Source organism: Homalodisca vitripennis, chromosome 1 (assembly GCF_021130785.1).
Source record: "Homalodisca vitripennis isolate AUS2020 chromosome 1, UT_GWSS_2.1, whole genome shotgun sequence".
In the NCBI taxonomy this organism is placed as follows: domain Eukaryota; kingdom Metazoa; phylum Arthropoda; class Insecta; order Hemiptera; family Cicadellidae; genus Homalodisca; species Homalodisca vitripennis.
The window spans coordinates 82,712,705-82,856,883 of NC_060207.1; the positions used below are offsets into that span (position 1 = coordinate 82,712,705).

At 34.9% G+C, this 144,179-nt stretch overlaps 1 protein-coding gene across 3 annotated transcripts; it reads right to left on the reverse strand.

Annotated features, from left to right (window-relative positions):
- Positions 1 to 15,629: 15,629 nt before the first annotated feature.
- Positions 15,630 to 109,851, reverse strand: LOC124365766 (iroquois-class homeodomain protein IRX-4). Of its 3 annotated transcripts, none has more exons than XM_046821773.1 (5): positions 109,748 to 109,851; positions 59,503 to 59,784; positions 47,109 to 47,215; positions 21,276 to 21,580; positions 15,630 to 17,844 (listed from the first exon to the last, which is right to left on the reverse strand). In XM_046821773.1, exons 1-5 carry the CDS (start codon positions 109,796 to 109,798, stop codon positions 17,264 to 17,266), a joined length of 1,326 nt encoding a protein of 441 aa, XP_046677729.1. In that variant the 5' UTR covers positions 109,799 to 109,851; the 3' UTR covers positions 15,630 to 17,263. The 3 variants fall into 3 exon arrangements, with proteins under 3 accessions (XP_046677729.1, XP_046677734.1, XP_046677743.1); XM_046821778.1 differs by lacking the exon at positions 109,748 to 109,851 and adding an exon at positions 100,351 to 101,302; XM_046821787.1 differs by lacking the exon at positions 109,748 to 109,851 and adding an exon at positions 79,046 to 79,187.
- Positions 109,852 to 144,179: the final 34,328 nt, after the last annotated feature.

Here is a 144,179-nt window from a genome sequence, read left to right on the forward strand (position 1 = left end):
GAAAGCCTTTGTTTTATCACTAGGCCTACTTAATTATTTTACGATGTCCTCATCCATCATTGACAAATAGTGAAATAAAAATAACGGTTAGTGGTGAAATAACCTTAGAAAAAAAATCATTCTTTAGAACAAATCTGTTCTAATATGACTTCACCGTCTGTGGAAATAAGAACAAGATCGCAGCAACTGGTCAGACAGAGCTGTTGTTAGGGTGAGTGTGCGGAACCTGCGTTACAATTTTGTCAGTGGGTGGTGTGTTATGTGTACTTTTCACGCCTTATTATAAAGCAAAAAATATTTATAGATCGTATGAGAAACCTGGTAAGCCTCTGTAAAATATGACGTTTTGTTTTAGAAAGTAACTATGTTAAAATATTATTTCAAAAATTGCCATGGAGTTTATAAAAAAATATTTCACTCTAATAACCGGCATGGTGAATATTACAGTAATTAATTAATATTTAACGTCTGAATAAAACGAATATCTTGTTTTATTGGATATTGATTTGAGGATGGTAATAATAGTCCTTAACAAAATATGATTTTGACGAATATGCTATATACTCAAGGTATACATATTGTAAAAGGCGTGTAACTAGTAATAAAGGATTATTGTAAAACAATGGTGGGATTTAATTGTGAAAGTTTTGAATATAATTAGATTGAAATGTCCGAATATGTGGTTTAAAACTAATAAACAGTATAAAAGGCACCTCCAACTAGGAACGTTTACAAATAAGTATTCCCTAATTTAAAATTGTCAATATTTTAAATTACTAGGCAGTTTATTTTTGAATAAATATTTTTTGTTATATGAAACATTTGCAAATCGTATTTAAAAAAATTGTGTGTGATGACAATCTTTTATAGTATCATAAGTGATATTTCCAAAAAGATGTCGATGGTTTGAAAAAGAGACTAATTATACTATACTATAAAATAAAAAGTGTCCGAAACTATAGTGATTAGATTCTTGCTACTCTAATCTTAATTTTTTTGTCTTTTACAAAATTAACGAAAATAATAAAAATGTACTCAATAATAGGCTTTCAACTTTGATGGAAATTAGATAAGTTTCAGCTCAGAAACATTAATTTTGTTGTATAACTTACTTTTTTGCGAATGAATAATATTGAATTGTTCTTATTCCATGTCTGGAAAGATATACATTACATTCATTTTTTAATTCGTGGAGGACAAAGAGTAAGCTCTACGAAAAATATAATAATCAAGTAAGTAATTGTATACAATTTAAAAATGCAAGTACTTTTTAAACGTTTATCCAATTTTTGTGTTAAAAGTGAAATGTTAGAAGAGAATGTTGCATTTATATTAGTCACATTGCATGATTAGAGGAAACTAAGTAATAGATTTAGTACTAAAAGCGTTATGATTTGCATGGATTTTTTAACCAATCTAAATTATTGTAAAGAACTGTATGGATCTTTTGTTTTACCTGTTAAGGGAACAGATAAAAGGACTGTATAAAGTTGTCGGATATATACGAAAAAACAAATGTTTGTAATAAAATCTAGTATTATATATTTATCGACAGTTAAGAGCAGTTATAACATTTTTCTGTGTAAAAAATATGTTATTATGTTTATCCTTGTAATGTTATCACATCCGTTCTTCCAGGGATCATCATAACCACAAATTATTCGAACGAAAAAGTATCAGGCAATATATATTAATGTTAAAATTGTTGACTAAATATTGAGTAAACAATGAAGAACTGTTAAAAGTATGTCGAAAATACATGCTTTTCTCAAATATATTGCCATAAACATTAATGAATAAAGAAGAAAATTATAAAATATCCTATTCCTTTAATAATATTAAAAAAATATTTTTGTCTATGAGGGTTCACTTTCTGATTGACTTATATCTTTCAGTTGACCCCACGCTGCGCTGGGTAAAGCAGGGGCGGCACATCACTAACCGTAACTGTCCAGATATTGAGGTAAAGGGTTGCTGGATACGTCAAGTTTACTGAAGGGTGACTGTTGGAATGTATGGAATTCCCTTAGTGTTGAAGGTTATTGCTAGCCTTAACAAGGGAATGCTGTCACCGGAACAACCTGGAACAGAGCTAGCCTACCCTTCTTCCTAGGTGACATGACTGAGGACACCTCCTCATGGGATCTCTACAGGAGACCTCATACCCACAACCTTACAAGTCTTGAATATCCAGTAACTTCGAAAGCAAGCGTAAAGGTCGTTTAAGTGAAATGAGAGGTCTCTTGTCTTAATTAAAAAAACGAAAAATGAAAATAATGGTCAAATGAAGAAAGTAAAATGGTAAAAGCATTGTCTATCAAATTTTGACGTGTTGAAGTCAATGTTTTCGGTTTTATCACATTATTAGCATGAATCACCTGAAGCGTGATTTATCTATACCCTCCAAATTAATTTTCGACTCTAGACTGGCGGATGAAGAAACTGACAGGTACCACATTTGTGTAGACTACTTCTTATTTGTGTCTGTTGAAACTGCCTTTGTCGTTCCTAAGTTTGACTTTGATTGGAACTTTACGTTTCCTCCTTGCATCATCACCTCCACCGATATTCAACGAAGACTTGAGGCGCGAACAAAGGCGCCGGACCAGGCGATATCACCTCTAGTGGTGAAGTACTGTGCATCTCTACTGGTCCCTCATTATGCTATTCTATTTTTTTTATCTACTTAATAATGGTACAGTCCCGCCACTTTTTAATCGTGACGCTGTTCACATCTTCAATTCAGGAAATTCTTTGTAAGTCAGTCTCCAATCGGCAAGGTGTATGAAAGGCTTATCTTGGATTACTTATATTTTCACCTACAAAAGAGCATTTCATTGGAACGGCATGGATTCTTGCGTTCTCATTCAACTGTGTCGAATCTTATTGAATTTAAACAACAAATCATGTCTTCGTTTGTCGATTGATGCCAGGTTGACTGGCTATATTTTGACATATCTAAAGTCTTTGAAAAAGACAACCACAACCTGCTTGTAGCTAAAATCGAGGGTTATTATCGAGGGATTTCGAGATATTTAAATGACAATAACGTTCAGTCAAATGTGCTGGATCATTATCCTATCATTTAAAGCTGTAGTGCCCTTCAGTGTTCCTGCTTAGACCGTTTGCTCTTTCTTCCTTTCATGTTTGATATTGGTAGAATCATAAAATTCGAGTGCCTTATGTTTGCAGATGACATGTAGATCTTTGAAAGAATCCTTGCTAATAATATTGACCCAGAAAACCTCCAAAGTTCCCACGACAGCATTAACAATTGGTGTATTGAAAATGTCATGGATCTCAAAATCACTAAATGTGTTGTGATTTCCTTCAAAAATGATGTAGCATACTTTGATGATTTAGCATACGCTCCAAGAAGACACCCTTATACGGGTAAACCCAAAAACTTTAGTGCGATTGAAAGAACTTCACTCTCTCCCTTGGATCATATTAATCATGTCACTGCTAGAGCTAGCTCAATATAGGGGTATATCTTCAGGTCTAGCTTTCAAATCACCTTTTCTCATCTTGTTCAAATACCTGGTGTGCCCATATGTTAAGTACCGATCCGTCATTTGGTCACCTTATCAGCTGAATTATATTAACCAGTTATTAAATATCCAGAAACGTTTTGTTAGGTGACTGGGTCTTAGAGTGGGTTACAGCTATTTGACTACCCCTGTGGTGGAGTTGGAGACCATATTTAACCTTTCACATTCGCATCTTAGATGTCAACATACTGATCTCCAGGACCGTGTCAAATTAGGCAATCTCTGTACTGCCCTGAACGTTTTGGTATTATTGAGATCAGCATACCAAAATGAATTAGAGCCATGAATATCTTTAGAAGACGCTACTGGCAAACAGCTTCTCTTACCACAGTGGCGGTCGTTCTCGTCTTCTGAGAACTGGAAGTAACGTTGCTGTCGATGTTGTTTACTTTAAAAAGTCAGTAAAAATGAGACTAAAACATCTTATTAAATAGTTTTAGTAAGTCATGTGTGACTTTTGTTAGTTGTTATTTATTTATTGGCACGACATCCTATGAAGTTTATCAAACTGTTCGTATATTTATTTCAATTAAAACTATTCTAAATCAATCTTTAGGTTTTCTAGCCATAATTTGTGTCAATCATTTGGAGCGCTGTTGTATTACCATTGATACAGCTATTGAAATTATTATATTTATAATCTGTATTATATAACTTCATTTATACTTTTTATTGCTCATTAATTTGTTCTACTTTCCATTTTTGTTGTTGTTATATATTATTTCATTTATTAATGTTTCACCATGCACTTATTTATTGAGATTTGTGCTGTAGCTCTCTTGAACTTGATTCTGTTTTTTGTTTTTTTCTTTTTTTTTTTTTTTTTAATTGGTGCAATTTCGTTTGCTAATAATTAAATAAAAATCTAATAATCACTGCTTTTCAAATTGTAATATTTTAAGAGCCTAATTTAAAGTTACAGTTACAATTAAGTAGGTTTGTCGAGCTTACAAAACAAATGATACGGTCCCAGTTGTTACATTACATTACACATTATCTTTCTTCTGTTTTTCACAAATGTATTTCTTGATTTGGGAATTGTCAAATGTAATAAGCTAACTTCAAACGTACCACATTAATGTTTAATATAATAAAAACATGCGTAGTATAAGCCTGTACATTGTTTTATACGGTACTTCACTTAAAGGTTGATAAACGGATGCAATATTTACTCAGGTATATGTCAATAATGCATGTTTTGAGTATCGAAGTAGTTGTTTAATTATTACTCCAACCTGAAATGTAGGACAAAAACGGAAATAAATATATTGTTTTACTTAACTACAGGTCATTTATATTTGAAACATATGTTTGTTTTGAACACACGGTTACAAAGGCAATCGAAACCTAGACGTCTCAATAAGGTCAGTAACTGAGACCAGTCAACAGAATTCGGTCGTAATGCGCTACGTCTCATTGTAATAGACGTGATCTTTGGATCACACTGCATAAATTTGTTCCGTTGTATTTTAATCATCTCTGTTCACAACGTTGTATGAAAATGAAAACATTTCACTTATTTTATCATGTAATTTTTCCATCACATGTACAGTATACTCTACTATTAACACTATTGGAAATTGTAACACTAGGAAGTAATCGGTTTGAAAAACATTTAGTGAACAATGGAATAAAATAACACAACATGATAGCTGTTGAAATAAAGACAGCCATCTATAGAAACATGTAAAAACGTTTAATAAACACAATAAAAACTCACAATTGGAGAAAACACCAGAGCTTTCCACTTTTCATTATATATTTCGAAAAAAACGGGGGTAAACAATTCTTCTAGCCCACAAATCTTGTGGCATACAAGTAAGTGGTCTGGTTGTGATGAGAAGCTGAATAATTTTATGTCTGAAAAAAATAAAAGGTATATTTTTTCAAAAGAACTCTCTTAAGAACCATAACAATTTAATAATCAGTATCTTGTTGTTTCAAAATCCAAAAATTGTACGTTTTAAGGCCTTAAATCATGGTTGTTGGAGTTTTATTTTGCTTTTTTAATTCATCATAGGCATAAGCAAGCTAGTTTCTGCTCCGTGCTGTGGTAATCGGTTTACAGAAGCATATATCGTAAGATAAACTATTTTCAGTTTTCATTACTGTATTAGTGCAACGCTAACAAATATAATATTCGAATAACACTAAGACTAGAAGAATAGTGCAAATAAACATAAATTTCTTGGAGCAACGTTTTAACCAACACGGCTTGCAAGAGAACATCACGATTCCAGGACTACCGACATGAATACCCACGTCCACGACATAGGTCTTACAGGACCCGGCTGAGGTATCCTTGACCTCACATGTCCGTCCCACAAGGAACATTGATTAATTCTGGAATCCGCTTCTCCTCATAATAAAAACAGGAATGAATTCGAGAGCGGCCAACGACAGTGTCGAACAGGATCGCCTAAATGAGCGAACCCTGTTTAGTTAAATGTCGCTTAGGACAGCGTGTTATCCTTAAAGTTAAAACCTTTTCCGTGTCCTCCGAGCGACAACGTGTATCCTGCGCGGACAAGGCTTTAACGATACCCGACCGATGGTTTCGGAACAAGTTTTTTAATTATTATCGGGCGCGGGAACAGACCGCGTCATTACCGGCCGCGTCGTATATCAACGACACTCGGACTAATAAAATAGCCGGACGAGTAGCACCATCTCTCTCATTAACAGCAGCCCTTTTTGTTTTGCCACTAATAGGGGGATCGTTTTAGGCCATTGGTATCCTACACTGATGACAAATACGATATGATTGGGACTCAGGCCTTTTGGCCCCGCAGAGCCGCCACGGAGCTCGAGGATCGGAGTAAAATCTTTAATGGACATTCCGGAGACTATCTGTGACCCGCCGGTCGACAGGAGTCATCATTAACACGAACGGGAGCCCAGATTGAAGCGTAGATACTCCCCACGAGTTTCATTCATAAAGTGGGTTTTGCCGCGGTACTCCACGGACGTCCCGTGGTGAAGTTTCATTCAGAAAGATAAAGGGGTAGACATTCTCCACATTAATCTTCCAGGGCCAACCTTGCTTTGTTCTGCTAAGAAAAAGATCTGAAGATTTAGCTGTTGCTGAGTCTTGGTTTGGGGTTTAACATACACGGTTACCATAATATAAAGTTATATCAATACTTGTTATTACAACGTGTAGTTTACTCTACTGGATACTTTCCAACACGAAGAAGACATCATTAACTGTAATGATTTGAAAACACAGATACCATAATCAAAGTAGAATTAATACATGTTGTTGAGTCATATAATACAATCTCTTGGAAAACAACCAACACGATAGAAGTAAAATAAGCCGTAATTATTTCAAAACACTCGGATACTAAGATTCAAATTTGCATTAATACTTATTATTGCATCATGTACTGGAAACCTTCCAATACGCTGAATACGTACATGATATTTTGATGTTCTGGAAGTATAAAATTCTCTACTGGAAACCTGCTGGAAATGATGAAGACATTCTTGAGACTCTTATATACGAGACTCTTATATAGACTCGAAATACGAGACTGGATAAATCCAATATGAATTTATGATAACTGAGAGATTGATGATGAACCGTTTCACAACTTACCATTTAACTGTGCAGCCCATCTGTACCATCACTTTTAAGCCTTTAAAATCTGTAATGAGGCATACACTTTATTGAAGCAAATGCACAGCAGTGCCAACAAGGAGCAATAAACTTTCTGGAATTTGACATAACGTTTATATTCTTCCTCTTGTGCAGGTACAACACGGAATCTGACTTGTTTTGGAACACATATTCCTTTATGTTAGGTCGAAAGCAATAATCTTGGTCAGTCGCTGGTAACCTTTGGTAATCGCTCAAACAAAACGAAAAACTTGCCGAGTTCCTACAAATTTTGTTGAATATGATTCTTTTACAGATACAGTGTTCAGATATATTAAACGGGAAGAACAAAATTATAATGATCGAATACTCCTTTAAAGTTCCAGACAACGTAATTTAATGTCAGAAGTGACAGTATAATATAAAATTGTAAGGATGAATGCGAATATCTGATTAGCTTGTGGTTGTGGTCAAACTTCATCACCTCAAATTTCCAGACTTCCTGGCCTCCTGGTAACTAAATAGATTTCAATGCCACATCGCCAATAAGGATATTCAACTTCTCAGAATAAATTAACACAAAATCTATCCTCAACCTTTCCACGTTGTAACAAAAGTGACAATCCTTCACGTTGATTAAATAGAACGCCATGTTATTGTATATACCTCGTGGTTTCTAAACCAATAAAATAATTAAAATAACTTTAGCAAATTCTTAATATAATAAAAAAATAATTATAACACGTATTTTTTAGCCGATTCGAGTTGAATTAATAATTAATTAGACGGTAATATTCATGTTTGTTAAGAACTGTTGTTGTTTTGTTGGACAATATACTACGAGATACGCTACAAAAATTGTTAAAATTGTATCGTCAGCCCTATAATTCCTGCTGAATTTACGGTTGTAGGATAATACGTGATTTATGTTTACATCAGTTCTTGTTTTAATCAATTGTAACGTCAAAGGTTTTTAACAAACTACAATTGATTATTATATACTGTATTTTTTGATACTTGATTGATTTTCTTTTATTGATTGAATTTTTGATAATTGATTCCCTTTGCTGTAACCTAAAACGAATTATTATCTTGAATCTGAGTCTATAGGAAGAAGAACTTTTCCCACTGATAAAGTATAAATGCTTATACACATCGATCACAGGTTTAAGATGTTTCAAAAACACTTTTTTGGATTTTGTTTAATTCAATAGAAGGATTGTGAAGGAAGCAGAATTTTCCGAAACATTTGGCATCTTCAGCGATACATAAAATCAGTAAATCTATGTTCCGAGATCTGAGGTCTTATCCCTTCTTCAGGTGAATAACTAACATAACATATAACTACAATCTAGGTTACAGTAGTAAAATGAAACCTAAAGTATCAAACAGATTATATATATTTGTAATAAACAAACGTGGAGCCTCAGTACGGATTTAAGAAGTTAATTTAAAATGAACCAATAATTCAAATACGCCCAGCCCACCCTTGTTTCTTCCATTTTTTGCCGCCATCTTGTTTCTGCCTTGACGATCGCCTTTTACTATTGTCCTCTCGTCAGTTGTATGTGGTTGGTCATTGAATGCAAACTTACTGTGAACTGTATTCAGTGTTAATAATTAGTGTTGTGATTTGTATTTATTAAGTGCATGTTTTAGAAATATATGGAGTTGACACAAAACATTGTTGTTATGATTCTTGACTTCTGCGTGTTATAGTGCTATGGCATAATTTGTCTACTTTAACCTAGATTGTAACTATGTGTTAGGTTAGTTATTCATCTGAAGAAGAGATCAGATGGCAGATCTCGAAACGTAGTGTTACTGATTTTTGTATCACTGAACGATGGTAAATGTCCGGAAAATACAGTTTCCTTCATGTAGCAAAATCAGTATAACAGTTCATAAAACTTATCATACAAATACAACTTTTCTACCACATGGGTAAACTATATGTAGTTTTTTTTCAATAATGAAGTGGAGAATAGGTATGAACAATGAACTTAAAGACTATCCACATGGTTTTATGGAAACTTTCTTTTTATAAATCTTTGTAGATTATTTAACAATTTGACTCCATTTAATTTAATTAAAATGCGACACCTTCTAGTATGATCTCAAGTAAAAGTATCAGCATCTCAAGTGTCCCACAAGATGATAAAATCTGAGAACCTACCATACCGAAGGCCTCTCCAAATGTGTGGCAGGATAAATGCCGTTGTTAGATAGAGGCGCACAGGCTGTGTAAGTGATAATGTGAGACCACTAATGTGATATTGTGGCGACAACAGCTGCTGTGTCTACCCCACTTGCCATTCGGTCAAGATATACGGACTCGCTTATATTGCTACAGCTCCTGTGTTGTGGTGCCACAGAATCATCGGCTAGCTCCAACGTGTCGAGGGTGGCCAGTTCGTCGACCACAGTGTTTGTCTTAATGTATCAACAGTTGCTGTGTCTACCCCACTTGCCATTCGGTCAAGATATACGGACTCGCTTATATTGCTACAGCTCCTGTGTTGTGGTGCCACAGAATCATCGGCTAGCTCCAACGTGTCGAGGGTGGCCAGTTCGTCGACCACAGTGTTTGTCTTAATGTATCAACAGTTGCTGTGTCTATCCCACTTGCCATTCGGTCAAGATATACGGACTCGCTTATATTGCTACAGCTCCTGTGTTGTGGTGCCACAGAATCATCGGCTAGCTCCAACGTGTCGAGGGTGGCCAGTTCGTCGACCACAGTGTTTGTCTTAATGTATCAACAGCTGCTGTGTCTACCCCACTTGCCATTCGGTCAAGATATACGGACTCGCTTATATTGCTACAGCTCCTGTGTTGTGGTGCCACAGAATCATCGGCTAGCTCCAACGTGTCGAGGGTGGCCAGTTCGTCGACCACAGTGTTTGTCTTAATGTATCAACAGCTGCTGTGTCTACCCCACTTGCCATTCGGTCAAGATATACGGACTCGCTTATATTGCTACAGCTCCTGTGTTGTGGTGCCACAGAATCATCGGCTAGCTCCAACGTGTCGAGGGTGGCCAGTTCGTCGACCACAGTGTTTGTCTTAATGTATCAACAGCTGCTGTGTCTACCCCACTTGCCATTCGGTCAAGATATACGGACTCGCTTATATTGCTACAGCTCCTGTGTTGTGGTGCCACAGAATCATCGGCTAGCTCCAACGTGTCGAGGGTGGCCAGTTCGTCGACCACAGTGTTTGTCTTAATGTATCAACAGTTGCTGTGTCTATCCCACTTGCCATTCGGTCAAGATGTACGGACTCGCTTATATTGCTACAGCTCCTGTGTTGTGGTGCCACAGAATCATCGGCTAGCTCCAACGTGTCGAGGGTGGCAGTTCGTCGACCACAGTGTTTGTCTTAATATATAAACGGATGTGTATGTACCAGATGTTGCATATCATGATTTGCCATAAAAAAGCAATGCTACATGCTCTTAATGTGTTTATTTCGTGAAGGTGAAAGTAACCCCAAAATTTAAATAAAAAAACTGTCATGTATTCTTTTCTTGCTTAGGATCACCCATAACTGGATAAAAGTATCAAAGTCTTGTTTTCAAACATTTTCTTCTAAAGCACATCATGATAATACTAACATTTTTCGAGTTTCAATATTGTGAGCCTGGTTAGAATGTCTGTCAATTTGCATTACTGCAATTTAAATATCCATACAAATACATGTTTCTATTATTTTCTGGACTACATTGGATAATTAATACATAATACATACTCTAATTAACTTCACTTAGCCTATTTTAATTCTTTAATCGTTCTAATTCCTAATACTGGCTTGAGATCACTAATCTCTCCTCTCCACTCCAAAAAAACCATTAAATGTAGTTCAGCTCTTATGTACATGATTACTAACCAAACATGCTTATGTATTAGATATTTAATACTTTCTTAAGCTCAAATTGTAATTATCCTAATGTGGACTTCCTAAAAATATATTGAACTAAATTATATTGTGTAATGGAAAACTAAATGTTCAAATTATAAATGTACTGTGAATATTACCTAAAGTAATTCAAAGTCCTATTCCCGCAAAAATCGTTCAACAACAAAATCTCTTACCAGAGCATAGAAACGTGTAAGTAATGAAATCCAATCCGGGAACAATTACGCTGAAGCGGTGCTCGCAGATCGTTATCTGGTGTCTGCCTGCGAGTCGTGCCTCGCCGTTATATATTGCTTCGGACTTTTTCTAACACGTCACTTTCAATTTGCATAGGCAAGTTCGCTACTGGTGTTTGCTGTTGCGTGACCGCCCGCCGCCAGAACTGCGGGGCGGCGCCGGGGCCGGGACACCTACAACTTGCTCGGGGAAGCAATCGGCACGATTTGTCCATCGCACTTTCCTCGTGAACTCTGGATCGCTTCTGGGCGATCCACCAGAACTTTTGTGTTGGTTACAAACGTAGAAAAGAGTATCTGAAATACCATAAGAGTGCCGGCTTTAAAGATTCCTTAGAACTCACTCAACTTCAACACGAGTTGAAGTTGATGGATTAATATTCTACTACCATACCAATGATTGTTGTTCATAATCTTCATCTTCCACAGCCATGGTTTATCCTTCACCATAAGATTAAAATCTATAGAACTGCTGTTGTGCTCTTGGCCACTGACCACTACAATAATCTCAAGCTTACACAAGAGATGGCCAAGTATTTGGATTCGCAAACAAAATTGTAGGTTCAGGAAAGTTTAGCGGGTTTATGTATTCCAGGATGACACTCACTCAAGAATTAGAGAGATTCGAACCAAATCTCTCAGAATCACTTGAATTTTTCTACAACATTCCTTCTTACAAATCTCTCAAACATGGTTTGCCCGTTTGCCCAGGCTTACGCTTCGAGCTTATCGTTGGAACCGATTCTGCCCTCATAAACATGACTTACTCGTGGAGAAACAATGGTTTGACAAATCCGAAGAGGATTCCGGGTGGTCCGGTCCGCCGAACTGCGGAAGGGACCACCGACACACTGCGCATTGTCAGGGCAACATATAGCAACTGCTGACTTATGAACTTCCTGTCTCCATCTGACAGATTGTGTCGTATTGTAAAACTCTTTACCTCTCAATAACCAGAAATAGGTGCAAATCCGTAACACAATTGAGAATTAAACGTACTTGCATTTTAATGATTTGTAGGCAACATTACAATTACTCCAAACTTCCTTCACAAACAATTAGTTTTCAGGTATATTTCTCAACATTTTTAAAATTATTTATTTATGTGAGCACCAAAAAGTGGGATAATCAGTAATCTTTGAATTAATCCGGGATGTGAACGTAGTCGTGATGGTCTTACGGATCTACGGTCTACGGATAATCCCACAAGTTACAATGGCTGATGTAGTCTATCATTGTCATCACCCAACAGTAGTAATTGCCATTAAGCTTTGATAAAGTTTTGTTAATTATTTATAAAGATTTGTGATTGTTAGTTGTATATAAATATGTAAAGTTGTAAATATATTAGCTCATATAAAATTACCCACCTACCATCTTTATAATATCCGATTATCCATATAACTGTGCGTCATCTGATTCTATCAATTCTATCTTGTTTTGGTTAGATATAAGCAGTGTTTGTAATACTTCACAATATTCAGGTACATATTTAATTTCCTGTTTAGCTGTCATTTGGAGGACATGTGTAAGATTTAATAATCCTTTTTTTGTTTCGAATGAAAATAGTTACTATTAATTAAATATCTTGTTCATGTTGTGGCGCGTAGCCAAGACAAATACTATAGGCAAATTCCAATATCTTCTGGCATTTTTAATTCTATTGGTTCACATTACGTTCTTGTCCAAGGCAATAATTATTGCAGAAATTACAGGCCTATATTACAAGAGGTTATCAACAATTAATAAAAATGCATAACAATAGTGATTACTTCAAATGTTAACATATTTACGAAACAGTATGAAATTCAAAATTATATAAAGACATTAAATTACGTTTGACGAAAACATTTGTTTGGGAAATGTCTTGCAAAATTAATTCTATGTAACAGACTTTTAGTGAATCCAGCTAAAATTAATTAATTAACATTTCCTCTAATATTAGCCCAGGAACAGCAACTCGAAGAAATCGTGTACTCCTCTACATTACGATAAACTCTACGGTATTAGCTTTAGTTATTTATTTTTGTTAGTAGTAATTTACTCGCAGTTCTCTCTTTAGTGTATTGCTTATTCAATTTTCTTTTTAATGTCGTTTTCAAAAACGAATATAAAGCTAAACTTTAAACACTAAGTATAAACAGCTGATTTGTGTATGTACATAAAAGCGAAAGTTCTTTCTAATAATTATTCATGGCCACCTCTCACCTTCCACATAATTTAGAAAGTTGAAGGATCAATACCTAAATACACCTTAAACTCAAAGGTGAGTCACAATGGTTTGGTTGCCAAACACTGTTCCGGGACCAATTTTTAATTCAATTTTAATCTCGTTGTTTCATAACTTGTTCCAAATAGAAATGGAATATAATGAACAAATAGTTCAAAGAAGTTGTTATTTTGCTTATAAATAGTTGTTTTCAATTTATAATCAGATAATTGTTTAATGTTCTTTGCACGATTTACTAGTCTATTTCCAAAACGATTACGACATTATCACATGCTGTTAGAGGATGAAACCATAAGAACCCTGTATTGGTAATAGTGCATTCTGTTATCCCACCTCACACACTTATATAGTAATGCGGAAACAATATGTCGTGTCTCGGTTTGAAACATTCAATGATCGCGAACAACCTTAACCCGTTACACATACATATTGCATTACAGAAACATTGAAACAGATATCGTGCTGGACCTTGGACAGGAGTAGCTCGCCTGCTCATTGATACAATACTAACCTATCAGAAATTCTACAAGTATAAGCGAAAACTAACTTTAGTTTAAATTGGTAGGTATTTCTTTTTTAATGCCAAGATTCCGAAATTTACCAAACATACACAATGTTTTATCGTATTTTAAAATATATTCCAAATATATAAATGCGCATTATTGGCTGTAATTATGGTGAAGAAAATACTTTTGCTTGACAAAACACTGCATGAACCTATTTAAGCAAATTCAAAATCTTTAAAGGTTTTATAATATAGAATAGCAAAAATATATTAATACAGAAGAGAATGGACATCCAAAAAACTGTGTTACGTACAATTTACATACGTTTCTGTCAGGATAGGACTCTAAAAATGCCTGTTCATATTTTACTTATTAAGAATTTATAAGTTATGTCAATATCTAAATTTTTCAAAATTCTAACCATTTTTTAGTTTAACTTTTTTTGTAAAATTTATTTTGGCTGTGAATATCAGAGCCTCGTGTAATATAATCTAAAATTAAGAATATTAATGATAATCGTATAATTATTATTCTACCCACAATCCTTGGAACGTAATCACTCATGTATGGACCAAAATGCATCTTGATGGAGGTCACCTTACATACCCGATGCAGACGACCGAGTCTGGAGTTGGAGACATCTACCAACTATCACTATTGACCTCGTAGGTATGTATACTAATACGCAACTTAGTGAATGCTACAAGCTTCAACACTAATGTTTGAGATTGTTTAAAATTTATAACAGAAGGTGTTGTATTGAATTATTATGTCAAAATATTATAAAAAGGTCTTTTTAATGTTTTATGTATAAGGATTTTATTTTTTTAAATAATCCTGTAATTGGTATATAATTTTTATAAACTAATATTTAAACTAATTGTACATAGAAGAGAAACCCAAAAATATACAAAAACAATTGTATCTTCTATTAGCAAACCTCTTTTACGAGTGTGGTATTAAGTACATAGTATTATGAAATATGTTAATTTTTCTTACCAAAATATTTTGGATACTTAATTTTAGTAAATATTGTGAATGTTTTTAGGTTTAACCTCCACTTCTTAAGATGTTTATTGGTTTGAGAAGTTTTGACTTTCTGTACGATTAACATTTTTAACTCGTTCACATTTTGTTTATCCGTTTATTATGATACATTTAGGATTCAATGATGATTATCGGGCAGGAAAGTGAAGGTAAAATACCCGTATTTGAGTTGTGGACTGCACGATATCGGCTACTAGGAGTGAGGTATTCCACAAGGCAGTTGTTTGTAGCCAGTTCCGAACAACTTGAGTATTGCCGGTTTTCCAGTTTTATTGCAGAAACTCTATGCTCTTCTGTGTGTATTCTGATATCGCATATGAGACTAGGACCATGAAAAAGTAATTAAACCAACATAACCTTTACAAGTTTCACAATTACCTATTGAACCTGTATTGAAAATGCACTCTCTATTTCAGATAAAGCATATGTTTATTTTTACAAAATAGTACGGGGGTTTTTTAAAGTGTAATAATTATGCTTCAGATCATGATTTTTAATCTATATTAAATGTAAAATGGATGAAAAATAAGACAACGTACGTTTTTATAACAAATATTTTATTTAATGTCGTAAAGGCTCTATTAGTCTACATTATACATAAATATACATGAAGTGTATGTTGTAGGTGTATCTACATCAGTTCTCTGCCTAGGCCGCGGCCGTCTCCTACTCAACAGTTCCAATTATCTTCGGTCAAAACATAAATAAAAACACTTATTTATTATCAATTCAAAAACTACACAATGTGAATAATCGAGAAAAATTACATTATTTCATAATTTACAATAATTAAGAAAATATACAAGCACATTAATCTTCTTCCCTTAAAAATAAATTCGAATGAAAATTACTGGCTTGTTTACTGATTCAACATTTAACTATAAAGACTGAAATACTAGCTGGTAAAAATTAATAAATTTACAATTTAAATAATTATTAATGCTGACTGTGTTAAACATTATGTACAAAATGGTAGTAAATTCGTTGGTACAATTAAAAATGTCAAGTAGAAGATTTAAAATCGCGAGACCTTCTGAGAGGATATTTTATTTTTGAACCTCAAAAATATTTATTCATAATATAAATAAATTAGAAATTACTACTGCTTAAGATGAAACAATAAATGGCTTTGCGTTTCGCTGAACTGACTAGCTTAATTAGTAAACGAAATCAATTATACAATGAACAAAATTTAAACAAAAATTAAATAAAGTACCATGTAATATTCAAATAATAAATTTAATACTTTTTACAATGAAATAGAATGAGAATTGAGAGTGTAAATACTATTTATCAATCATTCTCGACAGCAAATACTAAGGCCAGGAATTACTTTACTATATCTTGGCAAAGCTTTAAAATAAACATGACCCCAATAAATTTAAAGCTTTTTCAGTTATCAAATTACAGCTCATACGTACGTATTAAGGTAGGTCAAAATCAACAAAATAAGTGAGAAACAATCAAAACGAAAATACAAACGTTCATTAGTTAATAAGTCAGTATATATTAAATTTTACAAAATATTGTAAACAAAAATTTGATGTTTGCATGGTGTAGACAAGACCTCAACAACAGAATTTACTAAACTGAATATATATCACATTTACATCAAATATATCGCAATTCTGTACATTATGATTACATATGTGGCCAATATACTCTCAACATGGCATTATTTACTAGGATTGTATTTAAACAGTTGTATCACAAAGAAGGATTTAAATAACAAATAAATCACATTGATATTCATAAATAATAACTTATTGTCCATTACTCACAACTTCGGACTTTCAGAAGTAGCTGTAACCCAAACAGTCCATCCGAGCTAAGTCGCTCTAATCAACGCTTACATGGCGTAGTGTATTCTCTTTCATTTAATTATTGCCAAACGAAAAGTAATAGGCTTATCAACATTCACATCCCACATCTCAAGTATCTAAAAGAGTTATGCAGTCTTAAAATACAATACAATGATTTTATATCGCACATTAATTCACTCCGCAAAAAGCTACGAACAGTCATACAGAGTCGGTCTTTGAAACCACTCGATCAAAATCATTTTATGAGATTTAGCGGAAGGTATGAGGTCAAGCGTTTTTCGCGCACTGAATGGCGAAGAGTCCGTCTCCCAGGACTCATCTGAGAGGAGAGTGCGCACGTGGAACTATGGGTCAGGCTCGCTGGGCGGTGTCCGAGGGTTTCGCCGAGTGGTCGGAGACCGAGGAGCCTGACGAGGATGCTGACGACGCTCCTGTCGTCACGGCCAAGCCGAAGGGTGTAGTGGCATTGCCAGTTCCCGAGGAGGCTGCTGCGGCTGCGGCGACCACCGCCGCCACGGAGGACAGGCTCCCTGTCGAACCGGCTGCGAACGAGCGGGAGTACGAGTCCAGGAGGGCAGCGTCCGAACTCGGCGCGGGCAGGTGGGGGTAGAAACTTCGGTAGAAGTCATGAGGGTAACTCGGATGGTGGAGGGGATGGACGCCTCTAGCGAGCGGGGAAACCAGTCGACTTCGGTCGGGCTCCTTGCTCGCCATGTCCGCCAGGCTCCAGATCTTGGTCTTGGGTTGCTGGCTGCTGCCCGGGGCGGGAGGCAGCGGTGAGGAGTGGTAGGCCGGATGCAGAAAGTGTTGTAGACACTCTGGAGATCCAGGCCTGGAACCGCTGTACTCGCTGCTGGGTGGCCTGTCCAGAAGTTGATGGCTTCTGTCACGATCACCGTCCTCACTCTCTCCCGTTCCCGAGTCTTTGGAATCTGCAAAAGAAATTATATTTTAATTTGATTCTAAAGGATTTTCTCAGAATAAATGAGGAATTTTTACGATATGATTCTTTCAAGATATTTATAATTGTGTTCACTTGTATTGAATCATACGTAAAACATTTGAAAGAATTATATGATCCTTCTAAATTATTATTTGAGCAAAGAAAACAAGCAATAGCCGTATTTTTACAAGTGTAAAAAACTTCTCATGCCACGAAGAATAACAGCGTAGCACACAACAAAACGACAAGGACAGGTCCGTGTTGATGGAAGAAGTGAGCGAGAGAGAGGAACGGTGACTCAGCTAGATCACAATAGCCGGTATATCAGCTGTTTACAAACACATCAGCCGTGTGAATGGGGACTGATAAATCGTTATAATTTATTTATTCGGTGGTTAGACCGGGGGGAAGAAAGATGACATGGTCCATAATCTTCCATAATGCGAGGACCGGGGCTATAATAGATGATTTATTCTGTACCCGTCGATTTGTGGCCATTCATTGATATTTCAAATGGAACCGCTTTAGGTAAATATGTAGCCGGAACATTTGGTGGTAATGCCTGTTAGTTTGGCGGTGATTAGTAGGGCTTGATTTATTGGAACAGCTGAAAACACCTCGGGTCCGTATTTAATCCCGGATTGGTTCGGAAATGGAATTAACCACCATGTGTTAGAGTAGATGAAATATTACTTGTAACCTAGATTTGGCAATAACATGTCTTTAATTTGCCGTAATTTTTATTTAATTTTCAGTTTGTGTAAGTTCTGCTCTGTTGTTACTATTGTTGAGTTGTATGTTATTATGTGCCTATATATATTTTTTTTTTTTAATGTAAGATGTCATACATAAACTAAATTAATACAGTGAAGTATCTCTCAACAACTTTATACGTCATCGATATATTAATACATAATTTTTAACTACTTAGATTATAAGAAATACAGTACTTAGGACCTGTTGTATATTATTTCTGCTGTATAATGTAGTATGCAACATTAAAAAACATTCGTTGTATATTTAAAAACTATTAAATATAATATTATATTATGAAAACACTTCTGTTAAAACACTGTATTATATAACTATATATCATTATATACTATATCACTATATACTATTATAGCATTATATCACACTGTACAGCTTTAAGTGCCAACTTTCTATTCAGTACATGCCTAGATAATGTAATAACTGCACACAGCAGTATCGATAGTGTCATACGACGACTCATCTGTTCTAGAACGTGACATTAACCCCTACAGTGCCAACACCTTTCTGGAAACTAACAAAAATCCGAAATGGTTAAAACGTTTTAAAATGCGCTAATTTAATGATTTAATTTGGCGAAACCCATGCTGGTTGGTACGATACTTAGATTGATCGTTAATATATTAAAATCTAAATAAAACATTATAAAAGGGAAAGGGTGGGTACGTCATAAAGGACATCAAACAAACTAGTGACAGGAGACGGTGGATGTCATGCAAATATTGGGTAGGCCAAGTGTCACATGCAAATCTATTTCAAGCCGTTGTTTATTTGTGTCCGATTTGATTAGCAAAAACCGCCGAGGGCGCGGGCGGGCGGACGTTGAAAGCGACCCAACGACGCTGCAGCGCTATCTCGGCCTGTTGTGCTTGGAGAACAGGGCTTTGTTTGTTTGAAATGGAACAATAATATTTGGACTTGCGACACGTGGCCTGTGACATTTGCATGGATCGATGACATCGGAGTCGGAGAAGGCTTGATTAACACTCGGGACGGGTGCACGGATCATCGCGGCTCAGTCAACAGTTGGTATCATCGCTCACCCTCTTCTACTCCTCGCATCGTGATGATGTGTTAGTCATGGCGGGCAATCCCGACATGATGCATGATCGCCTTCTGGCATTAGCAACACATAAGAAATACCCTATGTACTTCGAAATTGTCTTTCATTGTACTCTCTGGAAGATATTTCTATTATTCGTTTAAAGTTTATTTGAAAGGATAACAGGATTTGCTATGGCTATATTTTGTATTTGCCACACATAAAATGTTATTATACCTCGATGTCTCGAACCTTTTGGTGTTTTACAACCCTTTATCGATGAATATGCAATTATGGTGAGCCAGCAGGGAAATTACTTGAAATCGGCTTGTGAAAACCCTCCCTCAGAATTAATTGTTTGAGTAAAATAGAACAGTAAATGGTTAACAAGATATCCAAAACGAGAGCAAGAAATAAATTCAGAAACATTTAATCTTTTTTTAACATTCTTTATATTTCTAAAGTATCGAAGAAACTCTCTGATGAAGCTTAACAGACCTCTAAAACCTCACAATTTAGCCAAATCATACCAAATTGGACTCAGATGAAGCCACCAACATTCCTTTTCCAAAATTGACGAACTACGTCAGAGCCTATTAATCTTTCTTAGCGAAATGTCGACACGCTTCACCAAACGAATTGTCGGTTGCTGAATGTTTAATAGGGAACTGCAATTGATTCCGGACTACAGTGATCCCTGCGATCAGAAACAACACTTTACTCATTACGTCCTGTCCGTCTTCATTACGACTCCCCGTCCCGAACATCCCCCACAGCGAACTATCGCAGCTAATGACAACTGAGCGCCGGTGTTGGGATAATCAGCGGGATGAGATGGGGCTACACCGGTTTTCACTTTTGGACCATCCCGACATGATCGCATTTGCAAGCGTTAATTGACAATGTGACATTGAAAACGTGTTAAATAGTTAACTAAACGCTCTGCTAGATTTTGCCAATTCAGTTCAGTTTGTACGGATTCAAACTCTGAGTGTTAATTATCATCCTACATTAAATCCTACAGTCGGATGATGATCATAGGTTTAAAAAACTTGTAGTTCTTTCCGTTCTCTGTGTCAACATTTTTGCATATGTTTGAACACCTTGAATTTATGAACACCTTTAACTGGTTAAACATGTTCTACCGTCTTTAGGTCTTTGCGTCACTGAAAGATTATATGCCGTATTCTCTCTCTATATATAGAGGCCACTCGGAGAATCTCTACAATTCCATGTGGATCAAAATCATAACCTTTTTATAGTAAGCGCAAATAGGTAAAATATAGGTAAAAGTAAAATTAACTATATCAGAATATGTACTATAGCAAGCGGTTTACAAACGTATGAATAAAATTGGACGTATTGTCTTAATTTATTTTCTTCAGCACACTGGGAAATTAAAACTGAGGTTTGATTCAACTAGCTAGCCATATTAATAAAAGAGCAAAAATTCAACCAGAAGAAATAATTTAAAATTCCAGAATATAACTTTTAAGCTTTTTAATTACTACTGATGACATGATCATGACTTCTAAAACACATTTAAACAGTTGCATGGTTCATTCTATTTCCGGTGTACAGTTAGTAACCCAAGAAAGTAATGTTACCCAAGTTATCCTTGTTGTCCGCACTCTTCCGGCCGCCGGGGACCTCGTCATTGTTATTGTCCTCGTCCTCGACCCTGTTCCTGGGCTCCCACGTCATCTTGTTCTCCTTCTTGAGTCGTCTCCTCGCGTTGGCGAACCACGTGGACACTTGGGTCAGCGTCATCTTGGTGATGATGGCCAACATGATCTTCTCGCCTTTCGTCGGGTAGGGGTTCTTTTTGTGCTCGTTCAGCCACGCCTTCAGCGTCGATGTCGTCTCCCGCGTCGCGTTCTTTCGCCTGGCACCGTTCAGGTCCATGGCGTATCTGCAACATAGAGTCCAGTATTTAGTACAAGTTGATTTGTTGGAGGAACAAAACATTCAATCTCTATGATTTGCCTAGTAAATTAATTGAAAACCCCTTTAAATGGCCATACGAAAAGATAAGAAAAATAAAACCTTGGAGGATGTCGCTTTAGAAGCATTTATAGAAGTTTGAAACACAATACCACGTTGTGAATACGAGTATAATATTCTGAAAAAGAACATTTAGCAAAGTAATGACAATTCAAACTCGTATGTTCATTGAGGTCAGTTACTAGGACAAATTTACAGAATTCGTTACTGTTCCGATAGTACTATATCTGGCCGTCGGATATTGCTGCCAACTGCTGTGTTTGATATACTCTGTGGTGTAAAAAGACAGACGTGAAACGTAGAATTATATCAATGGTAAATAACCCATATTCTGATTATGTTTACTTCAGTAAAATCAAATGGGCAGATTTCATACCTTTTTAATATTTTAATTCAAGTAGACTTTTTTATGTAATGACTTACATTGAATATCCATCGTTTCAATTCTTCATAAGTATTGCTGGATTGCATTCATCTCGCTATTTTAAATAATTTATTACATCTTACGTATTAAATATTTATTTGTAAAAATATATCGAACAGTATTGAAATATAGTACATTTAATCAATTTATGAACATTTTTCTTCATATGTTGTTTGGCATACGTCTTGATTGTGTATTTTTAAGTTAAACTTAAAAAGTAACTAAGGGTTAGGTACTGCACGTGAAAATAATTAATACCAATTTCATAAAATATCCATACACTTCTATAAACTTTCCTCGAGAGTTTGGAGAAATTATTTGTTATCTTCGACGAATTGTAGAACTGACGCTGTATTACCAACAGTAGTAGAACGAGTTAATGACGTTTCTGTCTGTACACACTGCCTGTTGTAATAACTGGATAGTGTTGTATTTTATATGAGGAGGGTCTCTCTATTTACAATGTTCATTATCAACTATAACGAGGTATTCTCGACCCCTACAATATCGTAAAAGGTTTTTAAAGTGTCAACTGATATTGAGGAGTAGCAATTGCATCGTAAATTGTTGAAAACATTCACCGTAAGATTTCTTCCAATCTTTGAGCGCAGTTTCACGGTTTTGACGTACGAAAATGGTTATTGTAGTCAGGCAGAGAAGGAGGGGATTCTCCCCTGCCCAGGTATCTGATTGGGCAGGAATTGATATTCTTCATACATCCCGAGTCCAATTGGATTTGATTATTGCGTTTATTGAGCAAAGGCACCCTCCGCGCATAATATGAGGAAAAAATGAGTCGCCCTTCTCACATCCCCTTACACCAAATCCGCCATTATTGCAGGGGTACCCTAGCTTGAAATACGTTAATCTCACCCCTCCCCTCCCCACCACCTACCGACGACTGCTTACTGCTCAATGCTGACTTCACCCGATTCGAATTAAATTCTTTCTTTCTCCGACATTCCCGATCGTATCGCGCCTTGCTTTGTGTAACTTTTAATTTGATTTACACGGTCCAATTTCTGACGACAATCTGAGAGTCACAGTTAAAACTTGTTAAATCGTTCGATGTCTTCAGTTCGATTTTATGGCAGATAAAATTAAACAATAAACCGTTCTAATTTGAGCTCTTTGTTTCTGTTATTTTAATACATAAACATTGACTCCACATAACTATTAATCGTATTTTCTCAATTATAGAGTGTTTCCAAACTCATATTCCAACCCTTTGGAAAACTATTCCTTGGGTTATCATCCTAACCGTAGGTTTATTTGTATCTGTTAAGCATATGTTTGTGTATATGTATTATTTACAATAAATTGACAGTTTAAAACAGCATTACCAAATCAAACTAAAGTTTTAGAAATGTTATCCTTGTTAACATTATCTAAATTATCTAAATCTATTACATGTTCTTGTTTTTTATGTATTTATTGTTAAGATCTTTGAATGACCATCATTTTGTAAAAGGTTTGTTTGATTCTGTAAAGTTGCTTTAGAATTATTATTTGTATCGTAAAAATCACATACAGACACTTATTGGATCGAAATAGACATCTGATGAAGAAGATTATATGATTTCCGATTTTTACGTTCCAAGGAGTAGTTTTCCAATTGTTTTGACACACCCTTGTATATTAATGTAAACATATTATTCACACTCTTGGCTTCACTCAAATTTATCTTTATAAAGAATGAGGTTTGAAAAAAAGATTACTGAAGTGGACAAAATTAAAATAGTAAGTAAGTTATGCAAATGTTATACTTAATAAATTGATTAAAAATCTACTGGCAATAAGTATCTATATTGTAGCACAATGTTTGAATGACAATTGTTTTTTGTACATACATTCGGAATACATTCATAAAAATGAAATACAAAAAAGGCAAAATGAAGTTATTTAAGGGTCATTTACAGAGAGCGAGTTAATTTGTAAAGCTGCAATATCGCTTTAAACAAATAATAATTCCGATGACTAGTGGACAGTCTGTCCCGATCATAATGATGTGAGATAAGCCTCTCTATCAGAACGTGGTAACGTCGACAATCATTTTCACCCCAAACATCCATGTCAGTGGTGAAAAACTTGTCGGTTGGTTTTTTTACCAGGGCTTACCGGTTTAAATGATTGTGATTGTAATTAAATTGGTAGATAATCCCGGCGCTGACGATGGGGGATTTGGTTGTTTGATAAAATAACAAATATGAATCGGCCAGATCCGATGCAAATCCAATCTGTCCAGATACCATCGACAAGTCGCCGCTGTCGCTGACACAGTCGCCCGCTATTAATCCTAAATAATTAATAAACGTTGCAGCTGGAGGTAAAATTTTGCATCGGTGGCGATCGCGTTGTCTGGCTTTTTGAAAATGTCGCGCGGCGGGGAAGAGTAGAGGTGATGTTGCCATGGGGATAACTAATCGGTACCTCCCCCCGTCCACCCACGTCACCCAACCCCAACCCTTCACCCCAAAACCGCCCCGGCGCGGCGCGAATCTTCCCGATTGACCTCCCGTGTCAAGCTTCTTGACCCTCGCAGATAAACTCCTTGTTTCCCCTCTTATAAAATATGCTCGTGAATCCCTCGCCCGTTTCTTTGTGTCGGGAGGGCCACAACAAAACATCGCTCTGCACCTTTGTCTTTCTGCCCGCTGGATTACGGGGACACAAACGTTCACACCTCCATTGGAAGTAAAGACCCGGGTTTTTCTACTTCACGCTGACCCGGGCTATAACGATGTTTTGCACCATTAGAACTTAATTTTTACACCCTGAGACAAAAGAATTGTAACGCGTATGCTGCAGTTATCATGTGTAGCTGGTATAAAGGGTATTAATGTGATTCTTTATTCTTAGAGCATTAATGCTGAAAATAAAAATACTGGTCGGAAATGGTGTGAACAACTCTTTAACGTTACAAGCAAGCTTGGACACTGTTTAATTCCACTTATCTCATTGTATTTAAATACTCTGTATTGTTTAATGTAAAATAGCTCTACCTTTAGTGTGATTAGGTTAAGTTCAGAATAATTGCCACTAGGTTTTCATGAGGTTTTATATAAAACGTAATTACATTGATATTACAAAAATGTTATTCGTGGTGAAATTAACTAGTCTTCCCATCAATAACCTGGACTCCGAAGCATTCTGTTTTAGCCTTGTGCTATTGTAATTTAGGTCCTTAATAACTGACAGATTTTCTGAAGCTTGAATACTAGTTGGTTATTGGAAATACCACAGTCTTCGTTGATCGATTCCACGGGGCCCAGATATAAAAAAGGGTACGTAACTCAGGATGGGTCGAGCATAGTATATGTTCTAAACGTTGGGCATGATTTACTAGATTACAGAATTAGAAAGAGCGCCAACGGGTTAAGCAGTATAGCCAATGAAGTATATACAGCAGGGGTTCAACTCGAACCTTTATCGTAATATTGTTCACGTCGTACTGGTTCCTCCTTCACTTCGATGAAATCATATCAAAGTATTGAGGGGTCCAAGTATATGAACATAATGAGGCTATGTCAATACGAATTTATTATTTATTCTTCTATAACACCCTACTAGGAATACAATCAGAGACTATAATAATTTTGTACTTTACAAGTAACATATCAAGGTAACAAAATTCTTGTCTCAAACTAAGTATTCAAACTAGTATATCAGTAAATAAACATATTGTTGTTATTTCATTTATTATTCTTGATCGGATCAATATTGTATAAAAGGTTCCCTATTCAAGCTCAAACGATTTCAACCAATATCTGTTGAGTTTCTGAAAAGATTGCAATATACGGAGTTAAAGCGGTAAACCTCCATTGGCAATGAGGAGATACAAACCAATTGCAACAATAGCCGGCAATACAGGGGTGCGCATACACCACCGCTTAACCGCCGTGTGTCACGGGCGAGCTGTGGCTACCGGTGGGGTGGGGGAGGGGGCATAAACCGCAACCATTTTGGCAAAAACGTATATCAAACTTTGCCAGCTGACACGGGCGCATGCCCTACATCCGATTATCGCATCAAAAATCTCTAAATGCCGACTGTTAATATTAATAATTCATGTGACACCCGATTGCGGGGCGAAATCCCGCGATATAATCACACGGAGTGTTCATTAATTATCGAAAATTGATCGACAAAGCGGAGCGCACCGCACGGATCAAGGGATAAAGCTGACAACACCGTAATGGAATGATGACATTATCCCGGGGATATGGAGGATTCTATTATTTTATCGGTTAAAGTGAACTGATTCATTTTACAGCGCAGAATAGTGTGTTGTGTAATTGGAGTTACTGTTCCGGCAGTGACGTCGGAACTCGGAATAAAGTTAGTGACTGTAATTAAATTTGTTTGACTGACAAACAGTAGAAATGATTATAACTGAACTGGCTTTTGGCGTTAACAATGTTGGATGAATACTTTATTTGCATTTCTGGATATAACTACTAAATAGCTAAAGCTGCATTACTCTTCATAATTTATTTGCATTTATCATGGCATTTCGGATAGTATATTCTGCTGCACTTTAAATGTCTAGTTTAACGTTGCAAAACCGTTAAGTTTGAGGGAGGTTGAGTTGTTAATAATTATCAAAGCGTTGATTCGAGCTAAGGTTATAAAAATAAAAAAATTCGGCTATTACTATTTTTTTAAGATATTTTGTGTTGTTTTGTTATAATTCGGTTAAAAGCAGAATAAGACCTGATATAACTAGTGTATTTAAGTTAAATATTTAAAAATTACATTTAAGCAGACCATATAAATATTTTAATAGTAAATAAAATATATAATTGTTTTGCATTTTTGTAGATGGTTAACTCAATCATTTATATTCACAGTGTAGATACACAAAATAAAGTTTTTGCTGTTTATTTCATCTTGTACGGTGCATTTAAATGAAAATTACACGAGTACTACCTAAACGTTGACTTCAAAATGTAATACCTAACAAAATGGAATTTGTGTCACTATGCATCAGAGATTTAGTAAATTGGACGTTCAAATTATAAAACACTTAAAGGACTTATAGAAAATAAAAAGACAAGCTAGCAGAATAGTACACTGTCCACACTACTTTATTTATTTACTTCTCTGAAAAATCGCAAAAACGGAAAAAATGTGTTTTGAACTACTATGTTTAAATAAAAAAAGATTATAGATTTTCGGAATCGGCAATAGACTATGGTTGCCATCAACAATTACTATTGGAGAATATAATGTTTACTGTACAACTGTATGTCAACTGTATTGGGAACACTTCTCTACTAACTTACAGTAGCAGTTCAATCCGTTGACATCCGCCAGCTGACATTAGAGTAAATAGTTAACAATACCTCCAAATAAGTATTATTTAAGACGTGTTTAAAAATTGACAGGACTAAAGAGGTTAAAGTCGAGCTTGTCAGAGCAACTAACCTGATAGCCATGGAGAATAAACTTTACTCGTCGACTTGCTTGCCCGTGAGCTTTCATTAAATTTTCATCCCGGAGGAATGCCCCTCCCTCCTCCAAGTCCGCCCTCTCGTTTTGCTCGAAAGAATTTTAATGCGTCTCCTTATTGTGGGCCGCCCTATTACATTCAGCCGGAGGATTTCTTAATTGCTCAATTGTGGCAACAGATCATAAAATTGCAGTTTCGCGGCGCATAACTCTAAAAATACGCCTCCGTTTTTCCGCCACTGTGAGTCGTTTATGATGAACTTGCGCGTGTTTAACAGTCACTAAGCGATGACACTTCTTAAAAATTAGTTTCACCAAACAATTAGCTAATTTCATATTAGGTTTCCTTTAATTTTATTCGAGGATTTCCTTAGTCTGCTGCGTCTCTTTAAAGTTGTTTTAGAATTAGTAATGTGTTTACTTGTTTTGTAATCCACTGTGACTATGCTTTACAACTACAATATTTGAACACGAGCTAATTATCGAACCACTCCCACCGACTGGTCTGAGATTTATCGAAGGAACCGTTTTACGAAATCACTCGTATAAACTGTTGGCCTTCTGATAAATTAGTGACTTATCGCCGCATTTAAAAAATAATTAGCCAAATGTATAGATGAATGTCACACTAACAAGAGCTGATATCGCTAACGGCCAGATTGTGGTGGAAATTGGCACTTGTTTCTCTGTATAATTTACTATAAAATGTGTCAACACTTTGTAAAAACGTGTAAGACCCTAATGACTTTGGTTACAGATATCGTCTACTGTTGTGTGTCGAGCCTGTGAAACCATTCATGTTAACGACATTGGTCGAACAAGAGAGCTTTGCCAATCCTAAGACTCGACACGCAGTATTGTCTGTGTGTGGCTTCTTCATCCACGCACATCGCTCAAGTGTAGGCCCACACAGGAGAGGAGGTGGTCCGTGTATAAACTTCACTTGGCTTGTTTGGAACCAATAGCTCTACAATATAAAGCAAGATCCTCCTTTTTTTTAATTATGAAGATATAATAACAATGAATGATATGCAAATAAAAATGTTTACCAAGAAAAAGGGAAATGTTATGGATTATTACAATTCTACATTCTGCTCTCAAAAAGAAAAAAGAAATATTTTTCAACTATCGAGAATAACTATTTTTCCTTATTATAGATACTATAAATATTTAATAATAATAATAATAAGGCATTTTACTTTACAACATCGAAATTAGTATTATTATAAAATTTATTCGCCATCATGTAGAGTTCTGAATGTATATAACGCATCTTATATAGTTTTATACGATCATCGTTGTTGGTAATGTACATTTACATTAATTGTATTCTTTGTGTATTAGTATACATTGTCCATATGTGCTATTTGTCGAAATAATCTACTAAGTATTTATTTTAATCCTCTAAGTCGAATTTATTATTTAAACATAATTGTTGTCATCTAAGTATATTATAGTATAGTTAAAATTATATTATATGGTTATATTGAATTATCGTTGTGTTATTATCATTTTTGTAAGATTTAAGCAAAGGTTTTCTCAATCGAAAACTGACAAAAATAAATTTCTGCTCAAGTGCCAACATTTAGATATATAATCGTGAAACGTTTGTTTTTATTTTCAAAACAAGAATTCATTTATTTTTAGTGCATAAAACTGGCAATGAAAGTAACGGTGTTTATATTATTTTTGCATGCATTCAGTGTGGTGAATAAATTGTATCAAATCATTAAAAAAAGTTTTTTGGAACCGAACTAACAACATGTGCACAATATGTATGTTTAAAACATTTTTTAGAATTTTTTCATTGTGTAATCTAAACTGGTTGAAGTATTTTTAACACAAAACTTGAAAATTATGTGTACATCAAGAACTCCTACGTGTATTAAGTGTAAAACTGCTAAGTATGTGTACTACAGAAGATATTATTTATACTGGACATTTTGTCTTGAGATTTAAATGTCTTATAAACTATAGAATCGTTAGGTTTTATTAACGAAGAAGAGCACACACCCGTCACTGAATATATATATATATATATATATATATATATATATATATATATATATATATATATATAATAGGAGCTATTTGGTGAACCACCATTTAAACCCCTGCCGGCCGGCAGCGATGAGCATGCGTTGTTAGCTTTAGTAGCTTATCACAGTAAAGGGAGGCACTTTTAACGACACATGACTAATAAAAGTCAGAGAAAAATGTCCTATTTCAAATTTAGCAAGACATATTTTAATTACTCGTTGTAACTTTGTATTCATTGGAAATTACTAAAACTAAAATTTATAACCAAAGTAGGTAACTTCCTCCGTAAATATTTTTAGTTGATTTTGAAGATACTCAGTAAATATTATACAATCCCCTCACACTTCTTGCCAATCAATAATCCATCCGAACTCGGTATCGGTATCAGTCTCAAATTCCTCTGCCCCCATTCGCTGAATTATTGTAGTTCTTTCCCGACATCTGTCGGCGCCGACAAACCGTATTTTAAAGCACAACACGCCACTTGTCTCTTGTAGCCTATTGGCTTTCAATTTACTGCGCTCTCGTTCTCCGATGCGCGGTAATACGCGCAATTTATGCGCCGATGACGGCTGCGACGCTGTAGTGTGGGCGCGGCTACAGGCTGTGAGCCTTGCGTGATAAATATCCCGGCATTGATACAAACTCGCCTCACTCAACGATCAAGAAAATCATAGTTAGGAGTTGAGTCGGTATAAGATATAGTATGGATTGTAATTCTTAGTAATAACACATTTAAATATATCATCAAAATACGTTAACGAATATAATATTAAATTGAAAACTCTTTCAACAAAAGATTAAGGACGAAAAGGTTACGTTATATTACGTAGTATTATTATCAGCAGTTTTTAATTATGAAACATTGTGTAAATTCACAGGGAAATTATTACATTGACATTTAAACTCACAAATATAAAGTTTAGCTTTATATTACTAGCTAAACTTTAAATTTCATAATAATAAGATAACCACTAAAGAAAATACACACGTATACTCGTACGCCTCACTGAGGATAGTACTAGTACCAGTAACATTAATTCGCTAGTGTTGTATATTTGCAATACTAAGTGGTAGTTTGTAGGCCTCGGATTGTGTACAAGTAAAACTGCAGTTCTATATGACTCCACCATCTCGAAGCAATGCGGAGAGCGTTCCCATGAGATGCCCATTTACTGCCTTAGTAATATTATCAATGAGGCGTCTAAGTTTGGATTGTTTTAGGTTGGGGTCTAAGCGTTCCAAGTCCTTGGAGGTGCCCTCTTGTGTTCGTTCCCTTTCCCTTTCGTCTGCTTTCATAGTTTTCAACAACCTTTCTAGATACAGGTAACCTCGGAAACTGGATCCTCGTGTCCTATTAACACACTCACAGTGGCAGTCCACAAATCCCTAGTCTCCTGTACGATTAGGCAGTAGGCAAGTGTTAACAAGCAATGGAAGCATAACTTCAGTTAGGTCCATCTAAGAATAATAAGCTCATCCTTCCTCTACACAACCGACATCGTGATGTTCTTGCCGCATTTCTTCAGCTTATATTTCGTATCTGTGCATGAGCACCCACCCGCACTAATGTTGAAAAGACGGTGATTCTAACCGCAAGATCTGACATGCACTTTACTTTATGTAACAAATTACAACTGCTTCTCATGTTGTTATTTAAATTTAGATTTATTACCGGTATATTTTTTGCAATATACTTATTGTTTAGTTGGACTATTAAAAAAAGATGCCGTACTGACAAAAGTAACAATATTTTTATTGTTAGATATTTTTATGATGCAATATGTTTTATACTCATTCTATGCTTTGCCACATTTGTTGGTGACAACATGCTTATCAACATTTTGTAAATAACTTTTTTTTATTTTTAAAGAACGTACTCACAAAACTGTAAATTGAAGGGCTCTGAAGGGGTGAAATGTCACTATACAAAATTAGAGAAGAGAAAATGGAGACTGGCCCAAACTTTTACGTATACGTGTATATTCGTTTGTAAGCTACAAAACATTTTTGTCTTCATCTTGTGCGATTTCTGGATCGGATTCCTCCCTCTCTGGAGAAGTGGAGGCCCGAATGGCGGCCCGGCACGATAATTACCGTCAATAGTTGGGTCAATTAATCGCCTCGGCAGGTCACGACTCGACGGATGGCGCCAGGCTGACAGGCGATCCGAGTCCGACGCTGCGCCACGCGGAGATAAAAACAAAACAAAATGGCGCCCGGGGAGAAAAAAATGCCTACAAGGTGTCCTCCCACCGCACAGCTCCGCTCTGTACCGCGGCAATACAAAGCTCTAGGGTTACAGGCGATCCTGTCTCGGGTATCTGCCGGACCGTCTAGCTAGCTTGTCCCCGTCATTTCACGAAATCATTATTCCCACTCATATGCCCAATCCGAATATTTATCGATGTCTTTTACAGAGCCGTCGTGCTGTGTGGCGCGGCGACCCGCGCCTGAGAGGACGAGGATCTTAGCCGCGAGAGGGAGATAACCCCCCCCCCCTCATCAAAGTGTCTAGGTCCGTTAGTGTATGCACCGTTCATATGTCAGATTGTTATCGTGTATAATTTTAGGGACGCACACATAGAATCATAAAAAATTGTGGTTTTTAGAAATTATTTATTTACAAGCCCTTAAATTACTAATTATTCAGAATCATCCCTAATTTTGAAGTTTTTAAAAGCCTTAGGAACCTTTTGAAATCGTTTTATAAAGTTCGAGTAAAAGAATGTTAAACGTCGACTTTCAAAGTATAACAATTTCACTTATTTAGCCTAAAACTAATTCTAGACAATAAGGCGTTGAACGTCTCGACATATAATGAAAATAAATTCAACCCCGTAGAAAGACATATCATCAAGGGAATACTGGCGCTTTGGTACCCACACATTTTGAGTTTTGAACAAAATGCTTTCCAAGAATACATAGAAAACAAAATAAATAATTAATTGACAACTAAAAACCGAAGGGCTCACGTAAAAGGTTCTTTGAGTAGATATAGTTGCGAAGAAGTTAAATGATTTTCGCCGATGCTGAACGCGACGTGAATGTGGAATGTTCGTTGTTTTATAGTGTGTCACATGAATAATACAAACAAAAAATCGTTAACGCGTCAAACCTAAATTTTTTGCCAGCTTTAAAGCTTAATAAGCGCAATTTGAACATCACAAATATTATAAGAAACTAAAAGAGTCTAGCTTAAAATGTTTCATTAATTTTAGTTGGATCAACTTTCCAAAATGTATTAAAATTGTTTATCTAAAAATATAAAATTAATGCATTTTCAGTCTCATTAAATAAGTTTAAGGGTAAATAGCCCCAAAATTTAAGATCGTGAGCTTAGCACTCAAAAAGATTGTTTTCATTTTATAATTTCAGAATTCCGTAAGAATTCTCCTTCTAGTTGAGTATGATCCCTTCTAACCAATTCTCTATCACTTCATCGCTGTATTTTTTTAAATTATATCAATACTGCCTTTAAATATTTTGTGGAAGACAATTAGGACGTTCTATTCATTTACGTCAATAAATAACTTTATAGCCAATAGTGACGTGAATACTCGGCACAGACGAGTAACACGTGTTGTAATAGATTATATTACATAACTGAGTGACTGATTCAATGTCTGGATACTCGAACTACAGGTAACCTAAGCCCCGAGCAGGGCAGTGTTAACAGTACAGTAGTAGCTATCATCGCAACAGCCACGTGCATATCTGTCGCCGGTTAATGAACACAATTACGAACATTGTTATACACTACACTTGTTACGCCCAATATAAGGGATAACGCCAAGGTTGACTTATCACTGTCTGGTGCCTGACACCCGACCGTACGTTGTCGAACGCGTTCCACAGGTCCGGGAAACTTTAGAAAACTGGAAACATTCGTTGTGTACAAAACAGGACAACACTGTAGCAAACTCTACAGCAATATTTAACCGAACATAGGTTCTGTCATGTAGTTGCAACTAGAGAAAGAACATTGATTGTCAAATTACCCAACTGTGTTCACCCACGTCTAACAAATAAATTTTTAGGAATTTTGTTTGGCAATTTATATACCTTATTTGCGAGTGTGTTATTCCAAGAAAGGACATCAAATATTTTTGTGACGATTTTAGTGACGCTAATTGGGTAGTTAATATTTTAACAATGACGTTGCTTACATTGTAGCTTGAACCTTACAAAAGCCTGTCATAGAAACTGTGTTTTAGAAACCTATTCTAAAAAAGAATGACACGCTAATTGTGTGTTGTCCAATTATCAGAATAAATAAACCCAACCCCGTTCAGTTAAATGGTTGTCTAGAGATTAATTCCATTTATAATATTATACTTATTTAAACGTAGAAAAAGCCTTGAATTTTACCCTATAAGACAAATTATAATTAAGGAGATGTCTCGTTTTAAAGATATAACAAATACGGATTCAATTTTTTTTTTCGTTTTTCTTGTGAAGTATACGTTTTGAATATTTCAATGATAAAGTACAACAAAGTTTGAGATTTGTTTCCTATACAAAAAACTAATACAAATACAGAGAAAACTAAAAAGCATATAGATTTGTATGAATCATATATAAAAATGAGAAATGCCCCATGTGTCAAGACTAAAGATTAGGTCGTAAAAGTTTAAAAATTTTAGTGTACGCAGGTCTACATTAAAGATGGGTGCTAGTTCAGCCTAAAGCAATAAACGGACAGATAGGGCCGCTTGTATTGATGGAATCAAATCGCGGGCTTGCTGGTAGTATGGGAAGCCTTACTAGCGAATCAAGCTCGTTATTACGTTAGTTAAACAAGCCTTCATGTATGGGTGAATACAACACACAGAGACAGTTCTACCTAAATCCTAACACGAAACCATCAATGACTGCCGATTGTTATTTCCCGAAAAATCTTTGTATCGCGTGTCAAAGTATTTAGTTTGTATTCAACTCCCATTCCATAGTACAGAAACCATCACTTGGCGTTAAGTATACAGATATAAGGTGTTACTCAGAGGCTATATAAAACAACGAATATTCGTTATTAAAATTTATCATTCGCATTGTACTTCGAGTTTGCTAAGAACATAATAGTATTTTTACACAGGTTTGTCATATTATAGACCAATTATAGACCAACTACATAGATCATGATGAATGTAGTGATTGTTTTATTTAGTTACCTCTTTAGCAGAGTGACTACTTTAAAAATTGAACTGATATTAAAATAATGTTTTTTCCCAAGTTTTAAGTATATTTTTTTATTTTTTAATGTCGAATTTAAATTATATTTTGTTACTATTGAACCTGTGAATTTTGTAGGCAAATGAACCATCATATTTTATAAAGGGTTATATGTGTTGCCTATTTCGAAGGTAAACACATTTAGTAAATGTTTGTTGTTATTCATCTACCAAAGTAAACAGACTTTTCGTTTTCTGGGGCTTTTTATTAGGATTTTAATCAACTACGTTAAAATACCATCATTTATTAAATCATAAGTTACCAGAAACACTAAGGACTTCGACTTACTCTACCTTTACACTTACGATTTCTCCATATTACTACAGAAATATAAATACACACAGTGATATTCAATAAATAATTATGAAACATTGGAGAGAAATTCAAGAAATTCCAGAGATACTTATAATAAACAGTTCCACTCTCCGACTTTAGGGCTCCATCTTGAAATTTAAATCTAAAATGGATTAAATGGTTGGAATGTCCTTCAGCGACTACCGAATATGCTCATGGTGTCCCTGTTTCTCAAAATGAGACTGAATGCGAAGCAGAGCACTTCTAGTGTTATACATTTAATAAATATTTATAACTTGTACCAAGCGAAGCAGTAGACAGTCTAATAATTTTTACCGATGGCGATGTCTAGTATAAATAATACGATTACTTATTTGAATATCATAGGAACCATTACAAAATTTAGAACCTGGACATCAATTCTTTATAGTTTTCTAGATAGAAGTATATCTTATCTCAGCTTAGTAATTGAAAATTTTAGTTTACTACAATGAACTGAATCGATTTATTAAATAGCATTACATCTATCACGAACGGATTTGTTAATAAAGAATTCTGAACTTTATAATATAGTCTTAGTTAATTTGAGTAAAAACATGCAATTGTTACAATAAATAGCAAAAATTCCCTTATTCAGTAGGATAACGTTATTTTCCATTTGAAAATGTAATATTTTAAATTAATCGATCTCGGCTAAGGTTAAGAACCACGGAAAGCTGCTCTGGCAATTTACTGAGGCAAATAACGACATAGTTGTTACGTAGACTACGATCCGCATATGAAGTCGATAGCGAAATAGCATCGGAGGGAGAGGGGAGGGAGGGAGAGAGAGAGTGATCTAATTTTTATTTTTGTTGTTGATCCGAAAATACAAATCAATGAATACAATTTTATATTTAAAATAATCAAACGCTTACTTATGGCACGCGAGAGGATACTAGTCATGCTTTTTCTTATGCCCAAATAAAGTCAGTGTATACGTTATATAACATATACATATAATCGGGTAGGCCTACTATCAATACCGAAAAAAGAGAATTATAAATTAGGTATGTAAACTCCATACATAAGACGTATGCAGATAGTTATAATAAACTAATTTCATAAATACATATAATCACGTTTTATTATCTACCCCTTATGTTATGAATGTTTGTGCAGAAATTTGCATTCATTAAATTTAAGTTATTACTTAGACAATAAATCTTAACATAGAAATAATCTAAATTATTAAACTGTACTTAACAAAGCTGGAAACTAAAAGAACTAAAAAGAATCTGATTGATCAAATAGAGATTTTTAGTTTCTTAAATCTGTATTAAAGTGACTACTGGTAAATAATATGAACTAAGTAACAGTGATCTTTCATGTAATATATATTAAATATTACACAAAACCGCCATTTGGTGTTCGAGTATATGTATTCATGTTATACTAAACATATCACTAATACGCGTAGTTTTAACCCACTTACATACAAAATATAGTTCCGTACGGAGTAGTATTAAGTCCTATGTTAAACTGGTTCTGCAGTTTGTTTGATAAAGACAAATTTATTATAATCCATAGATTTACATTTACAAAATTGTCAGTTATATTGTGTTTCAACCAATAAAGTATAACAAGCAATACATTTATTTTATCAATTTTTACTTCCGTTTTCTTAGATAAACGTAGCCTATTTATGTTACAGTTCTTTTGTTCTCATATAATACTCATATAATTGCCTTGCTCGTATAATTTATCAACGGTTGAAAATACCAAATTGCGAGAAAGGGAAATTAGTTTGATAATTATTAAACTGTTAACTCCCAACTTTTTTGAAAATTCAATAAATGAGAAAAGTTCCTATATTTTGTTAATGGTAAGGTATTAAAGTACGATAATTTTTTTACTATAGAGAAAGCAACAAAGATTTTGAAAACTATAAGAAGAAAACACTTCATAGTCTGTATGGGTCTAGGTGTGACTGTGGTAAGGAGACGCACGTGGTATACAGGACCTGTAACCAGAGCAGGAGAACTCCCGGTTAGCGAGCTAAGGACATGCATCGCGCATTAGCTTATCTCCGCTTCCTACCGACACAAGATTAACAAGCCTCTTATAATTGCGGTAGCAGACTGTGTAAGCCCAGTGATTGAGCGTTTCTCCTTAGGTTGGTTCTTGATGCGGTGGCTGGCGTTCAAGGAAAAATGACGGAATTAATTATGGTTCATGCAGAAGTTATACGTAATGTACAGGATGATATACTACATCGATATGGAACTACCTCCTCTCATCGATATCTAAGAGCTGAAAAACTGTTTTCCTCTTCGATAAAGGAAGGAATATTGCTCCATAACAGAAAAATAGATCGTCAGGTTTAATACTTTTGAAAATAATAATAATCATAATGTCATGATTTAGAAAGAGTTAAGAATAACAAATTATACTTTTTTCATACGTCATAATTATTTGTTTTATACATAATTAAAACCGACCGTAATACAACTGTAATAATGTTGTATTAACGTCAATAATGTAAAAAAACTAACCATAGCCTTTTGTTAACCAGATAGTCAGCCTAAATCTTTTGCTGATTTTGCATTTTTTTAAATCTCTGAAAGAAGACAAAATTTTGAGTGCACAATCCTTTTGGAAATTAGAAGTTAATTAATCCCGTAGCTTGCATGAAAATAATGTTTTACTCCGTATATCTTAAATGTTCATAGGTACTTTGAAATGTCATAAATCAACGAAGAGAATATTTCTATCGTGTCGATAAACTAGGGTTTGGTGGTCACTATTAGCTATAGGTTGTATAAACTGTATAATTTTAGAAAAGCTTATACATCAACTGTTACAAAAACAATTTATTACATATTAGCGTGCGGAATAAAATCATTGTAACATATATGGTAAATTGTCCCGCAATAACTTTTTATAGATTTTTACTGCTAATTCCCCACACTCTGACCATACGGTCATTTGAATAATATAATACAAAAAATGCTGATATAGCTACTTTTGTATTCTACTTCCATTTTGTATAAAATAAAATCCAGTAGCTTTTCATCCACCAAGTTTATTCGCTATCCGCAATGTAGTATTAGTTTGGTTACAAAACTAAATTTACTGACCCAATAAATCAATTACTATAAAACTCAGATATGTATTTATTCTTAAGTCTCTCAAACAAACACATTTTTTATTTTTTACCAACTTATAAATAAGGGTCATTGCAAAGGTAATCAAAATTGGTAAAATATCTCGTACAGTTCTGTATTTAATGACAAAAATATTGATATTTAAATAATAAAATAGTATTGTCGTTAAGAATAATGCGAGAAATGCACTTCTTGCAGAAATCGGCGTTACGTAATTACGTACCAACCGCTACTTGGGTTACGAGTTTCTGCAACCGGAGCTACTTGTAGTCACCAGACTTATTCAATTCTCGCTATTAAACATTAAATTTCTTATTAGTAGATGTAAAGATTTTATTATAAATACTTGTAATTTGATTTATTCTTGACTAATTTTGGTTTATTTTGTAGATTTAAAATAAATTTATTTCTAAAATTTGTCAAGGCCACCACATTGACATGGTCATGCAAAACAAACCACAGTGCCTACAACTATGAATGCACCAACTCTGTGATAAGTTTATTGCTTAAGAAATTTATAAATGGCGGTTAGCGATTAAACTAAACGATGTTTAAAAGAGTTTTATTGGGCGTATTTAAAACTAATTAAAGGTAGAATTCTCAAAAGAAGACCTAGTCCAGAATTTCTGACACACTGTCTATAATATTAGGTACCACAATATAACAAGTAGAATTTAAGTGTAAAATGTTATATTAAGGGTAATATTCGAGACAAATTTTAACGAAACATTACCATTTCTGGATGCCCAGATACCTACTAACTACTATTATAACTGAGCACTTTATATCATTTTAAACAGAAATATATATTTCTAAGAAATGTAAAATAAACGAAAAGTACAATAAGAGCGCCGAGCTCGGTATTAAACGTGTAATTAGGTAAACACCGCCTTAAAACCTCCAAGAAACTTAAGTTTTTTCTTCGCCCCCGGTTATGGCCCCAACATCAAAGTTTACGTTCGCCACTTAGCACCTAAGATTCCACTCTCCAATTAGAAGTAATGTCAGTCATTATTGCACGGCTTGTAATGACTCGCAAGTTTCATTAGAGTGCGGTGTTCGGGCAACACAAAAATGTCATTAAAATGCAGATTTAATTCCTCAATAAAACCCGAGCGCACAGAAGCGCCAAGCTGGAAGTATTGTGAATAAAGCGGATTTCAGTGACAAAACGAAATGGCGGCTAAGTGAAAAGTACACAGAGCGGCGAGAGGGGTGAAGTGGGGTGTAGATGATATAAAGTAGTGTGCACCGGCCGTGCTGATGCGGACCAACGCCGGACCTACAGACGGGGTGGTCGCGATTTTTACTGTTTGGAGTTACGTCTCGCTCTGGCGGGCCGGAAAAAAGTGTAAATAAATAACGGAAAATGGCGGCCGGCTGTAGGAGTAAAGTGGCACGGCAACAATTTCTGCATGACACGTGTGAATAAAACAGGGGAGGGGGAGAGTGGAGGGAGAAATGCACGAAGCTTGTATCCGATGGTCATCACATGCCGCGTTTATCGATTTAATGTCGACAACTGCCCGGTTTTTGTGAGAGCAAGCAAGTTTTCCGCACACCTTTCCCCGACTACGGGCAGGGGTTGCGCCGCCGCTGATATCTACAATTGAACGGAGGGGTGGCATTCACCACTTGCGGCGCTTTTATTTTTAATCGCGCCATTTTCCCTCCCGCTGTGACCGTGTCGGGTCTGCAGGACGCGACAAAGGACGACACAGTGTCGGTTATACGGCTAAAGGCCCCCGTTACCCGATGCAAATTTTCATTGTGTCGGGCACCGTAATTTAATCTACACGCTCTCCGGTAAAGGTTCTTCTGCCCCGGTGTTACAAATTTCATTGCGAACCCCTTCCATAAATGTCGAAGTAGATTTTTGTACTCCGTAAATAATCCTATACAGGACCCTGTGTATTTTTTGTGCGAGACCACCGAGAGGACGCATCTCACCCTCGGGTTCCGGGAACCATCGTTGTGGGAAGTCAACGTGGCCTCGCACCCCGCGGAGACAGCAGCCAGGGTCGTCTTGACCATGTGTTTACACGCTCTGACAGACAGGTTACAAATTTGTCGAGAGTCAACAATTTAAAAAAATCACCCACCGATAAAAACAGCGCGGGTAGCGACGGAAATATTAGAGTATTCCGGCCGGAGCAGCTGCCGGGGTAAAAACTGTGATGTATGGGGTTTTAATTGCATTCTAAAGTAGGAGTCTTGACGAATGTGTGTTTCCCCTGGCGATTATTTAGCGCTCATTCGCTCCCTCCAGCCGCGGCCCGACATGCGTCTTGTCCGTTCATCGTAAATTGTCTCCCGTTATTTTTGTCATTTCCGTATTAATTTCATACTTTGTCTGAGTTATACGATATTCCCGAGGATTAATGCCTCTGCTGGTATCATTTAGGGAGCCCCACCCCGGATTTAGATCGAGCCTTTGGCGTTTAGTTTTGGACTCTTCAACACGTGTTTAAAATGTGTTAACTGTCAGTCCACCGCGCACTGTTTCTTCTCCAACGGGAGAATTTGTCTGGTAGTTATAAATTAATATTATGTTTTCGATGAAGCGTTTCATTTTTAAACGCTAAACCGTGATTGTGGAAAGTAAGATTCTAGAAGAATGCTAGAGAGCATTTTACTTCCCTACAAGCGGGAATATATAATGGTACTTAGTGTGCGTACGCGCGCGCGTTTATTTTGTACTTCTAATGGCGACTGCACAAAGTTACTAAATTATCTACTTGTACTCTTGAGGATAATTTGAGGGTTTGCAATTACGCCTCAGTAGAATATCTAAACTTCCGAACTTGGTGTCGGTTGCAGAGATTCTTTCCGATTTCAACAGGAATCTTGAAGACATCTGACTATCTAAATTTCCGAAGTTTTTTTAGAAGGCAATATATTCTGGGTCCAGTGGCATTCGATGGGATATAAACAACGATGTGTTACAGGAAAATCATAACATTGTAGAGGATGATACGCATCAGCAGAAGTGTAAAAAGCCAAGAATGTCACAAAGAGTGCATTAAGTACATATTATTCTGTACAAACAAAATTATTTCTATAAAAATGGCGTTGTACCTTGTATTGACCAAGTGTTGTCATGGTACAGATGAGCTACGAAAAAATTGAAATTCCACCTATTTTAAATCCGAACAATATATTCAAAGAAAGTACACTCAACCACTATACTTAAACGATGTCTTCTTGAGTTACAATGTAAAATGTGTATTGCGTCTGAAGTAGAATTAAATAAATCTGCGAATAAGATTTTCAGATAGTTATTGCCACTTGTCAAGGAAAGAGACTTGTTCAAATTTTTCTGACAGAGGTGAAAACCCCGCTCTGATGCGACCCAAAACTCAAAGACAATCTGTTCTCGCCGCCTTCGTTAGCCTCGCTAGATATCACATGTCAAAATAAATCCCGGTGTCATATCTTGTCGGAATGTTGCGGCAAGGCGCGGCACGGCGTTGACGGCGATCTTTCTTAGTCTTTGTCACTGACATTAATGCGGATCGATCAGCCTCGGGGACCTTTTTAATCTCCGCATTCGTCATTAAATCGACACTTTGGACGCGCTGGAGCGATTAATTCGGCCGGAATGTCACTAAACCGCGTCAGTCGGAGGCGCCGTTGGGTTCCGTCCGTTCGTTGGCAGCGGACGTGCCGGAAGAAGCGCTTATTTGGTGGCCGTTGAGGGCGCCTCGCATAGCAAGCAGATCCGCCCGTACGCCGTCCAGTCTTGGTTACAGCCGGTTCACGGGGGTCACCAGACCCTACTATATCTCCTTCGACATCACTAATTCTTCCGCACCGAGTTCCACCCGAGGGCTCTCACGAATTCCCCGGTCGCGTATTTGTTGGGCATTGTTTTGTCCGGGTGGAACACGAGAGAGAGGTACCCAGGAATGTCGGCTGAGGGACTCACTGGCTACCGAAGTCTCCTAAATACATTCAACTGATTTAAAGCACATACCTTTCTGAGTCCTTACAGGAAAATCTGCACTGCTACATAAAATCTCACACAATTGTTATCTAACATTTCATCAATACAGAACTAATTCTTTACTACTAGTTCCACTTCATCATGTTCATTTTTTTAACGCTTTATTATTACAAAGTTAACTGCTTCTTTCTGAGAATTTGAATAAATAACAATAATCTTTTCCCCAGATTATATTTATAACATGTGGTATGTAACTCTCCGTTAGTTTTGATGAAGGTAAATAACTATTTAATACATGATAAGATCATTTCTAAGTGGTGAGAACAATTATTTTGCAATATTGTCTACACCAGGACTTTGCTTCCTTACTTACTGACTTTGGATTCTACTGACAGTAAATCAGTAGAATTACACATTTCTAACGGTTGTAGACATCGCTTTGGGTAGTCTAAGCCCAGAAAATAATTAGGCGATCATTATGCAGAAGAGCGGACGACGACGGCGCCAATGACGGTCATTAATACCAAGATCATGTCCTCAGAGGCGATGACGAAGAGTTCTTCAGCGTAGCTCCGCACGACTCCCGGTCCAAGTCTCCGCCGCACTCTCGCCTCGCCTTGTGCTCATTAAAATACAATAACAGTTGTTGCCCACTGTTTGTTATTCCCGGGCCCGTAGACTGCTGTGATGATCGTGTCTTGTCAGAGCTGGCGCCATGCTCCCTGGCTGCTCTCCTGTTTAGCATGACAGGTCGGTTTAATTAGTGGAGCGTCACCTCCTCGCAGACACGGACACCTCTGGCTGTTTCTAAGAAGCCTGCGACTCACAAAGCGGGTCTGTCATACGTACGTCATAAATAGTAATGTTTTCATCAATTAGTTGTTGACAATTTGAAAAGTATCTTAACTTCGTAAAAGATTGACAATGTGCGACTGTAGTTAGTAGTGCGCAGAATCTTTTACTTCAAGAATTTAGTATAGCAGTATTGACAGATTTTATATCACTTGAACCTGGACAGTAAAAACTGTGATTATAGTACGCAGCGCGCTGCTTGCATTATTGTTATGAGAGCACCTTACTAGTAACATTTCTTCCTGTGAGTTATAATAAGATTAATTATTGAATTTGAGGGTTCCGAACTTTCTAAAATCTGCAACGTTCATCCAAAAGAGCACGTAAAGAGAGCATTAATTTGCTATGTGGAATAACAGAATTTTGAAAGGATTGCTGGATCCTTGACATTTTAGGCAGTTTCTGTTTCACTGGCACTAGGTAACTATTATAGACTATAAAGATTTAATTTTAAGATTTCGAGAAGGTAGTGCAGTAACACATTCGAATATTTGTCTATTTGCTCTCATGACTGACGATTATCTTAATAGTTTACCAAACGATTCTCTGAAGATCACAATGAACTTTCTATATACCCTCATCCTGAAGAGTATAAAAAGAGAACATTTCTTGTGTCAATTACATCTAAGGAAACTAAGGAGTTATGGCAATTCTTGGAATTTTGGATGGTGTATATTCAAGAAACGTCATTTTAATTGTAGTCCAAAATCCAAAGTAGGCTTGTTTGTATACGAGGTACTACTATTTCAAACCCCAAACTGAATTTCAACTTTGAATTATTTTAAAGTCAAAATCGTTTATAAAATCAAAAGTTTCAATCTGTTGTTTCTTCAATTGCTTCACCATCAAGTAGCAGAACGGGCTGATCAGCTCTATCTGTGCAGACTGAGGACGTCGCGTGAGCGGGCCGCTGCTCAACTCACGAGATCTGTCACTCCTGCTACTGTCCGCTCACACACCGACATCAATTAACAGCTGCACCTCTAGTTCAGCTGATAATTGGCCATCAACAACGCCGCAGCTGGGTACCAGCAGGACCCTCATAAATATCGCGGATGCTCCGATTAATTAAGAGCGAATTAAGACGGTCAACTGACGAGTTGCATGTTCGCGGGCTGGTTGAAAATATTATTGACCTTATAATTGATGTAATTATTTTCACGGTGGGCGGCACTACTATTCCTGTTGAACAACTCACCCGCACGAGTCCGTGGTTTACATTAACTGTCCTTCCGTATATATGAAAATATAAGGAGATGTTTTTTTTTTCAATTGGGTTCTAATCAATATATACAAGGCATGTTTATCGTTAGGTATTATTATTTTCGTTTCTGTTTTTAAACGAAATATTGAAAGAATACGAAATGGACATTACACCAAATTGGCGGTTGTTTGCATACTGAGAGAGTAGTGTGACCATACGAGGTGTAGCCAGGGGCAATAAACAACTTTACGTGCACCTTCCTTCACGCTAAAATCTTTTTAAAAAAACTGAACATTTTATGTATATGTTAAGGATATAATTTTCCCGTAATCTCAATAGCTAAACAAACTTTATTTATACAATATTTTCTTGCAGTTACAAGAGTCAACTTGTTGTTTTACTTTACTAAGTAGGGAAACAAGCAATGTTGCTGCATAGGGAGTAAAAATAAACCTTTACTCCTCGTGTAGAAAGAAGAAATAATTACTTTGTATAGTTGATGCGGGGAGAGAAAAATGTTTCAGTGTTTAAAACTATTTTTAACGTTGTGTTATTTAAGGACGATAACAGTCCCCTGCAACACACTACTGATGTAATGCACACATTCGTTGTGATGTACTCCTCTCCTTAATAATTTAACACAGCACAAATGGAAAATCGAAACTGCTTGCAGCAATAAAAAGAAGATACGCTGTCGATTTTTTTCTTTAGCTTAGAGAGATCTTGTTATGATTAGTGGGAAGGGAGTCGTTATAAACAAGTAAAATATTAATGTATGTATGATATGTTATAAATGATATTGGAATGAATGTGTATTCTCTATTAGTGTAAATTTCATATCCTAAACTGAATTTCTTAAATAATGATTCTTTTAAAGAAAGGTTTCATAAGTTGTATTTATCGAATCGAACGATAAAGTTAAACTGTTCTAACGGTTTTCCAAAATCATGAAACTTCTTTAATACGATTTTAAAATTTTAAAAGTCAAGATACTATTACACATGTAATTTAATTACGCAGAACGTTCTGTTGAACTTGAAGACGAATTCCTTAATTTGAAATTGAGATTATTATAGAAATCTTATCCTTTACTAAAATCAAATCATCAATAATAGTCAAACTTTAATATTGTCTTATTTCCGTTATTTCCAAGTCCAAGACCATAAATATTTTAATTTATAGAAGAATGTAATTTTAAGGAATTTAGTTTCAATTTCAAATTTCAAAGTTATTCGCCATAATAAAAATGCCATAAACATTTAATGGCAATTCTTAGCATTTCAAACGTGTTATAAAATGTTGCCGTTTGAAATTGTTTATTGTTCTCATATTAAAAAAAAAAAAAAAACCCCAGTGATGGCATAGTTAGAATGAACAACCGATGTATCGACCTCAAGAAACTAACAATGTTGTGCTTGTACACGTAGGTCAGTATCAGGCTAAACAAGCTATTTAGCCACGAAGAGGGTTGTTGTGTCAGCGATAAGAGATGATAACGCCCTCGTTGCGAGTAGGGCTTGATTATCAAATCATCCCATATTGATTAAAAGCCGCAGGGCGCGTCTATCTAAGCGATGCAGCCGGCATTATGCAGTGGCGTAATGGCGCGGCGGATCTTCGGGGAATTAGGATTAGCCCGTTAATAGGCACTCAGTAGTCGCCTGGGCCTCCCCAATCAATCGACATGGGCCGTCTAATGTTGGCCCATAACGGTTTTATACGAGATCCAGCGTGATAATCCAATAGATTCCGTGCAAAGAACAGCGGGGGCCCGGGGTGCGACCCTGCGGTAATCCAATACTTGAAACATACGCTCCTCCTAGGAGCTATTGTTGAAGTTATTTATGCGCCTCGCGCCATATATCTCGCGTGGCCCGCCTTTAACAGCCTTTGTTGCTTTGTCAATATTTGTCACTGAATACGCTCATAGGCTAATACGCTGTTCGGTTTGGGCGCGCTGCGTCCCGCCGCGTTACGCTGAGCCCCCGAACGGATTGGGTTACTGGATCCAGCTGTAACGGCCAAAAATATCACATAAAAAAGTCAAAAGTAAATGTGAAACCGGGTTAACTAATACAATATGTTAAATTCTTAAAAAAATGTTTTTTTTTTCTCCTAAGCTACACGCGTCGTCTGGGTACTGCACTGAAAGTAGCGCGAATAAATGTTTTGATTAATGTTTTGATTGGCAGGGTTTATACCATTGATGTAGAAGTATTAACCGTTGTAAACTAATGGACAATAGTTGTATACCCTATATAGGTGCCTTACTGATATTAAACTTTTGACGTGTTCCAACCACATTGGCATATTCTTATATTATTTAGTAAGCTAAATTGGATACCGTTTTAAGTTAAAGAAATGATTCATCTTATCATCTTAATATATATTTATATGGAAACATAATAAATACTGCAAAGTAATTAACGATTCCAACGATAATTCCAACAAATAATAATGGAACAGTAGAGCGTCTATAACTAATCGGGAGAATAATTACAAGATTTTGGTAAAACCAATGGAGTATTGATGAATTTAAATTAAAATGTGCTTCCATTTCCGATAAGCTAGGGGATGTAACAACAATTAGAGAATGTATGGTGCCAAATCAATCTTTGAGATCGAAATTTAACAGAATTTTTACTCTACATTTGTTATTTAATCTATAACGAAAATAAAATAAGCGTCAAAAGTTATATTTGATTGCAGTTGCAAGTTAAGTTTTTATAAATGCAGAACCACCATTATTGGACGCTATGCGCTACTTCAATCGTTACTAGCTTAGAGGATTATGGAACTGAATATTCAGTCTGAAGACTTATGAAGATGTGTAAGTGTTGAACTCACCCATTGAAGGCGTAGCCGGCGAAGGCCGTGTCGTAGGGGTGATAGACGTGGTAAGGCCACGTTGCAGCGCCGGCTGCCAGGTTCTCCTTCAGTTCCAGACCAGCGGCCTGTAACAATATAGCACCTGTTCAATTTTTAACTATAGTAAATTTTTTATGTACAAAACTAACCATTGCTTTTACAGCATGTTTAAATGTTCAGAAGTACTCATAAGTGGGGTAAGAATTGACGACAGATTAGTGTACCTCTAACAATATAATTCAGATTTGGTCATCTGGCAAATTGCAGTCCATGGGCACTCCACGGTTCATCCGCAAACACTATAAGGGGGATATATTAAACATTTTTCTAATTTATTCCAATGAAAATCACTTATAGTAACACCACATATACTCTAAAAAGAATACATGAACATTGAACGAATCTTACCTCTATTATTTATATAAAGAGCTACCAGGTCGAAGAACAAATAGCCTATATTTTTTTATAAAATAATTTAATTTTTGAAAAGAGTCCTTACTGGCTATCATATGCGACTCTTAAATTGCCTCTTGTTAATAGACGGTACGTTCCACGATGTTCTTTGGGTAAATAGTAATTTTTTCAATGGTTTAAATTAAAAGAAAATGACTTGACGTTGAATTAATTATTTTCAAGATGACATAGGTCAAAAATGCACTGGACCTGAAAGCTGCCAAAACCTGTTTATAGCTTAGAAATATTGAATTCGACTCTTTGATTTTCTGATTACGAATACTCAAGGTACAGAAGACTTTTAATGTATTTTTGAAAACTATAGATGACTAGTGAAATCACAATACTATAATATTTTTTCTCATCATATATTGTATCTAAGTAAGATCTTTTAAAGGATCTTGTCTAAATGAAATGTAAAATCTCCAGTAGAAATAATATCCATTTAGTGTAGAAGATACTCGGACCTCTAGCACGTAGAACACTTGTCAATACTCAATACAACCTCTGTCTTACTGTGTTCTAACCCTCGCCGATTAATTTAGCAATGACTTCATCCCATCGATAAAAATGTTTTGACAGGCCTGTTGCGCCGAGCCAAATCCTGACCTGGGACACACATTACGAGGCAGCAAGAGTAATTCCCCCACGCCCACCGAATATCAACTCGGTTTATGCCCTTAACACATTATACGGCCGACGTGCTCTGGGAATACGCCAGCTTCCGAGCAAGGTCTGACTTTCGATTTCTGGGAAGGAAGAGCTAAACGGTCGTTTCTATGGCGTTCCGATCTCTTGATTTGGTTCAGCCGGGCTGGTACATCAATCCACTTTGTACATCGTAAACTAACACTTGAGTCGCTGTGAATGGCGCACGGCGTCGTTAAGCGGCAAGAATAGCAGACGGTCGCAGTTAAATCGACAATTTAAATTAGTGCTGGACCTGACTTGCTTTGTTACGTCGCAGAATAAGGCGGAAACCTGATTTTAACAAGAGAATCGCGACCTGACACGATCCATCTCCTGGTATTGTCGTAAAGTGGTTTTACATTACGGGTCAGACGGATAAACTCTACATTTGTACTCTACTAATCGGTCGGCTCTACTACTCTCTTCTGTATTGGTATTGTATTTAGAAAAACTTTTTCTACACAATTTATAATAGAAGTAATTTTAAATTAACCTCTATTTTGTACCTTTAATAACTTCTAAATTATATTAAATACAGTTACATTTTACCTTTTTATAACCAACAGTGTTTCGTCAAATGTCGTTAAATTTAAATATTAAACCTTACCGAATTTCAATTGGTAATTCAACTGTATTTTTCTATAGACGATTTAACACTCAAATACCCCTCCTGTCGCAATGAGGAAGGTCTATTTCACATATTATAGCCCCTCGAATTATTGCACGAGATACTTCATTAAATAGTTATAGATATTAAACTGCAAAACACTGATATTATGGCGATTTAACACTCAAATACCCCTCCTGTCGCAATGAGGAAGGTATATTTCACATATTATAGCCCCTCGAATTATTGCACGAGATACTTCATTAAATAGTTATAGATATTAAACTGCAAAACACTGATATTATGGCGATTTAACACTCAAATACCCCTCCTGTCGCAATGAGGAAGGTATATTTCATATATTATAGCCCCTCGAATTATTGCACGAGATACTTCATTAAATAGTTATAGATATTAAACTGCAAAACACTGATATTATGGCGATTTAACACTCAAATACCCCTCCTGTCGCAATGAGGAAGGTCTATTTCACATATTATAGCCCCTCGAATTATTGCACGAGATACTTCATTAAATAGTTATAGATATTAAACTGCAAAACACTGATATTATGGCGATTTAACACTCAAATACCCCTCCTGTCGCAATGAGGAAGGTATATTTCACATATTATAGCCCCTCGAATTATTGCACGAGATACTTCATTAAATAGTTATAGATATTAAACTGCAAAACACTGATATTATGGCGATTTAACACTCAAATACCCCTCCTGTCGCAATGAGGAAGGTATATTTCATATATTATAGCCCCTCGAATTATTGCACGAGATACTTCATTAAATAGTTATAGATATTAAACTGCAAAACACTGATATTATGGCGATTTAACACTCAAATACCCCTCCTGTCGCAATGAGGAAGGTCTATTTCACATATTATAGCCCCTCGAATTATTGCACGAGATACTTCATTAAATAGTTATAGATATTAAACTGCAAAACACTGATATTATGGCGATTTAACACTCAAATACCCCTCCTGTCGCAATGAGGAAGGTATATTTCACATATTATAGCCCCTCGAATTATTGCACGAGATACTTCATTAAATAGTTATAGATATTAAACTGCAAAAACACTGATATTATGGCGATTTAACACTCAAATACCCCTCCTGTCGCAATGAGGAAGGTATATTTCACATATTATAGCCCCTCGAATTATTGCACGAGATACTTCATTAAATAGTTATAGATATTAAACTGCAAAACACTGATATTATGGCGATTTAACACTCAAATACCCCTCCTGTCGCAATGAGGAAGGTATATTTCACATATTATAGCCCCTCGAATTATTGCACGAGATACTTCATTAAATAGTTATAGATATTAAACTGCAAAACACTGATATTATGGCGATTTAACACTCAAATACCCCTCCTGTCGCAATGAGGAAGGTATATTTCACATATTATAGCCCCTCGAATTATTGCACGAGATACTTCATTAAATAGTTATAGATATTAAACTGCAAAACACTGATATTATGGCGATTCTTTATATTTAGCATTAAGCGCATACTCGTAGGACTTACAAAAATTTAGAAACTTGTTCATCTGGAATTCTTACAACATATAAATAGTTATGAGCATATAAACAAGTTTATTAAAACGTGTTCTTATTTTATTGGAAATTTGTAGTAATTGTAAACATATTCACTTGTAATGATTAATAACTAAATAAATATACTTTTATTTCCATTGTGTTACTGTAGTAGGGCCTAAGCCTAATTTCTTAGAAATATTATGGCCGCCATTTTGAAATTTTACTAGATATAAAAACATTTCTTTAACATTGCCAACGCTGTACGTGCTTGAGACAAGCATGTTATGTCGATGCAGGTGTGCGTTGGTGCAAGGTAGGGATGTCCATGGTTGTAATACAAGAGCTGGAGAAAACTACAGAGTAACAGCACAGGCTACAGCTTCATGGCCATCTCCCATCTCAGATGGGTGTCAGATCTATTAATTGTTTAACAGAAAAAATCAAATCTATCATAAATCAATCAAAATTAAAAAAGGCGTTGAAAGAACGTTTAATAGAAAACAAATTTTATTCCGTGGGCGAGTTCCTGGAACTCAGCAACCGACGTTGTCAGAGCTAAAAGATGTGGGGAGCTGAAGGGTGTGAGACTCAGTTGATAAGACAGATTTTAAAATATGTTATATGTATACTTGTGAAATTTATTGAATACATTATTATTACTATTACTTATTTGAAATGTTTATTTAATTTTAATTTAAAAAGTTTTATAGACTACATGACGAAGCTTATTGGCTGAAAAATAGGATTAGTGACGCATGTCATACAATTTTGTATAACTGTTAAATAATGATAATAAATAATTATTGAATTGAATTTAAGAACAAATAGTTCAACTAAGCCTTTTAAACAAATGTAATCCAGTCCCGTCTTAAAAAACATTTTTACTGGTTCAAAATGGTTTATGAATTCATAAAAACCCTGTGCAAATAACATCACTGCCTGTACGACGTTCAGCCTGAATCCATTAGCAACTATTACGGCAATTGGTTCTGAAATTTCTGAAACTTCACCTGGCCACTAGCATAAATCTTTATAAGAAACGAAATGTTGTGATGTTACGTTTAGCAAATTTTTCTTCTGCTAGTCATGCGAAGGAAGTATTTGATAAAAACAACCAGTGAGAACATTTAGCTACGAGCTATGTACGTCAGTTTATAATATAAAGCTGCTTAAAAAATTACTCTATTTTTACTACAATTGTCCTGGCTAATTAAGATTCTAGCGGCGGTTTCAGCCATTGTGTTTGCGAGAATGACACGCAATCGATCGTGAACTTCACTCGAGGACGAAAAATAAGTTTTTTGTCACTTATGCTTTTTACCAATTTCAGTCCTATAGTTGTCATGCAAAGAGCAGTCGGAACGAAGTCGCAATACCAGTTGGTGGAGGCCGAGTGTGCGGTGTGGCGGTGCTACGTCATGCCTTCACGGAGCGAACATGGCCGATCATACTGTACCGTACCTACCGTCGTATACCGCACCGCCGCCTGTCTTGTAGGCTCACATGTCTCCTCCGGTTACACCGGCCTTACAAGGATCCCAGGACCTGTTCTGTTCTACTAATGTCACAACATGGAGTCCTGCCCGACCCGCCGCGCCACGCCGACTGGTTCTTGCCGCGATACGGTTAAGTCTGTCCGGATAATGGGGAATCGGTGTTGTCCGGATTATCGGCCAGTGAAACCGATGGCTCGATCTCAATCGGCTTTGCCAAATCGAGGCAGGTGTAAAGCTCGCACATGATATGTGTTGTAGTAGCGGCGGTACGCAATAGTGAGCCGTTAATATACCGGAACTGGCTTTTTGCTCTGTACCAACTACTATTTAGAGTCTATGTCTTTTCTGAAATCATATGAATGCAAGAACACGAAAAACCCTATTGCGTATTTTTCTGAAATATAACCGTATTATTAGTAAATACAACATTAAGCGATGTAACACAACCTATAAAATTGGTTAAAAAGATGACACGGTCTTTATTGGCAGATATTTAATTTGTATTATTTATATCATAGCAAAATAAATAATTGTTCAATAAAAAAACAAGTAATTTAAAAACATATTAGGAAAAATTAATTGAAAGTACACATTGCGTTTTTAAATTGTATCTTATTTTAAAACAAGACAGGAGTATATCAGACTACAGGTGACGTTACAGGCTTCGAAATAGGGACTCTAAGGAGGGATATGAAACATAATCAAATCCGCGTATAAAGGTGCATGTAAAATGTAAACACTATAACTTCAATCTCGAAATATCGTGAGGAGAATCGTGAAAAGAAAATAAATTGTGTCTGTCCTCTGAGTGATTCCAAAGTATGGAAAGATCTATAGCGCAACCCGTTCTCGACATATCCAGTGAACAGTTGGGCTACTGTAACGCTCAGCCAAAGAAGGGATATTACCTGAATAGAAGTAAAAGATTCATGCGAAAATTCAAGTCATGAATCTATATCATTCGTTCTCGTGATTTAGTACAGAAGATAAATTGTTCTGGCCCACTAAGTGGTAGGCTTCGCTTGCGCTCAGCCAACTATGATCTCTTCATTGTCGAATTAACAAGAAAAATTCCCTTATAATAAATGCGTATATTCATACATTTTCCAAAATTATATAAACGGGATGGATATACTTAAGACGTTTTGTAAGTAAAGGAAGGCCAATTCCCTTTTCAGGCTTATTCTGCGCGATGTCATAGGCTTCTGCCTAAGGACGAGAGTTCGTGCAGTACAGGTGATAAAACGTGTTCGGTAATAGACAGGATTCGTTAACCTGTGCTCTCTCTAACTCAGTCCAACGTCCGACGACTTACACAGAGTGGTCATCAGTTCTCTCACAAGTCAGTAATGAAGACATCCATAAACAAAGGTCCTCAAGAGATGTGCTAAGGGTGGGGATCAGAACACGTCAGAAGGACGTGTGAACCTCCTGAGAGTGTCAAGATGTTTGACACCGCTTAAGAACAAATGGACGGGTAAGCAATCTCGGCTTCAGAGGTGTGCACGACGAAACCTAAGTTGACAAATTTGACAAGTTGACATTTCCGGTCAAGTGTGGACAGACAAACAGGTATAAATGTTGACCATCAGTCAGCCCGAGTAGTAAACAGAGGTGACGGCAACTCGGCTCCCACGCCGTCGAGTCGGCAGGACATACGTCACTCCTGGTAGTTAGTGGAGGGTTCTCGGTTGTCGTTCTCACTCTGTAGTCTGCAGGAGGTCCTCCAGGGTTCAGGCCACCTTACGTGCATACAGGTTCAGTTTTCACTTTAGTGGGTTGAAGACTAAGAACGTTTTGAAACTGATGTGTTGATAGATTTCTCACATTACGTCAAAACCTACATTTTCACGGAGGGCAAAAAACAAACTTTAACGAACAGAGAATCTTTCCCTCCACTACCCCACAAATGTCTTATCATCAGGTAGTCATTTAAAACACGAAAGCATTACTTCGGCAATTTGAATAGGCCTGTCCGTTTCATTCATTAAGACATTACAACAAACCTGTTTGAGAATGTAAACTGTCTTGAAGTATCAGGAAAGGAGGAGCAGATTTCCAACGAATGCCGTCGTGAAAATGATGACTTCATGGATAGTGAAGAGAAATGAACCGGCCAGAAGTTGTAAAGTTGTGTAGTGGCTATCGGGATTGTTTTGCCATCCAAATTCTTACGTAAATAATAATCTTCAATATTTTATTATCCTTATATAGTTTGTGCATGTTGTTTTTGTATAATGTAAATTAGGAAACCCCCCATTATAAACATGATTAATTTTGTGAATTAATTTAAATTTTATATGCATTATTAATAGAAATCTTTAACGAGTTGATACATACCAACAAGCATTTAATGGTACAATAAAATTGTTATCAATGGTCAATCCAATCAATCAAATAATCTTTATTGTCGTTAGCAATATTAAAAATTGTATGACATGCGTCGATAAAACTAATAACTATTCTATATTTTGCAAACATATAAATGATATATTAGTCCAACTATTATTAAATTTACTCCAATTGTAAATAAAAATGAAACTACCTGTACAGCTAGTAGAAACTAAAATTACATAAGCACTCCTTCTAGCTTCTTCAGGATTTATTATGAGAATTCATCCAAGTAGATTATGCCATTTTAATTAAATAATTTATTAATTTGGACCTATATTGTTTTGGATTATTAATTGACTTTATCTGTTCCCATAAGCAGTTTATAAACCTGATACCAATCTGAGACAGGAGACGTTCATGGAGTTGCAGCCTGTGGTGACCGACTTATAGAGTTTTGTTTGGTTCTTGTATCATACCCATGAACATCTCTGTCCTGCAACAGTTGGCACTTGAAACGGCAGAGCGTCATCTCAAGCACGTACTAGTGTCAGTAATTCGAGCTCCCTGAAGGATTCTCTGCACCACTCTCAGTTACCCAAATAATTGGTTATAAGAATACATTTCTTTTGGTAACCTCTTGGTAATCAGTGTCCGTTGTTAAACTGGAGACCTTCGCGTGTTTAATGTCCAATTAAGTTAATATATTATCAAATAAACTATAAAACATGTACTGTGCTGTGAAAACAATTTCATTTACGCTTTTAGTGTTTTCTATATTGTTTCAATATTGTGATATTTCATTTTATTTGTTTTTTACTCTTTGTATAATACGAATGTTAGATTGTTCATTATTTTACAAAAAGGCTAAGATTATTTTGTAGTAATTGTTCAATTTCCAGCTGGAGGGAAGAAAAGGTTACAATTGGTAAGAGTAACCCAAATACTGCTACCTTTTCCCCCTTCCAATAAGTCTAGGATTATTCTTGTCTCAACGTTACTGAAATATATTCTGATTAGCCAACCTATACCAATCAGCCTACCTTAATATTCTAAATCAAACGTCTGTAAAAGTTACTGAAACTTCTACGAGATATTTTAAACTCCACCTTAATACAGAAAGAATGACGTGGACGTGTTTGTTCAAGACAGTCTAGTTGAGTTTTATTCAAAATGTTGTACTCTTATTGTTTTGTTAGAATTTGTTTCTTAAAACATGTTGCTCTGAAATATATTTTTTCTTAAACCTTGACGGTTATACAGGATAGGATGATAATATTCAATGCTTTATAAAGCACAATGTCAATAATAACTGTAAATTCAGAAGGCAACCAACTATTTATATGTATTTGAAATAAAAATACTGTTTTTAAGAGTATTTTTAACGTATATAAACTGGACTGAAGAGACTGGAAAGAGCAAATTACTATTTTGATATCTGTTCAGATTGTATCATTATATTAGAATAATTAACATTCATTTTAGATGGGACAAGTTCGTCCCTTTGTTATTTACTAATGGTAACATTGTCACAACACACTAATTACCGCTGTTATACGTACATACGAGTACATGTTGTAGCGTGAACATGTGTATACTTACAACCGTGTCTAATAAGTTGCTAACAATGAAATATCTTCACGGGGGATTTTAAAAAGCACGGAACCAGCGGCGGACCGCGTGTTGTGCTCGTAATGAACAAGTCCAATTATTCTCTCGGGGCAGGAAGAGTCTCTCGAATAAAAGATATTAGAAAATCCTTTTGTGTAGCGCGTTACAAAAGTCGTCACAACTCGAGCTGATGAATGGATCGCGTCCTCTAATTAGATGGCTCCCAGTTGGAAGAAAACCGAGGAAGGTGTTGGAGTGAGGAAATAACAAACGGTGGCCAAGAAAATCTAATTAAAGTCGTTGTTCTTTCCTGCTCGAGCGCCAATGAATGGCTGAGGGTGTCGAGCGGCCAGAGTCACGTGTATGTGTGTGTGTGTGTGTGTGTGTGTGTGTGTGTGTGTGTGTGTGTGTGTGTGTGTGTGTGTGTGTGTGTGTGTGTGTAAGAGTGCGTGTACTACCGATACAATTGCGAGACCCCGTGCATGTGCTGTTCCCCCACACCTAACGAGCCTTTTCACTTCGACACAACGCGCTCCCGAAGAAAGAAGACGCGGTACAGACCATCTCTTTCTGCTCGGCCGTCATACATCATAATAGGCCGTAATTAATGATGGCCCTAGACCAGACCGCATTGTGCTACTAATTATTAATGTACAGGCGTCATTTTTTATTTCTCGCCTGTCAGTGGATATCTCAATTGAGGTACGCGCCTTTGTCAACACTCATTGTGTCCGTTTCTAAAGCTTTCGCCCGGTTCGGTCGTTCAATTAGGCTTACCGGAGAAAACGGGTTTGTTTGGAAAAATATTTGTAATGGGAAGAGGGATTGTCGCCGTGTCCTGTAAATGGGGTTGGAATCATTAGATGTGCAGTCCGCATTGTGACTGACGCTATGTGTGGAAGGACAATGAACCTCTGATTTACCTCTCCGCGCCCTGTAAATGTGTGCTCAACAGTGACGGCCAGCGCTAAAACAGTTTTTCTCTGTTATCGTTTCAATTGAAATTTTTGGATCAGCCCGACACAGATTGGAGTTTATTACTGTTGTTTGACAATGCGTTGCTCCGTTTCATTGTTCCGGGTCTAATTGGTTTGTGTTTGATTGTTGCCATTTCTTTTGTCAGCCGTATAATAAAGTCAACACATCCTCGATGAGAACTGCGCATGTGGGCGAATATAAATGTAACACAATTAAAAGCACATTTTTTATTCTTAAACGTCTTTTCAAGAAACATGGCTGGCATTAATGATATAATTAGAGTTAAAATTGATTTTAAATTAATTTGAAATCTTAAAACCTTTTATTACTGCAAAATACACCAACAAAGAACATTTTCCTAACAAACTATTCCTTAACGATATGAGGATTTCATAGACAAATATTATTTTCAACAACATATTTAAATATACGTTATGGACTCTAAATATAATATGACATTTCGATAAAATACATTGATGATAACATTCTCCTTAGATTGCACCATTTCCAGAGGCTGTTTTATATATATATATATATATATATATATATATATATATATATATATATATATATATATATATTTCTGCAAAGCGAGGTTAGAAACTAAAAGAATTACGAGGGCGTTCAACGAACGATTGGTAATGACGAAGCGAGCATGTTGTCTAATGGTTAACTGGTTAAATTAGTTTCTATAAGGTCAGTCCGTAATCTAATGGTAGTTACATTTTATTACAGCACGCAATCATAATCATGGTCCTTTTATCGGTTACTCAATAAATTACCCAAACTTCCAAGCAGTATCAACACACAAGACCAAGTTCTGAGTTGCTTATACTAAATGATACACGAGTACGGATGTGCACGTGTCATTGCATTTACATACAATCATCTTGCCAGACTGCTCGTGTTTTGTGTTGCAAATTAACGTTTTCAGGCGCATGTTAAGCAATTTGTTAGTGAATTGTGTTCAATTGTACCAACTACTGCTTGCTGTCGAGGGGAACTTTCGACAGCCGGAGAATTGGTCCACGACATACAAATGGCACACATTAATAAAACATAAAAATGTCTATTTCTGTACAACGCCTTAAAGTTTCAACTTATAGAAAATAGGCTTATAGAATATAGACACATTAGTTTAAGGCATAGCACATAAAACTGTTTTATGCCATCAGACATTTCTCACCACTACAGTAATAGTATATTGAAAATCTTAAATGACAATAACAATTAATAACAAGATTTTTTTAATATGGTAGCCATACAAATATTTTGGATTACTAATATGCAAATTACGTTATATCAATTTATACAGGAGATTAAAAAAAAATAATGCGAAAGTTCAAGTTAAATCGATAAGGCCAAAAAAGTAGGTCGGCGAAAGCATACAACAGGTCGTCTTTCTCAACAAAATATGTTACAATTCCTAAAGAAACGGTCTAGTAGAAAATGTTAAAAATATTAACTTACTATTATATTTTATTGTTACTCTTCATTATACCTGAATTAAGTACTCTCTATAATAATAATTGTTCTGTTCAACTTTACAAGTATTTGTTATATATTTTACATATAAGTTTCACATCTCCTCAAATCCTTTACATTGAGAGGTGAAGAATTGCCAACAATAAATTAAAAACAATTTGTTCAGTCCTAAATGTATATATACTGTTCTAAGTTGTATTCTTGTTAATGTAAATATAATTCACGCAGTTCTGTTTAATAACCTGTCTGCATTTGTCTAATATCCATTAAAGGTACGAGGCTTTATTTCTGAAGTATTGAAAAACAAAATTAGGGCGACGTATAAAAACCATTGCCAAATTAAACAAGAGTCGACCCAACGTGTACGGTATTCAGGTCACGTGATGGAAGGAATCAGCTAATGATTCAGGGCGGTATCAGGCGGACATGAGCGCGCAACAGCTCGCCGAAAACAGCGAAGACTCGTTACCGTCTAATTAACAAGCGATAAGAAATGTTGATTGGAAGATCGCGCCGACTGCGACTGTTATCTGACGGGGAACTGGAGTCTCTCTTGTTCTTTGATGGATAGAACTGTCAATCAGTCAAGCTTGATGGTTGTCTGAAGGCAAAGCTTCCACGAATCGCTCCAGAGGCGCCTTGTCTTGACATGACCGTGATAACACGCTTTATGGGGAATATCCGAGAAAACATAACATAAAGTGGTTGTATCTTCAAGTATGAATCGCCTTCTGTACTAGCTAGTAGGCCGACATCTATTATGGCACTTGGTGAATTGTACAAGGTTTATTATTTTCCTTTTGGAAAAACTTTCTGAAATTTTCATAAAAGATACACGTTGAATTATAATATTCAAATACATGTATAAAGTAGTGTGACGTATTGTTTTGTGGAAAAGTTTTACACGCTGGAGACAGAATTTGGTATACTAAGTGCACGGGGCGAACAGTAATGCAATTCAGAATTATTTAATACATGAGATTCTTGACACCCAAACTAACTAAAACATTACGATTTGAAGTAACCTTCAGTATATCATATTGCAGGACTGATTGTGTTAAGCAGAGTAATGTTTATTAACAATAGCAAATAATAAACAAAGAATAAGTAAACAGGTGATTGACATTGAGTGATAGACGATCCCAGAACTTACCGCAGTCGTGTAGAAGGGCGATTGCTCGGCCCCCAGGGCCGGGAAGTAGGCGGCCATGCCCTCTGGGTAGGGCGGCCCGTAAGATAGAGCAGGCAGCGTGGGGGCTCCGGCTAGCCTTTGGTAGCTGAAGAGGTCGTACTGACAGGAACAGACGGTCTGACCGGTCAGGGGGTTGAGGAGCGGACGTCCGGAGTCACAGCAGCGCCCTGGAGGCGGCGACCCAGTGGGGGCTGGAGCTGGAGGACTCGTAGACCGCGGTGGACTGGAGGCAGGTGCGCTTGACTGGAACAATAAAAAATATCTATTAGAGACATCGTTTTGTTGGAATTATGTTTAAAATTTCACAAACACAAACGAGACAATGGTAAGTATATAAATAGGAATGGATTATTATAGGATGCCATAACTGCAATATTGATACTGAATTCAACCGAATCTTATGAGTGGAAATTACTTTGCAGCCCTGATGCTAATTCTTATTCACCTTGTGCAGTTCAAATCCCCCAATCATAGAAGGTGTAACGACTATGACGGAAGATGCAACCGTCACGACAGAAGATGCTACCACCACGAGAGAAGATGCAATCACCATATTAGACTATACAACCAGCGTTAGTAATCGTGGAATCTCTAGTCATTTTAAAAACTGTGAACACTGTTAGTTATTATAAAATGTTATATATCGTTTATTAAACTTTTTCTTAACGTTTGACCTAAAGCAGTGTATTTTTGGATGCACTTTACTTCTGTTTTCAATTACCACGAGGAGCTCTTTGACAATTCAGAATTTAGTCTGCTCATGATGTAATTTGAAAATACCAATGCCATGTAGTAAGCAGGAATAATATTCGCAATTAATAATCGGAGTAAAAACTATTTTTATATGCTAAATTCTTTATTGTAGGCCTACTACAAAAAGTTCAAATTTAACATTCCTTGATTCTTTCACAAAAAGGAATCTTAAAAGGTAACATCTTCCTTGAACTCATCTCTCCGCATGTACTTCGATCGAGGTATTTAACTTCCTGCTATCATTTAGCCGAACACAGCAACAGGGGCGGGGTGCCCACAGAACCGGTAACTGGATCACACGGCGGACAGAGTGCGGTCAAGAAAGGAATTAGAAACCCGATGATGGAGTGTCAGAGATGTCGACACAGTGGTTACAATGTCTCTCATCTCGGGTCAGCATCCATCGGCTTATCGCCAGTCACTGTAAGCCCATGGCTGAGGGCGACTGAGGAGGCCCAGGACCACTCTGACAGTGCCAATCAACTGGTTTCAGCAGGAGAAAGTGGTGTCAGCTGCTGAAAGAGGACGCTCAATAAACATGTGGCGAAAACAGGGACGAGCGTCCATTAGAGTAAATTGCGTTTATGGACTAGTTTTTATCATCACCGTTTCGATACTACAAGAGGGATAGTAGTGGTTATGTTAAAGAGGAACACTTCTCGACCAGCAGGTTGGCAGCTGGAATTAGAGCTAGTGATTTTTAGCCCTTTTATGAAGATTTGCTATTGGTATGACAATAAGCACAATAAAATATCATAACTATATCATCGCACATTTTACTTTGAATACACAGAAAGAATACGTAAGGGAAAATTTATTAAGACGAAACAAAGACTCTCGCACTTGGTATTAATAATGTGCCTTATAAAAAAACTAATAATGTGTATTAGAATTTTAATAACTTGCGTCAATCGTTTGCTTCTACCAAGAAACTGAAGAACTAAAGGACGTATTTTTTTTTAATTTAAGCATATTGTTTGTATTCTGAGTATTCTTATTCTATATAAAATTCCGTATATTATTAATTTTGTATTCAAGATTTTATTCTTATAACAAAATATTAAAATGTTCATACTATCAGTTCTTATGATTATGATTAATGGCATACACAACGTCAAAGAACGAAGAATATATAATTGGCTCGACGATTAACCAATTTTAAGATTACCCTCAGCGTCTGAACCCATGAGTAACCAATCATAATCTTTCCAAACGCTGTAATGGAATCAACAGCGTCATCAACAAGTATAAACGCGAGAGGGAACGGCAAGTCTGCGGCCACTGCGGGCAATAACGACCGGATGGATGACACTTTGATAGCTTGCGACCATCGCGCATTACTCGGCCACTATTGATTTACTCGCTTCCATCGTTACATTATTTACTTTAAGCCGCCGATTTATGAACACGTCGGCCCATAAAGGAGCGGTTATGGCCCAACTGTTGAAACTGAAGTGCGGTGAGTAAGCGCCACGGCTACCTGTCCGCCCCGCGCCAGGTCGGTACATTTAATCGAACGCCTGCAACGACCGCAACATTGGATTAAAATGTTCGGACATATTTCACCTTAATGGGGTTTTTACGGCTTATTTGTAAGTGCTCAGGGTTAAAAGGGTTAATTATTTCCCCGTGTAAACGTCCGCACGGTCAACTTGTGTCGCGATTCATTCGCTCAATACTTCAAATTGTAGTATTGTAGGTACCGACGATAATATTCTGAAAACGACAGTATTTCTTTAAAATAAATTACAACAAAGAACGGTATTCAAAATTTATTGTTGTGTAACATTGTACAGTGTTGAAAAAGGAAGAGAAAGAAAGGACAATTTTAAAAAAATCAGAAATTGTATATGTCCCTTAAAACAACATAAAACCTAATTTTATTTTATACTCTTTCATCTTTACATTTCCCGTTCCAATTTCATGAGTAAATTGGAGGCTTGCTTCACGAGGATACACCGAACTTACGCCACAAACGTATGAATTAAAAGTGCGGCATACGCCGTATTTGTAATATTTACATTATGTGTACTAGATTTTACTTATTTATACTAATTTATAATCCTCTCTATTTATCATCGTAATTTTGCAATAGAGTACTAAACACTTCCAATACCAAATTTTCAGGATTAAAAAAGAACTAACAATACATAATAGACAAAGTAATTATACGACAGTACTCGTACCATTCATCACCAGACATTCTATGTTTGTAAATTTGATGTGTGTGTGTATATATATATATATATATACACACACACATCAAATTTACAAACATAGAATGTCTGGTGATGAATGGTATGAGTACTGTCGTATAATTACTTTGTCTATTATGTATTGTTAGTATATATATATATATGTATATATATATATATGCATGCTAAACTGCAAAGTTCTTTTATTTCCTAATAGGAGTCTGAATAACATTAATCCAGTATGTCTTATATAATAAGCGAGTATTTGTTAAATGGGTGTTAGAGCCGTGAGTAGTCTGGGTCTACAATCGTCAGGAAGCGAGTAGCAAGAGTCGGCAGCCTCGGGTCGCAGCTCGTGGACAAGCGGCAGCAAGCGGACGGACTGCTGCGAGTATCGTGCGACACATCGCTTCGCGCCGACCGGAAGTTTTTAATTCGTTGCGATAGAACAATCGACAATCGACGATAACAATCTGTGACGTTAATACGGCCCTTTTATTTATGACTTGTTGGTTGAGTGTAGAGCCTTGTTAGCAGCACGGGTAATTATTGCTTATGGTTTATCGCACGGAACATCTTTCTGGCCTCGGTGTCATTCTCTCTCTCGCACCTCCGTACCTCTATGTTTCTTCCTTATCGTCTTTCTTGCTTTCCTCGCTCTTGTCGCTGTCGGTGCAGCGCGGGCGTCCGGGTACTCGAGATTCACGTTGGATGAACAAGTTTGTAATTATGAGATTCCTGCTCAAAGGATCAAAGAAGTGTTTAACTGGAATTATCGAGTACTTCTTAATTAATTCAACTTAATTTCGATCGCTTTATGGTTCGTCGAAACTAATGATCAGTTTATTTTGCCGATGAGGATTTGCTTGTTATGGTCCCGTTAAATAAGAGCTATTATTTATTAAACCTCTCATTAAAATTTACTTCACTCGACTATTCAGTTTGAAGGAAGTACTCGTAAATTTTCATTCGGATTTAAGATGGAGAGGATGATGAATGATGATAAGAATTCTGTTTTGCGTTAACGATATTTTAAAAGATAATAAACCCTTTGTTATATTCTATTCTCAAGCTACTGAATAAAACCCCTCCAGAAATTACGCAGTCCAACAGTGTGTTTCTAAATAAAACCGTATGTGTAAAATTAAAACAATGTAAGAGCTCGTAGCTAATTTAAGTGTTGCCGGGGAATGCAAATTGGAATATCATGAATCGCACCGTTCATCATTTATTATCTTCGCAATTTATATAATTTGCCGATTGCAAAGAAGATTGTTTTGTACTAGCATGAACCGACGGGATTTACAACCCAGAACAGCGAGTTTACTGCGAACGAAGCACACTCGGCCGCTGCGCAGACTCGGTGAGGCGGCAGGCCAGGTAACATGCACAGAAACAAATACACCAATCTAGAGTTGTAATGAATTGCAAGGTTCGTTTCTCTTTGACGTCGCTTCCCCTTCCCTTACAGTGTTCTGACAGAGTGTTGTATCTAGCTCAAGGAGATCTGACGAAGAGCCAAATCCTGGTTTATTCCATTTGTCGTCTTTACCTGCGCCAAAAGGTTTGGCACACTTAGGTCAAAACTGCCGACAACTTTTCAATGGCCAATTTACTGCTTAGCGCACTTTATACACGACACCAAACAAGTCTCCCATTTTGGCCGATGACGAGCATCGAGATCTCCCACTTTCTAATCCTGCATCTTTATGTGGTCACTGGTCGCCTTTGTGCGTCGTGTCTATCACCTTTCAATAGAATGAACTTTTCTGACAATCAATCATTCCATTCATTTGCTAACTCCTAGATACGTCAGATATGCCATAAACCAAAATTTAATTGGGCCTTCCACAAGTTACACCATTAGGCACATTTTATTTTTTTATATAAAACGTGAATATTTAAGATTTAGTAAAGTAAATTAGTTTCTAGGGTCCTCCAAAATATTCTGGAACATATTGGTCCTAAATCATGTTATCGAATATCCACAAACAATTGTAAAGCAAACACGTATTGCAGAATGAACAGACTACAATAATATTGCAGACTGCTTAGAGTCTATAATTTAACTCTCAGTTAGAACGCAGAAAATCGTTACCAACGAAAGTGTATGACTTGCAGCTCTAATTCCTGCAAACAAACTTACGCACGGAGAGACAAAGAAGCCGTGCTGACAGTCGCAGTCCCCGCTGCCGCTCGCATAATTGCTGGTCCGGCTCTGGATTAATTAGCGGTCGGTTACAACCGCCCAGAATAATTGGTCGCCAACTTTTTGTCGCGGCGTTTCAGCAGCGCTGTAATGCGTGAGGCCACATTAGAATAGAGCGGAAGCATGTGAGTCGATACGCAAGCTGGTGAGCGGCAGGCGCGGCTCGGCACGGCGTCCAGCGATGTCTACTGGACAGTCCTACCATTCTACCATTGTCCGGGGGCAAGTGTTAGTGAGGTCTTTCAGCTGTCTACTGTCCGGTTATTGACGTTATTCTACAGGAACAGAGGTTCTGTTCAGTAAATTACGGTCAGACCGATGTCTGAGTACCGCGGCTTCCACAAGTTACAGTCTTAGGCACCATTATATTTAGTTATTTGAATCTGCGATCTTTTAGTTCCGTTGGAAACTTTGACAGTCTTACAGCGGTTATCAATAATTCCAAATTCGAACCAAATTCATGCTAACCGTGGCATGTACGCATCGAATAAAAAAATTATAATTATTAAATGTATGAATTTAAAATTTATGTAATATTAGGCAACAGCGTGTACCATTTTCTTTTTGAATGTAAACGTCGATCAAATAAGAGACATGTCTTTACAAATGATGGACAAACATTTTTTCCTTTAAAACAATGCTAAAGTTATCTCTGTCACTAAAAAGGTATTTGAAATTGCCAATAAATAATAAAGGCCATATTTAGAGGAGACAGCCTGTTAAAATATTTATGCAGTAGTCTACTTAAACCAACCATTAAAAGCGGACTGAAGTAGAACTAAACAATGTATTGGAGTTTCCAAAATTGTCTGATGTTCTTTCTAATTATAAAATTCCAACTCATACCATTAGAATAATTTATTTACTAACAATATGATCTTTATAGAATTATTTAATAATGCATTAATCTGAAAATAAAGGGTTCTTCTTTAATTGTATTGCTAGTTCATACCTTTCGATTAAATCATGTAGCATTAAAATTTACATTTTTGGTGCTTTGATTTGAACTGTAGTACAATTGTTTGAACTTAATATTTTTTTTTAACTTTCTAACACTGTTATATATTTTTCGAACGTATAGTATTACAATAATACAACACAGTTGAAGACTAGGAAATTTTAAAAACAAGTGCTATTTTTAACATTTTCATTTTTCGCTGCTAAATATTATATGTTCTAGCGCCAATACAGTGCTAAGAGATTTATGCACCAGATATCTTTAATATAGTTTTTACAGTCTCCAAGTCTGTTAGGGTAAACTTAGAAGTTGGACATACCTTTCTGCAATTATCCACTTCATAATTGTATTGTTAGACTATTAACTAAAATTGCTTTTTGCAAATTATAGGTAATTTGAAAAAAATTCAAAAAATTTATTTGCTGGGTTTAAGGATTAAAATGGTGTTTATTCCTCCTAAAAAGTTTTAGTTATTGAACTATCTTTCGCTTATCAATTTCAATCGTTTTTCATGATTATCTGTATTATATTACTATCCATTACTATTACTATTAAGTACTATCCAAATTACTAAAGCGTAACATTAATTTTGAACTAATATATGTACAATCTTTTTGGATGTATGCCATATCACTCATAATAACTTCAAGGTATTTCAAAACTAACTTCTGTATTTAGATAAGGTTTTCGCTTGATTTAACATTAACTAGGCATATTTAACATTTTAAGTCTTAGGGTTATACATGTTCAAACAACGATTGAAGCAAAACTTTTGGTTCTTCTGTGTTTTGGCATCTCCAGAAGTTCAATATTTATACACTGACCTTTAATACACATTTGGTCAAGAAAATATTTGATTTCAAAAACCACTTTAAGAATGTATTAAAGTCTGGACAAACCATATAGGAAGTTCCCGAGATTATTCAACCAAACAAACATTTTGTTAATATAAAACACTTTATAAAATCATCAACTTGTGTTAAGCATTGAATGTGCAAGCAGATCCATAATACATTGATAATATATCGAGCTCGTAAAATGCTGCATTTTTCCATACGCCTGAATTTCGATACGGTTAATCCGCAAATTCGGATAGTCGAATCTCGATTAATCGAGACTAGTGTACAGTATAAGACTTTTCGCAATGTGCAAGGGAGAGAGAAAGTAAGAATTCACAAAATATATCCACTAATTTTAAAAACGTACAATGTGTGCCTGGTCGTTAAGAATGAAGAGCGGCCTCACACGATGAACATTCACCCCAAGATGGCAGGAGAGACAGGAGCGGTGTAATTAAATTATATTAGCGCGGAAAGACTAATCTGATCTGCACGGCTCGGCAATCGTTTAGCAAACTTGACCTGACGCTCTTGATTTAATTATAAATGCTAAAGAAGTTCGTGATGTGATTAAATTTTACTTGACACCGCCTCGGCAGACGGGCCGGGATTAACGAAGGTGTTGTAGAATCAGGAAACACGGCCTGACTGATTATAATTGACTGATACCTACCTCTCGGGTGGAAGGTTCAGTTGCTACTGAGGTGTACATGGGTGTGAATGAGAAACATTATGTACCAGAGTGGTCTATAAGGAGATGGAGCAGTTAGCGTCTCACTCGTAAGGCTAGAAGGTACACAAATGCGTTTGAACATAGGACCTAGCTACTAACATAGTGCACTTTAGACTTTTAATAGTTTTAATTCTACCAAAGATTTTAAATACTTCGATTATAATCAACTCATTACTCTGAGAATATTAATGGCCCGTTATAGTGTGACACTAGATAGTGACAAAATGTTAGTGTAAATTGACACAGGTAATGTTAATCCTTTAAAATTGCAGCGAGATAATTACCAACGTCAATATTTTACTTCTTCTGGCATGTGACTAACCTGTTAGGTGTCAGTTGTGTTATAGTGTGACACTAGATAGTGACATAATGTTAGTGTGAATTGACACAGGTAATGTTAATCCTTTAAAATTGCAGCGAGATAATTACCAACGTCAATATTTTACTTCTTCTGGCATGTGACTAACCTGTTAGGTGTCAGTTGTGTTATAGTGTGACACTAGATAGTGACATAATGTTAGTGTGAATTGACACAGGTAATGTTAATCCTTTAAAATTGCAGTGAGATAATTACCAACGTCAATATTTTACTTCTTCTGGCATGTGACTAACCTGTTAGGTGTCAGTTGTGTTATAGTGTGACACTAGATAGTGACATAATGTTAGTGTGAATTGACACAGGTAATGTTAATCCTTTAAAATTGCAGTGAGATAATTACCAACGTCAATATTTTACTTCTTCTGGCATGTGACTAACCTGTTAGGTGTCAGTTGTGTTATAGTGTGACACTAGATAGTGACATAATGTTAGTGTGAATTGACACAGGTAATGTTAATCCTTTAAAATTGCAGCGAGATAATTACCAACGTCAATATTTTACTTCTTCTGGCATGTGACTAACCTGTTAGGTGTCAGTTGTGTTATAGTGTGACACTAGATAGTGACATAATGTTAGTGTGAATTGACACAGGTAATGTTAATCCTTTAAAATTGCAGCGAGATAATTACCAACGTCAATATTTTACTTCTTCTGGCATGTGACTAACCTGTTAGGTGTCAGTTGTGTTATAGTGTGACACTAGATAGTGACATAATGTTAGTGTGAATTGACACAGGTAATGTTAATCCTTTAAAATTGCAGCGAGATAATTACCAACGTCAATATTTTACTTCTTCTGGCATGTGACTAACCTGTTAGGTGTCAGTTGTGTTATAGTGTGACACTAGATAGTGACATAATGTTAGTGTGAATTGACACAGGTAATGTTAATCCTTTAAAATTGCAGCGAGATAATTACCAACGTCAATATTTTACTTCTTCTGGCATGTGACTAACCTGTTAGGTGTCAGTTGTGTTATAGCTTATATTTCTTGTGTTGTTACGGTTGTCGTACTAACCACAGCTACGTGAGTAATGCTTGTAAATTGCCTTATCTATTACAGGTATTTCATATCAATCAATAAATAAGCAGGTCTCAACTGTCCAATCTAAAAATATAACCAGGCACTGTCAACGTGTACGTTTTACTGAAGTTCTATATTTTATACCGTCTGGCGTGATTAAAATAACCTGATTTTAAATATTTTTGCATTTATGTTTTTATTTACAAGTTGTATTTCATTTAACGGCTCCAGGTTTGGTTCAAAATGTTTTTATATATTTTTTTTTTTTTCAAAAATGAAGGGCTTTCCATTTCTAAATTACTTAAAAGTCATTTCTGCTTTTTAACTATAATTTATTTTAGAGCTGTCGGCGAAAGTTAAAAAAAATAGAACGGTCTACGTAAGAATTACACCTGTTGTAAAGGATGAAAAGAGAAGTTAAAAGATTTTACGATGGTTTATAATGAAAGTTAAAGCTGTTGGAACGGATGGAAATCAAAGCAAAATCTATTCACACATATGGACTTAATTTATTTTGGGTTTATAAAAATTTAAGATATCAACAGAAATAAAACCTTCCATATCATAAATTAAAAAAGTAGGCACTTGTAATAATTGTAACAAGTTTATAACTATCTATGAAGTTACGAAACTGTTTAATCCTCATTGAAAACTGTCTTTTTACTTTTGTGTATCTAAGGTTGTGCCAAAATAGTATTAGGACCAGAGGTTTAAAATTTTATAACATTTTGTAAAAATTAAAAACGTTACTTGTTTCTATTACCTGTTATATATAACTGTAGGCAGCCCGTACGCCACTGTGTACCAGTGTGGGTACGGCACCACCTGCGAGGCAGTGTAATGATTGTTATCACTTAATTAAGCGACAGTCCTCGCTGAATAATTGTACAATTATTTGTTTCAGAAGCGGGCTGACAGGACTAATCTAACATAATATGCGTTATTACAGCCCGCGTCCTTCTGCTACACTTGTAGATCCTTAACTAGCTAACAGGGGTTGTTGGGCTTCAGGTAATGTGTAATTAGACAAGGGCATTTGTTGACGCAAACTTGAGAAAGGGTATCATTAAATTAAAGGGACACTTTGGATATCCCTACAGAGAAAGGGCGGGCCCTACGGCTACAGAGTAGTAATCTGTTTCGGTTATATCAGATCGGTTTGTTATTATACTGTAATTGAAGTACTTAAAGAGTTATATAATGTATAAAATTATCATGTTTCACATTTGAATGTATTTGACCAAATAAATTATATGAACTTTATTCATGATAGTTAGTACTGCATGTTTTACAACCTGAAGAACCAAATGATTTGCATTTCATTTAGAAGTTAAAAATACAAATGAAGATTCATTTCTGCGTTACGAGGTAAACAATAATTGATTTGTGTTCAGCTAAATTGTGAGCCTCCTAATAGCTTTGATTAAATAATGTATTATGGAGTCGTTGCAGTTCAAGAACAGTAATAGCCAAAAAGTGCTTGGTGAGGGCTGGATTTCACTCTGGCACAATGCTACTTGTAGCCAAGTCTCTCTAAATGGTTCATTATGGCTGTACCTGAATGCGTGATTTTCACAGAAAAAGTATGTAAGAGCTTGACTTTGTCATGGGTAAATAAATAACTTATGAAGAAAATTAATGTGGGCATAAATACGTTATATCACCTTATTTTTTAAAGCTAATTGTTCCTTAGAGAGGATCATTTATTCCCAAGGGAATCAAAGTATCAACAATTTCACTCAGGTTCCGAATCACTTAAAATAAGGTTGGTTAGATCGTATAAAGTGATTGACAAGCCAACTTAAAATTCTTTTTACGTTGGGCGATGTAGGATTCTCCTCTTTCCCACCGCTACGACCGCACCAGAGGTTTGTAGCTGTATGTAGAGCGTAAAAATATTGCATTTTTACCTCAAACCTCAAATATCCCACATAATATTGGCTTCAAGTAGGTGTATTATACTATTGTATGACGATTATAAACGTGTTTATTTTATTTCTTATCATTTGTGACTATTTTGTATAAATTCCAATATTGTCGTATTTTTATCTCTTTGACTTAAATGAATGCACTAACAAAAGTAATTTAAATTATAATCACCTAAAGATACGATAAAAGTGTCGATGATTAACTTACGTATTTACGAAATTGGAGCTATACTGAGCATTTCATTCCTTTTCCTTGCTTTAAAAAGTACATATTTACGCAAGATGTACCAGACACAGAACACACAAGACAAATACAAAAAAGACAACATTGACACACATTTTGTGAATTATAATAAAATTTGTGTCTTTGTGATATTTACAGATCAATCGTTTCTACAAGAAGCAGTCTGAGTGTTCCAGCGGCTTACTAGAAAGAACTTCTCTAATTGGCAAAACTCACTCTGGTCGCTCAACAAGTGATGTAAACGAATGCCATCACCTGAACAAAGATGAAGCAGAAGTCGAGTCTATAGGACCTGTGGCGCTTGAGTTTGTGTTTTGTGTTGGTTGGTGGGCGGGGGGGGGGGGTGATGTTGGGCACAATGTAGTACATGGTGTAATCGTCGCCCTCGGTGTTAACAGTGATGCGGCCAACCGACTGTTTCATATTTCTTTCAACACTCTCGACACAGCCAACTTTGGACAACACGACTGATTACAAAGTTCGACCCTCTGGCCCTCCTCTCTCAACACGACCGTTATGAGTTGCCTCATCTTCTCTTCTTCGAGGATCTATCGCTTTACCCTTCATTTCCCGACATTTTTATATTTAGCTGTAAATATATGAAGTAAATATTTTTAGACTGAGACGAATATATCAATAGGACCACCCGTACCGAAAAGTTCTATTGAGAAATAGGTAAGCTCGATGGGGCCGCAAACTACACGATACATTCAGATTATAATTTCTAACTTTTATCACAGCACATGCTATCTAACACGAATTTGGTTAATGTTATTGGGAAAGTTCATGTTCAGTGACTTATATTGTTTATTTTGATAAGCAGTAGATGTTTCTTGTTGTTTGGTTGATTAAAAGAATAGTATATTTACTTTTAAAGTGATTCAAATTCAATACAATACAATATCTTTCATTATAATTACGAATTTAGTTTTTGTTACCTAGGTACCTAAGAAAATTATATCCATCACTGGACTGATTTCTTTGTTTTATTCCTTTTCTATTGTGACAACTTTTTGACATAACGTATTGGGGACGATGAAACGAGAACATGGATGTTATGTTACACATGTAGAGCACGGTTTTATTACATACGGCGATACCTAATATTACAAACACAATATTACCTATGAAGGCGGTTACAAGATATACAAGCTTTCGTTTACGCATGCGCACTGAAGGCAATTCACTATACACCAGGACGACCACTTCAGTTCAGGTATTTAAATATTGAAGCATAAGATTTTCATAAATTTCAACAATTATTTTCAATTAATTTTCAACTTCAATGGAACTATAAACCATTATAGTTATTTTATACCATTTTGTGTCAAATGCACGTGTTGTTAAAAAAACATTTGCTCGCGCTGCATGACCTCAAAAATGAGCTAAATAAATCACATTTAGTTTTTTTGTTTTATTGCTGGTTTAAATTATTTCTGAATGTTATAAACTGGTCTGTGTCACTCCCTAAGTATGAACAAACTTGGAAAATAATTGTATCAATGTAATTTTTTTATGCGCGCCTGTTTTTGTAACATATTGTATTTTGGTCATGCTACGGCACAATGCCAATTATCAAAGTGTCCCAACAAAAAAGGGGTTAATCTAGTTGATTATTTAAAAAATACATTTTGAAGATGCAAGACTTCATGCCGCTGGTATTCATGCGAGAAATTATAAGTTTGTAAACTTTTCGGAAAAGTGTGAAAAAGCATTACTGGACCAATTCTGCGAAATGGAACAGCTTTATTTTTACTCCTTATCTATATGTGGAATACTCATTTGCTACTTTCCTGAAAGCACTCATCTTTGGAGAAAATTGATAAAAACCGTAATGATTCGAATAGTCGAAATGCAAATTGGACTGACCTCAAAATCCAAGGTTTTAATATTTAATGGTACAGTTAAAAAATCATTCTTTTTGTTTACGAATAGAATGTGTACTTTTATACTTTTAATGTTCTATAATTTGTGTAGGTTGTTATTTGTATGTTCTATAATTTGTGTAGGTTGTTATTTGTATTTGTTGTTAATGGAAACTCGTTCTGCCAAAAACTGCACAGAAAATGTGGGTTGATCCATTTTAGTAGTAAAGTTGGCCTGCCTTGTGTTTGATGTCTAAACAGAAAAAAGCTGACAAACATTAAAACATATTACAGACTGGTCCATTTTCGATTTTATAACATTTCAAACTTGTGTTCCTTAATATTGAATGTGGGATGGTTCCGTGTACTTTAGAAAATAACTGAGAAATCTGTTTTGGACCAACAAAATATTACATCGGCAAGAGGTTGGTCCATTTTACCATTATATTAATCTTTTTTCCTCAAAAGGAAGTGGACAATCTCAAAATTGAAAGTTTTTGGGTAGGTTCACTTCGTATTGCAACTAGTTATTTGTTTTAGGACCTGAGAAACGCAGGTAGTATATTGATAACAAATAAAACTATCAGTACAGGTTTAATTAAGCGACTGAAGTGGTGGTATATTACTGTCGACACCTTGATTTCGCTTACAAGAGCTAGACGCCTGATAACTTTGAAGTTTCGTTCAGCGAATTAACCCGAGTAATTGCTTGTTTAATTGTTCCTATCTAGCCATATCGGAACAATGTGTCGCATCTCTTTTATCGCCTGACTCTTGTCAAAATGGCCGCCGCCACTCGGTTCGAGTGTTGATTAAAAATAGTTAATCAAAGTTGAAAGCCGGCGCGTTATCGAACACTGGTTGCGTAATGAAAGGTAAACTAATTTTCGTCGGAATTAAAACACATGTTTGACGCATCCACTCGGCCATGGATGAGCATAGAGTGTGACGTAACCTGCGCTATCAGCTGCGATCTGGAATATTGACAAGCCAATCCGCTTATGGCTGTCGGCTGATAAGATAGCCAATGGCTCATTCCACCATATTGTACTGAGTTTAACGTCTGAGGCCCTGTAATGGTTTTCCCGTAGCGAACGCTCGCGATACACGGACGTGTGTATGATTCTATCCCGACTGTACTTCACAATTCCTATCCAATATTGTTCGTTCAGTTATCCCTTTACATTCTACAAGAATTTATTCAATAAGCAGGCTAAGTGCCGACATTTTTAATAAAGAGAAAGAGATTTGTATATCAAAGTAAGGCTGTGTTTTTTGGACCGTTAATAAAAGAAGAGAATATATAGAGGACAAAAATAAGACATGTATTAGTGTTAAATGATTCGAAATTTCAAAAGTCAACGAAGAAATCTTAGTAAGATTATTCAAATATACTACAACGAATTATAATATAATAGGTAAATATATTCACTACGAGGATGGCCGTAGATTTAGTAGGCCTACTACGTAATTCTAAAACTCAGATACACGACAGATTTTGAGTTCTTTTTTTATCTATTCGGATTAGATAAATTACATTTAATTATAATGAAATTAACGATTTGCTTTGTTAAATAAATTTCTACAAATATACAGTATCTTCTCTTACAACAAAATTAAAGGTACTTTTCTTTACTTAAACCAAGAAACTCTGAATGTGAAACACATAGTGATGAAGGATGGAACTCCGAACCCTAAGGGCAACAGAAGGTGAGTTCTGAGTTCTGTAGAGGACTCAGTTATTGACAAAAGATAGATCTAATGTAGTATATCTGTTTAAGTCTTGTAATTTCTCATAGATTCCGTAAAATCAGCTGAAATCCGGCTATTATATTTTAATTGTACAATTGATATCATCGAATCCGTATTCCATCGTACAGACTTCAATGAAAGGAAATATTTGTGCATACAATTCTGTCTTGTACATTCAAACGAATAGAGTATCACATACAATCCTTGTTTTAATAATCTGCAACATTAAAAATAATCGATACTGTATATTGTGAGAATTAGTTATGTATATATTTATTCGATCACATTAATTATATTTATTTAATACTTTATGAGTACAGTTTAGGTACGTAGCGATTACTTAATATGGAGGGAAAAGTGACATGACAAAGAATGACCGTTGTTAATTAGACACTTGAGTTGCAATTACAGTGGTTGAAGTAGTTACTGTATAACTGTTGTTAATACAAAGAAACTCATACAATGTTAATGTTAGAGAATGAGAGAGAACATCTTTAACAACCTATAAACACGTTGATCACACGTTCATTAGTGAATTATATACGCTTATCAGTATTAACATCTTATTTAACATCTTTATTCGTGAGTTGTATTACTCCTCGCCTTGAAATACGACAGGAACCTGTTAATTAGAGTGTTCCCATAACTACTCCGGGACATTGTCGGGATCCCAGGACCGGGAGATGGGAAGCACGCACGTCAGCAGGTGTGTCTGTAACTCCTATTCCCTACTGACCGTGTGAACCTCCTAGTATAATGTTGCTGTAAACGGTTAACAGCCTGTTGAACACATAACTGCTTTTAACTCGGCCCCTAAATCTTTTACTATCTTTGTCGAACGATCTCCCGCCCCCTCCCCGACCCCCCGACTCCGAATGTACCTATATTTCCACAACTGTTATGGAGCCTTAAAGCGGACTAAGTGGTGAATCTTTCTCCAGATGTAGCGGCGTGTAAACCGCCATAACAGGGTGTTAACGGCGGTCCGAAGTGCTGTTTGGAAAAACGACCGTAGTAAAAGTTTCGCTAAACAAGCAAGTGGATTATAAAAGCGATGGGTGGGGGGTTCTGTGAAGGGTTTCCTATTTCAGAAATTACAAAAACGGAGATGGGGTAATGTCAAGTAAACACTTGTTCTTGCGGTATTATTGGTAGATTATTTTTAAATTAATCAAGCCGTATAAGACGAATATTACACCGAATTCGCCAGACTTTGTAAAACCTGACAATAGACTGGGGCCAACGGTTAATTAAAGTTGATCGGTTTGTTTATATCATTTTATAAAAAAAAACTAAACTTATTAAAAACTCTTAAGTCATAACCGTTTAAGATACCGTACATTAGGGCAGGAGATATTATCGTTCCACGAAGAATGCGAGCAGTATTTTAGGAAATCGAATAATAAGAAACCAAGACTAATAGTTAAATATAAGGACAGTACAGTATACGAATTATGACTGGACGAAATTTAATTTAACATGGTAATATTTTTTTAATAACGTAGAATTGCCTTAAACTATACGTTTTAAAAACACTTTTTTCTTGAGTTCTGTTCTATTTAATATTTTTATATAAACAATAAAATCATTTCTTGCATTTATTTCATGTAAATTATAATAACAAATTACTTTTTTAACTTCAGTCGTTTTTACTTAGGCCTGTTTTACTTTTAAAGCCTGCAATTCTTCGTGAGTGGTCAAAACATTTTTTTTTTTAATTTGTACGTCTTTATGAAAGTGGTCATAAGAGGCTTTTCTTTTTACGTAACAACCTAAAACCTATTGATCCATCGATCTTAAAAGTGGTCTAGAAATACCTGAATGGGATGCTAGTACAAGTCGTGATTAATCACTGAGTCGTCTGTCCAAAAAGTAGACACATTTGTTGCCTCATTATGGACATCTCAGCACTGACTGTAATTTTACGACAATAACGGCTATTCCATTAGACTCTCTTGTATCACTTACCTTAGAATGTTTTTTATAAAAATCAAGGTGGAGGAACGGTTTTAATTACAGCAATAATTTCAAATATTATGCCAAAGTCCCGTTTCAATGAGATGTAGTAACAGTTGGAAGAGGGAATTACAATGTATCAGTAATTTGCTTGCTTCCATCGACCTATTCGAGAATCCTACCTTCTACATCTCATACCGATAAGTGAGTAAGATTGTGTGATGAAATCACATGTTAAGCGAAACACGAGGACCCGATCAAAGGATGTGCCACGTGGTAAAATGGGCCATAAAGCGGATAAATATGCCGGCTGAATCTCTGATCATCTTGTGTGATGAATACCGCCGAGCAGGACAGGAAGTACTAAGTGAAGTGTCTGTAATCACGCCTAATCTGTCACTATGTCGTGGCGATGGGCCAAGCGACACGTACCGGTCACATTCAGGACAAAGGAAACGCTGAGTGATCGAGGAAGTGCTAATGTCGCTTGTACCTCTTGTCCGACCGGAAGGAAGAGAGGTCACGGCTCGATCGGAAATGAATCATCAACAGGTGAAGATTAGTATGCGTTGCGCTCGATACAGACGCCGCGTCGCGTCGTCGCCCTACCGTATTCGACAGTCGCGGTGATATGACTTGTCACGGGTTTTAAAGGATCTTGGGGTACGAATATTCTTTTCAGAGTTCTAATATTGTGTGGAACAGGACTAGTCCGTTCCAGAGACTAAAGAAGCATGTAAAATGAGAAGAAGCAACTATTCTGAGTGTGCATCCACAGACAATATTATCCGACATGTTTGTATCACATTTGATACGTATGTACATCCAACTAACTTTTACAATTTGCGCTGAAAGCATTAGAATGCGACCCTCGCCTTAATTCACTTGTCGAAACCCTATAAAGTCCAAACCAGTCGTCAACAGGCCATTTACAGCCTGTCCAATCCCGGTCGTTTTCCCCTGGAAGGACAATCCTTATTCGCACCACACCTTGGAATAAGTAGTAAATGACTTAATTTCAAAAATTTTCCCCTGTTAACCCAAGTGTCTTACAATTTAAAAGGTCCACCCACCGCCGCCGTTTTTAGTTCCAGAATTTTTATTATGGTTAGCTTATCCATGATCCCTAAATAAACCGTTCTAGTCTTATTAACTCTTTGTTTTGCGATTGCTGTTGATAAATTATTAAAAAAATCTTCCTTTCCTATGAATGTATCTTATTTTTATCAATAATGAGCTTAAATTAATGAATAATGAAAATTTAAAACAATGCTCTTGAATTTCTCCAAATATGTAGCCTACATATAAAAGGCAAAACGTGAGTTTGGGCTCGAAGCTTGTCATCCGTGAAATAGCATATCCTAACACCTCATCGCATTGACGAGAGCAATTAACTAACACAGATGTACTCCATCAACTTATAAATTTTAACATGCAAATGCATCTGATACGGGAACCTAGTAAACCGTCAAGCAATAAACACAGGATCTTAATTCTGTCTTGTATGTTGCCAAGGAACATCTGGACGGTTTTACATTTCAAATCAAGGCAAGGATGCCGTTGTATTCTTACACAGAGAAGGATATACGAGATTATCATTTCCTTTTCCTAAGGTACCACTCTATAAATCCTCTATGGTGATACACGGACAACAAGCTGTGTTCTTGGATTTGAGTTATCCCGCCTTACCTCGAGAGGGACGCCGCGCCTGCTCGTGGGCCGGACACGTCTCTGAGCGACGCGACACACGATTATAACTAATTGCTCAAGTGGGCAACATGGATCAGTCATAGAAGCTCCCAAATACAATTCTATCTATAGGTCGTTAATATGTGGATCACAACCGATTTATTTTCCAGATTTAGATAAATTTGGGATTAATGTTTATAACTGTTCTTAAAGTTCAGGGTAATTATTTCGTGGTCATTGAATGGTGCAAGTAGTCGAATTAATGTGCTATTTTATTAATTACAATCAATATTTTACTGCAGGATCTATGGCGCTTTTTCTATTATGGTAGCTTAAAAACATTAAAATACTTTAACCTCTATACATGGATATTACAATAAATTAAAATGTGTGAATCATTATAAAAAACTGAACAACACTGAATTGAACAAGGGGCTCAAACTATTAATTAGTATTTGAGGCAGGATCATTTTAAGTAAGTTATTTGGATTTCTGATTCCAATAATACTGATACTATTCGTATATTTTCGATGATTTATTTACAAAAAGTTCCTTTTATTTTTAAATGGCAAAAAATGTATTACAGTAGGCCACTGTATCTCTTTAATAGGATAAAAACGAAACGATGCAAAATTGGTAATGGCAGTGAGGAAGAGAGGGTTTGCTTCTTTGTAATAAACGAAACATAATGCCAAGTGGTATAACTATTAGTTACTTAAAAATCCGTCAAACGGATGTCCAACCTGGAAAACACGTATTCAAGTGTTACGATGGTTTTAATCGAGCATCATTAAATTTTATACATTTTTATGGAGCAACTGAACACGTTGAATTTTTTCCCAAAAGGAACCATTTGGCCTACAAAACTGAGAGGCCGCGAACTTCGAGCGAAGTTGAAATTGTCCAGGAAGACATACCGATTCTGCGCCTATAACGGACACTGATGTTCGACTGACCACGGCTACGGAGTGGACTTACCTTTTCGGATAGGAGGAAGCGACCGCGCACATTGCCAGGATGACTGGGCTGTATTTAGTGTTGAGAACAGTTCGAGTTCATGAGATAATGGTGAATGAATGCACATTAAGATAGCCGACTTCTGGGAAAGTGACATTGTTCGACAGATTGGTACACGAGTAGAGCAGATACGGCCGGAAGCTGGCCCCATAACGTGAGATCGTTTACTATCGCGAATTGTGTCTAATAGTGACGTTCTACGGCATCTACTCGAGCGTCGTCAGCAGAACCGCTGTTTTCACTCGCATAAACATTCCTGAGATGGCTGACCGACAATCGCTGTTGTCCAACATCACTGGTGGTGACGTGATCCTCACTAGATTCGTGGAACACTCTTAATCATCGATAACTTTCTAGTATTCAAATTCCACGAAAAAACTCATTTAACAATTAGTCATACCCGATATTAAGCTGCAGTGGGGACACGTTTGTTACTGGCACATTTTGCTTCGTCTATGAATCATTGATAGCATTATCACTTTGCGACATTATTGCAGCAGCCTGACTGTGCAGTTCTTGTGATATAAACAGACTGTGGGAGTATTAGTTAGGATTAACCTATTGATAGTACTCTAAAAACTAAATTATGTTCAACAGAAGATATAAATGGTATGACTGCGTTATGTTGGTTACATACAAATTTAAAAAAGTATTCCCAACAATGGTATACAGTTATAAAATTATTTTAAAGCCATGAGTTGTTTCGATTATATTGATAGTGAATTATTTTAACACAGCAAAATATAAATATTTATTTAAAGTTCTGATGATTTACAATAAATAGTGCTGTAGTGAACTGCGATTTATCTGCATAAAATCAAACAATAAGAATTCAGCTACAACTTTTTAATTTTAGTAGCAAGAAATTTCATCAAAAAGCATGTTTTCAGAAAGAGCAGGTAACTTTGTAATAGCTAATGTAAGCGTACTATTGTGAGTGTTTCCTGGAGAGTTAATCTTTAAAATTGAAACCATATTTAAGGTACGTACAAAATCATCCAATAAATATTAAATACATATACTCTTTAATTCTACAAAAAGAATAAGAAGGCAATGTAAAAGATATTTTGGAAGTAACTAAATACAAATTCCATTAAACGACCAAAGATAACATTATAATTTAGTATTTTCTTTTCTTTTCGTACATTTAAAGCAAAACTACCTAATGATAAGAATTTTTCTGGATACAAGTTTTGCAAAATGACTTACATTGCAATAATTATAATTTAAAGAAGGTTATATTGTAATAATAGTATATTTTCAAAATGACATAAGGACAAATCAGCTAATTTATGAACAGTTTAATTGCTGACTAGGAACATCATTCATATTATATTTTCTCTGAAAATAAGGTATGTATTTATTTTGGTTATTTAGCAATTAAAATATAATTATAAACTTGCGCGGTTTGTTATTGATTTCGAACACAATTTATTCAATTTCTCTGGCATTCTGGCACTATGAATTGCCAACACAGAATAGTTGTTTTAACATGTAATAACCAACTCCTCTTTAAGTGGTATATTGATTTATATGACTCACTTGTTAAACAGAAGTGGTTACATTATAATAATCTTGTCACAGACGTGGTTCAGATACGTTGAATCAATCAAGAGCTTTCACACTGTTGGGGTTTCCAACTATCGCACTAATCGCTTCAATGTTTTTTAAATCCTCATATAAGTCAAAGATTACATTAATCTCAAGATTTCGTTTGGTAACTGATGAGGTAAAGGAAAGGTTCAACAGTGGACGTAAAAATATGAAGAACTTCATTTATGGGAGATATATACATTAACACTGTCTTCACTGAGCTTGATAAAACACTAGAGCTTTAGGTAAGTGATTAAATGTAAGAACATGGATAACCAGCTTACATTTTACTTAAAAACACGACAGTTTCTAAATTCAATGAATACACACAACCGTGTATATCCTGTGATAATAATACTCCTTACTCTGGGTTAGTCTTATAATACTGTTTACTATGAATACACACAACCGTGTATATCCTGTGATAATAATACTCCTTACTCTGGGTTAGTCTTATAATACTGTTTACAATGAATACACACAACCGTGTATATCATGTGATAATAATACTCCTTACTCTGGGTTAGTCTTATAATACTGTTTACTATGAATACACACAACCGTGTATATCATGTGATAATAATACTCCTTACTCTGGGTTAGTCTTATAATACTGTTTACTATGAATACACACAACCGTGTATATCATGTGATAATAATACTCCTTACTCTGGGTTAGTCTTATAATACTGTTTACAATGAATACACACAACCGTGTATATCATGTGATAATAATACTCCTTACTCTGGGTTAGTCTTATAATACTGTTTACAATGAATACACACAACCGTGTATATCATGTGATAATAATACTCCTTACTCTGGGTTAGTCTTATAATACTGTTTACAATGAATACACACAACCGTGTATATCATGTGATAATAATACTCCTTACTCTGGGTTAGTCTTATAATACTGTTTACAATGAATACACACAACCGTGTATATCCTGTGATAATAATACTCCTTACTCTGGGTTAGTCTTATAATACTGTTTACAATGAATACACACAACCGTGTATATCATGTGATAATAATACTCCTTACTCTGGGTTAGTCTTATAATACTGTTTACTATGAATATATACAACCGTGTATATCCTGTGATAATAATACTCCTTACTCTGGGTTAGTCTTATAATACTGTTTACTATGAATACACACAACCGTGTATATCCTGTGATAATAATACTCCTTACTCTGGGTTAGTCTTATAATACTGTTTACAATGAATACACACAACCGTGTATATCATGTGATAATAATACTCCTTACTCTGGGTTAGTCTTATAATACTGTTTACTATGAATATACCGTGTATATCCTGTGATAATAATACTCCTTACTCTGGGTTAGTCTTATAATACTGTTTACTATGAATACACACAACCGTGTATATCCTGTGATAATAATACTCCTTACTCTGGGTTAGTCTTATAATACTGTTTACTATGAATATGAAATTCTTAATACAAAATGAGAAGAAAGTACTATTTTATTGTACGGCTTTTGCTTTTTACAAAGAAGTTAAGACAGTTATAGTAGGTAATAATTGACATTATTCAGGAATGTGTGAGTCAAACAAATCAAAGATTTATGCATATTGTAGTCGAAAACGATATAAGTACTGGATATAAAATACTGTAGAATGATCCCATTTAAATGCTAAAATCTTTTATTACTAAATTTTTTTATTTATCATTAAAATATTATAAATATAATTATTTTTTTTATTATGTAATGAATTTTATTTTCTTATAATATTTCCGTCCCCTGGTTGAATTACATGTCAGTCTGAATTGTATTAGTCAGTAATTAATTAAGTTGGATATTTTATTGTTATCTGTTACGCTGTTTATTCCAGTCAAGAGTTGGAGAGATTACTGGGCCGAAAACTGTTTACAAAACTAAGGCTAATGATTGAGGTGGAGAAGTAAGTTTTTAGAATTGTAAATAGTTACGTGTGTTAGTGAGATTTTGACCAAATAACACTCTAACCTATACTAGACCCCGTATGTTTAAACTTCCCATCTACTACTCTGAGGACGACTAGTGAGCACCAAGAAGAACCCGAATCAATTTAATTGCGCTCGGAATCCAGACAGAACGGACGGAGGTGTCAAATCACTTGGATTTTTTTAGTCCCGGCCGGCGAGAAGAACGAGCGCCGCTGTCGGCGCGGGCGCGGGAGACGATTTACGATATGCGCAGTGTAAATACATATATTAATCGAACCGGTACGGGTCCGATTCTCACCTTTACGGCCCAAAGTGGTCCACAAAACGAACAAAACAAACGGAGAATCGGATCTCTGGCCTTGCCGAGAGAGAACACTAGTGTCGTAACGTGCAATACAATAACCTGTAGTTTACACTCGTTCAGTAGTTACTGTACTGATACAAAAGGACACAAGTCAGTTATACACCATGAGAGTTCCTCCACAAGCGGTGGCAGTTGATTTACACTCATTCAGTAGTTACTGTACTGATACAAAAGGACACAAGTCAGTTATACACCACGAGAGTTCCTCCACAAGCGGTGGCAGTTGATTTACACTCATTCAGTAGTTACTGTACTGATACAAAAGGACAAAAGTCAGTTATACACCACGAGAGTTCCTCCACAAGCGGTGGCAGTTGATTTACACTCATTCAGTAGTTACTGTACTGATACAAAAGGACACAAGTCAGTTATACACCACGAGAGTTCCTCCACAAGCGGTGGCAGTTGATTTACACTCATTCAGTAGCTACTGTACTGATACAAAAGGACACAAGTCAGTTATACACCATGAGAGTTCCTCCACAAGCGGTGGCAGTTGATTTACACTCATTCAGTAGTTACTGTACTGATACAAAAGGACACAAGTCAGTTATACACCACGAGAGTTCCTCCACAAGCGGTGGCAGTTGATTTACACTCATTCAGTAGTTACTGTACTGATACAAAAGGACACAAGTCAGTTATACACCACGAGAGTTCCTCCACAAGCGGTGGCAGTTGATTTACACTCATTCAGTAGTTACTGTACTGATACAAAAGGACACAAGTCAGTTATACACCACGAGAGTTCCTCCACAAGCGGTGGCAGTTGATTTACACTCATTCAGTAGTTACTGTACTGATACAAAAGGACACAAGTCAGTTATACACCACGAGAGTTCCTCCACAAGCGGTGGCAGTTGATTTACACTCATTCAGTAGTTACTGTACTGATACAAAAGGACACAAGTCAGTTATACACCACGAGAGTTCCTCCACAAGCGGTGGCAGTTGATTTACACTCATTCAGTAGTTACTGTACTGATACAAAAGGACACAAGTCAGTTATACACCACGAGAGTTCCTCCACAAGCGGTGGCAGTTGATTTACACTCATTCAGTAGTTACTGTACTGATACAAAAGGACACAAGTCAGTTATACACCACGAGAGTTCCTCCACAAGCGGTGGCAGTTGATTTACACTCATTCAGTAGCTACTGTACTGATACAAAAGGACACAAGTCAGTTATACACCACGAGAGTTCCTCCACAAGCGGTGGCAGTTGATTTACACTCATTCAGTAGCTACTGTACTGATACAAAAGGACACAAGTCAGTTATACACCATGAGAGTTCCTCCATAAGCGGTGGCAGTTGATTTACACTCATTCAGTAGCTACTGTACTGATACAAAAGGACAAAAGTCAGTTATACACCACGAGAGTTCCTCCACAAGCGGTGGCAGTTGATTTACACTCATTCAGTAGTTATTGTACTGATAAAAAAGGACACAAGTCAGTTATACACCACGAGAGTTCCTCCACAAGCGGTGGCAGTTGATTTACACTCATTCAGTAGTTACTGTACTGATACAAAAGGACACAAGTCAGTTATACACCACGAGAGTTCCTCCACAAGCGGTGGCAGTTGATTTACACTCATTCAGTAGTTACTGTACTGATACAAAAGGACACAAGTCAGTTATACACCACGAGAGTTCCTCCACAAGCGGTGGCAGTTGATTTACACTCATTCAGTAGCTACTGTACTGATACAAAAGGACACAAGTCAGTTATACACCATGAGAGTTCCTCCACAAGCGGTGGCAGTTGATTTACACTCATTCAGTAGCTACTGTACTGATACAAAAGGACACAAGTCAGTTATACACCATGAGAGTTCCTCCACAAGCGGTGGCAGTTGATTTACACTCATTCAGTAGCTACTGTACTGATACAAAAGGACACAAGTCAGTTATACACCATGAGAGTTCCTCCACAAGCGGTGGCAGTTGATTTACACTCATTCAGTAGCTACTGTACTGATACAAAAGGACACAAGTCAGTTATACACCATGAGAGTTCCTCCACAAGCGGTGGCAGTTGATTTACACTCATTCAGTAGCTACTGTACTGATACAAAAGGACAAAAGTCAGTTATACACCACGAGAGTTCCTCCACAAGCGGTGGCAGTTGATTTACACTCATTCAGTAGCTACTGTACTGATACAAAAGGAAACAAGTCGCTTGTGCATACCACGAGAGTTCCTCCACAAGAGGCGGTATTAGATTGAAATCTTAATTGCAAAACACATGCATAAAAAGTAATCTTAAACAAAGTATAATCCACCACAATGCTTAAGACCAATAAATATTTTAATTATATTAATATATTTTGAGAAAATAATGTTTTAGCTGTAATGAATTATTTTACAAAGTAATACAATAACCTAAACCAAGCCTCTCCAAAATTAAATTATGCCCATAATATATGATTTATAGGCATAAACTATATATTAGTTTTGTGTATGAATAGCCTACTATCTATAAAATAAAGTATAAATAAACTTAACGACCCTAAATTGGAAACTTTTTGTGTTAATAGATAATAATATTACGGACAGCAAGAAATTTAGACTTTTCTTAAGTATTAAAAAGCCATAAATGCCCGTCGATAGTGAATAATCTTCATGGAGGACATACAAGACAGAATATTATGAATTACACTCCACGGGGAGTCTTTATGGGTACAGCTTAACCGTTTCTGTCACACTGCAATTCACAGCTTTATGCAATCTTGTCGGCTTACCATTACAGCCCGAACCAGGTCTGCAGATCAATTAGTGTTTTGCAAGAATGGCCAGACAGACGTCAACCGCCTGGCACCGTGCCAAGTTCTGGTACTTAAAGTAAAACGGAATAGCGGTTTCCCAGAGTACTTTACCATCGCGAGGCGTTTTCCCTCGGTACAAATGTTACCGAGTACAGACACCCAAGACGCAACTTAGCTCCGATAGTCGCTACTGGTAGGACTGTTTGTTATTGTGGTGGATCTGATCGCAGAATAGCCTTACTGTACATTTCACATAACCGGCGACTGATTAGTCCTTTACCGAGTGAATTCATAATTACATTTGTATGAAAAGTAAATTATCCTCAGTAAATACATTGATGTTTGAACTCTTTTAGGATGCAAGATCTATTTTTAGTCCAAAATTTTAAAGGTGTATATTGTTAAGAATTTGCATAGGGCGTTCTAAAATGATCTTGTTTAAATTTTGTTTATATTAAAAATCAAGTATATCTATACATATTGAAATCAACTATAAAAACTTGATTTAAAACTTTCGTCATTTAGGCTGTAATTGTACTTTACAAGGTGATACAAAAAGTGTTACAGTGAAAAATACTGCTCTACAATTCTGTATGTGAATGAAGTATTAACATTACATTTTTACTTTGAAACTGTAAAGGTATTTCAATGCCAACCATTAAATCCTGCTACAGTAGTTGCATTTATACCTCATTAACAGTTTTACTGCCGACACGCGCAAATGCACACGCTGCATGTCGTGCGTAAATCATAATAAAGTTTTTTATTATTGGCTCTCAATTTCGACCGAATGTTCCGAAACTCGACTATACCGCTCTGTAATATTATCACTTTTTAATAAAAGTTGTAAATTTTTGTAGTAGTAATTAATTACATTTAGTCGTGTTGGAAGGGCAGATTTCACATTTTACTGGTACAAAGAATTGTAATTTTTCAAACGGATCTTAAAGTAGTGGACGGCATTCGGGTGGTTAAAGCTCTTAATGGGTGTTGATTTTTCAACAGTCCGTTATATTTTTCTTGATTTACAGTTAAAATAAAGCTTTCTTGGAAAGTATTCACTTTTACGTTATAGACAAGTAGAGGCTTACTACCAAATAACTCCTGTATCAGATCTTTATACTCTCGAGTGGCTCAAGCCCGGCGCCCACTGCTGGACTGAACTCGAGACCGGCCTAAGCCCGATGGCCCCAAACAAAGAAAAACTTAGAGACCGAGAGCCGCTGTTTTTGTCGACGCCGCCGCGGCACCGCCCTACTTAAGCCTAACCAGATATTAGGTTTACATAGGCGCGTGTTTTACATAATCCCAGATCTGGTAGTAGGTCTACTACTTGTGGTTTCCATCGCGACATTCTCCAGGGACGTTAATACTCCGAGTTTTCCTTTCATTTTAATTGTATTGCGCATATATCACCATGCTCTCTCTCTGCACGTCCATGCTCTATTTGACGTCAGACTCTCTGTGTGTGTCGTTGTTTTCCATACAAATTTCATTTATTTACTGAATATTGATACAACAATCAATATAGTTATTAGTCGAAATGTGGTCAGAAAGAATGGCGATACTTCAAGACACAGTATAATATTTACTGTATAATAATTTATCCTCGACAAAATATTAAAAACTGAAATAATCGGTCCATTGTATTAATCTTATAATACAATTTTATATGCGTCAAGTGATTGTCAAAGTTATGAAATGTTTCAAGATGATAAATCCGACGACGCCGAAGAATCCAAACACGAGAGCGCTCTCGGGTGGTGGGAGAGGACGCCTCGATCGAAAATCCGCGTCACGTAAGAAAAGAGCGATAGACAGATAAATAATGAAACCATTTAGATGGCATTAGGGGCCGGAGAGGGACAAAGCGGGACGGAATACAAAGTGAGCGAGAGAGAGGAAGGGAAGGAAGTGACGGCGCCTGAGGTCAACGGGAGATCTACGACTCTTGTAAGGATGTTCACACTTTTTGTGTTCGGACCAAAAGGTTTGGACGCCGGCTGATAGCATCGGTGACGCTATAATTTATAACAACGCCGGCCTATTATAGCGGAGTACGTCCCCCATTGATGACAACCGGGCCGGCCGCCACTCCACGCCGAGACTGCTCGATCCTCGCTCGATCGATCTTGTGGCCCGATCATATTTTTAATTGAGGGAAGAATAAGGATCCACAGTGTCAAGTCGGTTAAGAAGGTATTAAGAGTCGGCTAAGAAGTTTGTTGACTCCATGATGATATCTCCACTTACGCTCTCTGTTCTGAGGATCCTGTGTAGCAACTTCCATATTCTTATTGCTGATTCCAGGAATGCGACTTATAACAAGTGTCGAGCAAAGCGATTAAAGTATAAAATGTAAAGTTGTATGAAATCTTAGTTATAATGCGTATACAAGATTTCCCAGCAGGTAAACACTAAGATTTTATTATTTATCGGGTATTAGTAATAACAAGTTATCAGCGCATTTTAATCCATAATAATTTGTTATAGTTAAGAAAGTGCTTCGAGGACAACAAACCATCTAAATAACTAACTCTTAGTTGATGGTTTGTTATAATAGGAACCTAGACAAGCATTTTTTAACGAAAATAGGAGAAAAGAGTGAGTTGAATTTTTAAACACAATAAATAGCACAGAGGTAAAGTTTTCAAGTATAATGTCGTAAATAGGCTATTGAGTCAAAAAAGTAGCTATTTGCCTTTGGTCAGTTTTATAACTTGAAGAATTCTTGGATAAGAAAATTGTTTTGTTTGACGATATGTCTTAATTAAAGATTCTTTTACGAAAAAAATCATTAGTGTATCTGTCTTATAATAGTTGTCTAGCACTGAATATTTATAGTTGAAAATGTAATTTCCTTATACCATATATTGAAAAGAAATATTTTAAATGTAAATTCCATTGTAAAGTCTATATTTCAATTGAAATAAAATGGCATATAATGCACAATTTCATACAAAAGTAATTTCTATCTAACCTTAATTAATCACAAAGTTTTTAATTAAATTGCAAAACCTCAAAACAGTTTAGTTATAAAGTAATTTATATTCAGTAAACAATGCCTGAGTTATCACAAGATTTTCAGGAATTATTTGACAAACTAAAAAATATACGAAAGACAAACCTGCCCAAAGAGAAATGTTGGGTGAAATAAATAGTATTAACGAATAAGAAAAGAACATTTAACAGATCTTAAATTGAAAACATATATCAAAGAATCTTTTAAGAAACTGTAATTACTGCTTCATATCTAATACCAATATACAGGCCGTTTAATGTTTAAAATTTAATTCTGTTATACCACTCATTAACAACAGAAATAGTTTTAATGAAAATTGTAAAGCAAATGTTATATTTGGGTTGTAATAGTAGTCTTATATTATTGTTATTCAGTATGTGATGTTTATAATAGAAACATCCCACAATTACTGTACACTTTGGACTTATAACTAAATTTTTAAAATTATGAAACAATATATTTTAATGTTTTCGAATTCGGTCTTACAATATTAAGTTTAAAATAAAACATGTGAATAGTATAAAAGTAGGTTTGCTTCAGTTACTCATAAATACTTTGCAGTTGTTGTATAAAACATAAAGTACTAACTATTAGGTTGTTGCACAGATGATTTAGCTAAACGCTAAGAGTTAGTTAAAGTTGTGTTCTAAAGTTTAAATGCAATTTAGACAAAACCCGCGCAAAATAACTGCAATCAACCGTTAGTCACTTCGAGTGTTCTTTATTACAGGAATTTGCGTTATTAGCCTTCCTCCATGTCTCATTGTAGCCCATTTCCTGTACATTATACTAACACAATATTTAGAATTACTTCAGTTTCAAAAATTTGATGACTCCTATTGCTTGTAAAACTATAAAACTAAGTTATTTCTTAAGCGAGGAAACCCCTGCGCTCTTTAATTGACAACGTGAATTGAATTCGTAAAAATTCCTTTACTTTCAAATTCTTTTTCAATTCACTTCAAACATTTTCAAGCTGAGTATCTATAAAATAATTTATTACACAAATTGCTTTCATTTCTCTTCAAGATCGTAAATACTCTACTTCGAGAACCGAAAGAAGTAAAAAAGCATAAAGTAGAGTTTTAACAACATAAATATATAACAATAACTTAGCAAATCAATTTTTCACGTATTACTTAATAATAATAATAATACTTAATAATAATAAATTATTACGTTAATAAAAGACATCACCTCATTGCTATGGTAAAATTAAAAGGAATGTATATAAACTATTAAGAATCCAAAGAAATTATTTCTGTAACCCTTTTTTTCTAAAACGCGAATCAAAGTTTTCATTTGCAAAATAGATTTACTTACCCACATAATATTTCGAAGCTGTAACACTCAATCAAATTCCGGTTGTAACATAATTATTACGGTTAAACTAGATTACAACGTAGAATAGCACCTCTCAGCATGTTACACGAAAGATCAATTAATAGTTCTTACATAAAAGCTAAGCTTATCACAGACCTCACCTTGTTCTGTATCGAGTGATAACCCTCAAGTCGTAATTAATTAATAGAACATTAATCATCACCGAACTTATCGTTTTCCGTTCAATGTAAAGTTAACTGGTGTTTATTACATTATTGTGTGGTTTCGATTGAGATGCCGAGTTTGTAAATGTTCATAGAATATTGTACAGGGGGTTCGTTACAGTGGCGATTCATTAAGGATTAAATGTGATAATACTAAATATGTCATTATGAAGTTCAATTTTGTTATACTATAGTTTTCAAATATATATACATTTCACAAATTCCTTTTAAAATAACTCATTTTGGTATCTTCTAACTACTGGAAACCTTAGAATAGGTTAATATATCAGAACAACTCTGAGTAAATAAAAGTTTATAAAACATATTTAACATAAAAACATAGTACTAGGCCTATAAAAATAAACAAGACCTAGAAAGTTAGGCCTACATTATTTCGATCCATAGGAAAAGAATTTCCTGCAATGCCTAATTTTAGCAAATTTAAAAAATAGAAACCAATTCTCATCTTGTAACTATTATTATTTTAATAATATAAATTTGAAAATTGCACACAGTAGATGACGACATGCTGGCTATCAGAGATAATAGCCAGCCATAGGCAGGAGCAAAACGTCATTTCACTGGATTTACCTAAAATATGGCTGAGTTGAAAGTAAATAAATCTATTCCAAATAAAATTACACCTTTTTACAAATTTATAAAGAAATCAATTGAAATACATTAAAAAACTGAGATTCTCACAATTTGTGTTTTCGTGTCATCAACAAAAGACACTATGTAAGTACAATAAATCACTTTATCGTTAAAATAATAAATGCTTTTTACAGTGAGTGTAGCAATTAAGACTAGTGATGTATAATATTATACAGCAACTGTATAATAAAACTGTATAAATAAAACAAATTATACACAATTGATAAAAGTTAAACCCTATGAACTTTATAGAATAAGCTAATTATGTTTTTAGTAAAAGTAATATCAATTTAGACAAGTACCACATTAAACAGCCTTATAGATTTTTTGTAAATAAAATAAAATGGTAAGTAATACAAAATATTGCTTCTAACCCCAAGCTAACTTTTTGAATACGTAGCTTACTGAAATACATACTTGTGGCATCCTTAAACGCACATTATGTGCAGTAAACTTTTCGTATCTTCGTTGATAATAATTCTTGTGAAAAGTGTTAATATCTGTGTTATTTATTTTTTAACTTTGCGTACTTTATAAATAATACTGATTAGTTAGGTTAGGTGTTTTGAGTTATTTCAGTTTAATTATTATTCAAATTGTTACCGACAATGAAACTCTACATATTTTTATTAAGTTACATCACTTACAACAATGATATTACTACGTTTGTTCGTAATCGGTTGATAGATTCAGAAAAAATTATTTCATCATTAAAACCCGAAATGGCGGCTAGCGCCTATAACCTGGAGATTTTAAAAGCCTACGGAGCAAAATGGGGGGCTTATGCAACATTGAGTTTGGAATTAGAAAATGTATAGACGACCGAAAGTTTTTGCAACACCATGTAGGCCTATATTCTAACTTTATGACAAAGTTTACAAACAACATAATTACCATGTCGGTAACAGATTTACAGGTAGTTAAGCATCCATCATTGCCCACTTTTCCTCAAAATGTCATTAGCACCTTTAATTAAATATACTGTTGGAATGGAATATAGAAAATCAATCATAGTAATAACTGCAACAATATACCAATTTATCAAAAAGTTAGCATGATAACATAAATTTCTAGATATTACCTTTTATGTAAAGGTAATTAAGTTGTTGATGTAATTAAACATACACGATTTACAAGCATTATCTGTGCGCATAACGTCATAGATTGGTGTGGATATGAAAAAAATAGAAAATATGTACAAATTAATTTAATTTAAAATTATTAATTACTACATATGTTTTATCTTTAATATGGCTGTTTAATGTTAAGTATGTTACCGGAGAGAGACATGTTCTCTTAAAAGGCTTAGAAGAACGTTGCAAAAGATAACGAATGGTTACGTTATACTATAAAAAATAAAAAGTGAACAAGAGTAGAACTAACAACGTATATTGTATTTACAAAGTCTAACACATATTCGAGTGTACTTTGAGTCTCAGATAGGAAAGTACCTTATGAAACGATTTATTGGTTAATTTATTACACGAATGTGTACAAAAAATCGTGACTCGTCTATTATTATTACTATTAACATCAAAATAATATTAAAATCTTAATTAAATTAATTAATGAAATATGTCTCCCAATATAAAACTAGAGTTAAATGATAAAGAATTAATGTTATAAAGTTGAACAGTTTCATATTTTATGTATTTTTTATGCAAAACATTTAATGTGTTTAAAAATTCAATTTTGATACATAAAAGTGTATAGAAGTTATGAAAGTGATGTTACGATAAACAACACGTGAAGAGTATTTAAGAGTCTAAACAATTTCTAACTTTTATAATCCACATAAATAGCAATTAATTATAATTAATTACAGTTAGTTGCACTCAGGTCCCAATTTATTGTAATAAGTTTCTTACAACTATTGTAGAATTGGCACAGGAAAATTTCATCTTACAAAACTTCGTGTGGAAAATGTTTAAAAAACGGATTGTCACAATATTTTTACATCATCTATCATCACTAATAATCAACAATGAAGTAGGTTACATAAGATATTAGATTTTGCCATTTCAAATAGCATACTACATTGAGTATGAAACACAATACTATTGAAAACCAAATCCAAATCAACGTATTTATTTCCACAAGCCTATACGGGCACAAAATTTGCCATATTATAACGACGTTATTAATCCAAAATCACTACACAAAACAATAAAAAATCGAAACTCTCATTGGCCCATAGCTATCCTTTCCAGCTTAAACTCCATCAAATTATTGTTATATCTTTCAATATCGATATTTGGTATATTATTGATGAATAGGCTACTATTAATATGATTAAATAATATAAATTTGTCATGTTTTCTTAAAATGTGTATTTAAACATTGTAGTTTAAGTAGGTTGAGTACAAATTTCACTCCCTGTGTGGGTTATTTCTTGTTTTTATTCTTTTCCAATTAGATATAATAAATCTAAAAACAAAAAAAGGAATTTTGTCCATTAATAAGTACATTAAAATAAAGGTTTTATAAGTGTATTGTTCCTATGAAACACCAGACACATCCATATCGTTAGTGCTGGATATGTAATATTGCCATGAAAAATAAGAAAATGTCTCATCTATTCCATACATGACAATCAACTTATTTAATTGATCAAATTATTGTGACTGTTAAAATTATCAAGATTGCTATCAGTGATTTGAAACCATATTAAGAGACAAGGAATTACAGTTCTTTGGACACGAAATATATATTCTATACGTAGACAGCATTAACTGCCAAATGTATACTTCTTTGGACACGAAATATATATTCTATACGTAGACAGCATTAACTGCCAAATGTATACAAATACTCTATAAAACTCATTTCCAAAAGTGAGTAGTTGTTGTACTCAATTATATTTAATTTATTCTACAGCTATAAGAATTATAAGAACTTTCTTAAACTTTACTTCACAAATAAATTATGTTTAACTAAGTCAAATTGCTCATTAGATATTTTTAAGATCTTTGTATAAAATAATTATCTCGCGCGAATCAAGCTAGGTATTGTTAATAATGAAAGATGTCTACATAAAATGTAGGATTGTTACTCACATACAATGTAATTCACCTACAATGTTGTAAAGGCTGTATCATTTTAATTTAATAAAGATAATCATTACGCTACCGAAAAGTGTGCCCTTATTTGAAAATAAACTCAACAAATAATATAATTTTGCATAAATATATAAGCTAGCGAACCTCAGTTCACATTTTGTTTAAGATAAAATGTACTATTAGGAATTCCTAGTTATTTATCCCCTTACCATATATTAAAAGAAAAACTATATTTCAAATTATAAAAAGGGAAATTTTTCAAATAAAATATAAGGATCAAATCTTATTACCTATAATACTACATAACTACATCGTAATTTAAAAATAATAACACATTTATACCATCTATTTTACTTACTGCCAAGAATATTTGGAATTTCACTGTCAACTATTTAAGCAGAATATTTGCAAATCTGGAATTCGTTCTAGGTACAATTGTATACATTAAGGGGACTCACTAAACATATTGTTATTTGTCGTTTATTGCTGATACGGACTTATTTTACGCAGGTTTGACAACGGGGATGATATAAAAAGTTTTTGTTTGATTAATATTGACTTAATAAATATATAATAAATGTTGATAATATGTGACAGTAAATTATGCAACTAAAACAATATAACTGATTCTGCTTTCCAGTTGCCGACTCTTTCAGCTACTCAGGCCATTATTTAAAATTATTAATTCATTCCTTTCCTTAAGTTTCTAGCACGTGTGTTACTAATTTTTAGTCTAACAACACTATTCTAGAAAATTTAAGTGAATTCATATTTTATGAAATTGCTTCTATAACCGTACATTGTAGTTAAATTATTTGTGCAATAAAATACATTACATATATATTTGAGTAAACCAGACCTACCAATACGTAGACCTATACTGTGAAAGAGATTATATTTTGATTAATTTCCCTCTGTCATATTTCAGCAGAAGTGTCACTTCTAACACCTAATTGTCCTATTATCATAAACTTTGTTCTATTTGATAACTTTTAAGACATTTACTATAGGTTTTAAAGTTATTTTACGCACTTACACTAAAATTGAAAGGTACTAAATGTAGACTATTTAAAAACAATTAAGTTTACGCCGGATAATAAGGTATTTCTGAATTATTAATATTTAGGAAAAGGAAGGACCAATTCCAAATTATGTTGTTTATACACCATTTATATCCTAGTGATCAGTGAGGGTTGCGATATTGATAAACTATGCATTCTCTTAAAAGCGTTTCAACTTAAATTTGGTTTATTTCAGTACACAGATCATTTTACAGGTTGTGGAGTAAGGGGGATGTATTTTAAATCAGAGGAAAAGAAGTATTTTGTCTAACCTAACGTGTAGTAAATATATTTTTTAGTGCAGGCTTTCTAAATTTAGTTTTTCCAAACCACTTTAGATACTTTTAAATATTTTTGGCAGCTAAAGCTCTTAGAAACGAGAAACCTTTTTATATCATTCCATATTTGAATACGCTTTCTTAATTGATATATTATGTATCTATTTAAGAATTTGGAAAACTAAATTATTCGTTAACACGAGGGCACTTTGCCAGGTGCTATACACTTTGTCTGCAGGAGAATGAGAACCGTGATCGAGTTTCACCGAATTTAGGCAATACTCTTGAAGCAATTGTTCTTCAAAACACTCGATTTATGTTCCTAAGTTCACTTTGCTAGAAAAAACCAGTTTGATCACAGTGAGTTAAATCTGAAACAAGTAAAATTCGTGTTTGGCCCATTTTTTTATTTTAACAAAACGCGTTTACCTGATATACTCAAAATATGCTTTAAAATACTCAATGTTGTTGAAAAAATATACTTCCACTTGAGCGCACGTTATTTCATATTTATTTGTTAAATCTTAAATAATATATTATATATATATATATATATATATATATATATATATATATATATATATATATTGAGTAATAGTAAAAGAATAATTTATATTCATTAACTAATAAAACGAATAATTTTTTTTTTTTTTTATTTTAACGTGAATGTGTTTAAATAAGTAAACCATGACTTAGGCTACTACAGTCAAGACGTTTCAGCAAGAATTTCAAAAGCACTTTTCACGTTAGCTACAACCTATTTTGTAATTCAACACAACGAATGTGTAGGCCTACTAATTGTTTAGATGAAAACGATTTAGACAAAGGTAGGATATGTTCTAAGCGTCGATGACGGGTCACCGGTACACATTGATGGGTGTAACCTATGGTAATTATATACATGTGTTTAGCATTGCAATGCGGACGCCTGACTAATTACAGTATACATGTAGTGTAGTCACCTCATTGTAATCAGTAGTTACTGAACTGATCGCGATCGGTGTGCGCACTTATTTATTGCTTAGATTTGATATAAATATTGTCTTTTGATAGTTTTAAACGAGCCTACTTACTCTACTATTAATTTAATACTAGGGCTACACGTTACTGTGAGTGAGATATTGTAATGTCGAGTCCATTATGAATTACAAAAACGTTGTTAATTTTCTTTTCATTATTAAACTCTTCTCCTCTGTTCGAACGTTTGTTGTTTATTGGGAGTTTCTATTGAGTTTTATAAAACTGGTTAAATGGCCGTTTAAAAATTGTTAGTTGTACTGGATGTATAATTGTATCATAACCAAAAACATTTCATTGCTTACAGCGATGTAACCAATTATGTGGTCAACATACTTGTAGTATTATTGACTACAAAAATTAATCAATTATTTTTAAATAGCCAACAATGTACAAGACGGTAAAGTAAAAGTACTTAATTTTCAACAAAAAAGACTGATTATAGGGCTACTAGAAAATTATAGCCTATCTCAATAATTAACGCATTAGGCGGAATAAGTTGTAATCTAAATTCAAAAAAGCTAAATATTGTTATGTTATGAACAATTTAAATGGTTCCAAATTTTACTACTGCGTGGATTATTCAATAATTTATGTCCAAATAACATAATAAAATATCATTAGTGCTATTTATCTATATAAGTTATTGTAACAAGTCTTTTACACTAGGAAAAGGCCTCTAGAATTTAGGCTACTTATGTTTCCACAATTATTGTAAAATAATTAAATATTTTAATTGAATACTGTGAACAGGGTTGAATCACTGAAACATTTTATTATGTTTTGAATAATATCCTTTTTCTGTTTGTTTATTTATTTTTTCCGAATTAAAATATCGTGTCTAGTGATCTAAAATCATGTTAAGATGTAAAATTTACGAATGTTGACCCAGTCCATCAGTTTTTTTTTTTTTTCTAGGAAACAAACTTCAACCCAACAATTTGTCCGTACTTTTACATTCATCAAGTACATAAATATGATGATACAATACAAATGTTCTGCTTTAATTTTATTGTGTCGGTTCAATTTTAATTTGGAGCATTGAAATAAAAAAAGTCGATTGCACTACTGAACAGTGTGTAGGTAAGTTGGTCGTGAAAGAGCGCATTAACTTACATACAACCTGTAATTTATGGCACCACGGACTTATTAGATTAATCCAATCAGAAATCAATACTGTAACTGATTTATTTATTTATCACTGACATATCATTACCGGGTCCATTCAATCTTGTGCTATAGAACCTCAATACGCTGGCGGTGTTTGTGTAATAAAGCGATAACGTCGAACTTCTGTAATAAGGGGTAACGGCAGCCTTAGGGACAACTACTGCGGCACTGCAAATTGAAATAGGAAGGTAAGAGACATAGTGACCACCTGACGCCTGGCCTACAGCCAACCGTGTACACACTGTCCACTGAAAGATGGACTGGCGGTACCGTGCCTGCCGTGCGTTCGTCCAGGCGACGCGACACGGCCGATTGTATAAATGTAAATCATAATAAAACAGACCATTGTTAGCCTTGAAACATCTGGCAGAGGGTTGATCCACTAGGTTGTGGCGAGTTCGATGAAAGATGAACACTAGTTAGGAACAGTTAAGCATGACTTGATTGGAATCTATAGTAGGAAGCTCAATTCTTGATGACCGAGTTCCACGAATTCTTTACGATGTTCACTATCTTAGTAGTCGTTGCTTTTAGTTTTAATCACACTTAAGAATGAAATTAATGATGAAGTGTGAGACTCCATGAGTAGAGTTAATAGTTGTTTCAGGTTTTGAGGTTAGCCTATTCAACAAAACCTAATCTTTTACTTACAGACAAATTAGATAAGTCGTCTTCCAAACTACAACATAACCACTTTTTATAATATGACTCTTTAATTTATAGCTCGTGTTTAAAATTTGCAAGGTTGTTTTATTAAAATAAAGTAGGCTAATATCTGTGACTGTTTTATAACAACAAAAATATCTCATTACGCAGTAACTGCAAAGTAAACTGTTTCCAAGACGAAAAAATGTAATCGGTTGATTTAGTTTCAAAATACCTTTTAGCTGAAATTTGTTCATTGCCTGCGTAAAAGTGTCAGGAAGTTTAGGCTATTGGTTGACACAAAAGAAGCATAAATTCAACTTACTCGACTAATTTTACACTATTTAACATTTGATTTTTTTTAATGCAGTACATTATAAATTTAATATTAATGCCAGTTTTAAAATTTCTGACATCATATTTCGGTGTAATATTTAGTTGGGTATAAATTGTCTTTTATTCGTTCTTCAAAGAGATTTAGTGACTTTCCGTACAATGAGTGAAGATGATCTGAGTAGCCACGAGTCTAATCTGTTATGCCTAGAATTCTAGAGAATGCCTTTACGCGATAATTGAACGAGACGTGTAACTTGGTGATATCGCGGATTTTATTACTCTGCTAACTTTTGTTACAACTCATTTACGGTAATGAGTCATTTTTATTGTAAAATTTCAAAAACTCCCCAGTTTTCACCAAAAACAGTTTTAAGGGCTTCATGACTTTGTTTAAATTGGCATATTTGTATTGTTTAAAATATTTCGGTATACTAACAAAGAAATTAATTTTTAATTTGGGAACAGTTTTGTGAAGAATTGCGGTAGTAAAGAAATATTCCTTTCCAAGAATAAAATGTGGTCATCAACGAATTTTATGAACCATTATAAAATAAAAATCGATATTAACATATTCACATTTACTGAAAGTGTAACATTTTTTAATTTGCTTTAAGTTTTATCAAGAATTTTACTTTTTAGGCAATATGTTACGAGTTGTTCAGTCACTTACCATTTAGCCTACATGAAAACTTTTTAGACAGGTAGGCCTACATTTTAGTTTTCATCAATAATTACCGCGTAACTTCAATAAAAGCTCTCATTCAATACTTATTAGGTTTTGAGTTTCCAAACTTTGATACAGGGTTTACTTAATATGCATGATCAGAATGATGTTAGTACGCCATTGTTACGTTATCTCGTTATCAACGTTTTTGACGGTAGTTAGTCTTTTGTTACAGTACAGACTTCTTAGAAACTGACCCTGATTGTTATTTTGTTATAGGCTGATTTGGTTATGATACTATTTTAAAAGTGTTAGCTTTTGTTAGAATCTTTATTTATTTATTAGAGTATGGACTTAGTATAAAAAAACAACATGTGGAGCTGTTAACCCTCTTAAGTAATTTGTTCTAGAATTAGCTTTTCAACCAGGTATTATCTTTAGTCCTACTTCACAACGATGGGACCCTCAATTTGTATGAAACTGAATGATTCTTCCACTTCTACCTTAGTTTCTCTGCATTATGGAGTATTTGTATATTTAGATTTTTAACACATAACTCAAATAATAATAAATATTACAGTTAAGCACTAAATTAATAGGTACTTTATTGAGCTATCTTATTACACTTATTTCATAGTACATTGTCACCTCATTTACAATGACATTACTTTATTCCTGTTGAAAAATCTACAAATACCAGGAAGTGGCTAAATTAAATGTTTATCTAGTCTTAAGCTGTTTTGTATGTGATATTTCTAAAAGATTCATTATTAACATGGCCAAAACCTAGTTTTGACCTTAAATTGTCTATCAAACCACCCCTGTCACGATCCAAACATGGTTTTAATTTTCTTTTTTGTACGCCTAAGTAATAACATTTTACCTATAAAAATGTCCTACAATGTACCTACTATGTAAGTTGTCATCTAGAATAATGAGAATGGTATCATTTTGACACTTAATAGCCAGTTCAACAAAATTGAACGTAGGCCTATGTTTATTTTGAGAATAAGTTCAATTTGAAAGGTTGAAATTACTACTTTACTCATTGCGCCGCTTGTGGTGATGAGTGGTCTGCGTCATTATGTAAACATAACCTCAAACCGTATCTAAGACACTGACCTGATTGTTTGGCGAGCCTCTGAGCGGGAAAGTGGACATCTTCTGTGGGTCGAACCCAGTCCAATCTCTGTCTCACAGTTCAGTCAGCGACTCGTCAACAGCATATCCATTACTGGCCATGTCCTTATCACTGCTTATCACTGGCATGGCGGCACGGTCCGGTCCTCTCACTTCAGTCATCGTAAACTCTCACTTGTAGACGTACCACGTGACGCATGTTTGTAGCACACACACACGCACCCCCACCAGCACTATACCGCCCGCCGCGTGAGCACCCACGCAATCACTTGCCGAATGAAATATAATGTTCAAAGTTCTGTACGATCGAATTTTTTCTCCGGTCGCCGCGTCCACACTGTGGGAGAGAGCCGCTGCCGGGGAAGTGGGGTCGGTCGCGCGGCGGCGGAGGGGGTACTCTGATAACGTGCTCCGAAAACCCCCGCCGAAAAAAGCGATTTTTCGGGGAGGAGAAACTCTGTTTTGTGTGAGTATCGCCTTGTTCGTCAGTTTGTCCTCTCCCCACCCCGCCGCTCCCCCTCCGACTCCCCACCATACGCTATCTTCCTCCCCCTCTTGTCTTCCTCTCGTCCAGTTGTCGTGGTTTTTGCCCGCCGGACGACGAAGATTCCGTCTCCGCTCGCTCGATGTTACACGTCCGCACAGATAAGTACGGTACGTGCTGTGGTCCGACTGCGAGGAACGCGTAGAACGGAGTGTCGCGAAAGACGATAGACAGTCAGTAGGCTACCGAGACGTAGAAGGAAGAAGCATCGATTGCGTCGAGAACCTTGGCGGCGTGGCGAGGCGCGGCGCTGAGGGTGGTCTCACAACAAAATGCACACAAACTACAACAAGCTACTCGTGTCTGTGCGCGCCCCACCTCCCCCCGCCACGCGATTGAAAAACCTCCCGCTCTGTCGACTTTTTCCCCTCTTTCGCTTCTCTTTTTTCTGCGGGTCGCGCGGCGTCGTGATAGGTTCGGCGATACTATCTCGCCCCGCCCCCCGCCCGATGCCCTCCAATCGTGTCATTCTGTCTCCGGCGATGATAGATCCCCCTTGTTCGACATGCCTCCCTGGCCCCCACGACGAATCAATGGCGTCTCCTTCTGACCCTCTACTCTACAGTCTACTGTACACGCATATTAATCACTGTAACCACATACAGGTATAATCTACATTAGTTCCCTCACTGTCCGCCTCGACCTCGCCGCGCTACTGCACACTTACACTTACTGTACACTAGATTGTGTTTACATGTTTATCAGAGCACTGTGCCCGTACAGCTCTACCCACTACCCTATCGGTTACATTAGCCATTCAATCAACACACCTTTCCTCTCGCTCTCACCCTTGCAGTCTTGTACTACATGATCGTCTCCTGTCGCAAGCCACTTCACACGTTATCGCTTCCTTGTCTTTCTCGTCCTCTCGTCGTCGTTCACTTACACGATCGTTTTCGTCAAATTTTACCAGGAAACACTTGCAACTTTTCACGACTTCCAATTTTTCTGCCAACAAAATCTTCGGATAAAAATAGCACTTAGTATTAGTATCAATAGTAATGAACGACAATTAAAGTACGAATTTCTCTGGAGTATTTAAAATATTTACATATTAATTTAGCTTACATTACTTACGTTGCCCATTATCTGCGCGAAATGTAGGTCTACGTCCTTTTGGGAATTAAGAAGTTCTTAGTAAGAAAATTAATTTTCTTTTTTAAATTTAATTCAAAATTCTGGATGTACATTTAAATTAAATAACAGAGTCGAATTGAGAACCAGAATCATATTTCAGCAAATAGAACATGTTTAAATTCTGTTGTAAGATTTCTACATGAGAATTAAAGTAAAAAAACCTTTATCTTTAAAATAATTTACGAGCTATGTAAAATATAGGCGTCTTTGTAGTACACTTACATACATCGTAAATTATTACTAATAGGCCTAAGTCTTCCACAGTAAAGATTAACGCTAACAAGTAACATGCATCATTAGTCTAAAACAAGTGTCACTAAATCGATAATATGTCGACCTTATTGATTCTTAAAATGAATATAAAAAAATCATTGTTGGACAAAATAAGAACTCCGCAATGAACAAGTTTGTTCCTCTTATATGACCTCAAGTTAAGTTAGTGATCCGTATATATGTGTGTTGATGTTGACCGTAGAGTATATTTCTTCCTTCAATTATTGAAGCTCTGCAGTAACACACACAACATCTGCATTGCTAAAATTGAGAAAAACTTTTAAACTGAACATTTAAATACTTTATAATTAAGTTATGTACCCCATTAGTAACAAAATATTTAATAATTACATAATATAGTTCGGATGAAATGTTACAGCACGGGCATAATTTTTGTATAGTTAGAGGTAGAAAATTACAACAGGCCTTAGATTTGTTAAGATTTGTATAGGCCTAGATTATAATTGATATATTTTATCTTTATTTTCTACGATTTTTAGTAATCAGAAGTTGTACAGACTAATCTTTTTCTTTTTAGTTTCTGTGGTTATTATATGGTTTAATGTTGTTAATCAGCTCTAAATAAATAAGTCAATAATAAATTTAACTTAACGTACCTAACTAATACAAACATTAATTGTAAATTTTTAAAAATTAATATTTTCTTCCAAACCTAATTTATTAAGCCTAATATTTCGAAAACAATTTATCATAACTACCAATCAATGCAATACGGTGCACAATAGAACCTTTTTGTAACCTTTTGTAAATAAAATTAATAACGATTTCTTATAATATTCCTTTATCCTTATAATTTAACTTACATAATAATATATACATTTTGACTTGAGTCTAATGTTTTAGCTGTTTTAGTTATTTGTTTTTCATAAAAGTTCTTCTTACTATTCCTCCAATCGTGAGTTGAAATTAAATAGGATATTTGATAGCTAAATATTTAAAATAACTTAAGACATCAACAAATGTTTCTTGCTTCAACTGAACATTTTTGATGCAGAGTTGTAAAATACTCTATTAAGAGATGGACTTAAATATTATGGTATGAATAGAAAAATAAATAAATAAAAAAGAATGTCTAGTTATTTATTTATTTTTACTTCAAACTACCTATCCCCTTGAAGAAATTCATTGGTATTTTCTCTTTCTTAAGCAAGTTGATCCTAGCCTCTTAATTTACAGTTAAAAATACACAACTTTTTATAGTGAGCTAGAACCTAACTGTATAGCCTATGTCATAATACCTCCATCCATATATGAATCAAATTATCTCCAAAGGTTTTGGATGGTAGTATTTCTTCTTCTCCGAGTTCCATCCATTTATATGGTTTAAAAATTATAAAGTGCTTGGTTCTGATATTATGGATATGGTTCTAAATAAAGTCTTTGTACAGATTACAAAAAAGTATCCTATATCACAATAAATGAATTAGGGAACGAGTCGCCAGGAGTGTGGATCGCTCCTACAGGCACATCTACACAGATATGCAAATAGACTACTACTTATGGACCTTCCTTCAAACATCTAAAGAACAAAAACACAAAGTAATATGTAAATCTAGGGATCTAATTTCCAGAAGTGTTATAGGCTAACTGTTAAAATGTTTAGTGTACGTTAGTATACTTTTTTGAATGGATAGTTGTGAAATAGACAAATTCATGAAGATATATTTGAAATATTACAAAATCCGCTCTTTAGACAAAATTACAAGGTAGTGGTGTAACGAACATGGAGAGTAATATCCCCTAATTTAATTTTTGAAGGGAAATAGTCATAAAAATGGAAGATCGATTGCGTTGGATTAATAAAATACTCCTACAAATTATACTTTATTAAAGGTGATTTTTAAACTGTAAACAAACCTGTCATAAACTTGTACATTTCATGGATATGTTGGAGCACATTTTGCTTTACTTAGGATATTAGTGTTCTCTCCACTGCAATTGCTATAAATTTGATATTTGAGAATGATTTGATCGAAAATATTTAGACTATATTTTGTGGTAGACGTTAGTTTTAATACGACTAATGGCGATATATACATCGTTATTAATAATATTACCTTCAATGTGAAAATAATAATGTCAGACAAACACTCGTTTCTGCATAAAACAAACGTAGAATAAAAATTAAGATCGTTACAAAAATTCCATGGACAGTTAATGTATAATTACTCAAAACAACCAAAATCTAGGCCATGAAAAAAATAGAAATTAGTAATCTTGATACATTTCATTACGTAAAATCCACGTTACCGTACTTTTTAATAGCATATAAAGATGAATATTGATGTTAGCGCTGAAGTTAAAATTGTCATTTATGTCGCGTTCTTGCCTTGTCATACGTTAATTAAGAGTCTGGTCATATTTCTTGTGTCCAAACATGACTTGCAGCTTTCTTTTCAGTAAACAAGTAAAAACTCTAACCGGTCGGTGTTGGGCTTTGCTCGTGATGTAATTGGTTTATGAGAATAATAATTAGAGTACGGAATGGTAAATTTCAAGATATTTTTAAAACTGCGAAAGTCGTTAAAATAAATGACGCGATTTTAACTTAGAAACTCATCTTTGAAATACTCACACTACGATGATGTTATTTAGACGAAATATAAGTACTCATACTTAATCTACCCTAAAAATACTATTATAAATTAAAAATATATTGCATCATAAAGTGTTTCTCGTGACTGTAATGAACAAAATAGGGTATTATGCTTAGGAAAAGTCCAGCCGATGTTGGATTAAAAACATTTTGGTTTTAAAGTTGAAAAATCTGCTTCAATTAAATTATTGAACAGAAACATGAAAGCAGATAAATCTCACTTAGACTAAGCTTAGTAAGTAATACTATTATAACACTAGCGTTACTTAGTGACTTATTTACTTAGATGGTTTTAAAATAGTGCGGGTTGAGTTATTTTATTAGACAATTTATTGAGTTATAAAATATAAAGAAAGTTTTAAAACTTTGGTTTCTTTTTTCTATAAATCCAGGCCCAAAAATGCGTTAAAAGCCTTAGATTGTAAATGGCATGGACTCTGCATGTAATGTAAGCATATTGTATAGAATTCTGTATGTATAATAAACGACAACATTTGCTTATTTAGTATACTATTATAATATCGTAAGTATATTTGTTATTTATCAACATTATTTCTTCGGTTGTCCTTGGGGTGTAAGTTAGTTCGAGACATAGGTTACAGATAGGTGGGACAGATTTTGTACATAACGGTTAATTTTTGCCGAGAAACAGTAAAGTTGTAATAAATCTTAGGAATGTATTTCAGCTACTCGCTTGCCTAACTCTCTGTGTTGGAAAAACTCCACATTTCCTTTACGTTGAATGCTCACTTTATTAAACCGAAATTTAATTTGATTAATGATTACAAGGAAATCTGTATAAGTGGAGAACCCATAGGGCGAGTGAACCAGAACTGACAGAACCATTAACACTATCATTGAAGTAACGAGATAAATAATTTTACACTAAATTCGAAATATGGTTATGGAACTAATCTGATAACTTTGAATTATTGAAATACAAAAAAATCAGAACATAAAGGTTTTGGGAAGAATGGACCAATATATATTCAGCATTAAAAAATAAATTAACTAACACAAGAATGCTGTTAAATATGTAATCAAAGATAATAAATGCTTTAATGTAGTGTAAGATTTGAAAAATCTCTACTGGTGCAAACTTTAGTGTGAAATGCAGTTCAACATTATTGTTCGTATGTCAAAGGACAGAGAGTATTAGCTGGGCCTAAAGAGGAACTTATCTTGATTGCTTTACGTTTCATATTTCTCCCTCAAATTTGACCATCATAAAAAAGTGCCACTTTATATTCAAAGGGTTACACAATTGCTGTATAATGTACAATACTTATTACCGGAGAATTGTCTTGTGTACATCCATCCTTTCCTCATAATACTTAACTATTTTTCATCATTCATGACTAGCTACTCATTGTAAAATGGTGAACATGTTATAATGTCATCTGCCTAATCGGAAAACTGAGTGAAAGGGGGAGGACATCACAGTCACAAACAATTTCTTCTATCCATCCATGCTCACTTTTACAAAATGTTTGTAGTTTTTAAAAGGTGAAATAATAGTTTCTCGCATTATCAATTAACATCGGTCGGAACCAATGAGAAGCTCTAATAACAAACAACAAAGACTTGAGTATTTATAATTTATTTGAAATGACTTTCATCACTTTTATACGGCTACAGTAATGTGATTGTTATAATTTTGTAACTATGGGTTCTGTAAAATCAGAACTTTGTCACGACAAAAGCAGAATTTTCACAAAATGATTTGAACAACGTGTAGTATATTTCGCATAATTTGGCGTGTTGACAAATTTTAAGTTCAGGATAACTAGTTTACTAAGGATAAGTAGCCAATTACTTTAGTACGCTCGATAATTTTTAGTAAAACACATTTCTAACAAGTCATATTCACCATTTGTATCGCACAAGTACAACCAATCGTAATATATTCTTAAATAATAAAAAGAACAAAGAAAAAAAAATCACCAAAAAATAATGGTATTGTAGCAAATTATAATAAATATAACAACTGAAATCAATGCATTATTAATTTAACACAGTTTACACCGTAGGCTCGCTAATTTTACGTTTATTTCTAATGAAGGAATAACGTAAAATCCTATACACGGATTCTGTACCAGATTATTTTAACGTTTGAAATTAGTTTATTAGCACGTTTTATTCTACACAGCCATACCATTGTCATACTTTAGTCCAATATTATTGTTGTCGGTATTATTACCTTCTTGTTTTGATATAACAAATTTAGTTTTTGGTACTTTAGTTTTAGTTACAAACTAGAAAATAAATCATGATTTAAATCTCGATCTCCTTGTCTCAGATGTTAATGAAACCAAACGGTACCTATTGTTTGATTTATTCGACTTGATCAAAGCTGGTATGGAGATCACTGATAAATAAATGTTTATAAAACGGTAAAAAAGTCTTAAGTAAGAATATTATGTGGTTATCATTATTAGAATATTACAGGTTTATGTATATAAATCTTAAATAGACATGGTCCACGTAAAACACCATTATACACTAAAAACGCTGTTTTTTGCTAGCAGTGAAAAATATAAGTTTAGGGACTTCCAATCAAAACACAGCAATTTTTAATTTCAATTAAGAGATAATTTTTAGTATATTTTGTTAGAGTTAATGTATCTTTTCCACGCATGATTTCTATTATTTACTACACAGATTACCATCTAGTTTAAAAAATAATAAATAAATGCCCACCTACGTTTTGACCATTGTATAAATTTTATGTTTATGTAATAACTAGTAAACTTGTCTCAATTCCAACAACCATATTATTTAACTTATATTATATGTTTATGTATCTATTTGGATCACTAGTATACATGTGAAAAGTAACCGTGGTACAAACATTCCTCTACGTCTTACGTTGCTGTGCTGGGTTTTACATACTTTAATAACTTAAACCATCACAAGCCGTTCCGGGAATTTTCGTAATAGGGTCTTCCCTACATTACGTTAATACGCAAAGAGAAACGAATACATCGCGTTAAGTTAAATTAAATGTACCTTTAACTGTGTTTTTATTCCAGAAGAAGATCGCGATCGCGATCCACGCTCCGTGAGTCAGTGTTGTTTATTGCGTACACTCAAGGGGGGACTCTCCCTCGCGGTCCCGCTGCATCATCATTGATCGATTTATACGACAATCATTTTCACGTTGAAACCTTTCTTTCTCTCCAGAGCGACCGAGCAAGCGACATCGGATGATGTTGGCTCTCCACAAATCTCTTACTCCATATCGCTATGTGAATGTGGGGGCCTGCACGAGTTTGTAGAAATAATTATAACAGCCATATTTAACGTATCACATTGCCTTCTTGCAAACACAACATTCTTGTTGATTATACAGATCCAAACGCAGAAGGCGTGACTCTAAAACTAAAGGTGATGTTATAAATGATCATGGCTTGATCTTCGATTATTATCAATTAATAATCAAAGCAGAGATATACACCTAAGATTTTAAGCGTAGGCCTACTACACAACTGTAAAATTAGTAGGCTGTATAAGTACGAGTACGTAAATGTTATTAGGAAAGAGAATACATTTATTCAATCACAGCTTTTGAATTTTTCTTAGAAATACCAGGGACCTCAGCCAAATCTCATTTAAAATATAATAACTAATTTTTTAATAATTAATTTTATGCCGAGTGTTTGTATATAGGATACAAATGCGAGGACGTAACGAAATACTGAAAATGTAAATGGTGATTTTCCCACAAATTAAAAATTTAACTGAACCAGCATGCCTTTAAAAATACTAATCACATTTGAAAGACAGAATTTCTATAATAGTGTTAGATGAATGGACGAGAGAGAAACGGAAAACTTCATTTTTAGCCGGAAACTGCAAAAGAGTTATAAAAAGTTATAATCTATTGAAACTTACTTCCATATTGATATGCTTTTGCAGTACAAGTTATGTGTTCAAAAGAGAACAAGTTTTTTAATTAGATCTGCAGCTCAACCTCAGAATTGTTGAATTAGGCTATTTTATACACATATTTTTGATAACTGCAATGGTCCAAAATCAAGTTTAATGTCACTTAAAACAATCGCAATAATAAATTTGCTATCAAGTGTGTTAGATATTTAAAAATTCTAGTTTTATGTGTAGGACCTTTAATTTAATGTTACGTTTCATTAAATGTTCAGTTTGCTATATTAATAGACTAATACTAGCAGCAAGTATAATTTTCTGAATAAAAAGTTGAATTAAGAGATTTTTAATTTAAAAGTGTAAAGCTTAACTATTTAAGCTATAGTCAAGATATAACCAAAAGTTTCAACGTAAATATAAAATATATCCAAAATGGAAACAAAATCTATTTAATGTAGGCTAAAATTAAAATGTTGAAATAGAACAAAGTGAAAAATTTAAACTGTATCACCAAAATATAAATTTTACATGTAAATAGAATGTTACATTCACATTTTTAAATAAAAAAACATTTATTTATTTGCCACATTTTATTCCTACGCTGTGAAGATGAGATAATGCCAAAACACGTCTAAGTTTGATAAATTTTTAAAACCCAATCAAGGGTAGTTTAATGAACTGTAGTTTTGTCTGTGTAAAGAAAGATCCAGTACAAGATTTCATTAGTTTCAAAACCGAAACAAATATCTTTATATAATAAAAAAATTACTAAAGACATATACCAAAATATTTGTTGGTTGTTTTTCTGATATGTTAATTTAATTTAACATTCTTTAAAATTAGAATTTCTCTTCTGAGACGTAATGTCTACAACTTGTCATGCCGCCTCAAGGGGATGATGTGAGAGGACAGAGATGTGGTACCTTAGGATCCGCGGCGTGAAGTGAGGACGACCGGAACCGAAGGATCTGCATCCTGCCACCAGGTAGCAACACCGTCGCCGCAGCCGCCACCTCGGTCTCGCTATCGCTTTCTTTTGAATAACGTCCCCGATAAAAACCGTCGCCAGGCGGGGAAGGGGTCAGGGTGCGGGGAGGCGAGGCGGGATGTCGCGCGCGCATGGGGAGTTTTTTAATTTTTCCACAGATAGCGTTTGGATGCGGCTACAGCACAGAGGTGCGCGCACCCTGGCGACGGTTCTTGTAACTCGCGCGGTAAGGTGATGCGTGGTGGCGCGCCAAACTCGAATCGGTTATAATTAACTCCTCAGATTCATTTATCTCGAATCAACTGTTTGGTAACCTTATGGGTACTACAGGAACGGTAATAAGTAATTATTAAATATCAATCGCTGTGGTTAATTTTGTATTTAAATCATTTTAAATTATGAAAAAAATCGAAATAATACTACCTTTTGCCATAAATAATAGTAATAAACGGATAAATTTCCCAGTTTATTCAAATTACGTGTTTCACTTTTATTGTTTGTTGATTAGTCTATACGTAGTCAATGGAGACAAAATTTTGTTTTTCCTCTCTTCGAACTGCATTATTGGCTTTCCTCTGGATGTCATATCAATGAAAACATGTTTGAATATTAATGGTGCGCAGTACTCGTTCACAAGTAATATTTACTTTTTTTAGGAATTTATTATTGTGCTGAAAGGCTTAAACAAGGCTATCATGTATGATAAATACATGACCAAATTTTAATATAGTAGTAATATTTAAAATAAAGAATAAAAACAAAGTTTCCAGTTTAACAGGTTAAAAAAGAATAATCTTATTAAAAACAATAGTTTGTGCCCAAACATCATTAAAAGTACAAGTGACTAAATTAAAAAACGCTACAACTACTACAAACATTACAGTAATTAATACAAGTCAGTAATACGTTTAAATATTAGGGCCTACTAAATGTTATCTAAGAAAACCACTAATTAAACCCTTCTATAGCAAATTGGCGAAAATACCTTTGACTTACGCTTTAGTCGTATTCAGTTACACTGAGAACAGTTACATCTAGTCGACAATAAGCAGGGTGGCGACAAAATCCGCGGAAAGTTGTCAAGAAAGACATTCGATCAATTGACGAGCGGACAGGGGAAATGTGCGGGGATTTGTGCCGGTATTGGGAGCGCGGCGAGTGTAAGCTACTTACTCTGGAGCCCAGATGTCAGGACATGTGCTGCAGTCAGCCTATTTTTGCGGATCAATATATCTGGTCGGTCAAGATATCAATTGACGAGCGGACGAGGGAAATGTGCGGGGATTTGTGCCGGTATTGGGAGCGCGGCGAGTGTAAGCTACTTACTCTGGAGCCCAGATGTCAGGACATGTGCTGCAGTCAGCCTATTTTTGCGGATCAATATATCTGGTCGGTCAAGATATCAATTGACGAGCGGACGAGGGAAATGTGCGGGGATTTGTGCCGGTATTGGGAGCGCGGCGAGTGTAAGCTACTTACTCTGGAGCCCAGATGTCAGGACATGTGCTGCAGTCAGCCTATTTTTGCGGATCAATATATCTGGTCGGTCAAGATGTCAATTGACGAGCGGACAGGGGAAATGTGCGGGGATTTGTGCCGGTATTGGGAGCGCGGCGAGTGTAAGCTACTTACTCTGGAGCCCAGATGTCAGGACATGTGCTGCAGTCAGCCTATTTTTGCGGATCAATATATCTGGTCGGTCAAGATGTCAATTGACGAGCGGACAGGGGAAATGTGCGGGGATTTGTGCCGGTATTGGGAGCGCGGCGAGTGTAAGCTACTTACTCTGGAGCCCAGATGTCAGGACATGTGCTGCAGTCAGCCTATTATTGCGGATCAATATATCTGGTTGGTCAAGATGTCAATTCCCAGCCCTCCCCCATTCGCACACTCAACTGTCGATTTCCTTCGCTATAAATTCGCTTTCAATCGGCACTCGGCGAGAAGGGCACGTTTTAAACTCATATTGCCCATCCCCTGATCCGCTCCGGTAACATTTGGCCGCCTCTATAAAATCTCTTTTTGAAATATGTTTGAAATATTTTAAAGTGATATTGGCCGTTATGGGCTGGATTGAAAATATGACATAGTGCACCGTAAGGTCAAATTTAATAAGGTTTTAACTCTTGATTTATTAGATAACCACTACAATTGTTGTGTCACAACACGTTAAAAAAGTGTTTGATGTTCTTCAACTGTATTGCCATCTCGCAGTAACGATAAACCGTTTGGTATCCGATATGTATATAACGATAAACACATTTCATATATATCGGGTTTTGATGAGTTTCCACTTACTCCTACACCATATCGATCCTCACTGTGTTCAATAAATGGCGCCAAAACTCTGGAGAAATCGAGTCTATAACACCTTGAAAACTGTGGTCGGACTTCCCTGGACTCTCCGACCGCAATGCATGCAATACTTGAGCAAAACGAAATCATACGTAAAACAAACGAGTATGATACCCGGACAAAGCGTCCAAATATGCCTATTTGGATTCCAGAAATAAAAGATAATACAAAAATGGTTGGTCGGACTGAGCGTCCAGTGGGCGCTAAGTCTGAAACCAATGGAATGAAGAGAAACAATTTTGCCACTCTTGTACTTTGGGCGCTTAAGCCGGGCACCGAGAAAAACACTTCATTTTAATGGTCAGTAAACACTCTTCAGTGTCTGTATTGATAAAATTTAAATTGTCAAGTGTTTGACATGCCAGTGTATCTAATTATTAGGCCATATACTCCAAAACAGGTATAAACGTATGGGTGTCTTATATAAATCCATATGCCGGATGTCTAAGACCAATACCTCTTGCTGATAAATAGTGACCGTAAAATACCTAATCTGTACACAACGCTTTGATACATTCGCTCCAACCTACTGTGGAACTTCAAGACCGCCCGCCAGTGGAATTACGTTTGTACAACCTCGATTGCTACATCGGAGTAACCTCGGGACTTGTCCTACATAATTACACCATACTCAAGATGGAAACGATATATCAAAGGCAGTAATTGTAATAGTTGTAACAATAATTGTCATATAAAAAAATATAGTTTACCTTTTGACAGTTTCTTATTTTTGTGACTTTACGACGTGTCATCGACACAGTATCATGAGGCATGAGCGAATGCGTACGGGACCGTCCACTGACAATTGAATTAATATCAATGACGTTCCAGTAATCGGAGATGAACTGTAAATAATAATGAAGAAACGTCAATTTATTGGATAACGTTAGATGTTTTAACTGTATGGAAGGAGTTGGTGATTACACCGAATCCAAACAACCAGATAGTCGTAAATCAATAATTTATCATCGATCCAAATTTAATCCTCAATTATGAAGTAACTAAACCCTCACTTAATAGTTCTTACTGTCTATCTCTACACTGTCCGCACGATATTGAGAGAACGAACTGACCTATACAGTTGAAAGTTTGCATCCAACTTCTTTCCATACAAGCTACATATACAAGCAACATATACGCTAGGTTTAATTGTCAAACTAACAGATAGTCGTAAATCAATAATTTAGCATCGATCCAAATTTAATCCTCAATTATGAAGTAACTAAACCCTCACTTAATAGTTCTTACTGTCTATCTCTACACTGTCCGCACGATATTGAGAGAACGAACTGACCTATACAGTTGAAAGTTTGCATCCAACTTCTTTCCATACAAGCTACATATACAAGCAACATATACGCTAGGTTTAATTGTCAAACTAACAGATAGTCGTAAATCAATAATTTAGCATCGATCCAAATTTAATCCTCAATTATGAAGTAACTAAACCCTCACTTAATAGTTCTTACTGTCTATCTCTACACTGTCCGCACGATATTGAGAGAACGAACTGACCTATACAGTTGAAAGTTTGCATCCAACTTCTTTCCATACAAGCTACATATACAAGCAACATATACGCTAGGTTTAATTGTCAAACTAACAGATAGTCGTAAATCAATTAGCATCGATCCAAATTTAATCCTCAATTATGAAGTAACTAAACCCTCACATAGTACGCTAGTGTTGTGTATTGAAAACGAAGACCTATACAGTTGAAAGTTTGCATCCAACTTCTTTCCATCAAGCTACATATACAAGCAACATATACGCAAACTAATCAATAATTTAGCATCGATCCAAATTTAATCCTCAATTATGAAGTAACTAAACCCTCACTTAATAGTTCTTATTGTCTATCTCTAGTCTGTCCGCACGATATTGAGAGAACGAACTGACCTATACAGTTGAAAGTTTGCATCCAACTTCTTTCCATACAAGCTACATATACAAGCAACATATACGCTAGGTTTAATTGTCAAACTAACAGATAGTCGTAAATCAATAATTTAGCATCGATCCAAATTTAATCCTCAATTATGAAGTAACTAAACCCTCACTTAATAGTTCTTACTGTCTATCTCTACACTGTCCGCACGATATTGAGAGAACGAACTGACCTATACAGTTGAAAGTTTGCATCCAACTTCTTTCCATACAAGCTACATATACAAGCAACATATACGCTAGGTTTAATTGTCAAACTAACAGATAGTCGTAAATCAATAATTTAGCATCGATCCAAATTTAATCCTCAATTATGAAGTAACTAAACCCTCACTTAATAGTTCTTATTGTCTATCTAGTCTGTCCGCACGATATTGAGAGAACGAACTGACCTATACAGTTGAAAGTTTGCATCCAACTTCTTTCCATACAAGCTACATATACAAGCAACATATACGCTAGGTTTAATTGTCAAACTAACAGATAGTCGTAAATCAATAATTTAGCATCGATCCAAATTTAATCCTCAATTATGAAGTAATTAAACCCTCACTTAATAGTTCTTATTGTCTATCTAGTCTGTCCGCACGATATTGAGAGAACGAACTGACCTATACAGTTGAAAGTTTGCATCCAACTTCTTTCCATACAAGCTACATATACAAGCAACATATACGCTAGGTTTAATTGTCAAACTAACAGATAGTCGTAAATCAATAATTTAGCATCGATCCAAATTTAATCCTCAATTATGAAGTAATTAAACCCTCACTTAATAGTTCTTATTGTCTAGTCTGTCCGCACGATATTGACGATATTGAGAGAACGAACTGACCTATACAGTTGAAAGTTTGCATCCAACTTCTTTCCATACAAGCTACATATACAAGCAACATATACGCTAGGTTTCATTGTCAAACTAACAGATAGTTTGGTAAAAAATCAATCAAAATTCGCTTCGGTTTCTGCACAATTTGTAAGAAATATTGATGCAACACACGTATTGAGTTTTTACCTATGTCCAGAATTAGAGAACTAATTTACATAAAACTTGACGTGTTAAAGGCTTCTAGTTAGAGGGTCTTTTGTGTTTACTCCAAAATTTGATAAATCGGGACCCAAAAACAAGCAACGTTTATATGGAATCTTGTATGATACGAAAACATTTAGTGTCATTAACCCAATACATTATAATAAGCGATAAATAAAAATAAAAAGATACAAATGTGTGTCGAACGAGCCGGCAGAACGTATCGTAAGGGGTGGCACGCAGACGGACAAACAGACACACCCTGCCTCCTTTTTACACTAAGCAATACAGCTGGACCAAAAGGAACATGTATACCAAGTTTTAAGTCTCTAAGACCTTTCTATCGAGATTTATCACAAAGACGGACAGAGAATGACTTGATTTCACGCAGACCTTCTCAGGCCCCTAATAAAAAAGAAAAAAATATTAAATTTATAATGCAACATTACTGTAACTAATATTAGGGATTCCGTTCAAACGCAGGAAGGAATGCGCAGACGAGGTCTATTTGAAGATTATTTAGTTTTGACTCTCGCTTTAGATAACATCAGTTAGATACATTCACATTGACTCAGAATCATGTAAAACGTTAAAAAAAAGAAAACAATACACAGCTCTTTCTATGGGATAAGTGGCTTTCTCTAATAGTTGTAATACCAGTTGCATGAAGTCTAACTTCAAATCCAAATATTACGAATTCTCAGATGACTATGCTAAGCACTATACCCCCTCGTCGCCTTGAAGAATAAAATACTCACGTAATATTCCAATCCATAATTTTCAGACATTTCTCCTATTGTTCTCACAGAATTTATTGTAATGTAAACGTTCTTATTATTTTACGTATAAATTGTCTGTTTGTCTTATGAATAATCCAAAACTTATGTTAAAACATTGTTTTATTAGCATCATTTGGTACATTTATGTTTAAAAAATACATATCCTACAAACGCAAATTATTTACCTTCATAAGAAAATTGCTTCAGTAAGAGAGAACCTAAAGAACAAAATGAGAAAATGTTGTATTTCAGTTTCTTTATCCTGTAAAGATTATGTTAATACAATGATTAGTTTATTTAACACCTTAGTGTGTATTTCCATTAACAGATTGTAAACCTGCCAGCACTTCCATCACTGTCTCTCAGTCCCTGACGTATTTACAATATTAACTTACATGTTTGTTAGTGCTAGTGTGACCCTTTTTATGTTACACAAATGATATTGTTTTTATAATAGTCTCATATATCTGCGGTATTGTCACTGCACGCAATATTATAAACGTACGCAATCGTCACATAAATGCTATTTTGTGATTGCGTTGTTACAGTCATTCGTACGCAACAATCCGCAATACCATTAGTATACGATAGATATGTATTTCAAATAATCAAATAATAGTAAATTATTTTCTCAAGGTATTAATATGTGAAATCAAAATACGTGGCAAAAACTAAGTGTGATAGAAGCGAGTATTTATTTAATTTTTTTTAACAGAGTTTTTATTTTGGGTTAATATAAATTTTTGTTTTATATAAATATCTGTATAATTGTGTATTTTCTGTTGACAGAGAAAATAAATAGTCATTTTGATACTTCTAGAGGGTTCAGACATTATAAGGATAATTTAAGGATATCTGACAGTTGGATCTAGAGAAGAGGATATGTAAACTTATTAGTTACGGATGTACACGAGGACGCGAGCAGGACAGGAGCGACTCCAAAACAATTGACAATTGTTTAAACAATTTTGACTTTGACTTTGACATATAGAAGGTATAGGTAGATTTTAAAACTAAATTTCAACTCTCCGAATTAATTAATTCGCGTAGACATACAAGTAGAAATACAGAGATCTGTTTAGTCAGAGAGTGCGCTAAACCGTCAGGCAATAAACCTCGTGGTGCCTAAATAAAACGTATGGATATGTTTTATGAACACAACCATTCACTTTGAAATTAATAAATTTATTCTTCTATCTAGGTACCCAAGCAAATACAAACCGAGTCCACATGCAACCATTGCAAAACTATGCATTGGTTTTAAGATAAAAGAATGCTTTTCCTCTGTTTTAAGAACACTATCATAGGAATATGCAAACATTCATAAATGTAAAGTGTAATGTTTAATATGTGTACATCAATAAAGCGAAACTACTCTAAAAATGCACTATCTACCCTCCAATGGTGAAAGAGAGAGAAAACAGCGTCTGGGAAACGGTGACTCCAACCATCGACTTCTTCTCTAATATATCACATTTTAAAAGGCAATTGTTGGGAATCTAGTCTGCAAACATTGATGAATTATAATGGTTATAATGGCTCTCATTACAATGGTTTGGAATCCTTAGATCCTTAATTTAAATTATCTTGAATGTTTGTTTTTGTTACTTATTTACTGCATTTGTGAAATTAATTTATTGCTTTGCTTGTTATTTTTGTGATGTAATTCTGAGTACTACCACTGTTACTTGTTTGTTTACTTAATTGATTACTTCTTTGTTAACTTGTTCTAACCCAAATTACAATTTTTGTTATTAATTATTCATTGCAAGAGCTTGATTATCGGTGTATTATTGAGTTTGTTGGGAGCTTATTACACTGATTATTTATTGTGTTTGTAATATAGTTTATTCCTACTTATTTACTTTTCTTAATGATTGTTTTGTTAATTATTTAATCTAAAAGGAAACTATTGTCCCAAATGAGTACTACACTATGGCTAGAATTGTAAAAAATTGTCCTGTGAAATAAATTGTATATTATTGCATTGTTATCCAGTGTTAAGCTTTGCTCCAAATTTCAAGACTTTTGTTTTTTTATAGTTAGGGTAAAAACGATAATATAACAGACAGACAAGGAATTAATTGATTGATAGACATTTAAACTACGATACGTAATATGCTTACTCCATCCATCCCAGTTTTCATCAATAATCTTAGTTAATATATGATGTTATCCCTACCGTTTAACTTTTTAAGCTAAAATGTATGAAATCAACCAACCTACAACAGATGAGTTGAAAAATTATAATTAATAAGCTTTAAGTAACATGTCACATTACTAATCTTTTCACTATAATCTGTTTACTAATTTGTTTATTCTGATTTCTCGTTGCTAATATATGCTATTTTCAACAGCGACGTACGGGTACAGTTTCACACTAAATCTCAACTCTCTAGGTCAACTTGTTCGTCAGTTATCGTACGTAGAGACAATCAGGAATGGTATTTCGGTGCTCAGCAAATGGCGGAACAGGGTTCGTTAAGCACTGAACTAAAAAAAGAAGACTCAAGAGAATGTTCTATTATAAAAAATACCAAGAAAAATATAAATAAAATTCATGTAAGATTTTTATTTTTATTTTCAGCAGTTTCTATTTGAACCTGGTTACACAGCAGAGGAATAGAAAATAACGTCTCCCTGTTTTGTCTTCAATCCAATATCTCAAATGGCTGTTACGACAAAAAGCAATTGCTATCAGAAATCGATTGGACCATCATCAATCACTTAATCTAGTCTAACCACACAGGGTACTGGTATATCCGAGCCGTATTGTACTATTTGTTTATGATGTAAAATGTGAAGTGTAATTGTCACAAGTACTGTCATCATTATATTGATATTACTCAAAGACGTGGGTGGACAACTCGAACAACAATGACAGGAAGGACATTGTCACCCTACTGACAGAAACCGCGGCCGAGCCTAGCAGCTTTGCGTCATTATTTCTGTCAGTAGGCTCGTCAGATTGGGCTTATCGACTGATCCCCTCGCCCTTACCCTTGTTTATTAGCACTTCTGTTTGCCACTGCCACGTCGGGCCACGTTCGCTTTTAATTAACAATCTCGGAGTAGAGGAGGCGTCATCCCTCGCTTCTGACACTGCTAGGGCTGCAGGGCTGTAGGCCCGGGGGTAGCTCTGTATAGGCTACTGTCCCGTTCTCTAGGAAGGCGGTCGGTGAGTTAAGGTGATGAAATGGATTTTTGGTGCGAAAATTTTTTTTTATTCACAGCCGTTTAGGGAAACTTTTTTGGAAGACAGAATAGAGAATTTCTTAATCATTTCAAGAGAAAATCGAGGCTTTTAAAGTACGAAATTTAGCATTAAGCCCAAATAAAAGCGAAGACTAAAATGTAACAACAATTCAGCAAGTGGCGTTTTTAAATTGATTTATGGCATTATTTTATATTTTAATTAATTGTAATTGAAGAAATGACTTGTTATTCATATTTCTTCAATGTTCAAAGAACAAATGAATAAAAAAAGCTGTCTCATCCTACAGCCATCTTTCATGTAAACACTGTAAAAGGCGATTTCTCTAAAATACTCTTTAACTTTCTACACTGCATCACAACAACCGAAGAAGAAAATCAAGAACCTAAAAATACAACAGGTTGATTATAAGTCGCATATCTTTAATTAAAGGCTTGTTTCTAAATTAAGTATCGTTAAAAAGCCGCAGTAAAGGTTTTGAATTACGCTGACGTTAAAACCACTAGCACTAGTTCTAGTTAAAGTGTTACAAAATTTTATTGTATGTAAAGTTTTGCCAACAACTTTTGATGACTTTGACCAATTTCGTTTGATAATGAAACATACAGTGAACTACCCACATTTAAAACATCCTTTTCGTTATTTTACTCAAATCTCTGCGAAATGGTTTCACAAGACATATTATTTAAGTGACCTCTCTTTTAGATTGCAGTATGTTGCATGAATAAAATAAAATTATCAGAAAATATATTGTAATCTTAACAAACAACTTTTAATTTCACACAAATTTTCTCCGGCGTTATGTATTTTACGTTTTAAGATTCCTGAACCATCAAAATAAGAGCATAATAACTTTGTACGATTATTTATATAGTGAGAACATGAACTAAAACAAGCATAAAAATAGTTAGATTATGTTTATAAATCTAAAAATGGACAAAATTAAAGTTAGAAATTTTACAGAACAAGAAGGCATTAGTGAATAATACTGCCATTAAAATAAACAATATTCGAAGAAGATATTTTTTAAATATCTTCTATGATAATTTTTAAAATAAAACAGAAATTTACTGTAAATTTAAATATAATTTATTTGCATAAATAATAGAATACATACATTGCAGTTGCAATGTTACTACTAATATTATTTTGAAAAATTTACAATATCCTATTTTCAGTAATGAAAGTTTCTAAAGTTATTTTACATAAGTTTTAAATAGTTAACTCCTAATCTAAGAAACTATAGATCATATTGTTTGAGTTGAACTTATATTAAAATTGTTGTAATCCATTACACAGTGTACTAGTAAGGTACAATGGGTACGCAATCGTTTTAACTGATTTTTTTTATATAATAATAGTGAGCACCAGAGAATGGTTCATTTTACTAAACTAAACGTGTTAAAGAAAATTGTCTCAACCAAATTGCAAATTCGAATTGACCTCCGTGGGAATCGAACCCGTGGTCCTTCTGCAAGTCTTACCCCTACACTACGGAGATAACTCACTAGTTATAACCCGTCGCATTGGCGAACATTATTAACGCCACACAACATAACGATCTCGGCACTGTTTGTGTGTTTCCTGAGCAACCCGGGCTCGCATGTTGCACTAACTCCTGCAGGTTATCACTACTCCGACCGGCGGCCGGCCACCATTGTCGAGATTACTGCTGCTTATTTACCAACCCATTCGCTAATTAGTCTGACGCCGGTCATAAAGACGTTTGCATGAGTTATGGACCCAATCGCGGCCTTATTAGGTTTATTTATGACCCTTGTTCGGCCAAATTGGCCCTTGTTGGAGGCTAAGGATCGTTTTGCGCTCATAAACGACTGGCCACGACTGTATGACCACACTATAGGTTTATGGTTTGTAGTATGGCGAGGACAATGGTCATTGTTACCTATTGGCTGAGGACGTTTTATTGTTTATGTGAATCAGTCACGCTCGAATAGTTTAGCATTTCTGAATTACCACCATGAACGATTTCTAAATTTATTATACTAGGTTTATAAACGCAATTGTTCTACATAGCAGAATTTGACACTTAGACAAATATTTATTTGATTAAAACGTTAAGTTAAAATGGCATTTAAATTATTTAATATACTTTCAAAACGGTGAGTTTTATTTATTTAAATATAGGAGAATGTCGGTTTATAAAGATTACGTATAGTTTCCGTCTCAAGAAAAGATTCAACACGAGTTTCTGCCAACTCTGCGTAGAAGGTTTTTTGAATGTATACGAATTTTAATTCTCACGCTATTATGATATTCAAAACTAAGCGACTCCCAGTAAAGAAACAGATATACTAGAGTACAATAAACTTGCCTAGACAGGTACTTCTTATCCCTTCTTTATATTTCAACTCGTGAAAAATAATCAATAACGTGGTTACTGTCTTTCCTTTTTGTACGTTCTATATCCTTTTCCCCTTTAGTTTCTGTTTCAACATTAACGCTTTACATACCATGTATCCATTTTGAAAAATCATCTTGACTGTTAACTTACTACTCCCGGTATTGCCACACTCCCCTATATACCGCAAAGAAAACAATTAAAGCCTGCCATGTTAAAGGATTCTCTAAATTCGGATACTCTAAGAAAACCCAATGAGCTATGGAATCGTTACAACCTTATATACCTGAATTTTTACATGAAGGGGGACAAATTATAATAACCCTGACGATGCTGTACAGTAACAGGATTACTCCACTGATAGGATGCAGGGAATAACAACGCCCTGCCTATTCATCACTTGGCTTTCTATTCATCTTTAAATTTTGAGAAAATACAACAAATTTTAAACCATTCTGGGCTGGTATTTTTTAGCATGTTGAGCTGTTATAGTTACTGCTGGAGACGTTTCTTGGAGGTATCCCGAGGAAGAAGACGTACAGTAACTCCGAAGTTCTCCGGCGCTGACCACAGCGTTCGTGCAGCGGCGAGGCTAGAATCACATTTGGCGACAAAATAAAACCACATTATCTCCAAGATGACTGGTGGGGGCAGGGAGGGGGGTTTTTTAAGGAAGGGATACTCGTCAGGACATTCCACAGCGTCCTGCGGCCCCTCAAAGGACTCCGAGGTGAGGCCCAATAAAAGACCTCCTTAATTAAAAGGTGAGCTGATGCCTGGCGCCGGTCAGGCGGTCGGTGTTGAGGCCGGTATATCTACACCAGTTACCTCTCGATGGCCGTTTATACGTGCAATGGCTACAACTTAATCATTTTATGGGCTTGCGCTCTAGGTAAGCGGGACGTTGCTTCGGCCCGCTTGGAACTTCCAACAGCTTGTCACTCTACCAGTGGACTGTTGGTGTGGTTCAGAGATCATTTGTAGTGTTACTAGCAAGTGTTTATTAGTATCTCCTGTATTAGTCAGCATCCAGTCTGGAAACACAAAGTTTGGTGGGGGGGGGGGGGGCATATCCAGAATCTGTTTCGGGTGTGGGAATATTTCTGAGGGTTATGAGCGTGAAAATACTATCAAAAATACAATTATCAATATTAAAAATACATAGGTATACATGTTTGTGTTAACATAACTTTAAAAAAGTTATTGATTTTAGTTATATTTACTTGAAGTGAAAGTAAGGTAAGAAAATATATTTAAAACATTATGGAGCGGAGGATCTTCAGTTTTCTTCCCATGTACGATCCTGTGTGTAGGCAGTGGCCAAAACTATTTCAATAAGTTTAATTTTTTAATTTTTTTATTTTTAGTACAAGGACTTGGAATAGTTCTGTATTAAAAATACTAATTAAATGTTATTATATGAAAATAAATGACCAAATATAAGTAACATTTAATCAAATCATAATTCTTTTCATAGAGACTAGTTGTTGATGCACCGAGCAAATATTCATTGTTTTAATACACAGTTTGATTATTAGTCATTGTATTTAAAATTATCCATATTGAACAGTTGAAAGTCAAATATAAAAAGTAAAAGAAAGAATAAAAACAAAATTGTTGTTTTTTAACCAATTTTGTACATTGCGATCATAATTTAGCAAGGTAAACACAAAGAGACAACAAAGAGAGCATCCTAACAGAAAACGCATTCACAAAGTTAATTTACATTGAAGAATACACTTGATAGGTTATGTGTGGAATCTATCACTCGAGGGGCTGGACAACTTTAATTTCGGTTGTTTGTCCACACGATATTTTAAGAACTAATCAACCTATAGACTTGAAATTTTGCATAAAGCTTCATTTCTATACAGGTAATACTGAGTAGCAACGATGGTGCATATCACTTCATGGGAAAGGCTGAGCGTTATAGAATATTTTTACATTGGTCTTATGGATAACCATGATAATAACAATAAAATATCAGAATATATATATATATATATATATATATATATATATATATATATATATATAAATCAATTAGATTTTAATATGTAACATATTAACAAATGTAGTCTACCTACCCAATCATCTTCTGGTGTCTTTGTGTGTGGACTTTTATTCATTGAGTAAAAAAAAACCATTGAATGCAAAGTCAATGTTAAAAGTTGGTGACAAGATTTGATATCACTGCACTCTTTCGTTGCATTATCCACCGAACTTTTACTAAATAAACACTGCTATTAAACCTAACTAAATAAATTAAATGTGAACATATCATGTGGCAAATATATATATATATCTAGAAAGATTAATTTTATATATAGCCTTTTGCATGGAACTTTATTTCTATAGACAAGACATGGGTTCTATAATAGTGCATGTCCAACCGTGGAATTTGGCTGAGCGCCATTGAAGCTCATCACTCAGTAGACTGACATAATTTTTCATTTATGATCAAAATGGATATATAAATGTATGTTTGTCTGTCAGTCTATATGTCCGCTGTACAATTCGAAGCTTGTCACGTGACACGTGGTATTGCATACTCCTACCTTGTTTATAATATTAATAACCTATTATAGGTCCAGGTACACATAATACTTTGATATTATCCTTGCTGGATCTGATTGGCCAGTTCTGCACTTGTAATTTGTCAACCAGCAAAGGCCAAATGAGTCCATGACAATCATAACCATTTATATTTAATTATCTTGTTTGTTCAATAGAACTTCCTTCATTCCTTGTCCTTGGTGGTTTCTAAAAACGACTGGCACTCTTAATTACATATTGTTTACCACACAATTTTTCTATTGTTCATTCTGGTAATAAATCTCAATCAACATTGTCAGATAATAAATCAAACTCACGACATTCTGCCCTTGCCCTTCCTGTGTCCGCCGCTCTCTGGTTATATTCCTGTCATATAGCGTCACGATCATGATCAAGCAGCGTAATTATTTTCTTCTCACAAAACTGGAAATTGACGCTGTAGATGGTGTAAGCTACTGAGGATTCGCACCTAACTTGTTCAGGTGTCACCGTGTATAATATGGACAAGGTAACTCATTGGTCCTGTAAGAGGGGTTTTTCGTTTGTACTCCCTTTAGTAGGCTAGACGGAGTAAGACGACCAAAAGAGTTGTTCAGTCTATTCTACTTTTTATTTAAGTAATTTCGCACTCTGTGGATATGTGCCATTATTGGAATGCCATCATTATTTTCGATTTGTTATTAGAAAGATCCAAATGCTTCACACCCACTCACATACCCACGCACGCGCGAATGTTACATGTCACGGAAACCTTTTATGTTTAAAATGTCAGTCCACGCATTGTGGTGCCTTCACATGTGCAGTGCTCGTGCTGCACAGATAACTGTACCGTATTTCAAAATATTAGCAAATGATTGCATGATTTTATAAGTTCACTATTAGAATGGTATAAAATTAAACCAATGATTTTGATGAAAATCTGATAATAATTGATGAACGTATGACACCAGGCAGATAATGTTTTGTATTGTAAGACGGTCGAATTTGTTTCAAAGATAAAAACAAACAAAAAGTTATTAAGGCTCTACCATTTTTAGAAAATTGAGTTCTATATTATACAACTCTAGAAATTTTTTAAATAACTATCCAAAAAAGCTCTGCAATATTTATATGAACATCAATCATACTTTAAAGGTCGTTTAATTAAAATATTTACAATATTCTAGTAATCCATTGTGTAAATTGTTTCGTAATAAGTAAAATATTAATAATGAAAGTCGAAAAACACCCCATCACGTACGACAATAACATTCTACAGGGTGTGGGAGCTGTAAATATTATAAATCTAATTGCATAGATATATTTTTATAGCAACAGTTCCAAACCCGGGTGACCAAGTCCATTATCTCTATTGTATACCCATAAGACGTTAGACACGATTAGTTTCCCTAGTAATGAAGTAAAACGAAATCGTAACAATAGTTAACATTGTACAATAAGTTGTGAAATTGTAGATATTTATTTATAGATATTATTTATATTTATATTGTAGATAAATATTTACCTACAGAAAAATATTAAATATGGGGGGCATGTACTGTACGGAATTTGACTAACGGACCTACATTACAACAACGGGAGATAATTATATAATTTTTCATATTTACAATATATTATTATTCCATTCTACCTCACATGTCAAATTCAAAGAGTGTCCAAATTCAAATAAATCTAATAAAACAATCGTATGCAGAATTTTAACGGTAAAAGGATCTTTTGTCGTCTGCTACTTTAACGTCATGTGCTGAAAAAAGCAGATTTTCAAATATTGAAATTTCTTTGCAAGTACACTCTGTTTTCATTTAAAAGTTACAACAGCACATTCTTAATCCATCTCTTATAGTTTATTTTCATTAAGCTTAAAACCACTTTATTTTGTCATCATACAAAGCTCACCTGGAAAACTATATTTATAAAACCATATGTTTATATGTACTCTTTTTAGCGTTATACAGAAATAAAATAATACCATGATTATGCTTTATCAATACAAAATGAGTTTACTAATTAAAAAGTAACTATATTAAATTTGATATATATTACAAGAGAAATTGTGGAAAACATTTATGAAATGTAGAATCAATAAATTCAGTTATGGCTTTGTAACTATACAACATTTCTTGACTTATACCATGGCGTTCATTGTAATCCCAGCGTAAAAAAATTATTCAATAAACGTCTTTGAGATGTAATTATGTAACTAACTATAGTACAAATTTCTAATTGTTTTCGCTTATAGGCTAGTTATTTTAAACAATGTATACTTGAATTATAATACTTTAGTTATTAAGTAGGATATTTAGAAATAAGATCAACCTTTTAAAAACGTTACATTTGAATAACAAAGCTGATTGTGGTATAGTTCTTTATTGAATCCCTTTGTTTTTTCGACATATAAAGCTCACTTGGAAATCTAGATCTATGAAATCTTATATTTATTCTTTTTGTATTGTATAGAAATAAAATAATGTTATAATAGAAGTATGCTACAACAATAACAACCAGAGTTAAAGCTTTACACTCAATCTTTTTAAATTGATAGTTTTAACTTATTTTGTGCACGATCAACATTCGATCTATTAGTATATCAGTATGAGTGAATACTTTATTGTTAGTGCTAAAGGAACAATAATTTAAGATGAAAGTATACCAAATTCTCTGTTGGAACCAGCAATAGAATAATTTTCCGCCGCGTAGACAGAATATATTTTACACTCTACTTAAGAGAACTGTATAATAAAATTATATGGTAACCTGAAAAAGCAAAGATCTGAAGCGGTGACGTAGTCTTGGAGAGTGCGATGGTCATTTTTCTCTTATTCACTACAAATACATCAGTTTAATTCTTAAACTTAATGAAAACTAATATAAGTGACACATTGCATTATTTGTCATCACGTAACTTTAGGCTGGTATAAGATACGAGTAGTTAGCTAATAAATACTCATAATGTGGATACAGAAATGTAATAATGCAGTGCCACGCTTGTTGTTATTATAACTGAGTTAAATAGCAAATACAACTCTTACAATGAAATTACTGATAGCTAAATTTGTCTTGAATTCCGTTGTCTGATAGGTTAATTTATTTTGGATGCTGTTCTCTCTAGGAATTTAGAACACCCCCCCCCCCCAGAAACCACATCTGGGCGTTTGCCGGAGAGACACTTATAATTAAAATTTTAAACCGTAGTAAGAAAAGTGATATTGTCAAATTTGGATAATGATAAGTTGTTGAGAGGTAAATGGTATTTATTTAACGAGAAAGTTTAATACAATGTAAAAGGAACTTTTATTTAGTGAAATTTATGTCTAGCCGTCAACGTACTTTTTTAATACATCATATCAAAATGGAAAGAGCAGTAAGTTCTAGTTGAACATTAGAAATTACTTCAGGAGCTTAGCCCACAGAGGACGTTTTGGATGCTTCCATATACAGTCGAGCCATATTTAATTTCTAGGTTTTGATGCTGGTGGGGAATGTTCTTACAAGGATACAAGGATAACTCAGTACTTACCAGATTAACTTAAGAATGTCTCACTAAGCAACCGACTTCCTGAGAATAACAAATTGAGGAATGAGAAAGCTGAACTTAAACGCTTCTTGGCATCACTCTCCTTCTTACGTCTTTCAAGAATTTCAAAGCCTTCCACTAGGATAAATATTAATTGATTAATTATTGTTAGTATAATATATACGTATGTAAAACGTTACACAGGGATGTTGTGTACTAACGAATCAAAATTATAGAAAGTAACTGGTTCTTTTAACAATGCTATTTTGTACACTGTAAATATGTTAGATAAGACAGTTTGCAATATTACCTCTTGTTTAGATACAGTACTTATTTTAACTGTATAATGTAAGGGGCGTGGCATTAACATTATAAACACATAACATGTATAAAGTGAAACGGTATAAAGTATTTCATAGCAGACTTCATTGGTGTAAGAAGAGATAAAACTGAAAAAAATGCATACTTTGCTATCACAAGAAAATGGTCGTATATTTCCCTACGTACAGCACTAAAGAAACCAAGAAGCGTTCACATTAGCGTTTTATATTTATCATTTATAGCAGTGCATTTGTAACCATATATTAAAATATGTCAATATATCGAATTTATGTAGCCTTTTCTGATGAAAATTGTTAGCTATAAAACCGACATTAATGCATTTAATAATTAATTGTTTTTTGCAGGTTGCGTTCTTTGATATTTAAAAGTTTAAATAAGTTGTTATTGTTATGTTCTTTAATTAATGAAGTGGTTTATTTATAAACTCCACTGTTATTGCTATAAGCATTAAAACAGCTACAAACTAGGCAAGCACAGTGTATATTGGCACGTTTTATATTAATCTTAATACATGCCTCGTTTGTTTATGACGTAGACTTGCAAACGTCTACGCGGAAGTGCGAGCGGAACCTGCCGCGTTGGCCTGCGAAGTGTGCAAGTGTATCCCCTAGATTTATACGTAACAACGGCTTAGTGAGCTTTATAAGTGTAAAAGATGTTGAAACGTTCTCTGTAGACGTAGCACGAAGTCCCCCAGTCACAAAGAGGAAAGTGCTCACGAGAGCGAGAGAGATAGAGAAGGTGAGAGACCGACCGGTGCTGCAGCCTGGTGGCAAACCGCTCACCTACCTTGATTTATCCCCTCTCATCGAGTATAATTGTCAATCATTACCACACTTAAGTCCACTGTAGTGAGCTCTTCCGTCGGGAAACTCCTCTCCTTCACGCGTTTTGTTATGATTTACAGCCCTCCTTACTTTGCTTGCTTTACGAATTTATATCTTATTTTTACTAGTTCGTAAATAATTTGTCAGCAACTCTATTCATGTATATTTTAAAAATATATTTAAAACCATATTCCATGTACACAATACTACTTATGTGACAAAAGTTATTCTTTCTCATTATTTTCCTGATTTATATACTTATAGGCTATATTCCTCATTCTTTATACACTTATTAAAAATTAAAATAAAACAAAGTAAATTACAATTTTGGAGCGTAGAATACATTTTCTTTCATCTTAACAAAATTTCAGTCATCACAACAGTTTTGATTTAAATGCATATTTGATTTAAAACTTTATATTATTAGTTTAAAAAATATTATTAAGAAATGTCTCTCTTTCATTTTAATATCTCTTTTTCGATTCCATCCAAGAGAGGTGGTAATGAACTAACAAGCCAACAGATGAGTTAAAGGTATGTTTAAAATAACGTGTAGCCATAGCACCGAATGTTTGAAGGTTGTATCTACTGTAGTTACGGTGCTAAATATATAATTCTTTAATATAAAGTTATTCAAATCACAGTACATCACCCCCTGGTTACTCAGGGGGTCAACCTATTCTCCCACATAGTATGACAAACGTAGAATAAATCTTACACAAAGATATACTTTACTGTTAACTTTGATATTACTGTTGTGAATGTATAGTTAAAATACTCAGATAAAATCAATAATAGTGATTTACCTAGGTTATATTTACTTCATTACTTCGGTTTATCCCCAAAACCTAGACGAAACCCTCTGAAATACAGTAATACGGCAGATCACACAGTAGAGACACAAACCCTGGAAGCGATAACAGTGCAGTCGTATTCAGACCCAAAATATAGGCTAATATAAGTTCCTTTAGAACTCCTTTTAAAGTTATCAGAAACATTTTAATAGGAATATCATAATAATGAAACAATGACTTGATCAATACGATTCTCTTCGCAAGTTCTTTCTTATTTATGTGTACCTAAGTATTGTTGGTTAGCATACAATACAAAACATTTATTAATTATTACCCCATACAGATCAGTACTATGGGTTAAAAGAAAGTAAAATATACTATACAAATTAATACCTATACCATTATGAAATTTCCATTACGACAAAATAATAACACTCAGTCGTCTTAAATTGACCAATCAATGGAGAAAAACAATGATTATTAACTGGTGATAGTGACCAGAGAAGAATAAAGCAGTAACAAGTGGGATAATAACTAATTCGAAAATCCTAAATACTGTAAAATGCTGAAAATTTGCATGGGAATTCAACACATTAAAAGATAAAATATTAAAAGGATATGGAAAGTATAATAAAAAAGTTCAAGACCCATAAAACAAAACTAACATCTAACATAGTTTCCTATAAATGAGTGAGATTATTAAAAATAATTAATAGCATTGAATGGATTATAAGCTCATACACACACCTATAACCTTGTCGTGTATCTCCTATTATTCCCTCCAGTATCTACACTTTAAGAGATCGGTATATGATAAGAGACTTCTCTTCTGAAGACCAAGGGCTACCAGGGTTGATTCAGTGAAGAAACAGTTTGACCTGTAGATCCCTTATCATTTCCCTCATCGTTTCTTGTTTTCATTTTGTTCCAAAATGCTGAATAATAAACGAGTGTGAGCATGCATTAAGATTTTCCCTCTGATTTCTCATTCACTCAAAAGTACAGTCTGGTTTCCTGAAACGATCTCACTCGAAGGGCCGCGCTAAATTCCAAATACCTCCGCGTACCCTAGACGCATCGCTTCATCCTCAAGAGGTCAAGTAGCCCTATCCATCAAAGACGACAAGAGAGTTCATTGCATTGCTCATTGATTATTTAAATAGTGACAGTCGAGAGAGGCGGGCCCGGATCTCCCATTGGCTGGAACTCTCTCAAGGCGATCTTCTCGCATCCTGATTGGCCGGCCGCTGACAGCTACAGCCACAAAAGGATTAGACCAGCTGATTACAACGGCGGCTGTTTAGTTATTAGTCAGCTGTTTTCATATTTCCCTCTTTGGATTTTTTTTTGTCCCGCTCCCGTCACCAAACACCGTCTAAGGCGATAATGAAGAAGTCGGAAGGTTTAATGAGCTTATTCTTGTTCTATTGTTGCTTAGTTAGGCGTGGTGGTTTATTTATTTAGTGGTGAATAATCTTTAACCTATATTGACTGTCAAGATTAATATCGTTAAAATTCTTCATGTCAAAGCCCTAAACAATTGTAACTTGTAATCCTCTCTGATAACTCTGAATTTTTCAAGTATTTTTTAAACAACAAGGAATCGACTTTATCTACAGTATTTTTTTTTAACTTTTGTTCATCTTTTAAACTATTTTGTTTGGTATACTCTCAAATGTGGCAACATAAGCAGGGAATAAATAGGGACAAGGAAAATGTACTAAAGAAGTTAAAATGATTTTTCGTTTGAAAGTAAATTACTTTGTACGGAAATATTGAACTGACAAGAATATATTTCAGTGTACTTCTCGTTTTATCCTGTTACCGGCTAACAAGATGATAACCCATAGCGATAAACACAAATGTATCCTTAAGCATTATTGAAGAGTGTTATAATAGGTCTACGTGCTAAAACTTATATAACGCTTTCATACATGCCCATTTAAGGTCGAAATTGTAATATGATCACAAACCTATAGTTTACCTGTTTCTAAAGCAACTTTTAAATATTACATAATAGTACGACGCCTAGTAGATGAACCAATTATTTTTTGGCTAAATCAAATAAGTTAGTTTGGTTTCTGTAACAACGTTATGTAAGTAAACGTTTGTTAAACTCTGAGTACGATAACGTCCTCATAACGTGAATTTAATATTAACCCTTAAAAGCCCCTAATAGTTTGAGGGGTTGTCATGTGATTACCACGCAAAACAATAATGTGTTCGAAATAAATTATAAACAAGGATAATTAATTTAATTGCATGCCTTGAGGGGTTCTTATAATTATTACAGTTAACACAATATACCCTGAAATAGCCCCAACTGCTGACAACTCTGAAATAAACCATTATTCCGATTTGCTAGGAATGTATAGGTTTGTCAGAATGTAACAGAATCTTAATCCATATAAATTGTATAAAGCAGAACGACTCTACAGGTTTGGTTGATCAACTGCAGAGTTTGGAATGTGTATAAGAAAGAATGTTTATGCAACGGTGACACTATGCAGGTGAAGTGAATAACGACATTAGCAACGAAAGTATAGCGGCGTAATATGACCATTGTGTAAACTATCTTCGATTTCGTTTCGTAGTAGAGGAAACGCGTACACGCTTCACAACGTAACGCAGGGTCGGTCGCTTCACTCGCTTGATTTCTTGACCATACACCATCCAAATCACAGCCTAACAATATGTTATTGTTATGTGAACAATACGCCTCACTTTGCTCACTTAGAGGTTATCTGTTTGTATCACATTTTGTAATTTATTCATATTAATAAAAATAACAAAATTTTACAATTAAGCGATACGTAGTTTGAATGCTGTAAAAGTTTGATTTTTATACTTATCCAAATTAAAATTAACAAGAATAATATTTTATGGAGATCATTTACTGTATTACGATTCGAGCTACTATTAATTTGTTGTGAAGAAGCATACGAACTCATTTTTGGTATAGCTCATTGTATATTAACTTCCAATTAAATTAGTTCTGAAAATTCATTGGCTCTGATAATATATTCTGCCTGGTTGATCAATCCAATTAAAATATTCGTACAGGAAGTAACACTTAAGTTAATCAGTATGGACCAAACAAAATTATCATTAATCTTTTTATACACATATGATTTCAAGCAACACCCTAGTAATTTGCCCTACAAACTTAAAAAAATTAAAAAATGCTGGAGGTATATAAAATTGTCAAGAGCCGATTCGGTCAATCGACAGAACTATATCTTCTTTAAACATGCAGTTAGACGAAATTGTCAAAACTCGCGAATCCTACTGCTCAATTACTCACATCCAGCACGTGGGGAATCGTATAGCTTCTAAAGCGGAATTGTTAATCTGGCCAAAGCTCACAAACACTACAGCACAATTACTCACATCCAGCACGTGGGGAATCGTATAGCTTCTAAAGCGGAATAAATTGCAATCTGGCCAAAGCTCACAAACACTACAGCACAATTACTCACATCCAGCACGTGGGGAATCGTATAGCTTCTAAAGCGGAATTGTTAATCTGGCCAAAGCTCACAAACACTACAGCACAATTACTCACATCCAGCACGTGGGGAATCGTATAGCTTCTAAAGCGGAATTGTTAATCTGGCCAAAGCTCACAAACACTACAGCACAATTACTCACATCCAGCACGTGGGGAATCGTATAGCTTCTAAAGCGGAATTGTCAATCTGGCCAAAGCTCACAAACACTACAGCACAATTACTCACATCCAGCACGTGGGGAATCGTATAGCTTCTAAAGCGGAATTGTCAATCTGGCCAAAGCTCACAAACACTACAGCACAATTACTCACATCCAGCACATGGGGAATCATATAGCTTCTAAAGCGGAATTGTCAATCTGGCCAAAGCTCACAAACACTACAGCACAATTACTCACATCCAGCACATGGGGAATCATATAGCTTCTAAAGCGGAATTGTTAATCTGGCCAAAGCTCACAAACACTACAGCACAATTACTCACATCCAGCACATGGGGAATCGTATAGCTTCTAAAGCGGAATTGTCAATCTGGCCAAAGCTCACAAACACTACAGCACAATTACTCACATCCAGCACGTGGGGAATCGTATAGCTTCTAAAGCGGAATTGTCAATCTGGCCAAAGCTCACAAACACTACAGCACAATTACTCACATCCAGCACATGGGGAATCATATAGCTTCTAAAGCGGAATTGTCAATCTGGCCAAAGCTCACAAACACTACAGCACAATTACTCACATCCAGCACGTGGGGAATCGTATAGCTTCTAAAGCGGAATTGTCAATCTGGCCAAAGCTCACAAACACTACAGCACAAGTTACTCACATCCAGCACGTGGGGAATCGTATAGCTTCTAAAGCGGAATTGTCAATCTGGCCAAAGCTCACAAACACTACAGCACAATTACTCACATCCAGCACATGGGGAATCATATAGCTTCTAAAGCGGAATTGCCAATGAATGGCACATTTCGGAAACAAAAGGTTTAATTAAAAGATATTTGTTTCTTAAATATATTTTTTAAGTAGTATTCTTTTTTATTTGTATTGCTATAAAATGTTAACAAGTATTTTTTGTAACAGTTTCCTTCCATAATACTTTCAGAATTTATGTTGCTATATTTTACTACTTTATTTTTTTATGTTTCTTCTCATAACAAACTAGTACCTGTTTATACAGAGCAAGGTAATTATTACTGATAGCCTACATGTTTATTCTATATTAAAAGAATTAAATAGCCTTGGTAAAAAGACTATCTCATTAATTATGCAGTAATTGTTGAAATAAATGATTTAAAAAACAAGAATCAGCGTAAGTTGGTCATGACAACTACGAACAGGAAACTGTTAAACGATAATTAATCGTTAATGCCATTGGATGAGAGCCTGTATAGTAAATTAAAGTTGATATAAAATGTTCGTCCTTACATGGCGTTTCACTATGCGTAAAGGACACAGTTTATATAGCTGAAATCTGTCTAGACGATCTGTCGTTAACACGGTAAGAGCATAGAGGTAAACGGCATTAATGTAACCAGACGTGAAGTGGTGTAGAGTTGGTAGGTGACTACGTATAAAATAAGTAAAGAATGTGAGAGGAAGGCATTGAATTCACCAAGCACGCATTACGTGTACTTTAAGATTTACATTCACAAAATTTCTTTCTAATGGAAACATTTTTCGTTCTTTTAATACTTATAGGTGATTGATCAGTAATCCCTCAAGCCGGTTGTGGCAGACCACTTATTTTTAGTCCCTACATTAAACATTATACACATCAATATTCTTCTTAATCAAGATTTTCTACGATATCTATGAAACACTTGATATAGAAGGTAATTATGCATCTTTGGTTATAAGCTGTCGAACGATTACAGATAAGAATTTTCCACTTGGATTTATTAATATTATACTAAAACCAACCCTCAGAAGAAGTCTTTAAAATCTTAAATACAAGCATAAATCGAGTTGTAGATCGAATTAAACGCCGTGGTTTATGGAACACAACGCCGCAAATCGAACAAAATGTTCACCCTAGGCAAAATAGAGGCAAGATGGGTTTTCATCCATACCAAATTAAAATTGTCCAACAGTTAAAATCTTGCCTCATCAGACAAGTTGAAAAATTGTTTGCAACATTTATTGGCAAAATACCACCCTTAACCTTTTAGTATTGGGGTTTTAGTTAGGCAAAAATTACAAATTTTTACAAAATTAATTAGTTTCACATGACAAACTAAATGGTGAAGTTTGATATAATAAGTTATGGAGACTCGGTATATAAATAACTTACTTCATTCGAGTAATTATCTATTTATTATTATGCTCTTGTCAACAGCCTCGTACATGAAGCTACTTTTAATTTTAGTAATTGATTAACTTTAGTCACATTTACCTACCTTTTCACATCTAAATAACAGTTCTATGTACAAACTCTTGAATTGTTCGTAGAATGTATTTTGATAAATTCCACTGTTAATCTGTAATGAGAACTTTACCACTTTATCATACGAGGAAAGTTTTAAGCAAAATAATTACTTGACTAACGAAAACATATCCATGCTTGTCCTTATAAATTTTAACTTGTTTGATTATTTTTAACCGGTACTTAATGAACGGGTTAGGGTTTGATACTGTAATAGATTTTATCGTACTAATTAATCAGGCTAATTACATTCATGAACACTCAACCAGTGGTAGAACCAACCAGTTTTGCTGTAGGCCACATTTCAGCTCATCCCAGTCTCTAACACCCTTTCCACAGAACTTTAAGTTGTTTCATTCTATCTTTTAAGCGTTAAGTACCTTTTTTATACTTTTTAACAAGTTACATCACCAGTTATATGTTTTAGGTTTGTAATCTGAAGATTAGAGTAATTATTAGTTATTAAAACCAACCGTAGCGGACGTTAGCTGTATCGGGAGAAAAAGAAACTAAAACTCGCAAATAACCAATTTTTGTATTGCTGGCTGACGCATATTTTAACTTTTGGACTAACGGTTGGTTTTATTATTGTAAAGCTAAATTTATACGATCTGAACAATTTATAGTTTGTTATTTTTAATCCTCTCGATAAACGTCCATTTCGACACTCCAACACAACTTGTGTTGCTGCTGATCAAGGGAAGTTCCTCTATAAATTTAACGAATTAACAGCTTTTACAGTACAATGAAAATTGGCTTCCGGCTCATGGACTATATAATTTAAAATGTTCTGCCATATCTCACGCTATACAACATAGAGAATGGCTACAACATTTATGAGGTTGTAGAAAATTGTCCAAAGGTGCTCACTCGAGAGTCATCCACGTTACGGTTCGCGATGTTTGACATTGGAACTCCCTGGGTCATAGTGGTTGATGTTTGGTGGTTTGCAAAGTCTGTAAGTCAGCATATCAGATGTGCAGCAGAGTTCTAAGGAGGTGAGCCGAGAACCGAACTTCTTACGAGGACCAGAAAATGCCTTCAAATTACTGAGGTGAAGAATTTACATAATATCTAAATAGAAAATGATAGGTTGTGAATTTCGCAATCTGTATTCTACATGAACTACACAACCAGCAGCTTGGATAGACTCACTTTAGTTTGGATTTCTCTGTTGCAATAACGTTTAGTTTGTTGAAATTAAAACCAACACGTGAAAGGCTTACCAACGCGAATAGGAAGATATGTAATGAAAGAGTATAGTGTCACAAGTCATACTAGTGCTATTGCAAGTTACAGTTGCCAGAAAGAATCATCGTACTGTAGGCAACACTCAGTACTGGTTGAACTGGAGAACAGAGTCAGAGGAAGAAAGGTTTAGAGGAAAGTCGCAAGGCGAATAAATCCTGCCAAACAGACGGTAAATGATTTTCACGTTACGAAAGTTGTTAATCATTTGTTGGGAGTAGGTCCATTGTAGTAGGTTGTCGTAGAGTGTTTGATGTTAATGTCTCTTCTTGACGTGCACGACCATTCGATAGTGAACCTGGTCGGTTAGAGGAATTTAGCCTAATATTCTCCAAGGTAACAATATGGTAATTAATACCTAGGACAGTAATGTATGTGGTAAACAATAAATTCACAGTCGCACAACCCTTACGGGTCAGGCAATTCAACCTATCCTATTACGTGGTACTTAAAGGAAAGAAATCGCAAAATTATCCTTAACGGTTTACTGTTTGACGCCAATTAGATCAAATATCAGTTAAAAACGTGTTAGACAGCTTTGTAGTTATCCAGTTTCAATATTACCCATTATCATCTTTGGCTGCTATCAAACTCTTCTTTAGAGCCGCATCCGGAATCCAATGAGATTTTTGAGAAAGCTGACTCGATTGAAGTTTGCCACTCACAAGTTGTTTAGTTTTTGATAGACCTGACTGGTGATGTAAAGGGATTATTGTCTGTTATTATTGATCTCTTTACTGCTTGCTTGTGCAGTCTTTTGAGAGAAGACATTTAATTTTATAAAAGCTGGACAGCATAGATGACTGCCTGGTTGGTAACATTCAGTGTTAGACCATTAGTCTGCTGACCTATCTTATCACCTTTCCCAATTAGTTTACGAAGACGCTTGTTAAAGTAATAAAACCAACTTAATTTTTGAATGATTTTTCTCAAACTCAGAAAGTAACTTAGTGCACGTTTGAGAAGCGAGCAGAACTAACATTTTACATCGACATCGCTTCTTCTCATGAATGTGATAAGTTAACGGTTTGCCAAATATTTGTTTACATAAAACTGGTCCTAAGATGTGAGGTCGGCAAGAAATAAACTACCAAAGAATCAAGTCCGATGAGTTACGACTGGTAAAAGCGTCTCCCTCCACAGGAAATGTGGTAAAAGCTGAGGCTCTGATATTTATTGCTGTTTCTGGTAAACAACTGCTCGTTGTATCCTCGCTTTTGTCCATTGCCTGTGGGCAAAACATTGCGTCATCAAAACCTGTGTCGATTATTTACAGCTTGCGTTTTTCAACTCCACTACGACTTTTGGACAAACGAGAAAATTGTGAAAAATCATTGCATACTTTTTCGAGCATTTTATTACGAGGGTGCGTTTGTTCTTCAGCCCTTATAAATATAATAAGAAATTATTGTTTTAAGCGTTGTTTTACCATAGTAAATCACCATTTATAAGAGCCTAATTTCAAAATAAAGTAGCATGATCATTTTTATACTCATTTAACATATCATCTTATGAGTACTGCCGCATACGGCAGCGCGTTTATCTCTTATCAAACACTCTTGGAGTAAAATCAGAGTAGAAGAGTGTGTAACTAAATGACCTGAATTATAATTTGCAACGATGAAATCACACCTGTCTTCCATGCGTGGAAGATGATAATTGTAATTGTAGTCTATAAATAGTTAGTTATATTCAAAGTTTATACATTCAATTTGTATAGTTATTTTATTTGGAGTTTCACTTGTTGTGTATTATATTCAAAAACATTGTTACTTTAGGAATATTTTGATACGAATTGTATATAAAACACAAGTACATGTTTAGCACATTTACGTTTTATGATTATTTTTTGGCTTCCATTATTGGCACTTTAATGCATATAAGTTTAATTATTACTTAATCTTATCCTACGTAATTAATTGCTATTTAAACTGCAGTTTATTTATTATTTTAAATTTAACATAAAGCAAGTAGAATATTTCAAGTACTTTTTATACCGAAATAAACTATTCCAAAGTTATCACCCTATAAAGGTTTGTGCATAAAGACTATTCAATTTTAGAAAAATTAGTGGTTAATGCTATTAAAACGTAATCACTAACATATTTTTTAAGAGTAGAACTATAATGTAATAATATAATAACGTATTACATCAATTAAAATACAAAACTTATAACCATGATATCAGTTAAATTATATGTATTATTTCATATAATTATGGATATTGCACTACTATTACAAATTAGTTATTGTGTTTTAATTGGGAATAAGTAAAAAGTAATACAATCACAATAGTTTGACTACCGGACGTACACATTATGGTTAAAGATAGTACATTGTGAGGTTAATTTTTATTACTTTAATTTCTCCTGTCTCTTTATTAGTAGACAGAGTAATACCATTAATATTTCATTAAAATTTGGTATACACCAGCGTTATTATTACAAGTGTAGATTTTGTATAGTATTGTTTGTATATTATTTACTTATATTAAATAAATTACCATAAATAAACAGCTTACAATTAAAGAATGGTGTATAGATTAATGCAAATCACGTTGGATAATTTGTATTCTACCATGCCTAGATTTTCCAACTTTAGTTCTAATGTCCTATTGTTAGTGTGAAAATACTATAAATAATTTCATATCAACAGCTTTTTTAAAATTTATTTCCAATTTTTTCTGAAGTTTAGGTCTTTTAATAATAGAGTTAATCTCGTTAAAAAAAACTGGTACCTTGGCTGAATAGCAAAGGCTCATTCCGATTGATGACTCATTCCGACAGTTTCTTTGGTCGTGAAGTATCTTAGGAAAGTTCAGATAGACTACAATGAAGATGGGCAATACGCTGGATTTCACCATACTTGGTTTGATTTGTGAAAGGTTTCAAAACTTTTATAGCAGTTATTCATTATCTGTCAATAGAGAGGTGTCTTTCTTTGAATAAGAAACGAAACCATCAGTTGAGCACGGAAAATATCAGTAGTTGAGACGATGGATGGAAAAAGAGTTAATATGTTCTTGCAGGAAAAGTGGAAAGCACAGCACTTTTCAGATTGACGGATGATTTTGAATTCGAGGAGCGTTCAGATTTTTCGAAATGTTCTGAGAGAGAGGTAACGATCAGTTACTAAGTAAACCGTGTATCAACTTCTCGCTTACTTAGTAACCATGCATTGTGGTGTCCATGTTTAGATTAGATTGATAATTTGGCCACTATATTAAAACTAGACAAAACATGTGTTTTTTAGGTTGGTAACGTTAGATGAAGATTTTGAATTATGTAGACATTATTGCTACTCTATAGGAATTTGAAGGAAACAAGATTTTCCGAATATTGGCTATCGTTAAGTGAAACAAGAAAACAGCAACACTACGTTTTGAGTTCTGCTATCTGATCTCTTTCTCTTATCGATAACAAAACTAACAAACAATTATAGACTATATATTTTAAAATCAGGTGAAGAAGAAATCAGAGTGCAGATCTCGAAAACATTCTCGAGAAACTTCTTTTACTTTTCACAACACTTCTTCTAATGTATAGGAATGTTAAGGGTTCGGGAGAAAGGTTTAAATTATCATAAATTTCAAACTAATAAATGTTCGACTTATCCAAAATGTCGAATTAAGATAGAGAAAACAGACAGACATCTTGGATAACAAAATATTTTGATATATGTCTACGGCATATATCGTGTTTCTGTGTATAGCAACTATACAGTACAATAGACCAGTGTAACAACATGCAACCCAGCAGTAGCAAAGGCGTGGCTTCTGTAACACGCCCGTTTAACAAACAGAAGTTGTACATTGCATTATTCACAGATAGATATGTTATCTTGGTGTGCGGTTACGCTAATTAAATCAGATAAATGCCGCATTGCAGTTGGCTGTACTTATCAGCGACAAGGACAGCGAAAAGTAATAAGTGATTGGTCACCGATATTTATGGGACCTATTATAACAAACAGGTAGGCTTGTTTGACGTGTGAATGACAAATTGGGTCGATACTGTCACCAAAATGGGCCAATTCGAGTCCAAGTCCAGGTTCGATACAAAGTTCAAGTAAAAATTAGCAGCACATTCATCATCAAGAAAGTTATGATTTGACGCAGAATCAAAAACTATGGAAAAATAAATACATTATACTTTTCCAAGACTAACATATTAGACGATTATTTAAAGAGATACATAAAAACTCCTACTTTTGACATATTCTTCAAGTTACTTTATCAATAAAGAGAAATTTTAAGGAAGGATTTCTGAGTAGAATATAGATTACGACATACATACCATATGTCACGTAACACGCTTCACTGAGGTTTCATGCATAATTTTGAGTTGATATCCTGTTTCTTAGGACACATGCAATATTAGCTTACTCTGTCACATATTGCAATGGCATATGATATTATTCAGTTTCTTTACAAATTTATTTATTCTTCTATTTTCTCGTTGCCAGCATAGATCAAAGTAAAATTATCGCTAACGTTCAGTCAAATCCCATGGAGTGACATAATACCACCCTCGTATTTGATGTTACTTTGTAGAAAGAAGCGTCAAACAACTTTTCGAGTCTATATGTCAGTTCATTCTCGAAATATGGATATAGACTATTAGACAAAAATGAAATTGTTCAAACCCTTACTATTGCTAACGCTTAGCCAATAATTAGTAGATTATTAAATTCAAAATTAAGATGAAAATTGTCCTCTTAAATCATTTATTATAAGTAGCGCTTTGACATAGAGTATACATACTTATTTACTAAATCTCCAATATGGTTGTCTTCCCCTTCAATAACGAATTCTGGTGATTGATCCTAGTCATTATCCACAGGGAGCCGTCTAGCTTTGTAAATCTTTGCTCATGATATATTATAATAAATAATATGATATTTTCACATCATTCTATCTCAGAGATAGAGATGCCATTCGAAAGTATGAGAGCTGCGCTCCACTTTCCTGGAGTATTTCAGTAGTAAGTACTGAAAGCTCACATACTACCCTACTACTGCTATGTGGTCGGGGATTTCTTTTGTCGTGGATAATGGTCGGCATAGGTGTACAAAGAATATCTGGGTATATGTTTTGCAAATTGTTTAATATAATAATGTAGAATATGAAACAATAGATGAATTGTTATTACTTGCCTTGTGAAACTGTTACTATATTTTATTTTAAGAACCCATCATAGGTTTATTATCTTTAAAATAAATTGTATCACCTATTTTCTACCTGTTGAATTCACTGTCTATGAGCTATTCTCGTTATTTAATACAAAAGTACCGGAGTGGAGGACAACCATAACTGCCATGAATCTGAACTAATTCCATTCTAACTTAGTTTAGTAGTTGTACTTGTGTTTTGTGCTGGTTTAGTTTATCTGTTGTTGGAAGACTTCTATTGCCTGGTCAAAACTTACAATTTAAATCTATTTCTGTATTTATCCTATTTTTTAACAATCGGCGCTGCACCTTTGTAAAATAAATTATTAAAATAAAAATTGTTGTGGGAATAGGGAGAATTTATAAGTAAACTGAATGTACTTATAGTTCATTGTTATTCTTTGCAATCGAATTCGATGTGAACTATTCGTTGTCTAGTCTATCTATCAACCAATTCTTTATTATTCATGAACACCAGTGTTTTAGGTATATACAAAATAATAATGTAGGTATTAAATTCAGCTTATATTATAAAGGGATTCATAAATCGCTAAAATATTCATTAGATTTTTTTCTCACCTCAATCTTTTCAGTTTATTTTTGAAGTATGTGATGTTGTGAAATGATTTTTATATTTAAATAAAGAGACTCGTAAATGTGTGGAAAATTAAATGCAGTACTTTTCATAAACCCACTATTATTTTATTGATGCTTGAACTGAACAACGTGGCCTTTCGTATGCCGTGTCATAATTATTCCCGTAAGTGAATATACACTAATATCTTACTTTCATCGTTCTTCTGAAAACCTCCAACTAACTTTCGTAACCTTTGAAACCCCATTATTCTATTCGCCACTCTTTACAAGTTTAAAAGGATTCATTCAAAGGATAATTTTAGTGTGGTTCGTGTGACACCCAAAAACTTCTACAAGGAAGGATGGAAATGTGTAGCCAAAATATGAGTTTCTTTACTCACGACATGTACTTATGTGTTGTATGTGTGATAATATGATGATTTAAAAAAAGTGATTTTTCTTTAGTAATGTAGGCTAATGTAATCCAGGTTTTTTCGTTCATTCAAAAGAACGCATATGCTGTGCCGTGGCGCACGCATGAATGGCAGACTCCCCGCCAGCCGGACCCCGCGCCGCGTAAATCCCGGGATCGTCCATAACTCCACCACTGTGCTAACAATTATTAATATTCATATCTGGACCATAAACATTTCGTCAAGCCAGGCGGCCGTGTTTATGGCGGACAGTCAGCAGTGTAAGCCTACCTCCTATATCTAACTCAATTAAATCCCTGTTTCAATTCCAAATCATCTGCATACAAGCAGCAGAGCTCGGCGGCCGCCTACGCCCCCTCACAGCGTGATGCACGGCTCATACCTCCAGCGGCCGGTTCGCCACGGAGTATAAAACGTATTATTGTGATAGCTCCCCAAACCGATCTTGACGAATGATTACAGGGCCTTGGCGAGTGGGATTGATTGAAACAGAGAACCGTAACGAAAATAAAAGGTTGCTGAATGTTTTGAGCGTAAAGGGCAGTGCAGAAGACATGATGACATGTAAGGCACAACTAAATATTGAGTAGCATCATTATATGGGAATAAGGTGTGAGAATTAATGTTTTATTAATATTGATAAGCATGATATGTCTGTAGCCTATTTATTTGACGCATTAGAGACTTATACGTTGTTTATTGTCTCAGTGGAACAGTGGAAAATATCCCTTCTGAGATCGTCATAATAAAAGGAGCATCTTATGTGGGGTGCATCTTCATCGTGATCTCTCCAGTTAATAATGGCTTGATTAGCAGTCATCGATTACAATTAACCTAATTACATGTTCTAATTCATTAACCAGATCATCATTAATCAATTTGTACCTAAGGATTAATAACGTTAAAAGTTTAATAGGCTACATTATCTCGAATCGGAGTAATTACACACAAACTAACACTTCGTAGTAGAATCCACCCTGAACCGGGAAACCGGAGATTCATCTACAGGTGGATATAAATTTACTGTCTACTTCTCTTGTTAGAGCTTGACAGCTGCGTTTACACACTTATATGTACTGTAGCTTCCTTACCTCAACCAGACGGTCTTCAGGGCCCTTATTACTGAGTCACATAAATGTACGGTATTGTTTAAACAAAAAGCAACATATCATTTCGCCACATTTCTTTTATTGCAACGTTCTCGAATTTCTCTCCGCCAACTTCATTCTCATCAAAGGGATCGTAAACTAGAAATTAAAAGGGAACTTTAAGATGCTTAGA

Bases quoted from the DNA above. Each gene is read 5' to 3' on its own strand.
- LOC124365766 (XM_046821773.1), bottom strand. From the start codon at position 109,798: ATGCAGATCCTTCGGTTCCGGTCGTCCTCACTTCACGCCGCGGATCCT. The intron at 59,785-109,747 runs GTACCACATCTC...TTATTGTTCCAG, and splicing joins TTCACGCCGCGGATCCTAAG to TCAAGCGCACCTGCCTCCAG. The intron at 21,581-47,108 runs GTGAGTTCAACA...TCTATGTTGCAG, and splicing joins GCCGGCTACGCCTTCAATGG to ATACGCCATGGACCTGAACG.